This window comes from Notothenia rossii (assembly GCF_949606895.1).
Source record: "Notothenia rossii genome assembly, chromosome: 3".
Taxonomy (NCBI): Eukaryota; Metazoa; Chordata; class Actinopteri; order Perciformes; family Nototheniidae; genus Notothenia; species Notothenia rossii.
This window is the reverse complement of record NC_136901.1, coordinates 76,685,051-76,822,118: the sequence shown is the minus strand read 5'-3', so window position 1 is coordinate 76,822,118 and position 137,068 is coordinate 76,685,051. Positions and strand designations below refer to the sequence as shown.

General features: G+C 40.7%; 19 protein-coding genes across 28 annotated transcripts in view; 15 read left to right on the top strand and 4 right to left on the bottom strand.

The window, feature by feature from the left end:
• The window catches only part of LOC307033760 (uncharacterized protein), a 1,552-nt gene extending 930 nt beyond the window's left edge, over positions 1–622 (top strand). Inside the window, exons 4-5 of the mRNA XM_079672342.1 lie at positions 1–467; positions 549–622. The exon at positions 1–467 is cut by the window's left edge and continues 159 nt beyond it. Of these exons, the coding sequence (XP_079528468.1) occupies positions 1–467; positions 549–563 (482 nt within the window). The 3' untranslated portion in view covers positions 564–622. The remainder of the gene's footprint in view (positions 468–548) is intronic.
• A 1,536-nt stretch (positions 623–2,158) lies between these two features.
• On the top strand, positions 2,159–3,710 carry LOC307033758 (uncharacterized protein). Its single transcript, XM_079672340.1, has 5 exons — positions 2,159–2,259; positions 2,332–2,387; positions 2,472–2,786; positions 2,930–3,555; positions 3,637–3,710. The coding sequence occupies exons 1-5, from the start codon at positions 2,234–2,236 to the stop codon at positions 3,649–3,651; spliced, it is 1,038 nt and encodes a 345-aa protein (XP_079528466.1). The 5' UTR covers positions 2,159–2,233; the 3' UTR covers positions 3,652–3,710.
• A 1,554-nt stretch (positions 3,711–5,264) lies between these two features.
• Positions 5,265–6,816, top strand: LOC307033762 (uncharacterized protein). Its single transcript, XM_079672344.1, has 5 exons — positions 5,265–5,365; positions 5,438–5,493; positions 5,578–5,892; positions 6,036–6,661; positions 6,743–6,816. The coding sequence occupies exons 1-5, from the start codon at positions 5,340–5,342 to the stop codon at positions 6,755–6,757; spliced, it is 1,038 nt and encodes a 345-aa protein (XP_079528470.1). The 5' UTR covers positions 5,265–5,339; the 3' UTR covers positions 6,758–6,816.
• Positions 6,817–8,377: 1,561 nt separating this feature from the next.
• On the top strand, positions 8,378–9,932 carry LOC307033764 (uncharacterized protein). Its single transcript, XM_079672346.1, has 5 exons — positions 8,378–8,466; positions 8,540–8,595; positions 8,678–8,992; positions 9,154–9,779; positions 9,859–9,932. The coding sequence occupies exons 1-5, from the start codon at positions 8,441–8,443 to the stop codon at positions 9,871–9,873; spliced, it is 1,038 nt and encodes a 345-aa protein (XP_079528472.1). The 5' UTR covers positions 8,378–8,440; the 3' UTR covers positions 9,874–9,932.
• A 1,536-nt stretch (positions 9,933–11,468) lies between these two features.
• On the top strand, positions 11,469–13,035 carry LOC307033757 (uncharacterized protein). The gene is made up of 5 exons (XM_079672339.1): positions 11,469–11,569; positions 11,642–11,697; positions 11,782–12,096; positions 12,240–12,880; positions 12,962–13,035. The coding sequence occupies exons 1-5, from the start codon at positions 11,544–11,546 to the stop codon at positions 12,974–12,976; spliced, it is 1,053 nt and encodes a 350-aa protein (XP_079528465.1). The 5' UTR covers positions 11,469–11,543; the 3' UTR covers positions 12,977–13,035.
• Positions 13,036–25,597: 12,562 nt separating this feature from the next.
• Positions 25,598–29,361, top strand: smtnl1 (smoothelin-like 1). The gene is made up of 5 exons (XM_079671090.1): positions 25,598–25,957; positions 27,259–27,899; positions 27,991–28,105; positions 28,233–28,384; positions 28,736–29,361. Exons 1-5 carry the CDS (start codon positions 25,874–25,876, stop codon positions 29,118–29,120), a joined length of 1,377 nt encoding a protein of 458 aa, XP_079527216.1. The 5' UTR covers positions 25,598–25,873; the 3' UTR covers positions 29,121–29,361.
• Positions 29,362–30,321: 960 nt separating this feature from the next.
• On the top strand, positions 30,322–35,647 carry LOC307033840 (uncharacterized protein). Its single transcript, XM_079672475.1, has 4 exons — positions 30,322–30,734; positions 31,839–31,945; positions 32,030–32,102; positions 32,937–35,647. Exons 1-4 carry the CDS (start codon positions 30,440–30,442, stop codon positions 33,701–33,703), a joined length of 1,242 nt encoding a protein of 413 aa, XP_079528601.1. The 5' UTR covers positions 30,322–30,439; the 3' UTR covers positions 33,704–35,647.
• Positions 35,648–36,325: 678 nt separating this feature from the next.
• On the top strand, positions 36,326–57,833 carry LOC307031970 (catenin delta-1-like). Of its 5 annotated transcripts, XM_079669603.1 has the most exons (22): positions 36,326–36,635; positions 42,092–42,213; positions 43,758–43,921; positions 46,286–46,354; positions 46,463–46,582; positions 46,965–47,227; positions 47,423–47,704; positions 48,051–48,291; positions 48,486–48,708; positions 49,168–49,360; positions 49,464–49,581; positions 49,668–49,821; positions 50,037–50,054; positions 50,387–50,455; positions 52,153–52,280; positions 52,483–52,633; positions 52,995–53,187; positions 53,612–53,808; positions 53,924–53,965; positions 54,060–54,127; positions 54,863–54,964; positions 56,123–57,833. In XM_079669603.1, the coding sequence occupies exons 3-21, from the start codon at positions 43,763–43,765 to the stop codon at positions 54,920–54,922; spliced, it is 2,748 nt and encodes a 915-aa protein (XP_079525729.1). In that variant the 5' UTR covers positions 36,326–36,635; positions 42,092–42,213; positions 43,758–43,762; the 3' UTR covers positions 54,923–54,964; positions 56,123–57,833. The 5 variants fall into 5 exon arrangements, with proteins under 5 accessions (XP_079525729.1, XP_079525730.1, XP_079525731.1 ...); XM_079669604.1 differs by lacking the exon at positions 50,037–50,054; XM_079669605.1 differs by lacking the exon at positions 54,863–54,964.
• A 1,004-nt stretch (positions 57,834–58,837) lies between these two features.
• Positions 58,838–61,561, top strand: LOC307031971 (uncharacterized protein). The gene is made up of 2 exons (XM_079669608.1): positions 58,838–59,055; positions 59,608–61,561. The coding sequence occupies exon 2, from the start codon at positions 59,885–59,887 to the stop codon at positions 60,290–60,292; it is 408 nt and encodes a 135-aa protein (XP_079525734.1). The 5' UTR covers positions 58,838–59,055; positions 59,608–59,884; the 3' UTR covers positions 60,293–61,561.
• An 803-nt stretch (positions 61,562–62,364) lies between these two features.
• LOC307033822 (uncharacterized protein) lies at positions 62,365–75,156 on the top strand. Of its 2 annotated transcripts, none has more exons than XM_079672454.1 (7): positions 62,365–62,583; positions 66,445–66,561; positions 66,694–67,991; positions 68,617–69,459; positions 71,774–71,908; positions 72,857–72,938; positions 73,705–75,156. In XM_079672454.1, the coding sequence occupies exons 2-7, from the start codon at positions 66,459–66,461 to the stop codon at positions 74,421–74,423; spliced, it is 3,180 nt and encodes a 1,059-aa protein (XP_079528580.1). In that variant the 5' UTR covers positions 62,365–62,583; positions 66,445–66,458; the 3' UTR covers positions 74,424–75,156. The 2 variants fall into 2 exon arrangements, with proteins under 2 accessions (XP_079528580.1, XP_079528579.1); XM_079672453.1 differs by having other exon boundaries at positions 62,366–62,583; positions 66,428–66,561.
• A 371-nt stretch (positions 75,157–75,527) lies between these two features.
• Positions 75,528–82,396, bottom strand: LOC307033153 (beta-crystallin A1-like). The gene is made up of 7 exons (XM_079671499.1): positions 82,340–82,396; positions 78,228–78,555; positions 77,704–77,786; positions 77,459–77,577; positions 76,922–77,063; positions 76,685–76,827; positions 75,528–76,460 (listed from the first exon to the last, which is right to left on the bottom strand). The coding sequence occupies exons 3-7, from the start codon at positions 77,776–77,778 to the stop codon at positions 76,313–76,315; spliced, it is 627 nt and encodes a 208-aa protein (XP_079527625.1). The 5' UTR covers positions 77,779–77,786; positions 78,228–78,555; positions 82,340–82,396; the 3' UTR covers positions 75,528–76,312.
• LOC307033152 (beta-crystallin B1-like) lies at positions 79,188–81,222 on the top strand. The gene is made up of 6 exons (XM_079671498.1): positions 79,188–79,504; positions 79,729–79,823; positions 79,913–80,031; positions 80,118–80,250; positions 80,348–80,490; positions 80,573–81,222. Exons 2-6 carry the CDS (start codon positions 79,734–79,736, stop codon positions 80,742–80,744), a joined length of 657 nt encoding a protein of 218 aa, XP_079527624.1. The 5' UTR covers positions 79,188–79,504; positions 79,729–79,733; the 3' UTR covers positions 80,745–81,222.
• A 2,674-nt stretch (positions 82,397–85,070) lies between the features above and the next one.
• cabp2b (calcium binding protein 2b) lies at positions 85,071–93,848 on the bottom strand. Of its 2 annotated transcripts, XM_079672559.1 has the most exons (7): positions 93,714–93,848; positions 92,864–93,127; positions 86,593–86,623; positions 86,370–86,504; positions 86,073–86,182; positions 85,551–85,695; positions 85,071–85,455 (listed from the first exon to the last, which is right to left on the bottom strand). In XM_079672559.1, exons 1-7 carry the CDS (start codon positions 93,792–93,794, stop codon positions 85,430–85,432), a joined length of 792 nt encoding a protein of 263 aa, XP_079528685.1. In that variant the 5' UTR covers positions 93,795–93,848; the 3' UTR covers positions 85,071–85,429. The 2 variants fall into 2 exon arrangements, with proteins under 2 accessions (XP_079528685.1, XP_079528686.1); XM_079672560.1 differs by lacking the exons at positions 92,864–93,127; positions 93,714–93,848 and adding an exon at positions 89,445–89,792.
• A 4,541-nt stretch (positions 93,849–98,389) lies between these two features.
• LOC307033149 (zinc-binding protein A33-like) lies at positions 98,390–106,231 on the bottom strand. Its single transcript, XM_079671493.1, has 6 exons — positions 105,546–106,231; positions 104,726–104,821; positions 102,745–102,978; positions 102,533–102,555; positions 101,370–101,485; positions 98,390–100,778 (listed from the first exon to the last, which is right to left on the bottom strand). The coding sequence occupies exons 1-6, from the start codon at positions 106,059–106,061 to the stop codon at positions 100,213–100,215; spliced, it is 1,551 nt and encodes a 516-aa protein (XP_079527619.1). The 5' UTR covers positions 106,062–106,231; the 3' UTR covers positions 98,390–100,212.
• LOC307033151 (endonuclease domain-containing 1 protein-like) lies at positions 105,897–111,459 on the top strand. Of its 3 annotated transcripts, none has more exons than XM_079671496.1 (3): positions 105,897–106,020; positions 109,426–109,762; positions 110,623–111,459. In XM_079671496.1, the coding sequence occupies exons 2-3, from the start codon at positions 109,463–109,465 to the stop codon at positions 111,232–111,234; spliced, it is 912 nt and encodes a 303-aa protein (XP_079527622.1). In that variant the 5' UTR covers positions 105,897–106,020; positions 109,426–109,462; the 3' UTR covers positions 111,235–111,459. The 3 variants fall into 3 exon arrangements, with proteins under 3 accessions (XP_079527622.1, XP_079527623.1, XP_079527621.1); XM_079671497.1 differs by lacking the exon at positions 105,897–106,020 and adding an exon at positions 107,750–107,905; XM_079671495.1 differs by lacking the exon at positions 105,897–106,020 and having other exon boundaries at positions 109,240–109,762.
• A 2,167-nt stretch (positions 111,460–113,626) lies between these two features.
• LOC307033148 (uncharacterized protein) lies at positions 113,627–120,380 on the bottom strand. Its single transcript, XM_079671492.1, has 5 exons — positions 120,198–120,380; positions 119,484–119,806; positions 117,701–117,960; positions 115,624–115,735; positions 113,627–115,492 (listed from the first exon to the last, which is right to left on the bottom strand). Exons 2-5 carry the CDS (start codon positions 119,785–119,787, stop codon positions 114,486–114,488), a joined length of 1,683 nt encoding a protein of 560 aa, XP_079527618.1. The 5' UTR covers positions 119,788–119,806; positions 120,198–120,380; the 3' UTR covers positions 113,627–114,485.
• A 245-nt stretch (positions 120,381–120,625) lies between these two features.
• On the top strand, positions 120,626–123,631 carry mif (macrophage migration inhibitory factor). Its single transcript, XM_079671500.1, has 3 exons — positions 120,626–120,881; positions 121,498–121,670; positions 122,274–123,631. Exons 1-3 carry the CDS (start codon positions 120,774–120,776, stop codon positions 122,338–122,340), a joined length of 348 nt encoding a protein of 115 aa, XP_079527626.1. The 5' UTR covers positions 120,626–120,773; the 3' UTR covers positions 122,341–123,631.
• A 693-nt stretch (positions 123,632–124,324) lies between these two features.
• LOC307033633 (uncharacterized protein) lies at positions 124,325–128,198 on the top strand. The gene is made up of 2 exons (XM_079672166.1): positions 124,325–124,806; positions 126,876–128,198. The coding sequence occupies exon 2, from the start codon at positions 126,881–126,883 to the stop codon at positions 127,628–127,630; it is 750 nt and encodes a 249-aa protein (XP_079528292.1). The 5' UTR covers positions 124,325–124,806; positions 126,876–126,880; the 3' UTR covers positions 127,631–128,198.
• Positions 128,199–131,408: 3,210 nt separating this feature from the next.
• LOC307031067 (uncharacterized protein) overlaps positions 131,409–137,068 on the top strand; it is a 12,177-nt gene continuing 6,517 nt past the window's right edge. Inside the window, exons 1-4 of one of the 2 annotated variants that reach the window (XM_079667819.1) lie at positions 131,409–131,906; positions 132,612–132,668; positions 133,137–133,514; positions 134,069–134,190. In XM_079667819.1, coding sequence (XP_079523945.1) covers positions 133,214–133,514; positions 134,069–134,190 — 423 coding nt within the window. In that variant the 5' untranslated portion in view covers positions 131,409–131,906; positions 132,612–132,668; positions 133,137–133,213. The remainder of the gene's footprint in view (positions 131,907–132,611; positions 132,669–133,136; positions 133,515–134,068; positions 134,191–137,068) is intronic. The other variant, XM_079667818.1, reaches the window with a different exon arrangement.

Genomic DNA, 137,068 nt, shown 5'->3' with positions numbered 1-137,068 from the left:
AGGGTAACTCTGAGCAGGAGACTGAGGACCTAGTGCCTTTTCCTCCAGGACCTTATCAAGCTCCACCTCCTAGGTCAGAGTCTGCGGGACAAGGATATGCTAGACCAAGCTTAACCAGCGAATCTCGACCAGAAGCCAACACGGGCGGAGTTGTGTTCCCTTACCGGTTCTATGACTACTTCTTCCTGAACGGAGAGTACCCCCCAGGCACAGTCAGTTTTTCCAGCGACAGCTACGAGCAAGGAAGAGACAGTTTTCAAGATGTTAGCTATGTGAGAGACTATTTCCCCAATAACCCTGCACCCGTACAGGGGAGCCAGGCCGCTGCTGCTGCACCCGTCCAGAACTTTTACGCACCCAGGATACCCGTGATGGCTGGTTCTGGACGGGATGGTGCAAAGACTGCTTCCCCTAGAGGCTTCAGGCAGCCAATCAGCAACCAGGCCCCTGGCTACAACTTTGGTTCTGTATGTTCACAAAATGTGTTGGCATATTAATAACTGCATGTTTCTAACTTGTACTAAACTTGGTCTTTTCCTGTCTTTAAGGGTGGATACTGGTGACGTGGATGCCTACAGCAGCATGAACAAAGATATCTGCTCAATAAATATTTTGTTAATTACTCTGGCTTCAAGGTTGATACTCTCTTGCAGAAGGAGAAACACAATTTTTAAGATGGTTTAAAACTTCCTGTGAAATCACTTTTAATATAATTTGGGATTGTTTTGTGTATTATTGCACGGCTCTACTCTTATTTGCAATTTCCATTGGCAAAAGGTGTTAGATGGTACACTATTTATGAAAAAAACAAATGTATATCAGTGGGCTGAGTACTACAAAAGGGTTAAAAAAAACACAATTGTTTTTGCTGGCCCAAGATAAGAGACCAAATTGGGGAAATGTTCGCGTTGCAGCATTACAAAAAACAATGCATTGCACATAAGTAGAAATAAACAATACTAGAATGGCATTAAAAAAGTAGAAAATATACAGTAGACTGTGAAGATAAATCTATAAACCCAGATGGCTTGAGAGTAACTTCTGCCTGATCAAAGGCAGTCAAATCTGCGACTTCTGTTGACATGTCGGGTGGTTATAGTTTCTTTGAGATCTCTATTCACCATGCTGTGGATTAGGTGACACATTAAATGCATCCTTTCAATGTTATTTTACATACAAACATTTCCCCTCCTGCATCCATCCTCTCTCTGTGTTCCTGCACTGTCGGAAGTCTCGCCTCGTATCGAGCTTTCAGTGCCTCATGTTTCTGAAATGAGATTTTCACTTCAAATGAAGTCACCCATGATAAGCAACACAGCTCTGCCATCTGCTGGATGCTTCATTCTCAATTTAGCCGTTAGATACTTAATACTGTGCTGAACTTTCTCAATCTCCATCTTTGCTTTGATGGTATCAAAAATATATTATGTCAGGTGTTTGTCAGTCAGTAGGAAAATATTATGTCATGGATTCAGTTTTTTTATTTGAATATGCCAAATGTAATGATATTCATCAAATTATACAGAGATACAATTTGTTTCAGTTCAATTGTTTTTTAAAGTGCAACAACTGAAGAGGTCAAGTTAAAATGTTATGAAATATATTTTCAATACGAAAATATAGTGTGTTGGAATTATTCCCTTATTTGCCCAGATATTTTTCAATTTCTGAAAAATATTAAACACCTGCAGGCAACTGGCTATAATTTTTTTTTTATATAAATGTAATTGTAATCTGATAAGATATTTTTTTAAAACAAGGAAATGTTTGTTTAGCATGATATTCAAATACAAATTAAAGAGATACAGTATGTAAAGGCTGAACTCCAAACTACCCCTGTGTTTTTTGTCCAGTGTTTGGTGGGTGTTTGGAGTCCATGTTTTCTGGTGAAATTTGGTTGAGACTTATCAGACATTTATCAGACTTTTTATTGTTTGTCAATTTATATACTATTTTTTTAAGTCATGTACATTTTGCCCAACTCCTAAGCTGAATACAATGTCAATGAATAACATTTTGGTGAAAAAGGTGCAGTATAATATCAACCCATTTTCTTCTTGAGCTGTCCTCATTGGCTCCTGTCAGACTGATTGCTGAGGCTTGATCCACCTGCTGAGTCCTTCACCAGCAGCTGTCCGTCATTTACTCGTTAAGGTCTGATTGGTCCAAGCTTGTCTCTGGTAACACTTATAACCGTCCTCCTTTGCCAGGTTCTCCAGTGAATGCCTTCATCATGATGACTTCACGGTTTGCTGCAGGGTAAGTATCTGCTGTGCTTTAAGTTGACTTGTTACTCATACAAATGTGTTCAACTATTCCAAATTATTTCAGGGCTTCCCTCTTTGCGATGCTGATTGTGAGCATGTGCTGCCTTCCTGTTCAGCAAGGTGATGTGTCTTCGACTTTGGTAAAATGTTTGTTTTTTCAGTTGACTTAGCTTCCTAGTAAACTTGTTTTTCTCTTGTACCTAGGCTCTTATCCTGGGGCCTACTATGGTGGACGTAAACCCAACACGGCTCCTAATGTTAACTTGTACCAGCAAAGGCCCTCTGGTCAGTTTTCACCTGAGGATGTTGAGTATTACAATGGGATCTACCAATCACTTTATCAGGATGTAGCACAGCAGGAGCCCAGTGTCCCTCAGCTAACTGCTCAAAGAGAACCAGAACCTGCTGTTGGTCCTGGTTCTTTTGGACCGGTTAATTCAGGTTACAGGGGAACTTCAGCAAGGCAAAACCCTGACAACTCTGCTCAACCAGAAGCTGCTTATCAACCTGCCCCTCCAGGTAATGATCTCATGCTTAATGTTATGTTTAATTTCCAAATCAGTTTGCAATTTAAAAAAATCATCCCTGGCAAATCTTGGCCTCACTGTTTTCTTGACTACAAATTCATGTGAGTTTCAAACTTCTCTACATTTCTGTTTCAGAAGTCAAATGGGCTGTTGAACCTCCCAGGATGCTGTCCGGAGGTGAGGAAGTGTCGACAGGCACCCGTGCCATTGTCTCCAGTCAACCAGAAAACACGAGTCCTCCTGGATCATTTTACCAGGCAGGGGAGTTGTCCACTTATTCCCAAATCTTAGAGCAGGGTAACTCTGAGCAGGAGACTGAGGACCTAGTGCCTTTTCCTCCAGGACCTTATCAAGCTCCACCTCCTAGGTCAGAGTCTGCGGGACAAGGATATGCTAGACCAAGCTTAACCAGCGAATCTCGACCAGAAGCCAACACGGGCGGAGTTGTGTTCCCTTACCGGTTCTATGACTACTTCTTCCTGAACGGAGAGTACCCCCCAGGCACAGTCAGTTTTTCCAGCGACAGCTACGAGCAAGGAAGAGACAGTTTTCAAGATGTTAGCTATGTGAGAGACTATTTCCCCAATAACCCTGCACCCGTACAGGGGAGCCAGGCCGCTGCTGCTGCACCCGTCCAGAACTTTTACGCACCCAGGATACCCGTGATGGCTGGTTCTGGACGGGATGGTGCAAAGACTGCTTCCCCTAGAGGCTTCAGGCAGCCAATCAGCAACCAGGCCCCTGGCTACAACTTTGGTTCTGTATGTTCACAAAATGTGTTGGCATATTAATAACTGCATGTTTCTAACTTGTACTAAACTTGGTCTTTTCCTGTCTTTAAGGGTGGATACTGGTGACGTGGATGCCTACAGCAGCATGAACAAAGATATCTGCTCAATAAATATTTTGTTAATTACTCTGGCTTCAAGGTTGATACTCTTGACTTGGGAACTCTCTTGCAGAAGGAGAAACACAATTTTTAAGATGGTTTAAAACTTCCTGTGAAATCACTTTTAATATAATTTGGGATTGTTTTGTGTATTGTTATTGCACGGCTCTACTCTTATTTGCAATTTCCATTGGCAAAAGGTGTTAGATGGTACACTATTTATGAAAAAAACAAATGTATATCAGTGGGCTGAGTACTACAAAAGGGTTAAAAAAAACACAATTGTTTTTGCTGGCCCAAGATAAGAGACCAAATTGGGGAAATGTTCGCGTTGCAGCATTACAAAAAACAATGCATTGCACATAAGTAGAAATAAACAATACTAGAATGGCATTAAAAAAGTAGAAAATATACAGTAGACTGTGAAGATAAATCTATAAACCCAGATGGCTTGAGAGTAACTTCTGCCTGATCAAAGGCAGTCAAATCTGCGACTTCTGTTGACATGTCGGGTGGTTATAGTTTCTTTGAGATCTCTATTCACCATGCTGTGGATTAGGTGACACATTAAATGCATCCTTTCAATGTTATTTTACATACAAACATTTCCCCTCCTGCATCCATCCTCTCTCTGTGTTCCTGCACTGTCGGAAGTCTCGCCTCGTATCGAGCTTTCAGTGCCTCATGTTTCTGAAATGAGATTTTCACTTCAAATGAAGTCACCCATGATAAGCAACACAGCTCTGCCATCTGCTGGATGCTTCATTCTCAATTTAGCCGTTAGATACTTAATACTGTGCTGAACTTTCTCAATCTCCATCTTTGCTTTGATGGTATCAAAAATATATTATGTCAGGTGTTTGTCAGTCAGTAGGAAAATATTATGTCATGGATTCAGTTTTTTTATTTGAATATGCCAAATGTAATGATATTCATCAAATTATACAGAGATACAATTTGTTTCAGTTCAATTGTTTTTTAAAGTGCAACAACTGAAGAGGTCAAGTTAAAATGTTATGAAATATATTTTCAATACGAAAATATAGTGTGTTGGAATTATTCCCTTATTTGCCCAGATATTTTTCAATTTCTGAAAAATATTAAACACCTGCAGGCAACTGGCTATCATTTTTTTTTTATATAAATGTAATTGTAATCTGATAAGATATTTTTTTAAAACAAGGAAATGTTTGTTTAGCATGATATTCAAATACAAATTAAAGAGATACAGTATGTAAAGGCTGAACTCCAAACTACCCCTGTGTTTTTTGTCCAGTGTTTGGTGGGTGTTTGGAGTCCATGTTTTCTGGTGAAATTTGGTTGAGACTTATCAGACATTTATCAGACTTTTTATTGTTTGTCAATTTATATACTATTTTTTTAAGTCATGTACATTTTGCCCAACTCCTAAGCTGAATACAATGTCAATGAATAACATTTTGGTGAAAAAGGTGCAGTATAATATCAACCCATTTTCTTCTTGAGCTGTCCTCATTGGCTCCTGTCAGACTGATTGCTGAGGCTTGATCCACCTGCTGAGTCCTTCACCAGCAGCTGTCCGTCATTTACTCGTTAAGGTCTGATTGGTCCAAGCTTGTCTCTGGTAACACTTATAACCGTCCTCCTTTGCCAGGTTCTCCAGTGAATGCCTTCATCATGATGACTTCACGGTTTGCTGCAGGGTAAGTATCTGCTGTGCTTTAAGTTGACTTGTTACTCATACAAATGTGTTCAACTATTCCAAATTATTTCAGGGCTTCCCTCTTTGCGATGCTGATTGTGAGCATGTGCTGCCTTCCTGTTCAGCAAGGTGATGTGTCTTCGACTTTGGTAAAATGTTTGTTTTTTCAGTTGACTTAGCTTCCTAGTAAACTTGTTTTTCTCTTGTACCTAGGCTCTTATCCTGGGGCCTACTATGGTGGACGTAAACCCAACACGGCTCCTAATGTTAACTTGTACCAGCAAAGGCCCTCTGGTCAGTTTTCACCTGAGGATGTTGAGTATTACAATGGGATCTACCAATCACTTTATCAGGATGTAGCACAGCAGGAGCCCAGTGTCCCTCAGCTAACTGCTCAAAGAGAACCAGAACCTGCTGTTGGTCCTGGTTCTTTTGGACCGGTTAATTCAGGTTACAGGGGAACTTCAGCAAGGCAAAACCCTGACAACTCTGCTCAACCAGAAGCTGCTTATCAACCTGCCCCTCCAGGTAATGATCTCATGCTTAATGTTATGTTTAATTTCCAAATCAGTTTGCAATTTAAAAAAATCATCCCTGGCAAATCTTGGCCTCACTGTTTTCTTGACTACAAATTCATGTGAGTTTCAAACTTCTCTACATTTCTGTTTCAGAAGTCAAATGGGCTGTTGAACCTCCCAGGATGCTGTCCGGAGGTGAGGAAGTGTCGACAGGCACCCGTGCCATTGTCTCCAGTCAACCAGAAAACACGAGTCCTCCTGGATCATTTTACCAGGCAGGGGAGTTGTCCACTTATTCCCAAATCTTAGAGCAGGGTAACTCTGAGCAGGAGACTGAGGACCTAGTGCCTTTTCCTCCAGGACCTTATCAAGCTCCACCTCCTAGGTCAGAGTCTGCGGGACAAGGATATGCTAGACCAAGCTTAACCAGCGAATCTCGACCAGAAGCCAACACGGGCGGAGTTGTGTTCCCTTACCGGTTCTATGACTACTTCTTCCTGAACGGAGAGTACCCCCCAGGCACAGTCAGTTTTTCCAGCGACAGCTACGAGCAAGGAAGAGACAGTTTTCAAGATGTTAGCTATGTGAGAGACTATTTCCCCAATAACCCTGCACCCGTACAGGGGAGCCAGGCCGCTGCTGCTGCACCCGTCCAGAACTTTTACGCACCCAGGATACCCGTGATGGCTGGTTCTGGACGGGATGGTGCAAAGACTGCTTCCCCTAGAGGCTTCAGGCAGCCAATCAGCAACCAGGCCCCTGGCTACAACTTTGGTTCTGTATGTTCACAAAATGTGTTGGCATATTAATAACTGCATGTTTCTAACTTGTACTAAACTTGGTCTTTTCCTGTCTTTAAGGGTGGATACTGGTGACGTGGATGCCTACAGCAGCATGAACAAAGATATCTGCTCAATAAATATTTTGTTAATTACTCTGGCTTCAAGGTTGATACTCTTGACTTGGGAACTCTCTTGCAGAAGGAGAAACACAATTTTTAAGATGGTTTAAAACTTCCTGTGAAATCACTTTTAATATAATTTGGGATTGTTTTGTGTATTATTGCACGGCTCTACTCTTATTTGCAATTTCCATTGGCAAAAGGTGGTAGATGGTACACTATTTATGAAAAAAACAAATGTATATCAGTGGGCTGAGTACTACAAAAGGGTTAAAAAAAACACAATTGTTTTTGCTGGCCCAAGATAAGAGACCAAATTGGGGAAATGTTCGCGTTGCAGCATTACAAAAAACAATGCATTGCACATAAGTAGAAATAAACAATACTAGAATGGCATTAAAAAAGTAGAAAATATACAGTAGACTGTGAAGATAAATCTATAAACCCAGATGGCTTGAGTAACTTCTGCCTGATCAAAGGCAGTCAAATCTGCGACTTCTGTTGACATGTCGGGTGGTTATAGTTTCTTTGAGATCTCTATTCACCATGCTGTGGATTAGGTGACACATTAAATGCATCCTTTCAATGTTATTTTACATACAAACATTTCCCCTCCTGCATCCATCCTCTCTCTGTGTTCCTGCACTGTCGGAAGTCTCGCTTCGTATCGAGCTTTCAGTGCCTCATGTTTCTGAAATGAGATTTTCACTTCAAATGAAGTCACCCATGATAAGCAACACAGCTCTGCCATCTGCTGGATGCTTCATTCTCAATTTAGCCGTTAGATACTTAATACTGTGCTGAACTTTCTCAATCTCCATCTTTGCTTTGATGGTATCAAAAATATATTATGTCAGGTGTTTGTCAGTCAGTAGGAAAATGTTATGTCATGGATTCAGTTTTTTTATTTGAATATGCCAAATGTAATGATATTCATCAAATTATACAGAGATACAATTTGTTTCAGTTCAATTGTTTTTTAAAGTGCAACAACTGAAGAGGTCAAGTTAAAATGTTATGAAATATATTTTCAATACGAAAATATAGTGTGTTGGAATTATTCCCTTATTTGCCCAGATATTTTTCAATTTCTGAAAAATATTAAACACCTGCAGGCAACTGGCTATAAAGATTTTTTTATATAAATGTAATTGTAATCTGATAAGATATTTTTTTAAAACAAGGAAATGTTTGTTTAGCATGATATTCAAATACAAATTAAAGAGATACAGTATGTAAAGGCTGAACTCCAAACTACCCCTGTGTTTTTTGTCCAGTGTTTGGTGGGTGTTTGGAGTCCATGTTTTCTGGTGAAATTTGGTTGAGACTTATCAGACATTTATCAGACTTTTTATTGTTTGTCAATTTATACACTATTTTTTTAAGTCATGTACATTTTGCCCAACTCCTAAGCTGAATACAATGTCAATGAATAACATTTTGGTGAAAAAGGTGCAGTATAATATCAACCCATTTTCTTCTTGAGCTGTCCTCATTGGCTCCTGTCAGACTGATTGCTGAGGCTTGATCCACCTGCTGAGTCCTTCACCAGCAGCTGTCCGTCATTTACTCGTTAAGGTCTGATTGGTCCAAGCTTGTCTCTGGTAACACTTATAACCGTCCTCCTTTGCCAGGTTCTCCAGTGAATGCCTTCATCATGATGACTTTACGGTTTGCTGCAGGGTAAGTATCCGCTGTGCTTTAAGTTGACTTGTTACTCATACAAATGTGTTCATACTATTCCAAATTATTTCAGGGCTTCCCTCTTTGCGATGCTGATTGTGAGCATGTGCTGCCTTCCTGTTCAGCAAGGTGATGTGTCTTCGACTTTGGTAAAATGTTTGTTTTTTCAGCTGAATTAGCTTCCTAGTAAACTTGTTTTTCTCGTACCTAGGCTCTTATCCTGGGGCCTACTATGGTGGACGTAAACCCAACACGGCTCCTAATGTTAACTTCTACCAGCAAAGGCCCTCTGGTCAGTTTTCACCTGAGGATGTTGAGTATTACAATGGGATCTACCAATCACTTTATCAGGATGTACCACAGCAGGAGCCCAGTGTCCCTCAGCTAACTGCTCAAAGAGAACCAGAACCTGCTGTTGGTCCTGGTTCTTTTGGACCGGTTAATTCAGGTTACAGGGGAACTTCAGCAAGGCAAAACCCTGACAACTCTGCTCAACCAGAAGCTGCTTATCAACCTGACCCTCCAGGTAATGATCTCATGCTTAATGTTATGTGCTTTAACTGCCAAATCAGTTTGCTTATTGCGCAATAAAAATAAAAATAAATCCTCCCTGGCAAATCTTGGCCTCACTCTTTTCTTGACTACAAATTCATGTGAGTTTCAAACTTCTCTACATTTCTCTTTCAGAAGTCAAATGGGCTGTTGAACCTCCCAGGATGCTGTCCGGAGGTGAGGAAGTGTCGACAGGCACCCGTGCCGTTGTCTCCAGTCAACCAGAAAACACGAGTCCTCCTGGATCATTTTACCAGGCAGGGGAGTTGTCCACTTATTCCCAAATCTTAGAGCAGGGTAACTCTGAGCAGGAGACGGAGGACCTAGTGCCTTTTCCTCCAGGACCTTATCAAGCTCCACCTCCTAGGTCAGAGTCTGCGGGACAAGGATATGCTAGACCAAGCTTAACCAGCGAATCTCGACCAGAAGCCAACACGGGCGGAGTTGTGTTCCCTTACAGGTTCTATGACTTCTTCTTCCTGAACGGAGAGTACCCCCCAGGCACAGTCAGTTTTTCCAGAGACAGCTACGAGCAAGGAAGAGACAGTTTTCAAGATGTTAGCTATGTGAGAGACTATTTCCCCAATAACCCTGCACCCGTACAGGGCAGCCAGGCCGCTGCTGCTGCACCCGTCCAGAACTTTTACGCACCCAGGATACCCGTGATGGCTGGTTCTGGACGGGATGGTGCAAAGACTGCTTCCCCTAGAGGTTTCAGGCAGCCAATCAGCAACCAGGCCCCTGGCTACAACTTTGGTTATGTATGTTCACAAAATGTGTTGGCATATTAATAACTGCATTTCTAACTTGTACTAAACTTGGTCTTTTCCTGTCTTTAAGGGTGGATACTGGTGACGTGGATGCCTACAGCAGCATGAACAAAGATATCTTCTAAATAAATATTTTGTTAATTACTCTGGCTTCAAGGTTGATACTCTGGACTTGGGAACTCTCTTGCAGAAGGAAAAACCCAATTTTTAAGATGGTTTAAAACTTCCTGTGAAATCACTTTTAATATAATTTGGGATTGTTTTGTGTATTGTTATTGCACGGCTCTACTCTTATTTGCGATTTCCCTTGGCAAAAGGTGTTAGATGGTACACTATTTATGAAAAAAACAAAATCAGTGGGCTGAGTACTACAAAAGGGTTAAAAAAAACACCATTGTTTTTGCTGGCCCAAGATAAGAGACCAAATTGGGGAAATGTTCGCGTTTTAGCATTACAAAAAACAATGCATTGCACATAAGTAGAAATAAACAATACTAGAATGGCATTAAAAAGTAGAAAAATATACAGTAGACTGTGAAGATAAATCTATAAACCCAGATGGCTTGAGAGTAACTTCTGCCTGATCAAAGGCAGTCAAATCTGCGACTTCTGTTGACATGTCGGGTGGTTAGTTTCTTTGAGATCTCTATTCACCATGCTGTGGATTAGGTGACACATTAAATGCATCCTTTCAATGTTCTTTTACATACAAACATTTCCCCTCCTGCATCCATCCTCTCTGTGTTCCTGCACTGTCGGAAGTCTCGCCTCGCATCGAGCCATCAGTGCCCTCATGTTTCTAAAATGAGATTTTCACTTCAAATGAAGTCACCCATGATAAGCAACACAGCTCTGCCATCTGCTGGATGCTTCATTCTCAATTTAGCTGTTGGATACTTATTACTGTGCTGCACTTTCTCAATCTCCATCTTTGCTTTGATGGTATCAAAAATATATTATGTCAGGTGTTTGTCAGTCAGTAGAAAAATGTTATGTCATGGATTCAGTTTATTTGAATATGCCAAATGTAATCATCAAATTATACAGAGATACAATTTGTTTCAGTTCAATTGTTTTTTAAAGTGAAACAACTGAAGAGGTCAAGTTAAAATGTTATGAAATATATTTTCAATATGAAAATATAGTGTGTTGGAATTATTCCCTTATTTGCCCAGATATTTTTCAATTTCTGAAAAATATTAAACAACTGCAGGCAACTGGCTATAACATTTTTTTTATATAAATGTAATTGTAATCTGATAAGATATTTTTTTAAAACAAGGAAATGTTTGTTTAGCATGATATTCAAATACAAATTAAAGAGATACAGTATGTAAAGGCTGAACTCCAAACTACCCCTGTGTTTTTTGTCCAGTGTTTGGTGGGTGTTTGGAGTCCATGTTTTCTGGTGAAATTTGGTTGAGACTTATCAGACATTTATCAGACTTTTTATTGTTTGTCAATGTATACACTATTTTTTTAAGTCATGTACATTTTGCCCAACTCCTAAGCTGAATGCAATGTCAATGAATAACATTTGGGTGAAAAAGGTGCAGTATAATATCAACTCATTTTCTTCTTGAGCTGTCCTCATTGGTTCCTGTCAGACTGATTGCTGAGGCTTGATCCACCTGCTGAGTCCTTCACCAGCAGCTGTCCGTCATTTACTCGTTAAGGTCTGATTGGTCCAGGCTGGTCTCTGGTAACACTTATAACCGACCTCCTTTGCCAGGTTCTCCAGTGAATGCCTTCATCATGATGACTTCACGGTTTGCTGCAGGGTAAGTATCCGCTGTGCTTTAAGTTGACTTGTTACTCATACAAATGTGTTCAACTATTCCAAATTATTTCAGGGCTTCCTTCTTTGCGATGCTGATTGTGAGCATGTGCTGCCTTCCTGTTCAGCAAGGTGATGTGTCTTCGACTTTGGTAAAATGTTTGTCTTTTCAGTTGACTTAGCTTCCTAGTAAATTTGTTTTTCTCTTGTACCTAGGCTCTTATCCTGGGGCCTACTATGGTGGAAGTAAACCCAACACGGCTCCTAATGTTAACTTGTACCAGCAAAGGCCCTCTGGTCAGTTTTCACCTGAGGCTGTTGAGTATTACAATGGGATCTACCAATCACTTAATCAGGATGTAGCACAGCAGGAGCCCAGTGTCCCTCAGCTAACTGCTCAAAGAGAACCAGAACCTGCTGTTGGTCCTGGTTCTTTTGGACTGGTTAATTCAGGTTACAGGGGAACTTCAGCAAGGCAAAACCCTGACAACTCTGCTCTACCAGAAGCTGCTTATCAACCTGCCCCTCCAGGTAATGATCTCATGCTCAATGTTATGTTTAATTGCCAAATCAGTTTGCAATTTAAAAAAATCCTCCCTGGCAAATCTTGGCCTCACTCTTTTCTTTACTACAAATTCATGTGAGTTTCAAACTTCTCTACATTTCTCTTTCAGAAGTCAAATGGGCTGTTGAACCTCCCAGGATGCTGTCCGGAGGTGAGGAAGTATCGACAGGCACCCGTGCCGTTGTCTCCAGTCAACCAGAAAACACGAGTCCTCCTGGATCATTTTACCAGGCAGGGGAGTTGTCCACTTATTCCCAAATCTTGGAGCAGGGTAACTCTGAGCAGGAGACGGAGGACCTAGTGCCTTCTCCACAACCTTTTCCTCCAGGACCTTATCAAGCTCCACCTCCTAGGTCAGAGTCTGCGGGACAAGGATATGCTAGACCAAGCTTAACCGGCGAACCTCGACCAGAAGCCAACACGGGCGGAGTTGTGGTCCCTTACCGGTTCTACGACTTCTTCTTCCTGAACGGACAGTACCCCCCAGGCACAGTCAGTTTTTCCAGCGACAGCTACGAGCAAGGAAGAGACAGTTTTCAAGATGTTAGCTATGTGAGAGACTATTTCCCCAATAACCCTGCACCCGTACAGGGGAGCCAGGCCGCTGCTGCTGCACCCGTCCAGAACTTTTACGCACCCAGGATACCTGTGATGGCTGGTTCTGGACGGGATGGTGCAAAGACTGCTTCCCCTAGAGGCTTCAGGCAGCCAATTGGCAACCAGGCCCCTGGCTACAACTTTGGTTATGTTGTATGTTCACAAAATGTGTTGGCATATTAATAACTGCATGTTTCTAACTTGTACTAAACTTGGTCTTTTCCTGTCTTTAAGGGTGGATACTGGTGACGTGGATGCCTACAGCAGCATGAACAAAGATATCTGCTCAATAAATATTTTGTTAATTACTTTGGCTTCAAGGTTGATACTCTTGAATTGGGAACTCTCTTGCAGAAGGAGAAACACAATTTTTAAGATGGTTTAAAACCAAAAGGTGGTAGATGGTACACTATTTATGAAAAAAAAAGTACATCAGTGGGCTGAGTACTACAAAAGGGTTAAGAAAAACATATTTTTTTGATGGCCCAAGATAAGGTAAGATGTACTTTAAACCAAATTGGGGAAATGTTTGCGTTGCATCAGCACAAAAAACAATGCATGTATTTGAAATGAATAATACTAGAATGGCATTAAAAAGTAGAAAATATACAGTAGACCAAGGGTCAGCAACCCCTGGCACGCGTGCCAGCATTGGCACGCGGCACCGTAACCAGTGGCACACTAGGAATAAGTGGAATAAGTGTGCAAAAATATTTAAATTGTATTTTTGGATCCTGACCGAGACCGCCGCCAGAGCGTCTCCTCGTTACCTGCAGAAGGAAGCCATGCACGCAACGCAGCCCCGTTCTCTTTATCTCCAGGTGACTTTCTGCCGCTTTCCTCCGTGGTGCAGTGCTGCTTGTTTCACCACGGAGGAAAGTACTAATTGCAGTACCAATAAGGAGCTGTACAAATGCTGCAGTTTTTGCGTGGCTGTTTATTTAGTTGAAAGCCCAGTGGCGATCTGTTATCGAAATAATATGCTACAAAGGGGCGGACTGGCCATCTTGTGTGTTGAACTTTCCTGTCGGCTCCCAGACCGTAGTCGAGGAGGGCAGAAGCAACAAGGTTCAATAACCCACTTCAGCTTAAATGACTGGAGAGAGGCGAGCTCTTCTTGGGAGGCCGTTGCATTTATTTAGCTGTTCTTCTGTTTCACAAAATACATCACAGACCTCTGTTTTTCTGCTGCCTCGTTTCACTTCCAGAAACATACACACGTTCCCTCACTGTCGCTCTACCATCCACACACACGCATGCACAAGCCACCTCTCTCTCTCGCTCTGTCTCTCTCTTAAAGGGACAGCGATCTCATCTCACTCTGCGTGACTATAATATCATAACATGTGTGCTCTGGAGAATCACAGAACGGACGATCGTCCTTATTACGCCGTTTAAACCAATTATTAAAATGTGATTGTTAAATTCGGCATCATGTAAGTTGAGCTGACAGGTCCACACACTTCTTCCCCGCAGCGAGGCTCCCGCGCCCTCCTGCTGATAATTGACGAGCGTCAAGCTCCTCAACCCCCCCGTTGATAATTCTCGATCGTTGGCACGCTGATAACAATTTTTTTTTTAAATGGCACTTCATATCAAAAAGGTTGTCGACCTTTGCAGTAGACTGTGAAGATGCATCTATAAACCCAGATGACTTGAGAGTAACTTCTGCCTGATCAAAGCAGTCAAACCTGCGACTTCTGTTGACATATCGGGTGGTTATAGTCTCTTTGAGCTCTCTATTCACCATGCTGTGGATTTAGGTGACACATAAAAAAAACTGGTATTTTAAGTATTTTGATGCCAATACTTTTGCACTTTTACTTGTAACATTTTAATACAGGACTTTTACTTGTAACAGAGTAAAGGCTATTCCTACATTTAATTACTTTTACTTGAGCAAAAGATCTGAGTAAGCTACTTCTCCCATTTCTGTTCTTGACACAACAACGTGTCCACTAGTATAGCCTCATCTACAGACTGTAGGCAACTGCTAGTGGGCAGATGCCACTGCTCTGTGGCAGGTATACTACTTCCGGCATCTGCCACAGATGACACTACTTATCGGGGCCGTTTCTCAATGTCGAGTAAACCTGCTGCAGAGACTGCGGTGAATTTAGTTTTAGGTTGGATATTCGACGGACATTCGCGGACCCGGCAGCAGCGTCAGTTTCCCCTGCTGCTGGCTGTATTACGACGGGGAGATCCTCTCCGCGAAACGAGGCTTTCACTTAGGGACCATCAACAAATGACTTTTCAATTACACAAGAACATTTTTCTTTTTAATAAATCGACAGCTTCCCGATCGAGTGAATGTGAAGCAAATCCACGCTCGAGCATGCATTTGTTGAACACACCTATTTTTATTGCATTTTAATACTTTAAATACGTTTTTATTAATATTTGTATGGAAACATTTGAATATTTCTTCAATGACTTCTAGATCATGTGACGTAATGACTCAAAATCAGTGCTGGATAAAATAACTAAACTTGCTGCATAGGACACACCTCTTTTTATTGCATTTTAATACTTAAGATATTTTTATATTAATATTTTAATGTGAAAAATGAGCATATTGCTTCAATACCTTCCAGGTCATGTGACCTAATCACTCAAAAATCAATGCTGGGTCAAATAACTACACTGGCTGCATAGGACACCTCTTTTTATTGCATTTTAATACTCTAAATATTTTTATATTTTTGATAGAAAAATGTGCTTATTGCTTCAATACCCTTCTAGGTCATGTGACCTAATCACTCCAATTTAATGTTGGGTCAAAGAACTACACTGGTTGCATAGGACACACCTCTTTTTATTGCATTTTAATACTCTAAATATTTTTATATTAATATTTTGATGGAAAGATTAGCTTATTTCTTCAATACCTTCCAGGTCATGTGACCTAATCACTCAAAAATGAATGTTGGGTCAAAGAACTACACTGGCTGCATAGGACACACCTCTTTTTATTGCATTTTAATACTCTAAATATTTTTATGTTAATAATTTGATGGAAAAATGAGCTTATTTCTTCAATACCTTCCAGGTCATGTGACCTAATCACTCAAATTCAATGTTGGGTCAAAGAACTACACTGGTTGCATAGGACACACCTCTTTTTATTGCATTTTAATACTCTAAATATTTTATATTAATATTTTGATGGAAAGATTAGCTTATTTCTTCAATACCTTCCAGGTCATGTGACCGATTCACTCAAATTCAATGTTGGGTCAAAGAACTACACTGGCTGCATAGGACACACCTCTTTTTATTGCATTTTAATACTCTAAATATTTTATATTAATATTTTGATGGAAAGATTAGCTTATTTCTTCAATACCTTCCAGGTCATGTGACTTAATCACTCAAAATCAATGTTGGGTCAAAGAACTACACTGGTTGCATAGGACACAACTCTTTTTATTGCATTTTAATACTTTAAATATTTTATATTTATATTTTGATAGAAAGATTAGCTTATCTCTTCAATAACTTCCAGGTCATGTGACCGATTCGCTCAAAATCAATGTTAGGTCAAAGAACTACACTGGCTGCATAGGACACACCTCTTTTTATTGCATTTTAATACTTTAAATATTTTTATATTAACATTTTGATGGAAAGATTAGCTTATTTCTTCAATACCTTCCAGGTCATGTGACCGATTTGCTCAAAATCAATGTTGGGTCAAATAACTACACTGGCTGCATAGGACACACCTCTTTTTATTGCATTTTAATACTTTAAATATTTTTATATTAATATTTTGATGGAAAGATTAGCTTATTTCTTCAATAACTTCCAGGTCATGTGACCGATTCGCTCAAAATCAATGTTGGGTCAAAGAACTACACTGGTTGCATAGGAAGCACCTCTTTTTATTGCATTTTAATACTCTAAATATTTTTTAATTAATATTTTGATGGAAAAATTAGCTTATTTCTTCAATTCCTTCCAGGTCATGTGACCTAATCACTAAACTGATCAGTGATCAGTGATGATCAATGACCAATCTGTTGGACCCAACATTGATTTTGAGTGAATCGGTCACATGACCTGGAAGGTATTGAAGAAATAAGCTAATTGTTCCATCAAAATATTAATATAAAATATTTAAAGTATTAAAATGCAATAAAAAGAGGTGTGTCCTATGCAGCCAGTGTAGTTATTTGACCCAACATTGATTTTGAGTGAATCGGTCACATGACCTGGAAGGTATTGAAGAAATAAGCTCATTTTTCCATCAAAAAATTAATATAAAAATATTTAGAGTGTTAAAATGCAATAAAAAGAGGTGTGCCCTATGCAGCCAGTGTAGTTCTTTGACCCAACATTTATTTTTGAGGGATTAGGTCACATGACCTGGAAGGTATTGAAGCGATAAGCTCATTTTTCCATCAAAATATTAATATAAAAATATTTAGAGTGCTAAAATGCAATAAAAAGAGGTGTGACCTATGCAGCCAGTGTAGTTCTTTGACCCAATATTTATTTTTTGAGTGATTAGGTCACATGACCTGGAAGGTATTGAAGCAATAAGCTAATTTTTCTATCAAAAATATTAATATAAAAATATTTAGAGTGTTAAAATGCAATAAAAAGAGGTGTGTCCTATTCAGCCAGTGTAGTTCTTTGACCCAACATTGATTTTGAGTGATTAGGTCACATGACCTGGAAGGTATTGAAGCAATAAGCTCATTTTTCCATCAAAAATATTAATATAAAAATATTTAGAGTGCTAAAATGCAATAAAAAGAGGTGTGTCCTATGCAGCCAGTGTAGTTCTTTGACCCAGCATTTATTTTTGAGTGATTAGGTCACATGAACTGGAAGGTATTGAAGAAATGAACTAATTTTTCTATCAAAATATTAATATAAAACTATTTAGAGTATTAAAATGCAATAAAAAGAGGTGTGTCCTATGCAGCAAGTGTAGTTCTTTGACCCAGCAATGATTTTGAGTGATTAGGTCACATGACCTGGAAGGTATTGAAGCAATATGCTCATTTTTGCATACAATTTTTAATATACAAATATTTTAAGTATTAAAATGCAATAAAAAGAGGTGTGTCCTATGCAGCAAGTATAGTTATTTGACCCAGCACTGATTTTGAGTGAATCGGTCACATGACCTGGCAGTTATTGAAGAAATAAGCAAATGTTTCCATCAAAAATATTAATAAAACGTATTTAAAGTATTAAAATGCAATAAAAAGAGGTGTGTTCAATAAATGTATGCTCTCGGGTGAATTTCCTTCACATTCACACGATCGAGAAGCTGTCGATTTATTAAAAAGAACATTTTTCTTGTGTAATTGTAAAAGTCATTTGTTGATGGTCCCTCGTTTCGCGGAGAAGATCTCCCCGTTAAACTGACGCTGCCGGCGGGTCCGCGAATGTCCGTCGAATATCCAAACCAAAACTAAATTAACCGCGGTGCTGCAGAGCCACTATTTCGAGAAGCTGCCGGACCGAGAGACGAGCATAAGTTTCACTTTCCTTTTTTATTTAAATTCCAACTGTGGTCATGAAGAATATTTTTCTGTTGTCCACGTTCAAAAAACAACAGCATCAGAGCACGGTGCAGAGTCTCGAGATGAGTTTACAGTAGTCCGTCGTTCTTATTATACATCGATGTTGTAGTCCGCTGTATTAAAAACTGTAGTTTCCCCACAGCCGCAGACCCACTTTTATGACCTCTGCTGGCGCATCATAACTACGTCGGATAGTGAAAGTACAGTTCAGGCAGTGATCATGGTAGTGATAGCCTACCGCAGTCTCTTCTAAATCCTTTTGAATTCTCCTATCCCTTAACCCCGTGACGTTTCACACAGAGGTCAAGGGATAGACGATAGGGATAGACGTGAGCTGATTTTTGGACTATTCGACCGCAACCCAGGTATCCAGGGTCTTCTAATTGGGAGCCAAATTATCAGCAGACGTCTCCTCTTCAAATATAGACTTTCAATTGAATACCATCTGGTTTAAATTCTGCAACACTTTTTAGTCCAGACATTGTGGCGCAACTGTATGGTGCGTCTCACTTCGGATCAGAAAAGTATGTGATCTAATCACGTTAGGTTCACATTTTTATATTATGTGTCACTCAATAAATCCGTTTGTGATATATACATAGTGATTAGCAGGAATAGTATACTTTTACAAGGTAAGATTTCCATTCGACTCTGTGGCGCAACGGTAGCGCGTCTGACTCCAGATCAGAAGGTTGCGTGTTCAAATCACGTCAGGGTCAGTTTTTAAGTTCCGTGAAATAACATAATAACCGTTCACTCAAGCAGAGACAGGCAGAATTTACATTTGTATCCAAAGGTAGGGTAGGTAAGAATGGAAAAACCAGCTCGAGTAAGCTAGAATTTGAAAGTACACAACCGAAAAAAAGCTGCCACTTCCTTACAGAGCCACTCCTCCAACGAACGAGCACATGAAACGAGATAAGTTTGTGCACGAGATGCAAGGCTGACAGGTAAGAGTTATGATTTGTGCCAATGTATGAGGTGTGACTTGAGACAACCAACCAACTCACTGAGCTCACTAACGTGTCGATCGTCGCCAACCATGTGAACTATGCCGCGAGAGAAGTAACGTGACACTCTCGTCGCCACCCCTCTCTTCTGAGAAGCTACGTGACGTCTGCGTCTGAAGTTACTTTACTTTGGTAGTTATCACCAAATAACCCAGTAATGTTACAGACGCAGTTGCTGTTCAAGCGAGACTCTATTTCAATATAGTTTTGGTATTAAAATAATGTTACACCCCTTGTATGCCCTGAACGCAAAAACAACCACAGAATAATATATATTTGTAATTATCAGAATGATAACAAAGGCTGAAAAAACAGGAGAAGCCTGTCTTCCCTTGGTCTCCAGGAGAAAACGCCACTGTATATCACCAAGTTTTCATAGTTTTGTGTGTAAAATAGATCGCTGCAGTGAACACGACTTTATGTATTTGTTTATGGTTTATTTGATATGGAGGGATGCAAGAAGTTCAGAGAAGAAGCAACCCTTATATATTCTTTATTTTATTTCGTTTCATTTTGGCACCATGGTAGAGGCAAATATAGAGTTAATGTGCGGAGATTGTAATGTCCCGTTTACTAAAATATGTATTGTTTTATGATGTTTAGTTGACAAAATAGTCACTGAGCTACATTTTGCTGCACTCAAGCATACATCTGAAGACAAGAGTTGTGTCCCCCTTTGGCCACAAGGGGGAGTATATATATATATATAAATATATATATTGTATAATATATATATATATATTTTGTATAGATGTTGCAACTATACAGAACTTTGGTAATACTATATGTAACTGAGGTCATGCTAATTGAATTTAATTGAGTATACCTTTAAGTGGGCTGTCAGGAGGAAACAAAGGTTCGCCAGCACATTACTCTACTGCTGAGAAAGACGTGAAACGATGTGCTGCAATGTCTGTGTATTTTTGAAGAATGCCAAGTAAAGGAAGAAAGTAATAACTCGCACTGAGTCTTAATACATTACTTTATTTCATTATTTCCCCCCTTCATTTGAGAAACAATATCCAATGATTTATTTTTGTTTGTGTTACACACACACACCATTACTGAATTAATTCTAAAAACAAGAATAACCTATACAACAATAGGGAGCCCTGGCTCAAGGACGGACAAAACAAGGACACCACACATGATTATTTTCCGATTACAGTATATTTATTTAAAGAGAGTAACTAAATTGTGATATCAGTTTAATCAGTAATGTGTGTGTAGTGTATGGGTGTGTGATGTGTCAGCAGGGCCGGACTGGGACCATAGGTCAGGCCGGGAATTATACACCCAGCCAGGCCATACCAGTTTGTTTTGGGGGCGTTTTGCTGGATGTATCATCAATATCTACAACGTTGCTGCCCTACTCAGTTGCAATTTCCCTTGTGCTGGACCCTGAATCTTGACTTGTCTCGTCAACCTCCTCAGCATCTGCTGGTACTGAATAAGAACCAGCATTGGGATGGCTTAAACTCTGATCAATAACTATAATCGCTTATTGAGAGAACATGAACATAGCTTGCTTATACTGTTGTCATTACATTTCCTTTGGTTTTGTTCAGTGTCAGTCATAGCTGAAACAGTTTCCTTTCTACCTGCCAGTTCTGTCCACTGAGCTCTGCATCTCTCCCTCAGGGTCATCACCATCAGCATCGTCTGATAGTGGAACTGAATAAGGAGAACATGTAATCATTACATTAACAACTATGTATGAAATAACATTATTCAAGAACATATATTATCCAAAACTTATTTTATCACTTAGTTGACCCTGTATTCGCATGGCCTAATACCATAATGATTGTCTCCCCTTTAGACAACATAACCATCTCAAGTTATTCACTCACAGTACGAGAGGTTTGTATACAGTTAGCTGCAGTCTAACGGAGATATTACTGTACATATATTTGCCTTGAGTAACATTAAGGACATGTTTGGGTTTTGTGTAGCCTTATAGTCTCCAGTCACACAGAGCCTGCCACTAACTTAGGATTGGACTGAGAAACTGTTTTGTTGACAGTCGATGTGCACATCAGGCTACAATATAGAAGGAAAAATGTCTCATATAGTGGCACTGACACTAGAAAAGTGGATCACATCACTCCGGTTCTGAGATCATTACACTGGCTTCCAGTCTGCCAAATAATTGATTTTAAAATACTACTGCTAGTTTTTAAATCACTAAATGGCTTAGGACCGAGGTATATAGACGACCTACTCCATCACTATGAAGTATCCAGGAGTCTCAGGTCTTCTGGGTCGGGTCTGCTCTCTGTTCCGAGAATAACCACTACAAATGGAAAAGCAGCTTTTAGTTATTATGCCCCAACAATTTGGAACAAACTGCCTATATCATGCATGTCCGCCGAAACACTTCCTATTTTTAAATCCCGACTAAAAACGCACCTATTTGCCGCTGTATTCTGTACCTGCTGTGTTTATTTATTTATTTTATTTCATTACCTTTGCATATAATGCCTGTTTTTAAATGCCTTTTTAATAATGTATTTGTTCTTACGTGTCAATCAATCAATGTTTATTTATATAGCCCAATATCACAAATGTTACATTTGTCTCAGTGGACTTCACAGTTTGTACAGAATATCAGTATGACAATACGACACCCTCTGTCCTTAGACCCTCACATCGTACAAGGAAAAACTTCCAGAGAAAACCCCCAGTTTAAAGGGAAAAATGGGAGAAACCTCAGGGAGAGCAACAGAGGAGGGATCCCTCTCCCAGGACGGACAGACGTGCAATAGATGCCGTGTGTAAATTGAAAAGATAATACATTTGCAACATAGGTAGTCCAAATGTTTGGAAATGCATGTGTGTATAATAGGAAGATGAATCCATGAGTATATCCATCCAGGACTTATGATCCAGGACCACAGCCACGACTCAAGATCCAGGACTCGCAATCCATGACACAGGACCGCAGGATCATCCATGACTCCGGATCCCGGCGTATATAGACACCAAAAAGAAAGACATTTGGGGAAGCTGGGTTAATCGGAACATGAGAGTACACAGGTATAGACAGAGAGAAGGAAGAAGTAAGATGTCCCCCGACAAACTAAGCCTATATCAGCAAAACTAGGGGCTGAATCTAATCAGCCCTAACTATAAGCTTTATCAAAAAGGAAGGTCTTAAGCGCACTCTTAAAAACGGATAGGGTGTCTGCCGTCCGAACACAAACTGGAAGCTGATTCCACAAAAGTGGAGCTTGATAAGAAAAGGCTCTGGCTCCCATTGTACTTTTAGAGACTCTAGGAACAACCAACAACCCTGCATTCTTGGAACGCAATGCCCTAGTAGGACAATAGGGTATAATGAGTTCTTTAAGGTAAGATGGCGCCTGCCCATTAAGGGCTTTGTAGGCGAGAAGAAGAATTTTAAATTCTATCCTGTGTTCTATAGGGAGCCAGTGTAAGGCAGCCAGAACAGGAGTAATGTGGTCCCTTTTCCTAACTCTGGTTAGTACACGAGCTGCAGCATTTTGAATCAGCTGAAGCGATTTGACTGACTTCTTGGTACACCCTGATAATAAGGAGTTACAATAATCCAGCCTTGAAGTAACAAATGCATGGACTAGTTTCTCTGCATCGTTTTGAGGCAAGATATGCCGGATTTTTGCAATGTTACGTAGATGGAAGTAGGCGGTCCTTGAAATTGATTTTATGTGGGCGTTAAAGGATAAATCCTGATCAAATATAACACCAAGATTCCTTACAGTCTCACTGGAGGCCAAATTAATGCCATCCATAGTTAATATATCTTTAGTTAATTTGTTTCGGAGATTCTTCGGGCCAAGTACAATAACTTCAGTTTTGGTCGTGTTTAACATCAAAAAATGTAAGGTCATCCACGTTTTTAAGTCCTTGAGGCAGTCTTGAATTTTATTTGGATTGATTAATTTCATCAGGCTTGATTGATAAATATAGTTGAGTATCATCCGCATAACAATGAAAGTTTACAGAATGATTCCTTATAATATTGCCTAACGGAAGCATATATAGGGTGAACAAAATAGGTCCAAGCACTGAGCCCTGTGGCACTCCATGGCTAACTTTGGTTTGCATGGAAGATTCATCGTTGACACGTACAAACTGAGAGCGTTCAGATAGATAGGACCTAAACCAGCCTAAAGCAGTTCCCTGTATGCCAACTAAGTGCTCTAGTCTTTGCAATAGGATATCATGGTCGATAGTATCAAATGCAGCACTAAGATCGAGAAAGACAAGAATAGAGACAAGTCCCTTGTCAGAGGCTATTAGAATGTCATTTGTGACTTTAACCAGAGCTTTCTCTGTGCTATGTTGTGTTCTAACGTGTCTTTTGCTTTTAATCTGTAAAGCACTTTGAATCACTACTTGCTGAAAAGTGCTATATAAATAAAATTGCCTTGCCTTTAATGTTCACTCACTTACTTTCTCTATACCATACGGGGTTCTGAATAAATCAGTGATTTTAGCACATTTCGCTGCCTTTTTGTTACAGGATGGGGGTCTATCCTTCCACAATAATTAACCTTGCCGTCAGTTTCAGTCGGTCCAGTACACACTAATGTAAACAGCAGCGCGCTGCTCTCGTGAGAAACGGAGAGTGGAACAACCAATCACATCTTCAATATTCTCCTGAAATTGAAATGTGCCCATTCGCTAGTCTGAGAGGTGCGTGGTTCTCACTGCGCCTCATAACGGGGCAACTTTGAACAACTTCACAAATATATGCCGCATTAATGGATTTGGCCTGCAGTCACCGCATCTGGCCTGAATTAAACATGTATTATTTTAGTCCTGTGTGTTTTTTAGATGCCATGTCAGCAGGCCACATCATATTATGCCAGCGTTGCGTTCACAATTAAGACATACAAGCCACAAACTGGCAAACGAAACATGCTACAACCCGAGGGACAGTGAATGACACACACACACACACACACACACACACACACACACACACACACACACACACACACACACACACACACACACACACACACACAAACAACCGTTTTGGTTTCCCATCCATTGCAATTTCCTGTGCTCAGCATATCTTTCTATGATACTATTTAACAATATCAAGTCGTCTGGTTTCACAAACACTCAAAGAGCAACAGATGCGTAGTTGTGTTTTGTTGATTGAGCAAGAGGGAGGGGGACAGATACGCAAGAAGGCTGTGACATATTTATAGCCCCCAAGACTTAAACACGAGGGAGGAGGAGAAGAAGGACGAGGGGGTATGAGGAGATAATGACAGACAGAGTGGGAATAAAGATAGACAGTTATTTTTAAAACCATCTGTTTTGTGTTGAATGAGAAGATACACAGTTCAGATTGGATGCCAACTTGAAAAGGTGGACTAGATAGTTTAATCATGTATCTATTTCATATCACATTTTGTCAAGAACTACAATGTGTGACAGAGGGCTTCAATTAGAAAAAGTTGAGAAGGTTGAGACATGTGAAGTTATTTATAACTATCAAACTATTCATTGTAATATATTTAATGAAAACAAAAACCAAAAAATGAGTAGGCCTACAAAGTGATGGAAGATATTGTGATTTATAAAGTGATATAAGTGATGAATGACTTGTTTAATGTATAATCTTAGCTTGAGGCATACGTAATTGTACCAAAGAGCATGTGTAGTTTCTGTTCTTTTATGAACTCCCTCGTTGCTGATTTACTGTAAGAATTAAAGTAAAAGTGTTGTGCTGTAAGCATGGCAGACTGAGGGAGAAGTGTACTTATTTATTGTTTGCTTAGATGAGAATATTGATACTTGGAAACTGCATCCAAAAGATAGACAGCTTAGCTTAGCTTAGCATGTTGGGGTAAGTGGAACAAAAATCGCTAGTTATGTTCTTGGAAATAAATATTAATTTGTATCACAAATATAAGAGGTTCAGGTTTGCAGATTGTGTTACTTTGCCAGAGCCGTGCTAGCTGTTTCCCTTGTTCCAGTCTTTAGGCTAAGCTAAGTTAACCAATCGGGGTTGAAGTTTAATTTGTAGTCTCAATCCTCTCATTATCTCATCTCTCTTGGCAATCAGGTGAAAACATGTATGTATCAAAATCAACATTTTATTTTTAATAGCAACAATTAAGGGAAAACTTATATTTCTGTGAGCATGTTTAATGGACTGCATGCACCCGCATGTGTTTAAAATGTGTACAACCACGGTTTCCACAGCAGACGCAGCTGTCTGGCCCATTGGACAGTGCCTATCTCACTGTGGCTCTATTTTTGGACCACGTGTTGTTCAAAAGGTCAGATAAAGAAGCTAAGGCATCCTCACAAAGCAGTGGGTGGGGGTATGAAAGGGGGTGAAGGCGGATATCCACAAACCAAGCCACACATCACAAACACAGGGGCAGTGCTGACAGAGACGGAGAGAAAGGGAGACAGGGAAGCAAAGTGAAGCATTGAGAAGCAGAGAGGGAGAGACATTGAGCAGTGAAGAGGATTCAACTTTGACTGAATTAAAAACGTTTCTATAAAGAGTCCTGGGGCATTAGTTGAAAAGAAAGTCTGATTTTACCTTTGATCCATTCATTAAACTGACATTTCTGGACATCATGGATGGAGAATCGTCCAGCCAGGAGACATCTGGGTCTACAGATCCAACCAGCCAGACCGACACCAACAACAACAACAACCAGGTTTGGTGTTTTTTTCATGTCATATTAATTTGCAGCGTAAAGGTTTTCATGTTTTGTGAAATCCACGATATGACAATCCGTACCAGGAATAGGCATGAGTGTATTTGTGACTGTGGCAGGTGGTACGTTAAGACAGCAGGACAGTTGAAGTGGTTCTGGCTGAATTTCCTGTACACCTGTTGTAGCTCCTGGCTCACATGTAACACACAGATACACACAAGTTATGTAAAGTAATGCGCATGCTCACACAAACCTCCGATGAGGCCTGACCCGGGGTGACCGTTCCTCGAGTGCCAATATACAAGATATACAGTATTTGAAATAAGATTAAATTAATCTCTAAACAGAAAATTCTGTGTGCTACATTTCATTGAGAGATCTGAAAACCTTGAAGAGTCCATGCAGTGGCGTTTAAGAAATGATTGTATGACCTACAATACACTGATGACACATTTCCTTCATAAAACGAGTTAAAGCACTAATTCAATAGGAAGCAACTTGACATTTACATTTATTAATAAGTTTTTTTTTTCATTTATCATATTGAAGAAGTTGACCTGTATTATAGGTGTGATTTAAAAAGTACAAAAGACAAACTTTCCATCTGACAGTCCAACCTCTCAGACGTATTAAAATAAGTGAGATACTCAACAAGTCCCAGAGTAAAGCTTCAGGTCTCACATTACATTATGCTCTTTGGCTCAGGGACGATGTCATCCCTCAAGTAAAGTTTGAAAAGTAATTTTAGCGCATGCGACATAATGGTACCTTACAATCTGAAGTCATGCTTAAATCCATCTTGCAGTGACTGGACCAGGATAACAATATTGTATTAAGCTTCGACCCATGCATGTCCTTTATTTGAGCAAACGTTATTTTAAATTGTTTTGAGATAGAGCTCTGCTTTCCCCATGGTGCTAGTAAGTTCTGAGTTTCTAAGTAGGTTAACACTCTTTGCTTTTAAACTCATTTAAAAGACCTAATGATGATAAGAGGATATATTAAATAGGAAAGAAGCACAATTACAAGATAAAGTGACATTAGTTTTAAGATGGAAATTGATGACATATGTTATATAAAGTTATATAAAGATATAAGCCTTTTTCTATGTATTGCATACAACACCCTAATTGTTCAGACCTCCTCTTGGTCAAATCAGAACAATGTTAACAATGTTTTTTGGTAAGTATAGCAAGTGTGAAATGTTAAATAAATGTGTGTAGATACACACACATGCATTGTAGCTTGTAACTGCTTTCAGATGGATGACTAAACTCTATGTTATGCTGCTTGTCCTGCAGACAGATGAGCCACAGCTGGAGGAGAGTAAAGACACAGGGAGAGAGCCTCCAGCAGGGGAGACAGTGGAAGGTCAGGGGGTAATGGAGGTGGGGGAGAAGGGGGCGGAGGAATCAGTACCAGAGCAGGGAGGAGAAGAGGAACCCAGAGATCCAGACAATCCCCAGATTCCTCCACTAAAGAATGTCGAAGGGGATGCTGAAGATGCTGAGGACAAAGTCTCCGCTGATGCTGACGTGAAGGATCCTGAAACAACAAGTGAAAAAAAAGATGGGGAGGAAGAGAGGACGGAAGATGAGAAAGGTGAGAAAGTGAAAGAGGACAAACCATGCGAGAAAGAGAGAGATGGAGAGGAGATGACAGAAGAAACCAAAGAGAAAAAGACGACAGAGCAAAAGGCAAAACAAGCAAAGAAGGATGTGAAAGAAAAAGCAGCAAAAGGGGCAGAGAAGAAAAAACAAGTCGAGGCAGATGTAGAAACAACAGACAGCGGAAAAATGAAGGAGGTAGAAAAGCAAGGGAAGCCAAAAAGAAAAAGTGCTCCTCCCTCTTCTTCTGTCTCTCGACCAAGACAGACCGCACGCTCAATTAGAGCAGCCGCTAAAAATGACATAATTGCCAAATTCCAGCAAGGTGCTCCAGAGTAAGTCATTGTACGATACCCAGTGCATCAAATAAGTGACAGTAAATATGGTCTAATAAAGGTTTCATGTGCAATATTGTGACTTCTTTAGGACACCAACACCCCCCAACTTCAAAGTTCAGAGGTCATCTTCAGGTTTGGCTACAGGAAACACAATCAAACAGAAGATGCTTCAGTGGTGTCGCAGCAAGACTCGCAACTATGAGGTGGGTTCAACACACAATCTTCAACACCAAATGTCAAGGTTTGTCGGCTAGATTTGGGAACAGAGAACTTGCAAAATAATATCATTAAGCTTTGATGTGTTTATCTTCCTGTCCTTTGACCTTTTAGGGTGTCAACATAGAGAACTTCTCATCCTCCTGGTGTGACGGGATGGCGTTCTGTGCTCTGATCCATCGATACTTTCCTGAAGCTTTTGACTTCAGCACCCTGAATCCAAAGCAGAGGAAGAAGAACTTTACACTCGCCTTTCAAACTGCAGAGTATGGAGCTTTTAATTCTCTAACCTTATGGTCAGATGTTGACCAGAGTGCTTACTTATTACACATGGGATCAAATGAGGACTGGATCCTTCTTCCACCAATTTGTCAAATTCCTGAAAGAGAATAGTTTCAATAAGTTGGGTTTATGGCTTTGAGTGCAATATCCCATGGGAAAGTCTTTCTCAAAGGTTGCTGCTTCTCACCAAGGAGTTTGCTAACACAAACTAAGAATAATAACAACAAATCTGTTAGAATATCAGGAGTCTCTTTTTGAACCATACCACTGCTTTGTCTCACCTCAGTGCTCTCCTTTCCTCCCCTCTGTCCTCCTGTCCCATCCTTCCCCGGCAGGTCCCTGGCCGACTGCTGCCCTCTGTTGGAAGTGGAGGACATGATGTTGATGGGTAAACACCCGGACCCCATGTGTGTTTTCACATATGTCCAGTCCCTCTGCCACAACTTCTCCAAAATAGAGAAAGAGAGGAAGGACAAGGAGGAAAAGGAAAAGGAGGATAAAGACACCAAGAATGACAATGAGGGAGGGGAGAAGGAGAAAGGAGAGGTGTCCCCAGAGAAGGACGGGGGAGAGTCACCTGCTGAGAACAGTATGATGGAGAGTCAAGAGGAGAAACAGGAAGAAATTACAGAGACAGAGGGTGCTCAGGAGGAAGATAAAGCACCAAACAAATGTGAGAACGATGGAGATGGTGAAGTGGTAGTCGAAGGAGACTCCTAAAAAAAACACTGACAGCGAACAGAAAGACTGGAGCCCAAAGGATTATTGACTTCAATGATTATGTCTTAGTTTGATGTTGTACGGGCACTGTGTTATTAGATGTATGTTTGAAAGTGCACTATGCTTATGCTTTGTTTTTGTTCCACGTGTTTTGAGCACATAAATCAGAAATGTTCAGTTCCTCTATTTGCTGTGTGTGTCTAGACATATTTATTAAATGATGGACTTGTGAAAATTGAAATATTCTAATTGCCATGTCAAGAAAAAGGGGTATTCATTTTGACAAAAATATAATGAAGGACAGGTTGTGTTTTCTGCCAGAAAGCATTTTGTGCTACAAAAAAACTGACTATTTTTAAAGGCTCTATTGAGAAGTCTTAAATAGCCTAATTAATGAAAGTCGGTGAGAAATTGATAAATGTATAAGGCTGGCTTACTTAAAAAGAGTAAATAACACTCTTAAAAAGAGTAAATAACACTTAATTATAAATTGTGACCTTTGTAGAGTATGAGCCAGTTTAATTTGCTCTTTTTAAAATGTGTTTATCAGTAATAAAGCTGTGATTGCATGTTGTTTAAGGTTTGGATCCGAGGTCTATACAGAACACGGTTGTCCTAACATTAACACGTATACAGAGGTGGGAGAAGTACTCAGATATTGTAGGCCTACTTGGTCCATTTCAGAATAATATATTATATGTTTTGATTACAATTATTGATGCATTAAAGTGTTATCAAAGCTGATAAAGGTACAGCTAGTCCCAATGACTTTGTATACTGCCAGCTTGTGAATTTACTCCAGGTGTAACTAAAGTCTTATTTGATTATATTTCACATCAATCCAAATCTGTAAAGTGGGCAAACTGAAGCATTAAATAAATATAGTGGAGTAAAAGTACACGATTTACCCCTGAATTGTAGTGGAGTAGAAGTATGAAGTTGCACTCAAGTCAAGTAGGAGTAGCCCACCTCAAAATTGATGTAGACCTACTACAGTAGGCTACTTGAGAAAATGTACTTAGTTACTTTACACCTGCGCTCATATATTTCTCGATTAGGCAATACATCAAAAAATAATTGATTGTGCTTTTAATTATAAGGTGAATTGTTGAAAATTTATTTTGTATCAGTAAAACATATACACGGATCATAACAAACAGCCAGGAAAACGTGAACCAAAACTGCCCCTGCTTCCCATGGATTACGGTAATCAGCGCCATGCTACCGGAAGAGCCATTGTGTTGTCGCTTTTGTGAGCTAACACAGCCACTGAGTTGCGCTTCTTTCCAACATAATTCACGGCGGCAGCAAAGTGAGACATGTCTGCAAGCATGCCGCCGGGCAGCATGCATTTAGAGTCGCAGCTTTTGTCCATAATGGATGTGCTGGTGAAAGCTGCGGTGTCGGAAATCAGTCAGCTGTTCTCGGAGAACTCGTCGTCTCTCCGGCTGCATCTCAGCCAGAGCCTGAGGGAGAACGAAGCGCTGAGGATGAGGATGAAGGTGACCCGGAGTGAGCTCTTCTCCCTCCGGCTGCAGACCAGGACCAACCGGCCGGTCAGCCGCTTCTCCCCGATCCGAGGATGCACCCCCAAACCCCGGGCTAAATCCCACGGTAACTCTAAATACTTTCTACTCGAGTAACAAGTTGTCTCCTCCTGCAGGTTTCAATGTAAAATTAGCTTTTGTTAAATTCAGATTCAAGCCAAAGTATTATTTGATTTTTTTTATTAAAAAGTGCTTTGATATTTCTCCCAGCCCACAATTATAAAATGTCAACAACTGCTCATTACCACCTCACGTGACAGTCCACATCAACAAGGATTGCCCTTGTGTCCTAAAGTGGGTCTCTCAGGTTATTAAATATAAGCCTCATCTCATTCACTGTGCAAGACATGTTTAACTGTATTATAAAGTTTAAATTGTGTATATTAATATTTTTATGGCAAATTGAAGATATCGCTTTCTTTTACATTTTAAATTTGGCTTATAAGCATGGATGGATTACTGAATACCGAGAACAGACTATGGGGACCAATAGGTCCGGAGCCCCACTGGCCTTCAACTACAAAATGTAATTGAAAGTTAAATGTACCGAATAGGAACAGGCCCAAAATGACCACAAAGAAACATAAAACAACTACAGAGAGACGCAAACAGACTACAAAGAGACTAAAATAACTACAAAGAGATGAAAAGCAGCTGCACAGAGACACAAAGAGACTAACAACTATGAAAAGGATCAAAACAACCACAATGAGACACAAAGCAATTTCAAAGCAACTCGAAATTACCACAAAAAGACACAAAACCACAGAGAAATGTTTAACAACAACGTGAAAAAAAACAACTACAATAAGAGACTAAACAACTATAAAGTGTTTTGTAGCGCCAATGTAGTAGATGTAGTGAGGCCTTTTTGCTCATCTGTGGCCAGGGCCCCTTTTGTTTCGTAATCCGGCTTCATTATGGTGCACAAGCAAAACATACAATAATAAAGATGGCACACAACATGGCTAAAGCACAATTTACAAGCACCTAGTTTACAAATAACTTTGGCATGTCTTTTTGTAATAACAACATTGAAACATAGATACACAGTTTAAATATACTTTTTCAAAACACACAACAATACATCATTCAATATCTCATACGTGATATGCATGTTAAGAAGGCTTGTATTAAGATTTTTGTTATTGGTCTTTTATTCCCCTTTTAGTGGTTACTAAGCCACCAATGCCACAAAAGATGGAAGCTGTTGTGGAAACTTCTACTATCGCTCTTCAATCAGAGAACGAGCCTTCCTTCCCTGCCCCTCAAGTCCAGGTTAGTACACTTCAAAGAATTCCATAATATAATAGTTTTGTTTGATTTTTATTTTGTTCATGCATATGTATTATTTTTGGTTAGTGTGCAGTTGAGACACCAGATGTCATCCTGATCAAAGATGAAGAAGACGTGGGAGGATGTGTGCGAGTTGGAGGTGAGTTGTTATCAGATGTGAGAGTAAGGCAGTAGCTACAGAAAAAATACTTAGATGGTATTGCTAGTTTTACAAATTCAATATTGGATGGACTTTTCAGGAGATTTGTTGAAATAAATATTTATGAAGGAAACCTTTTAGCATAAATACATAGTATTCCGCACCTCAACTGGAACCACTTGATGTTTGGACCGTCATATTTGACCTCCATTCATCCTTATTGTTTTAAACTAATATGAATCATTATATGTATCTATCAATATAATGCAGCTTCCCAAGCAGATGTAAATGCAATTTTGTTGTGTTTGTATAATGACTATAACGTTTGTTTATGTTGAGTCTTAAATCAACATGTGTCTGGCACTGCTGAAAGAAAATAGCCTTCAGTATTCTGCCTCAGAAGTTTTTTTGAAAGAGTTTTGATATTGACTTAAAATCTTACAATTTACCTTTTTTATTTATGTTCAAACACTGTCAAGTTAGATAATCATCACTTGAACTTTTAATTATTTTACTTAATGCATGCTTTAAAATATTCAAAGCATGTGTCAGGTTGGATATTTGTTGATGGGTTAATGAGTAAGCTTTCAAGGTGATTTATTATAACACGGTGTGCATTGTGACATGATGAGTGGCATGATTCAGCCATGACTCATACGTGGCTGATTCTGTTCTAGAGGAAGGGAATTTTGGGTAGACTTTACTCATTGTTTTTAACCTATAGTGGGTACTTAACATCACACTTTGCTTTGTTGAAGCTACTTTAGGTTCTTGATGCAATGATTTTTATACACAAACCGATTCATGATGTATTTTTGTGACTTGACCTTTTAGGTCAGGATGACTTTGGAAACCACAGTACGCAGGGTGGTGTTTCTACAGTGACTCCGAAATTGGACTCCTGCCTGATGGATGATAATGAGGATCTGAGAATCGTGAGTGTTCACGGACGAGGGGAAGGGCCTCTGCAGAAGGAGAGCGACACCCTCTTCACTGCCTCTGAACTCCAGGCTTTTAGCTCACTGTCTCCCCACCACAACGTCCACCATGACAGTCTCCTGAATTTCACCACAGGTGCCAGCGTCAGAGTCCCGATGAGAGGGATGCAGGAAAACAGAAACCTTCAACTGGCTTCAACAGCATTGAATCCTGCTTTAGAAACACAAATAATAGGAGCTGATGTTCTTGTGGGCCAGCCCAGTCATGTTAGCCAGTTCACCCAGCAACCAAACATCTACCCTCACGGCATCAACAAATCTCTGGACTGTACGTTCTGTGGTGAGCGCTTCCTCCGCCGTGAAGACCTGATTTTGCATAGAGCAAGTCACACTGGAGAGCAGCCAGTTCTTTGTACCTTTTGCGGCAAATCATTCTTCTCCAAGACCACGCTGAGCATCCACATGCGCATTCACACTGGGGAGAAGCCGTACGCTTGTAATCAATGTGGGAAGCGCTTCACGCAGAATGGCAGCCTGAAGATCCACCTGAGGACTCACTCTGGAGAGAAGCCATACACGTGCAACCAGTGCACAGCCAGCTTCAACAACCCCAGCAACCTGCGCAGACACATGATCACACACATCGGTAACGGGCTGATCTGACAATGAAAGATACAAAGGCTTAAACACTTAACAAGACATTTTATATTTTTAAAGAGGTTACTTTTACTGACTGTGCTGCATTGTGTTTGTGTGCTTTTTTTTCTATTTTTGTCACAGCCAAAATAAGTTATAGTGGGTCTAATGCACTCCATAAACTACAAGTACACTAATGTGTTGTCAGCTTCCCAGTAGAATAATTAGATTTTTTAATAATCTTTTTTTATACGATCTGAAAATCAGACAAATATATGACTCTTTCATCATTCAAGGAGTAAGTACTGCCTTCATTTCAATCAAATTGATAAATACTTTTAAATGTTTTACCTTCTCGTAGCCTACTCTGCAAATTATACAACTATAGCTTAATGCTATAAGTAATCATTCAATGTGGAAGATACGCTCATTATTAATTATTACTATGTTAAATAATATTACAGCACAAATGCCTGTAAACTGTAGTGGAAACCATGTGAACAACCGTGATTTGGACATTGGATAACAATGTACTTTATATTGTAGTATATATTGTGATATAGTAAATACTAGGGATGGAACGATATATCGCGGTAAATACAATTCTCAATACCGTCGTGAGACTGACAAAACTTTTTTTTTTTTTTTTTTTTAAACTTTTATTTAACCAGATGGTCCCATTGAGATCATCGATCTCTTTTTCAAGGGAGACCTGTCCAACATGGTTGCAAGTAGGTTACAACATGAACATAAAACAACAGATAACACAAAAGGACATCGTATTTGCAGGGCTACATGCACATACCTAGAGAAATTGACAAGTACCAACAGTATATTTATATCTCGCCCTGTCAATAAGCCTCACCTTCTTGGCAAAAACTATTGTTTTTGAAGAGGTGGAGAGACAATGCACACTTTTACCCACTGCTGTAACCCATGGCCAAATCATATCTCTGTCCCAGCAACATCAGTACCAAGATAGTTTTTTCCACAGCAGGGGATATTGTAAATGCCCAAACATCCCAGCTTCTACCTGGAAATGTGGACATGCTCATATTCCTAAAAGATAACCTTGATGATGCTGAGTTAGTGAGTTAGAGTAGAGTTACTTGAAAAACTAAAGTGAAACTTGATTTATTCTATTGCAGGGTCCTATTATTATATTGTTGACACTTTAAAATCCTACTATGCTACTAAAATGCTGTACAAATCAGATTTATTATTTAACAAAGGAAAAACAAATTCAATTTATTTTTCAATATCGTACCGTGGATTTTTTATCTCGATATTATCGTACAGTGAGTTTTTGGTATCGTTACATCCCTAGTAAATACTCAAGAAAAATTGTTTATCTATAATCCAATTAATTAAGCGATATATTACAAATATTCAGTAGGAGGTATCACACTGATGCAGAAGCCCTGTTGTCTATAAGACAGTTCTACTCATTTATCTGCTAATGTTAGTGATACTAAAGATACTAAAGGGGTCACATTTCTTTTATGTTCTGGAAATACCCAGTTATGATATGATTCACACATTTCTGTTTATATTGCCATAGCGCCAAACCATAGGTACAATAGAGCATGTTACTATGATGCTAATTTATTGTTGACAGTTATGAAAGTCATACAGTGGACAAAGAATCCCAAATACATTGAGTAATCATTCGATTTGGAATAATCAAACTCAACATTATAATTTATTATCAAAAATGTGTTTCTTACTGTAAGCTTAATATCTGTTAAAGGAAGAGAGACATTTACATGTTTTATTTTGTTCAATGTGTGTGTATAATTTAAAAAGCAAACTACCTCCATTTTTATCTCTGTTTCAGATCTCTTCTCTGCTTTTGCACTTCCCAGAGGGTTAAAGACTGGTCATTAATACTTTAACTGTGGTTTCTGTTTGTGGATTTGTAATCTGCATATGCAATTATAAATAAATACGGATTTGTTTAACAGCTTTTAATGTCCGACAAGTAACCTTTCATTTTGCCCCTCTAGGGCGCAGCATTGTTTGTGTTCCCAGTGATGACTCAGGTTTACTCATACCGTGGCACTGTGGGGGGACTCAAGGAAACTGGGGGAAATTCCTTGCATTGTTCCTCTTTCCACCCTGCCCACTCTAAATCATTGTTTATCAGCATCCATCTGTTTGGCTTTTGGTTCACCATAACTTCTGTAAAGTCAGAAAAATATCAAACACTAATAGGCAGGACAAGTTCAATAATTACTGTAATATCAAGAGGAAACATAAAGTTTGACACTAAAGTTAGAGTTAAGAGGGATCCCTAAATAGTTTGGTGGTCAAGCATTATACCAATAAATCAAGTGATTGCAGAGGCTGTTTACCATTAAACTATTTACTGACCGGGCACATGCAGAGTATGTGATGGTAACTGGTGGTGGTTTAATGTGCCCAAAAGTGTTTTCATGTTGATGCGAAATGAGTTTTTTGAACTTCCCTAAGAAATGCAGCTTCCTCTCAGGCTATTGTTCTTGGGCAATCAATGAAATGACATCAGTGTGTGTGCGTGTGTTTGTGTGTTAATGTGAGGGAGAGGGGAGCGAGAGACGGAAATAAATGGGAGGAGAGAGGAGGTGGTGGGAGGAAGCCTATTTTATCTACTAGTGCAGCAGAATTTAAATCCCCCTTCTCGTCTTTTATATTCACATGCTTGCTCATACAAGTTCGTGTGAGCGTTATCTATATTCCCAGTATACTGAATAACTGCGCCCTTCTGGAAACTTGTGACAAACACCTGTATGAGAAGAGGAATTCTACTTGCGCCGTATTTACGGTAAAGCCGATTGTTGATCCCGCCCTCTCTTTGATAGAAAACTCGGTGATGTCGCTTCGTCTTTAAAGAGCTTGACCCAGAACCCAGGGAAGGAGGGGAAAAACACAAAAAACGGAATAGTCTGTAAGGGGTCCGCAGAGGTTTTCCACAAGCAAGGTGAGTTAATTCATAAATGTTACCAGATGATTGATAAAGCGGCGGGCGAGTGTTTCTTTTCTGTTTTTCACAGATAGTGGGTGCACTGCAGCGTTGGCAAGGAGTGGTCACATCATCGACAGATCAGCAACACGACTCTCCTAGATAGCGTTAGCTCACGATGCTTACGATGCTAACGTGAAAAGTTCATACCGAGGCCCGCGTCACCGTAGCCTACCGTGCACACTGTTACACCTGATTCACACAAGAGACCTAGATACCACTGAATGAAATTGAGAATACCGTCTAAATTTGCTTCAAATGCCCCTTTAGCCAAACACACGCTAACTTGCGGCTAATCTGTGTTTGCTAAGCTAACGCTAGCCTTTCAGTATGTAGGTTATTGTGATGCTAACGTAGCTAGACAGCCAAACCAGGTCACACGGGAGCGGAGTGGGGAGCTTGCTGGCTAACTGTGCTGAATTATTTCCTCCAAACATTAACATTTATCCGGGCATTGGCGGATTCACAAAAATAAGCCAACGCTCAAATATCCAGGTCTTTGTTCATGAGAGTAATTTTATACCCACGTCTTATTGTGGTTTAGCAAACACGCTGTTCTTTGCTCATGCCCTACCTTGCTATATTACGTTAGCAAATCAATTCACGACAGTCTGTGGGGTTTTGCTAACTAGATCAAGGGAATGCTAACAGTTTTTTGGACTTACAACAGGGAATATAGTGGCATGACAACGTGACGGTCAGGCGGGTTTACAGCACTGAAGTAGAGCCCGTCTTTACATCGGAAGCAGACCGTTTTATCAGTTTAAGCAGATAAGTAGATTTCCACAACTAGACGCTTATCTTTGGTAAGGAGGCCCAAAAGAGAAGAGTGTATTTTAAGAAATGATAAACTGTAAGTGTATTTAGCATTGAGTAGTTTAACTACAATGTAAGGTACTTTTAACTTATCCTCCACTCCATGTTTACATAAATAGAGGTTTACACTGCTATATGTATTTTGCAAAATAGTACAAATTATAATTAACTATTAAAAATATATATATATTTGAACTACCCAGCAGTATTTTATAATTCGAAATAACCTCCTCCTTCAGCAGCAAACATTAAAGTGAACAACTATTATACAATAATGTGCATTATTCTGAAATGGGCCATTCTGCATGCTGCCTTTTCCTTTAGCAGCATTTATTATACTTGTATCGTTATACATATTCCAAGTAAGGTTATTGGAAACCTAAAACTTGTTTGACAGCGCATTTAAATTTTAAGCCTGTTTTGTGTATTTGAGTGTGTGTAAGGGTGGTGGTCCTCAGTAGTAGGAGTCTATCACTCATGGGCTTGGCTTTTAAGTTTGTCCTTGTGAACCTGTTGGGTGGGTCATGTGTGGACTTGTTGTGGTAGGAAAATGCCTGGGTGGGGATAACTGTCAGCTTCAGTGTGAACAAACTAGCTGTTTCTCTTGTAAACATGTGCTACATGCAGGTACACATTTCAGTGTAAATTAGTGTATTCTCTACTGTCTTTAAGTTGTATTGTGGTTTATGTTGTGTACAGCATGTGTGTAGGAATCACTGGGCCAGGGCTGTAGTTAATTCAAAGTGATGCAGGTCCCACCACTAATAACACCATGTGTGACTGATCACACAGCTATCAGCCGTTCTCGACTACTTGTCTCAAAGTCGTTGTTTGATTGTTGATGTATGCTCCAACGCCGACTGTAATTGTGTCTGCTCCCTTTAGGTGTGTAGGTTAATCCACAAAGGGCCTAGCCTGTGTGTTTGTCTATGTACGTGCGTGCACGTTAACGTCATGTGTGTATGTGTTGGGAGGTAAGTGGATTAGCTGGCTAAAGCTTCAATCCCATTACAAACCACGCTCAGTTTAAACCAGCTCCGGTGGCATCACACTGAGCTATCGGCGAACAGCCTGTCTGTGACCTCGAGATGCACGAACAGTTGTGCTCTTTGACAGTGAATGTGTTGTTTCAGTGGGAGTCTTTGCTACTGGTGGCAGGTGTAGGGGCTTATTGAAGTAACCAGAGTTTCATTAACTTAACAAAGACTGCATTGTTGGTTACGTGTGCATATGATCTCGGATGTCTTCTGACAGGGTTGAGTGATTCATGCTGACTGATGGCCACAAAATCAGATGTTGATCTGTGACTCGTGTTGTGTCAGGGCTTGATCAGATGTTTGAAGCGTATGTGTATGTAGTTGACCTTAAGGCATCATTCTTGACATTTTTGACCATTTGTTGGCGTCATTTTTGTGACAGCGAAATGTTCGTCTTTCACTGTTTTTGTTTGCTGCTGATGGTACATTTAACATGTCTATTAAAGGAAGGCTTCTGATCTTTATTTACAACAACATGGTTCGGTCCATTTCTATTATCTTATTTTAAAATGTCCTTTTTGCATTGCTTTACCTGAAATACACTTTTGTGATCTTGAAAATATCTAGGACAGAAAGCAAATCAGTATGGTTTTAATATTTATTTATTTTATTCTTTATTACAATTGAAAAAAAACCTGTCTTTGATAAACAGCCTAAAACCTACAGATAATCAATCAATTATTGTACAGGGAGCGAAAAAAAACAAACCTTTTCATATCCAAGACTTTAAAACCAGCCAATATTTCAACCTTTTAGCTTCAATCGTATGACTTATCAGTTATCAAAATAGATTTGACCTGCCAGTTGACTAATACATCTTATTTCCGGTATGAATATTCATAAATTAGGGAACAACCTAAATATAATAACTTTAATTAAAAGATTATGAATATGAGTTGATGCTGCCAAATTCACATGGATACTTTATGAGAAGTCATGATAGCAGAACTGAAAACTTTGGATGGAGAACAATTTAAGCAAAATGGGAAGTGGTTTGCGGTCTTGTGATCAGCATATTGACCATAGGGAATTTCTCACAGCAAAGACTTCCTTTTAAACATCAGAAGGTGGTTCATTAAAGTGTACATCCTATAGGCTCTTGTGGTATTGCATAGAAGCAGGTCTGTTGAGGAAGACGGTTTCTGGTGAGCTTAAGTGGCCGCATTGTCCCTTTACTCATCTCTGATGTCCAATCCATAACATCCTGTTTCTCAGGAAGTGAGTTAGAGGGGAGGGAGTGGTAACGGGACGGCTCTGATTGTTTTCATTGTTCAACGAAACTAACTGCTGACTTTCAAGGCCAAACTTACAGCTGTGAGAGGGGAAGACGTGTGGAGAACATAAGTCAAGAGCAACATTAACTTGACCCCCGACAGTCACATTCAAACAGATGCAATGGCACTCAAATGTTTCAAATGCTAATTATTGCTCTCCATCTCTTTTCACACTTGCCTTTATGCTCTCATTTGCACAAACTTCTTATTGTTTCAAAAACCTCCCAGACTGACAGCTGCACATTCTCTCCTCTGACTGTGGTGCGCGCACACACACACACACACACACACACACACACACACACACACACACACACACACACACACACACACACACACACACACACACATTCCCCAGTACAGTTGCCAAGAAATATCAATCACAGTTTATAATTCATCTTGCATGAATGACAGTTGCACTCATTAGTGAAACACGATAGTGACTAGCCTGTATATGATGATTATTTGTTCCAACTGAGATTACATGAGGAGCGAGGCAGTCTGTGTTTACATGTGGCATAACATTAAGGAAAGATGCCAGATGAAATGCATTTAAATAGTTTATTCCTTTGGGTAATTGCGACCAGTGAACTTGACTCGACAAAACTTTATCGGTCAACACAGAACACTAAAGGTTATTAGCCAGTGTCCTGCTTAGGTCGCTTTACAGCGGATGAGTGGGAGGGCTGCTTTGCTGAATTGGCAGGAGACAATGCTAGGAATGCAAGATTAGCTTTTATCTTTTATTCAGCTCTCCTTTCCTTATCTCTACCCCCCTCTTACGCTCCAGTTTACACTCCTGTATATTTCACTGCCTGTCTTTGTGCTTGCTTGATTTGTTTGCAGCTCTTGGCCTCTTCATCTCTAGCTGTCTCTCTGTAGGGTATAATATCAGCCCTGTCCTGGCTATGACCATATATAGGCATTTGTGGCTCAGGACTGCGGTGTGTGATTTGTTCAGGTGGGAGGTTATAGCTCTGGGGCGCCACAGCCACTAAGCAAAGGATAGTGGGAGTGTGTGTGTGTGACATCATGTCTTCCTGTCAGTCAGACTTAGCCCGCATCCAAATCCTGGTTTTGGTTCTGACAAATTCCTTTGTCTTGCGAAATAAACTGCAGCCACTCCTTGTTTTCTCATCAGGCCTTCCTACTTTTCTCCCTTTTTTCCCACACTGGGAACACCTCAAGAGAAACCACAAGTAATATTCGTGTGGGAATTTTTTCTTTGTCATTGATCAGACACATCCTCTCCATGCCCCATTTTACAAGCGAAATGGTGTTGTAATGGTCTGTCTTATCAGTTAAACAGTGCGATCACCATGTCTGCCTTCTTAATTTGTTTGCACAATCTGATGCAGGTGAAACTGTGAGTCATTCGTCACCATCGCTACATAGTCTTATTACACCTGTGCTTGTTAACACTACCTGTCGGGCACACAAACACCTGTTGCCTGAAATATAAATGCAGGTCCTTGTTTGCAGCCCAAATGTCTCTATGACCGGATTGTCCGAAGATTACATCTGTGCATGTTTGGGAGACAGAGAGGCATTTAGAAACTGAAATTCGGTCGCCCCTCCTCTACCTTGTCCAACCGGTCATGCAGGTGTGTGGGTGGCGATGCCTGTGTTTATTCACCTTTCAAACCAGGCCCGATGAGGAGCCAGGGTGCTACAGCAAAGAATGTATCAACAGATAAGAGGATCTGAGTCTCCACTTGTTTGGCTCGGCTATAACAATGTATTTTTCTCCGAGCCCAGCCAAGATAACAAAGAGACGTAGGGGGAGGGATAAAAGGCAGTTGAGTTGAGCGAACACGAGTAGCGGACTGAAAGAGCTAGGCCAGAGGTAGATGAAAAGATGAAAGGCTGGGTACTTTTAAAAAAATGCAAGATTAAGAAGGAGAATAAAAGATTGAGTCGATAAGAGAACATATGGTTGTTGAAGAATGTTCCTATCTCTAAAATCCTTTTTTCTCTTTATGCTGACGGTCGATGTTCTCTGGCCCAGAGAAAGCTGCAGGTTTGGTCAACTTCCCACAGCCTGCTGCCGTACGCAGGCCAAATGTTGAGTAAATACAGGGTGTGTCTAAAGGCTGAAGCTACTGTATGCCTCGGTCTCGTGCTGTGTTTTTTTTTTTTTTTTCTGCTCACAAAGCAAACACTCCTATTGACACGCTTGTACGGTATTCTCACCAAGTTGCTGTTTTTCCAACCGAGGGGCTTTCAATCTCAAACGGTTCTCTCTCTTTCTCCCTTTTCCCCTCTTTCCTCCCCTTTCTCTCTGCAGTCCATTCCTCCTGTTTCTGGGCTTGGTGGTTCGTTGACCATCTACTCATGAGCAACTAGAGCTCAACCTCTGACCTTGGTGTGATCTCTCACCTCTACTACCAAACCACGCCCAAGGTGAAGGTGTGTATTTCAGATTTTCTCTGCAATGAGCTTTGATAGTATGTTTGTGCTTAACTCTCCTTGGAAATAAATGTTGTGTTTTTGGTGTAAGGCTCCAAAATATATTGTTTCTCCTCTTTATGTTGAACAGTCATCTTTGTTTTTTTACCCTGAAAGTCTCGATCAGTATAAATTGGCGCTTGAATGGTTCAATTTATGATGTAGGACCATGGTGATTCTTTAACATCCTCCCAATGCTATGGAAACCACAATTATCCCATATAAATGTCATGTACAATTTACATGCAGGCGAGACACCTTTTTATAAAAGGAACATGAGGTTTTGTTTAGTCTTCTGTCAATATGCCAACAGTGTTTTGCTTTGCAAAGTCCACACACTGCAGAGGATCTATCCCAAAATCTCTTTGTCTGTAAGACGGTATTTAATGTTGTGTATGAGAGGGTGAAAAGCCTAGAGGACGCCTCCATAAAGGCCCTAAGTAGCAATAGCTTTATTGATCTGCATGCTGGGGATGGTGGTATTGATCGATGTAATGTTGCAATAACTCTCTCCATATTATCATGTTCAATTTGTTGCTTGCAATATTAATGATCAATGCAATAACCAGGGTTCAAAGACTCCCTCCACCATCACTAGCCTCCTGCTACAGCTTTTGTCCCGTACAGTGTCTACTGTCTGACGTGAAATGTACAGTATCATGTGTCCTGGGATTTATGCTTTTAATAGTACGAGTTGAGAAGTCTAATATTATTCTACTTTATTTTATGCTCACATAGTGCCACCCTGAAATGATTTCATTGTTGACAGTGATTCTTTCAACACATGTTGTGTAATGTAGGTTTATTCAGTGCTGACATGCTCATGTAACCGTATCGCTAACGGCAGCATGGCATTTGAGCAAGTCAACCTCCGTTTTACGTCTGTGTGCTGGGAAAAGCATGAATGAATGAATGAGTCATTGCACTATGACAAGTTTTCAAAGGAACAGACTTTGAACACAAGAGCTCAGCGTAGTCTGGGAAGGTTTCCTGCCTGAGGTTTAGCCGGAAACCCATCTTTACTGTTGTGTAATTATTAATCACGGGGTTTGAAGCATTGTGAAATCCCTCGATGACCGTTCCAAGTACAGGCAGTAATAGTAAATGTGATCATCACAACACAAATCTTTTTCATCTGATTGCAGAAAACATCTGTCATCGTGATGGCCCACTTGCAGATGCAGACATAAAATGCAATGCTTTATAAAATATACACATTCTCTGGGCATAATAAGAAAAACAACTTCAACTCAGATAACATGTAAACATGCCATTATTATAATTTGTATCTGCCAATACCAATGTCACACCACTATCTGGCATCCTTAGTTGATAGCCCTTCCTATTTTTTGATCAGCCCAAAACAATCCAGCAGCTGCCGAATCTTGCTATACTTTCTTTGGAGAGGTGTGTCTGTGTTTCCATAGCCACCCTCTCCCTGTGCTATAGTCGGTACCAGGCTTTATGGACGTGAGTAACGCGCTCTCTCCCATGGGGCCGTGTAGTGTGTATGGAGCAGTGTGAGAGCGCAGCGGCTCTGCTGGAGTCGGTCAGGGAGCAGGAGGTGCAGTTTGAACAGCTGACCCGGGCGCTGGAGGATGAGAGGAGGAGAGTGGGCCTCCCCGCCACCAGCCCCTCGACCCTGGGTCGCCCCCTCCCTCACACACAGGTAACACTCCCCAACAAACATCGCCACCCAGAGTCTGACATCTGCATCCTCCATTTTCTTTCACTCAACTTCCAATCAATGGATCATCACTTGCTCCATCCAAATGTTCTCCATCCATCATTCATCCCTTCTCCGCCTGCCTCGTTTCCACCAGCGCCCGACCACTCTCTCTCTGTGTGTGTGTGTGTGTGTGTGTGTTTGTGTGTGTGTGTGTGAGAGTCATGATGTAACGTCTCGGCTGTAGTCCGTCTGTCTCTCAGCCCCCATCTGCAAACACATCCCTGCGCATCGTTCCACTTCTTTTAACATGCCTGAGATGGCCACCCTCACATTTCCGGCATGCCTTCGCTGTCACTCACCGGATGACAAACACAAACACACTTTTCGGCGGCCCCTGCTGAGGAATGTCAGTTGTTCTCCGCTCTGCTCCGGCATGTTGCGTTATCACGTGTGGTCATCTGTCGTGCATGTGTCGCATACTCCTGCATCCCTCGTGGTTTCTCATTCAACCTGAAGGATTTTGTTTCTTTCCTTTTTGAAATGTTTTAATCAAGCTATGTAACTGCTTCTGTTGTTCTTGCTAAAGACTGACTATTCTTGTTTGCATGAAATCATATAATTGCTGGTTGAACATCAATGATATTGCAAGCTCTTTGATGAAGTTGTGTAATAAAATGACTAGGGCTTATCATGTTTGTATGGTTGCGCAAAGGAATGATATGCATTGATCGGGCTTGATGTAATTCATATGCTGTTTATTTTCTCAATTGTATTTATTTTGTTGTCTATACAATGTCAGAACATTTTCAAAGAAATCCTCTTTACAAGTTCCTAGAGTTATTTTACTTTGAAATGGTCCTACCGTATCCTTCTTCCATTGTATTTATCAAAACACTTGACAATCACAGACTTATAAACTTCAGTTAGGTGTCTGTAGGCTTGTGAAGCGCAATTAAAGCACTTTTTTTTAAAGCACTTTATTTTTAGATTTGACATGCAGAGTAAACTAGTTTAAACTCTGTTCCTGAATATTTGTCTTCCTTAAGGGCTCTGTGACATAGATTAGAGATCATGTTGTGTCTCTTTGAATCCTTGGAAGTTTTAGATTAGTGTGCTGCAACTGGAAGATGAAGGCTAAAGATACACTATCTTAGTTTTTGGCCTTGACGAGAAGAACAGTTGGTAAATGAGCAGGTATTATAGGAAGGTCCAGCTGTAGAGGAAGTGTCCTTTTCTGCTACACAAGTACACTTCCCGTTGCTTGTTAATAACAACCCTGCCTCCTTGTGGACATTATGTAAAGTGCAGTATGACATACTGCAAGTAAAAAGAGAAAGTCAGTGTTTGATAAGGTTCATAACGTAGTTTTTAATTGTAATAGTTTGTAGTGTCAATGCAACCGAACACAGTAAACCATGGTTTAGGAGACAAGGTTATGGTCAGAGTTCAGTAGCGGCAGAGGAAATGCATTCATGTTAATTTGTATTGAAGAGAGACTACTATATTACTCAGCACAAACACTTCCCCCCCAAAAAAAGCAGCAATTAAGCAATGAAATTACAAGTAAAATAGAACATAAAAGTTGTGCATTAAGTGTGTTTCATTCAGTTTCTCCTTGACCATATTAAACATTCAAATCACTGAAACATTTATCTGTTGGAAATGTGTAAAGCAGGGAATGGTAAACTGGGAAGAAACGCACTTTCGTCTTCTCATACACAATGTGACAGTGTACCGCTCGACAGCTCCTGCATCTGTGAGCTTTAGTTATGCATTATGTGCAACAATCTCCATACCGTGTGTACTGGACCGTGATTGTAAAGCAAAAATACTCAAACCGTTACAGTCATGACCGTCGGTAGTATGAAAGAAATGCTGAAACTGAAAGTAACTCAGGGTAGTAGTAACACAGTCTTTCCCTGCTGGGGATAGATTTTCAAAGTATCCCCATTGCATTGTTCACATGTAATTCAGCTGGAGGCTGTTGCTGATAGCTGAGGCGGTCGTGTTGCATGAGTGTCACTCAGGGTTAGGTTGAAAGCCTCCAAGTTATACAGTGTGACAGTCATTGGTTATGTAACGGAATACAGCAGGATGAAGTAGGGTGTGAGGATGAGTGGCTGTGCTCCAAAATGTCCTCCCTCATGTCTGGCAGTGATTCACAGACCATAAACATGCAGGGACAGTTTGGTCAGCAGTGAATGTGCTTCAGCAGCAGTAATATCATCTGGGAGGTTGTAAGAAAGTAGACAGCGCTGGCTACTGTGAATCATGCCTTGACCTCACTTTATTACGTGGTCTCAGCTAAACTGTAAGATATTTATTTCTTATTTTAATTTCACGTCTCTTTCCCTTCCCTACCAGAACGGGCGTTTAGGTGATGCAGACATAGAACGACTCAAACTGATTGACTCGTACATAAACGGCACACAGGTTTGTGTTTTTGTGTAGTTTTTCATGAAAATGTATATTTGTCTTTATAGCAGTAAGAGCGAGTGACTTAAAAGAGCCAATGATTAAAATGAACTTTTGCATATACAGTACAGAATGGTGGACCCTGCACACGGCGCGCTCGACGAGAGCTACACACCAGAAGATGACTCACAGGAAGTGCACTCAGTCTTTTCTGACGAGGGAACCACACGGCGGCAGGATAATGGCGTAAGTGATTATGGAACTATCACTGCGGTCATCAGGCTTTGCCTACAAAGGCTTGTGTGGCTCAAGTTCACAAAATGTAACCCTTTTTTTTATTGCGGCTGAATTTGTTGTAAGTTAAGCTACGCATCTAAGGGATGTTGCATCACCTGATGATACTCAAACCCTAAAAAGTATGAGTCAAACGAAATGTTAACATGTTTAAAACAACAAGACCTTTATTAGGTGACAAGCTGACTGCATGATGGCACGATGTTCCTTCACAACTTCATGACGCTCCCAAAATAGTTTTTCTTTATTATTTTGAGAGACCCCAAGTGGCATGGCATATCATATTGTGCAATTAAACATACTTTGATACAGTTCTCATGTTGCTCTCCTGCAGATGAAGAAGCCAATCTCACGCACAGTCCTGCCCTCTGACTCCATGTCGATTGACGGGGGCTTGTCGGTGTCTGGGATGGGGGGTTACAGCGCCACACTGGACCGCTCCTACAGGCAGGCTGTCCCGTCAGACTACCCCACAGCCACAGTGCCCAGAAACTACCACTACGCCCCTGTAGGGGGATATGACGAGTACCGGGGGGGCCCGCCATCAGAGGCATACACCAGCCTGAGCAGGGGCTCGCACATGGACGAGCGCTACAGGTATAAGACCCCTGAACATGGTGCTCTGAATGATTTATTTGTTCGGGAATTATTTTCTTCAAGCCATACAGTACATTTATTTTATGAGTGGACACAAAGCATATTTCCCTGTTGTTATTGTTGTTGTTCTTCATCAAAAACATGGTTATTAAATACAGTCTCACTTAACCACTCCTCACCCCCTTCTTCCCCCAGGCCAGTTGACGGCTACCGGACCCTGGACTCGGGCTACCGGGCCCCCAGCCGCCAGCAGCTGGACCCGTACGCAGCGCAGCCCCAGGTGAGCCGGGGGATGAGGGCCCTGGGCTCGGCGCTGGAGGTGCGATACGGCCACAGCCACTACGGCCTGGAGGACGACCAGCGCAGCGTGGGATATGATGACTACGGCATGGGGCCCCCACCCATGCACCCCGGGGGCTACGGCACCATGCCAGGCCTGGGTCGCGGCCCCGCTGCTATGGACAGAAGAAGACTGAGGTAAAACACAAAAGCAAAACCTGATTGTTTTATAATCACTCCATGTATGTGAGTAATATGAGGCCAGCTCTACTTTAGACCTACCTTTTACTATTGCTTGTAATGCTTTAAAAAAAAAAATTATAGTCAAAATTAAATGTTAGTTTGATTTTTCTTTCCCGTTTTATTGTTTAACTCAGTAATCTACTGCCTGTTTGCTTTTATTTCAATGCTTGAATCTGTAAAGAAAGTGAGAAATGTGCTAAAAGTGCCTTGCCTTGCTTTGAGATAGTGTTAAACTCTGAATATGTTTCTAGCGACTCGCCTGACAAATGTTTCTCTGTTTATTCCCATCTGCCACATGCAGGAGCTGTGAGGATACTTTGGACGGTGACGTCGTTGGAGTTGACCCCTATGCCTGGGGCGTTCCCATGACGATGGAGAGGGGCAGCATGGCTTCACTGGACAGCACGCTGAGGAAGGGTCCGCCTGGTACATGGAGACAGCCGGAGCTGCCGGAGGTCATTGCCATGTTGAACTACCGCCTGGACCCCGTCAAGATCAACGCTGCCGCATTCCTGCAGCACCTCACATTCAAAAATGATAAGGTGAGCAAGAAATGGCTGTTATTTGATCTGAGGAAAAACCCATGGATGACTCGGTGCTTAAATCTAATAAATGTGTGGCAACCTCTGATAAGTCACTTAACCAATGGTCTGTTTAAAACAATTAAATAATGGAATTCTGTTTTTTGCATTGTGTCTATATGGCAGCTTGATTTATATTGCTTGTGTGTGTCTAGGTTAAGTCAGAGGTGCGGCGCCTGAAGGGCATCCCGTCCTTGGTGTCGCTGCTCGATCACCCAACTAAGGATGTGCACCACTCGGCCTGTGGAGCACTAAAGAACATTTCATTTGGGAGGGACCAAGAGAACAAGATCGCCATCAAGAACTGCGATGGGGTGCCCGCTCTGGTCCGGTTACTGAGGAAAACCCACGACCAGGACCTCACCGACACGATCACAGGTAACGCATCATGTGACGCCAGAGTAGATCAATTCTGTTGTTTATTATTGACTTTGTTATGAGTTGTAGCAAGGAGTTATTAAACATGGATGAGACTAAAGGTTTTATCATGACTACAGCTATTGATTATTATAGCGATGAGTATTTTACCGATTATTCCAACATCTTATCGAATAAGAAAATGTATTGCAAAGCAATAATAAACATGAGCAAGAGAACATAAGAGAAGTCGCTTTAAGTGAATTCATTGGTTTTCCTATTGGCACTGACCTATGGCACTAACCCATTTCGTGCCATTTTGAACTCTGGATAAAAAAATTAAAGTGTTAATAATATGGAGTTTTTTAAGGAATGACTTTAGCCCTGATTCACTTAAGTTATTATTATTAATTATTTGAAGGGCCACCTACTCTTTTTTTCATTGCGGTGAGGGTAATAAGGTTTATTATTTCGTCCCAGGCACATTGTGGAACCTCTCGTCCCACGACTCGGTAAAGATGGAGATCGTGGACCACGCCCTGCACGCCCTTGCCGACGAGGTGGTCGTTCCTCACTCCGGCTGGGAACGAGCGAGCCACGGGGGGGAGGAGAGCTGCAAGCCTCGCCATCTGGAGTGGGAGACCGCCCTGACCAACACTGCCGGCTGCCTTAGGTATGCAAAGGGTTCAATGGATTAAAAGTCAAAGAAGGAAAAATAGCTATTTTGAATGGAAAGCATGCAATTATGTGCTTACAATTCTCTCTCTGTCTGGCAGGAATGTGAGTTCAGAGCGCAGCGAGGCCCGGCGAAAATTGCGGGAATGCACAGGATTGGTGGATTCTCTTATGTATGTTGTCCAGTCACAGATAAACCGCAAAGATGTGGATAACAAGGTACCCGTTCACTTCAGTTTTGACAGGTGTTCCCGCCCTGCTCTCTACTTCTGTCTCCATTTTGATCTTCTCTTCTCGCCCTGCAGCTGGTGGAGAACTGTGTCTGCCTCCTGAGGAACCTTTCCTATCACGTTCATCGTGAAGTTCCTGGCTGCGAACGTTACGCAGAGACCGCGCCCGTTAACCAGGGGCCGGTCCCTGCCAACAAAGGGGGCTGCTTCGGCTCTCGAAAGGGCAAAGGTCAGTGTGAGACAGCTGAGTGTTGCATTGTGTCCATTTGGTGTTGAAAAAGTGGTTGTGTTGCTGGTGGCTTTGAGCTTGTTGGTGGTGGAAGCACCTGTGGCTGTTTTTCAAACTCTACAACTCTTTCCCCCCTACTCCTCCTCTTCCTCCTTCCTCCCCATCTTTCTTCCTGCCCTCCTTCACTTCACCTCCTCTCTCTTTGCTGTATTTAGATGAGTGGTTTTCAAAAGGTAAGATTCTCCTCTTGGTGTTGGCAAACTTTTGAAAGTATTGACCACTCTGTCATCCCTCATTTCACTTATGGAAAATAGTACTTGTTTGTATTGAGAATGTCGAATAAATCGGATTTCACATCCCGTTCATAAGCATGATCACCTGATGTCACGTAAACAACGTTGCATGTTCACAGTGCTTGTTCCACTGGTTGCATGGTTGTATTCCCTATACTAATGAGCCAGAGTAAAGGAATGAGGATAACCGAATGCTATCTCAACCAGCTGCAGACAAAATCAATCTTTCATGTTCTCCCTTTTTTTTTTTTAAATCTAACTTCTTGCTGCAGGAAAGAAGGATGGAGAGGATGGGAGCGGAGATGTGGTCGACATTCCAAAGAGGACAACACCTGCCAAAGGTATCGTTTCTCTTTCCCTTCAAAGCATTTTATAATTGATCAGATAAATAAGGGATCATTCTTTAAGATAATACAAGTCTCATCCCAAAATGTGTGTTTACAGTCACGCAGATAAACAGTTTGGGCTGGTAGGAATTAAAAACTATGAGTGACAGAATGGGGGGAAAGAATCCAGGAAATCACACTGTAGGATTTTTTATGAATTAATTGGTAAATTCCTCGGTAAAATAAGTATTTGGTCACCTACAAACAAACAAGATTTCTGGCTCTCACAGACCTGTAACTTCTTCTTTAAGAGCCTCCTCTGTCCTCCACTTGTTAACTGTATTAATGGCACCTGTTTGAACTCGTTATCAGTATAAAAGACACCTGTCCACAACCTCAAACAGTCACACTCCAAACTCCACTATGACCAAGACCAAAGAGCTGTCAAAGGACACCAGAAACAAAATTGTAGACCTGCACCAGGCTGGGAAGACTGAATCTGCAATAGGTAAGCAGCTTGGTGTGAAGAAATCAACTGTGGGAGCAATTATTAGAAAAGGGAAGACATACAAGACCACTGATAATCTCCCTCGATCTGGGGCTCCACGCAAGATCTCACCCCGTGGGGTCAAAATGATCACAAGAACGGTGAGCAAAAATCCCAGAACCACACGGGGGGACCTAGTCAATGACCTGCAGAGAGCTGGGACCAAAGTAACAAAGGCTACCATCAGTAACACACTACGCCGCCAGGGACTCAAATCCTGCAGTGCCAGACGTGTCCCCCTGCTTAAGCCAGTACATGTCCAGGCCCATCTGAAGTTTGCTAGAGAGCATTTAGATGATCCAGAAGAGGATTGGGAGAATGTCATATGGTCAGATGAAACCAAAATAGAACTTTTTGGTAAAAACTCAACTAGACGTGTTTGGAGGAGAAAGAATGCTGAGTTGCATCCAAAGAACACCATACCTACTGTGAAACATGGGGGTGGAAACATCATGCTTTGGGGCTGTTTTTCTGCAAAGGGACCAGGACGACTGATCCGTGTAAAGGAAAGAATGAATGGGGCCATGTATCCTGAGATTTTGAGTGACAACCTCCTTCCATCAGCAAGGGCATTGAAGATGAAACATGCCTGGGTCTTTCAGCATGACAATGATCCCAAACACACCGCCCGGGCAACGAAGGAGTGGCTTCGTAAGAAGCATTTCAAGGTCCTGGAGTGGCCTAGCCAGTCTCCAGATCTCAACCCCATAGAAAATCTTTGGAGGGAGTTGAAAGTCCGTGTTACCCAGCGACAGCCCCAAAACATCACCGCTCTAGAGGAGATCTGCATGGAGGAATGGGCCAAAATACCAGCAACAGTGTGAAAACCTTGTGAAGACTTACAGAAAACGTTTGACCTCTGTCATTGCCAACAAAGGGTATATAACAAAGTATTGAGATTAACTTTTGTTATTGACCAAATACTTATTTTCCACCATAATTTGCAAATAAACTCTTTAAAAATCAGACAATGTGATTTTCTGGATTTTTTTTTTTTTCTCATTTTGTCTCATAGTTGAGGTGTACCTAGGATGAAAATTACAGGCCTCTCATCTTTTTAAGTGGGAGAACTTGCACAATTGGTGGCTGACTAAATACTTTTTTGCCCCACTGTATGTGGTCAGCACTAATGTTAAACCAACACCCCTCTCTCTGTTGGTGTCAGGTTACGAGCTGTTGTATCAACCAGAGGTGGTCCGTGTTTACACATCGCTGCTCAGAGAGAGCAAGAACCCCTCGGTGCTCGAGGCTGCAGCTGGGGCCATCCAGAACCTGTGTGCCGGCCGGTGGACTGTAAGTATCTTTTAGTTTTTTCAGCAAACTGAATCAATGCTTTAGGGATTTTTTTTTTAGTAACAGTAACACAGAAAAGTAATCTGATTTATTTTTGTTCTGTCGAAGCAAATATGATTAGTTAGTTGTAGGAAAGGTCCATGAAGTTACTGGAATGTGTGCTGTCAATGTAAAAGATATACATTTCTCCATTTGTTTTCAGTATGGTCGCTACATCAGGGCCACAGTGCGTCTGGAGAAGGGTCTCCCCATGATAGCGGAGCTGCTGGCTCATGGCAACGACCGCGTGGTGCGGGCAATGTCCGGAGCTCTGAGGAACCTCTCCATCGACAACCGCAACTGCCAACTGCTCGGTATGGATGTGTATTGTGCCACGAAATGAGTTACAAAATACTCTGTTGTTCTAATGGAATATAGCTTGCACTTCTCTTTGGTCCTCCAACCTTGAAGTCTGTATTGCCCCTTGTTCTGTGGGCAAAAGCTGTGCTTAAAACATACTTATTTATCAGGCATCTCATCGAAGACCATTGACTTTGAGAGGAGGAAAACAAAAGTGCAAACATGCCGACTCGTTTGTGTTTCAGGACTTCCTGCAGCATTTTGTTTAGATGTATTCCTAATACTATAAACGATGTGTGACTATAATTTTTGGATGTTTGCATTGGTATTACTCCAGATGCTTTTTTTTCTCACCTCGCTGCATGTGTTCTTTAGGTTTGCACGCCGTGCCTCACCTCGTGGCCAACCTGCCCGGAGGCCAGAGTCAGTCGGGGCGAACTCTATCGGAGGAGACGGTGGTGTCTGTACTGAGCACGCTCACTGAGGTGCTAGGCAACAGCGTGGAGGCAGCAAAGACTCTCCGAACCTCACAGGGCATCGAGAGGCTGGTGCTCATCAACAAGGACGGGTGAGTGTGCCTGTAAATAAGCTAAGAATAGAGTAAGTAGAACATAGAGAATTCAGGATGCAGCTTATTGCAAACCCAACATTTCATCTTTAATATACAACGATGCTTTTATGATAGCAAGACAGATACTTGAGCAGTGTATCACAAAATCAATGCCCATACCTCAATGTTATTGCAAACAAACATTTGAATGATTCTTTAACAAAGCTGAGACTTGAAAGAAAACTGTTTTTTTTTTTTTGTTGACTGATTAGATAATAACCTCAGTCAAAGATGGATTTGAATAAAATGATTTGTTGATCACACATTTCCGATGTTAAATAGCTCTTTGTGAAAATGCCTGAACTGGCTGTTGAAGACAACCGTGCCAAGATATAAAGCCAACACTTTGCTCAATGTGTGAACGTCTCTGTGCGTCCTGCAGAAAGCGCTCGGAGCGGGAGGTGCGGGGGGCCGGCCAGGTGCTGCAGCTCGTCTGGGCGCACAAGGAGCTCCGCAAGCCTCTGGAGAAGGACGGCTGGAAGAAGACGGACTTCATGGTTAACCTCAGCGCCACCAACGGGCCGAGCACCCGGGCCAACGGCACCTATGAAGACAGCACCATGCCACTGCTGGACAGGGGTCGGTGTTAGGAAATAGTTCACGGTTTAACATGTTCACTGCGCTCAAATTCCACACTTCTTAACTTGAGAAGAAAGTTTAGTTTGATTCGTGACTCTGGTTTGTTTCCTCTTAGGGGAAAAGAGGGACATGATTCCTCTAAATGACCTCGGCCCTGGTTAGTATTTATCATCACTGTCTTTGTCAATAAAAACATCAAGATCACGACGAGACGTTGTATGATTTCCTTCTCGTTCTCATCGTTTCCTCAGAGGCGTACTCTACACTGGACCAGAGGGAGAGGAGACACACTCTGGATGAAACCACAGACACTTTACCGGTACCTTAAATCTTTCTCACGCAAATACACAAGTCTGCTCAGGTTGGATTGCTCACTTAACTTCACTAACTCCTGATCTCCTGCACCATTATGAATATGTCCTGACTTTATAGGGATAGTTTGGATGTTTTTGAAGTGGGGTTATGTGAGGTAATTATCCTACATATCCATAGTCAGTACGACCACAGAAACAATGCAATGTGCTGCCGTTGAAGGAGGCAGCAGCAGAACATATTTGAGCCGTATAAAAAAAAAAGGCCTACCTAAAAACAGTTTACCCTATATTTAAAATATTTGACCGCTTTATCTTAGTGCCAGACGTTCCTTTTTGATGGGGAACAGAAGCTATATTTGCTCTTTTTTTAAAAGCCAGCAGACTCTTTGCACAGAAATGGTCTGGTTTACGGGTCAGCTGACTCCTAAATTGGTTTGTGGGTTTGTCTGACTTTGCAGTAACCAAAATTAACCAAGTTGGCTAAAAAAAGGTTTCACTGCTTCCCGCATCAGTGCATTGCTTTGCTTGTGTTTATTACATGCGTACTGGGGGTTGTATAGACCCCCATCTACTGTACACAGACCTTGGATCAGTATCTAACACAAACCCCACTTCAGAACACCCAACCCATTTCCCCTTTGAATCTTTCCTTTGGCAGTTGCCTTTCAAAAAAACTCACATTTACTGACATTTTCTTTTCTCACTCACTTCCTTTCTCTTTCTCTCTGGTCGTCTCTCAGCGAGGGGTGTATGGGGGCAGAAAGGGGTCCTTGCCCCTGTTGGACTCCTACGATGGTTAGCCCTCCCACCTCCCCTCTACCCCCTCTGCATGTAACAGCATGGTATGTCCAACTCACCTCTCGTCCTGCATGGACTCTGAGCTCTGTTCCTCTGTCTGATAACACCGGACCCTCAGTGAAACCTGTCTCCATGGTGTACTGAAGCAGCTTACTGTCATGTTTTTTAACTTTATGATGCCCCTATGTGACCTGTACATGCTGGTAGTATGCTGCAAGGTACTCCTTATGCATTGTATTCCATGCAGTCCTTTTTTAAGACTTGAATCCCTTAGATTTCAAACTGTTATAAGTTCAGTAGTGCCGTCACAATACCAGAACTTGTCGTTGATACCAAAGCTAGTGTTAGAAATATTACAGTTACACAATGTCAAGAAAACATTCCTTAAAACAGCTTTGTAACCGTTGCAACAAATATGTTCACTCTTGTGATCTTTGTCCCAAGTTCTGTTGTTTTTAACTTTGTATAGTACCATCAGTGTTGTTCACATGTTGCTCTATGCCACATGGGTTTATTGATAACAACATTAATCCAAGTAGACTCTGAACACAGTCAATAATGAACCTTTGTGGCATTGAACCAGCGTGCAGGGTTACCTTTCTTTTTATTAACACTATATTTTTCGGATAGCTTTACACCGAAGTGATTTTTAAATAGCCACACCCCTTCAGGTTTATGGTACCATTGCCCTTAATTGAATAGATGTTGCTATTACTCCCAGGACTGAAGAATCTTTCCTCAGTGAGCTCTTGTGGCTCTGCAGGGTATTACAACAACATACAGATTGAAATGGGTAGTAACTTCATGTCAGCTTTAATTTTGTATTATTTAATATTGGAGAGGTTACTCTAAAGTAACGTCTTTGATTATTTGTTATTTTTCACAAATTGTAAAATATTTAATTTGGTTTTCTTTTGAGTTATTCTGATCACAATGTAGTACATAGCTGGTAAGAGATCATTTATACACATTTGAACCAATGTAATAGGATGATTGTGTTTTCATCAGGCAAGGCTTGGATAGCTGGCTATGAAACTTGATTACAATTACAACCAATTAACAGGGGAAACCAAACTTGAGTTGAACTTGTTTTAATTAAATGTTAGATTGTTAAAACATAAGTCTCTGTTGTGCCTCCATGTTTATCCTGTAAATGACCAGCTTTAATTTTTTATTCTAATTGACGTTATTTGCTCCTCCAGAAAAATTGATAGTGTGCATCACCCAGACGGGGCCGTCCCTGCCCTACCACTGCTACTGAAGAGAGAAGATCCAGATGCACAGTCTCTCTCCCTCTCGTCTCCCCCCCTCCCCTCCCCTCCTCTCTTTCTCTATCACTACACAGATGGGATCAGAATATAAGGGTTGGCATCCAAAGAAAAGTGGCCGTGTTGCAGGCAAAACGTTTCATGCAACACACCGTACAGAACCATACAACTACTTTTTACAAACGCATTCAATTGTAGCAGCAGAAGTATATGACATTTTAAATTATAATTCTCCTGTAAAGGCAATCACCTTTGTTGACAATCATTTAATTTCGGTGTTGTCCTCTTGCTTGTTTTTATTCTTTTCTTGCTATCGCCAACATTTCGGTAAATGTTGTCCTGCCAACACCCGCATCCTGATGATGACTTTGTACGTAGAGTAATGTAGGGTATATACTGTATATAAAAAGAAAAATGGGATGACTGCATTAGTTTTGGCTCATTAATTTAAATCGTCCTTTCACTGGGACCGTTGGGAGCTTTGGGCCGACCTGTAGATTGAGAATGTTTATAGGGAGTTATTTTCCTGTCTAGAGTTATTTTCTCTCGGTTGGGATGAGCACAGGTGTAGACCAGAAAAGGGCAGGTGTGTGTATATTTGTCATACAATAAGCCTGTGGCCGTGTGTGTGTGTGTGTGTGTGTGCGTGTGTGGAAATATGGACCTTGGAGCGAGTGTGTTTTGTGTGCGTGTGCACGGACCAGACCCATAAGACCATGTGTTGATAATTCATCTGTTCATGTTGTCTGTTTTTCAAGGTGTGCTTCTACTCCTGTTACAAAGCTTTGTTTGGCTTAATGTACCAGCTGACTCTTCAAACCTTCATTTCAAACTAAAAACGTACAATTTTAGCCGCTGTCTTGGATTTTCAGTCTGGATTCAGCTGACGAGAGCAGTACAGACTTGACTCTGAAATGACAAGCTGGTAACATCATACTCTACCAAGCCACTAAAACATTTTTGACATCCTGCTTCAGAAAACATTCCTGGCTCTACTGTAAAATATTCACGCTATAGACACAACTTACCATACCTAGTTTATTCATTATTTAGAAAGGAACAAACGCATCAGGAGGTTCTCTCTGGACTAATGATTTCCTCTTAACATTTCAAAGAAACCACTGCTTTCTTATTTTATCAATATATCTGTTCATATTGGCATTCTTGATGTGCCATTTTACAAAAGAAAACATATGGGACACTAATCCCCTTGGAGGAGACTCGAGTTTTAAAAGACAGATCTGGGAGATATACTGATGTTTAATTTAATTAGGGAGGTGGACAAAAGCACATTTTGGTCTATAATCCATTTGTTTTTACTTTTTTTGTTGTTGTATTTTTTCCACTTTTATGTCAGGTTTGTTTGTTTTTTATTTCGGGTTTGTATGTATGGGAGTGGTGGGTGAGAGAATTATGCAATGTGTTTTAGTCCCAGTTTCCCCCTGAGTTCTTGTTGAGGCAAAAGAGACCAAACATCTTTGTTTTGTTTCGTTTTTTACTCTCCACACAGTATATTTGTAATTTTGCCTATCCATGTAAAATGATGTACCATTCATACCGGCCTTGGCTCTGAGAAGTTGCTTTTTTCAGTAAAGTATGTAACTGGTAATACTGTTTTTATAAATAAAGATCTTTTCTTAGACAAGATTTTGCACGGTGTTATTTATGTGGCTGTGTGGTGAGGAAGGAGTGCTGTGATAAACGTGTCTAATAAAAGAGGAAGGTAATCATATCCCCTCACTCTTGTTAAGGCAAACGCACAAACATGACACTATGAGATATTCATCCTCTAACACCAATGTTCTCCATTAAGGATGCTCTAATAGTGAAGATGTTATCTGTAGTGAAGTCTTTTCTGTCATCACATTTTCTTTTTAACTCTCAAACACATTAATCTAACTGTATCATGTGTCTGCGTAAAGCCAATTAACTTTCCAACACCGCAGCACAGTTTAAGAACTTAAGTGTCGACGTTCTCGGCTTTGCTGTTGTCTCTCGTTTCAAATGCTGGCAGGGAAGAGTGCGTGTTTGTGTGCGTGTTTACCAGGGTTATGACATGTTGCAGAAACACGCGAGGGTTGTACCACGATGTGAAAGTGTCTTGCTGATTCCAGTTATGCAACACATGTGAAATTCATCCCACCAAGATTGAGAAGCAGCTGCTGGATCACGAGGGCTGTAGTCGCAGGTCAGTGAGAAAGTTTGATGTTAGTCAGTGTGTGACTCAGAAAGAAGCTATTATTCTGTGGGTCATCCCCATTTCCTCGTGAATTACCAACGGGTGCTTTTTTATATTCTGCAATTATAACCATTGAAGGTCTTTGAGAAGCTGATCCAGAAGATAAACTTAAATGTGATCAATTATTATGCACATTATTTTCTGAGTTATGAAAGTAATTAATCCATGACTCCATATATGGTTTCTAATGAGACTTCACATATATTTCAAGATTTGTTTCTGTCTCTGCAATTTTGATCAATTTTGAAAGGAAGGATTTGGTTTTACAAAAATGGGAACAAAGAATCAGGGCTGGGTCAATCAATGTCGTTGCCCTTCAAATAGCTTTGATGAATATAAACATGGGTATTCCCTTTGTCCCTCTTTTTTCAAATAATGAGAAGAGAAGTTCAAAAATATGACCAAGCATTCATTACTTTCTTCACTCGACAACTTTTAACACTTGATACAATGGACACATTTTCTTTTCTATTCTGGATGTAAAAGATGAGAATATTTTTTGTGTTCACAGAAAATGGATTGCTGAACTGCAACAAGTAGATCAAACAACCCAACCATTTATATATTTTCTTCATATAGTTTGGATATTAGCAACAATAACAAATACCTCCTGAAATGTAGAGGACATGTGAGTATTGCTTTAAGACAAACATTTCAACATATCCTTTAGGTTTCACACTCGGCCTATACAGTGTACCTTGAAAATGGTGTTATTTCTTGCATTGCTAAGAATGTTTTCCCCATTGATGTTGGGAAATATATTTCTATATAGGCAAAATAAAAAAATAAAAAATAGTATAGAGGCAAAGGTACATTGCCAGGACTCATGAACCCAGTAAATCTAAACCGGCACTCTGGCCCTGATAAGATGTGTAAAGTCTTTAGTTTATGTCCTATAGATGCACCTGCCACAGTGTAGTATTATTAGAGCTGCAGTAAACTGCAGTCCTTTAGTTCCTTAACCACAGCTGTGTGTGCAAATGTCAGTGTTAGTCATTGAATGTGTGTAATGTCGGTAAGTAACACACACTCATGCACGCACCTTCCTTAAATTTCAGACGACCAAACCCCCCCCCCCCAATCCCTCCGTCCCTCTCTCTCTCCCTCGCTCTGTCATTAGGTGTCATATCTATTTAGGGCTCCCCCGCTGTTCGGCATTTACTCTCGATTTCTCTCTCAGGCGAGCTAAGAAGCAGCAACATTCAACTCCAGCTCACCAGATCTTTCGAGTAAAACTGTGGGGTGGAAAAGACCAGTCGGATTTTATCTCATGTTTACAGAGGAATCATTTGTCGGGAGGAATGTAGCACCAGATTCATCGGAGGAACCAGAGTCTGCTTTCGGGAAACCTCTCCACTGGAGATTGTGTGAGGCCTAACACCTGATGTGTGCAGGACAGCATTTTCAAAGATCTCAGTGTAAGAGCAAAGGAACTGCTCAGTATTGACTTGTAACTCATGGGGTCCCTCGATGTCCCCAGTCCGTCCTCTTCAAACTCGGATGGCGAGTCCCACGATCGTACCCTGGCCCCGGACTCCTCTCGCCACACCTCTCACACGGGGAAGCAGACCCAGCTGGGGGGCCTGGGCTACGGGGTCATGGTGGCCTGGGACCACCTCAGGCCCTTCATCCCCTTCTTCCTCATCAGCTTCATGGTCGTGGCCCTCGTCTACCTGATGCAGGCCATCATCTTTGGCGGGCCCTTCAAGGACCCTCTGTTCTTTGTGAAGTTCAACGAGCGATGGCCCCGGCCCGCTCCATACCAACAGAACCCTCCAAAACCAACCAAGTTTTTCAGTCCGGTCCCTTCCTCGTCCTTCGAGCAAGTCCTCTTTGAAAGTCACAGAGACAACGAGACAATGTGAACTCAAAAACTGGAGGACATTTTTTATTTCTTCGTGGATGTGAGCACCAAAGACTCTCCTGGGATTGCAGGTCTCAGTGCTAATGAAGCACACAGACTGAAACTTTGACTATGTTTATGAACAATTATAAATAATCTATTTATGGACAACTTTTAGAAATCTACATTATAAAGTGATTTACACACGTAGGAAAATAAGATAGAGTTTCAGAACAAAGCTTTGGTATACAAAAACGAAATAGTGTATTAAAAAAAGGTTAGGAATAGTGCAAATGAAAATAAAATGAAGGTGGATCAAAGGCAAATTAAATCCAAGTCAAATGTATATACTGGAAGGCAGTGTATGAGACTATTTTTTTGTATTGGTTGTACTTTGTAGGTTGTTTTTAATGTTAACCTACTTGCCCTATTTACCCCAGAACTACTAGGGTTGGTCCTTTCTCCTTGTGATGTTGGGCAATGATAATATAATGACCCTTTATCTGTCTCTGTAATTCCTTTGTGAAGTATTTTTTAATTAGAAAATGCAGCTGCCTGATCGGTCCAGTAAAGCACCAGGTGCATCATGTTTGGCCTGTTTTTCTGTCAGTGACCGTGGGTGTTGCTGCTTGAGGAAAGTTAATGAGGTTTAAGCAGTCTGTGGTGGACACATGTGAATCTTTCAAAGATACAGACTAATGTCACTATCGCGCCACCTTGGCTTGGAGGGAAATACGTACAGTAAAGATGTTCAAAGATACTAACTGGATGTGACTAAAACTGCACGGCAAAAGTATATATAATTGCCAACTGTTTTTGATAATCAATGAGTCGTTTAAAGTAATTTTTCACGCTGAAATTATGTTTTTAGTCTAAAATGGGGACATTTCCTGCTTTTTTGTTAAATGTCATATTAAACTGCATATTTATAGATTTTGGAATAAAAAAACAAAGCATTATTACTTATTTTTCACTGTTTTCTGATATATTTTCTAGACCAAGCTGTTAATCGTTTAATCTTAAAAAAAACGGCTCAAGATAAACTTTTTGTTATATTCCATTGAATGCTCTTAACATCCCGATAGCAATGAATATCTGAAGTGCTTTGACAAAAAATCCATTAAAAAAATTCATCTGTGGAAGCCGTAGTACTGTAAAAAGCACGACCAATCATTTTATATATATATATATGCAAGGACTGAGGATTGTGTTTCCTGCAAACTAAGCTGTTTGATAAACTAATGTACATATTGTAAAACTTGTTAAGATGCCTTTGACACTGTTTCATCATATATGTTTACACCACATTCTCTGGTTTACACTAATGCCCCAACGGGGAGGAGGGGGTTGACAGGCCGACATATAGCTGGATAAAAATAACACCTTGTTAATTTGTGTATTTGTCATACACAGGGACAGGGTGTCCAATTAGGGTGGTCATTAAAATTGTTGTTCCCAAATAATAGCTGGGTGGTAACATTTAACACAGGATAATGTTTAATGGTTTCTCAGTCTATCAGTTGCTATCATTTATAGTGTTTTACCCCACACCTAATCAAAACTAAAAGTCCTTACAGAGTTAACTATTTTATAATAACATTTCCTTTCAAATGTTTCGCTCTATTTTACAGAACATTATATATTCAGCTATTAAGTGAAAAGTAGACCACCATTTGATTGAAGATGTTGCCCTTGGTAAACTTTAATTTAATTACTTTTGTACTGCTGTGTAGCTTGACTTATATCGTAAAATGTTATCATCATTTATTAGCCGATTTATATTTTGGATTAAAAATGTAAAGTAACTGAAGGTTAACACATATTGTGGAGCATTACAAAAACATTAGCCTTTAAATTGTAGTGTAGGAGAAGAATAAAGCAACAATGATTACTCTAGAAAAATATAAAACAGAAGAACACAAAAAAGTACAGTTCCTTGAAACTGAACCTGCAATACTTGAGTCATTTTACTGAAGTACAGCCCCTGCCGTTAAAATAATATTGTCACTGATCACATGCAAAATGCTAACGCTTTTATGCGAAAATGGAAGGACTAGAAGTGAATCATCTTGTGTTTAATGTTGTGTCTCTGTACTCTCTGACACTTCCACCCCCTGGTGGCGGAGCGACACCATGAGCGACACACGACAATGCACGTTGATGACCACGCTGACCCGTATAGACTTCCCCAAAAAAACAAAAAAACAACTAAACAATATAATGCTTGTCAATCTCACTCTGATACATCGTTATTTTAGACGAACATTAGTTAATATTTCACGTCGGACATAATTTTTAAAGAGCATTGATACGGTAAGTGAATCCGACATGTGTCACCTGTGCACGTTTATGTTTACATCTTTAGTGCCAGAAAGTAGTGCAAAGTGCTCAGGTTGTTCTCAGAACTTTGGTCAGAATCAATAATGTAATGTGCATGACATGTTAACTGTTAACAGGTGATCTGCATTGAATAGTTGTCTGTTCCTGGCGCACAGTTAGCTTAGCTGGCTGCTAGCTGTCAGCCGTGATGCTAACCTGCATGTGTGCAGAACAACCTCTCAAATGCACGACGGAGAAAAATACATATTGTTTGGGGGGAAAAGGAGAATTTTAATTAAAATGTGTGACATGCAAGCTGTTCAAGTTATTTAAAAATGCAATGTTAAACTAAATGGGCAAAACCATTCAACTAGAAAATGCATTATCATGCTGCAAGCCAAACCATAGAGTCAACATGGGGGGGACCAACAATTTAATCAAAATTTGAATACTAATTTCCTGCCATTCTAAAGGAAAATATATAAAAAATCACTAAAACATGGGATACTTTAAAACCCCCAGGGGGCAACAAACAACAATATTCATTCATTGAACTGTGTCTCAGGCATGGGCATAGGAAGCATCCTCAATGTGGGTGGGACAATTCGACGGGGGGTGTGGGCAGGTGGTGGGCCTAAACTCCTCTCGGGGGGTCCGGGGGCATGCTCCCCCAGTAAGATTTTTTTTTTAAATGTTGAAGTTAAATGCATCAATCTGGTGCACCTTGAGAGTAAAATGAGGGACTAAATCCATGGATACATCTCTCAACACCCTTATGAAACAGAACATTTTGTTGTTTCCCCGACTCAGACTGCAAGGAATCTGGGTGTGATCCTAGATAATAGGGGTGTAACAACTAATCGACTTAATCGATTAAAATCGATTACCAAATTAGTTGGCAACTAATTCAGTCGTCGATTCGTTGGTGACGTCATCACATGTGTTCTACACCCCGTTAAGCTCCAACGTTATCGCTCTTTTTTATCGGTACAGGAGACATTTAAAACATAATGTCATATGTATTATTGCTACATAAACATTATATCGCAGTCTTAGTGTCGCCAACTCAGTTTCTAATATGCAATATGACTACAAAATGCGTCTATAATGTATTTTCGATCTTCCCAATTCAGACGAGAGATCTCTCCCCCGCCTGCTTGCGAGGGGGCGGGGCAGTTTACACACACAAGCAGGAGATGGCGGAGAGAACGCGCTCCGAGGTGTGGTTAAACTTTAGCCGTCTCGATGTGGACAATGCTCGTTACCAAAAGTGCAATAACAGTTTATCATATAAAGGCGGTAAAACGAGCAATTTGTCTAAACACTTAGCAAAAGTGCACCACATTCAGACGGAGGAATGCACCGGGTTCGACTGTCTTTCTAGTAGCTCTGTAGCCCTGTCCACGAGTAACGTTTCCACGTCAGGTGTTATGTATGCTAGCAGCAACACACAGAGTTAACTCAGTTATAAAAACATAGGTTAATGATTAGAGGTAACTGAGTTATTTTGTTAAAGTTTCAGCTATTCGGTTTACATCACATTATTTAATATGATTTGTTAAAACATTGTTGTTTCTTTTGATGTGAAATATTATGCATTTAATTAAAATAAAAAGCAATGTTAGTTTTGTTCACAATTTGTTTAGTTAGTTTACCTTATTTCTTGTCAAAAGAACCGTTAATACTATCGTTAAAAGGACCGGATCGATAAGCAGTATTGATATAAGTAGTAGTACAGTTAAAACCTTAACGATCCGAATAATCAATTAATCGTTTCATTAATCGATAGATTAATCGATTATCAAATTAGTCGTTTGTTGAAGCCCTACTAGATAACAAACTGTCCTTCACTGCAAACATCGCTGCTACAACCCGCGGCTGCAGATACACGCTTTACAACATCAGGAGGATACGTCCCCAACTGACCCAGAAAGCGACGCAGGTTCTGGTCCAGGCTTTCGTCATCTCACGCCTAGACCACCGCAACTCCCTCCTGGCTGGTCTACCTGCATGTGCCATCCGACCTCTGCAGCTCATCCAGAATGCAGCGGCTCGTTTGGTCTTCAACCTTCCTAAATTCTCCCACACCACGCCGCTCCTCCGCTCCCTTCACTGGCTTCCGGTAACTGCTAGAATCCACTTCAAGACACTGGTACTTGCGTACCATGCTGCGAATGGATCTGGCCCTTCCTACATCCAGGACATGGTTAAACCTTACACCCCAGCACGTGCACTCCGCTCTGCATCAACCAAACAGCTCACTGCACCCTCACTGCGAGGGGGACCCAAGTTCCCATCAGCAAAAACACGTGGGTTTGTTATCCTGGCTCCAAAATGGTGGAATGAGCTCCCCATTGACATCAGGACAGCAGATAGCTTACACATCTTCCAGCGCAGACTGAAAACTCATCTCTTTTGACTCCACTTGGAGCGATAGAACTATTAACAAAGCACTTGTATACTAATAAAGGACTGGCTTATCTAAAGCCAGTTGAGTAGCACTTGAAATGTTTGGCTCTATGAAACCTGATGTACTTATATGATTCTGTTTTCTTCAAGTTTGTACTTTGTTGGTCGAACGCACTTATTGTAAGTCGCTTTGGATAAAAGCGTCAGCTAAATGCAATGTAATGTAACTGTAGACAGATTTACTTTTTCTTTATGCATATTTTACAAATCACTCCCCTAGCTACTATTCCTGAAAAGTTTGGTTTTAACATCAGAACTACAAGTTATTTACACAAAGAAGCTAAACCGGAGGGTTCATTAACATTACCATTACAAAATAAAATAATATAGGTTACTTTAGAGTTAACTAGAAAAAGATACCAGAACTGATGGAGGGCAAATTAAAACATGACTGACCTGCATGGAGCATCAACGCTAACTGAAGCTGGAATCCGATGTGCGACAGCAAAATACACCCCCCGGGTACAAAATAAAGGTATGCATAAACAAACAAAGGCGGAACCAATTTACATATGAAAAGAATATATCATTTTGGTGAAGTTCACAATAACAGAAAATAAAGGTTTTCAAGTATACAAATAGCCAAAATAAAAAAGTCATAGAATAGCAATTTCATTTTAATTGTGTTATATCAGTTAGGCTATATATTGGGGGGGGGGGGAGATTTTGAGCGTATCTGAATATTGGGGGGGATGTGTGTGTCCCCCCAATGTATATGCTGAATTTGGCCCTGCTGCAAGCTGCGCAAATTTGTTAACTGTCTTAGTTAAAAATTCAGAAAAAGTTTAATATTGTATTAGTTGAATTGTGTCTGTAGCTGCTTTTGGCTACAACACAGAAAGTGTGTTGCTGAACTTAGTGGAAAAATGCAGAAAAGTGAAATTATTTTAATCAAAATTGTTAAAGCTCAAACGCAATGACTGTTGGACAACTTGAAACTGAGTAGGAAAATAGCGATGCAACTTAATATTGAAAATAAAGGTTTAAACATGTATAGACAACAAAATGTATACCCTCAATGTCCAGAGCTGAGTAATGTAAGCTTCTTGTTTGGATACAGTAATATTCTAGGCTTTTAATTTGAACAAACATCCCTGTTCCTGCACTTCCTGTAAGGATACGTTATATCTATAGGGCTTTTATTTTTGAAGGGGGTGTGTGTCTGTTTTTTATAGAAATTCAGCAAGACAAAAAGAAGAAAATGACAAAGAAACAGAAAACAACTAATATTATTCTGGATTATCACAGAATTGATAAATCATAATAGATCAGATCATTACAGCAAAGAGTAATGATCAAAAAGGACTGTCAGTGTAATGTATGTTATCATAATTAATACATATGGACTGATGATGTTTGTATTGCTTAGGCCACTATTTTATTCAGACGTAGATGGGGAGATGTGGTGCTACCAGAAGCCGGGGTTTGAAGCCCTCCTCCTCGCCGAGCTGCAGAGACAGCAACAGTGCAGCCAGTTCTGTGACACCCTGCTCAAGACAGAAGGTATAAAAACACTGTTACCTTTATAGTGTCATCTTTTAATCAGCACATAGAAGGTTTGCAGATAGACCATCTCATATGGTTTATGTAGTTGTGAAAGCTATTATCATTACTGACACCTGTCCTGTCCTGCAGGAGTTTCAGTGCCGGCTCACAGCTGTGTCCTGTCCGCTCTCAGCACCCACTTCTCCTCCACTCTGTCCTCCGCGCCACAGCCCCCTGCAGGACAGAGCCGTCTCCTGGAGTTTCGGGCTCTAGGCGCCTGCACCCTGCTCCACATGGTCCGGCTGCTGTACAGTGGGGAGATGGCAGGCGAGGGGGAGAAGGAGAAGCAGGAAGCTATCTCTGCTGCGGCCAAGCTTGGCATCCATGGGCTAGTGGAGGTCACAAAAAGACAACTTGAGAGAGGCAGTGTGAAAGGAGACGGGGGGCACACCGAGGCAGGGGTGCAGACGGAGCTGCTGATGCCTGAGGAGGATGAAGGGAGAGGGGGCAGGTGGAGGAGAGAGGTGAGGGATGGGAGCACCTTTCTGTGGAAAGACACACTGTCAGATGGTAGAAAAGACTCATGGACTCAAACAGAGGAGCTGCAAGAGCAATTGGTTCCCGCTTATCAACCAGCAGCCCCCCTTGAGACCATCGATATAGCCTCTTTTCAGAGTTTAGGACAGACCACCTCCCATTTTGTTCCCCCTCAAATTCCCTACGTTCCCATATCCCTTGTCTACCCACCTAATGAAAACCCAACACAACAATTATCATATGCCCTCAAGGACTCCATGCAGGAATCCACCTCAGCAGCTGGGTTCACGTCTATTTTGGCACCTCAGCACACCTTTGTCCCCCAGACTCTTCTTCCTTTATCCAGCCAAGGACCCCCCTGTGCTGCAGGGCTTCAGAGCTGGTGGGCCGCCCCCCATGAGCCAGCCGGAGAAGCAGCAGCAGCAGCTAACGAATGGGAGGACCAGAATCTGGAGCAGTTTGATGGCAACATCACAGGATACATTCAGCACTTCCTGAACCCGGACAAGGAGGAGGGCGTCGGCAGGGGGCAAGCAAGAAGGAGGCGGGGCGCAGGAGAGGGAGGTGCCAGGAGAGGGGGGGCAGGAGAGAGGAGAGCCAGGAGACCAAAAGCAGGAACGGGAGGGAGGGGGAGAGGAGGGTTGACGCAGATGGTAGAGGTGCAGGAGGTGGGGGTGAGCAGGCTGCAGAAGCTGTTCCTGCAGAGGGTCTTGGGGGGGACGCCCAGGACGGGACAGGACGGAGGGGCTGCAGGCAGGAAGCTGTTCCTGAAGCCCAGAGAGCTCCTGAATTCAACGAAGAAAAGAGGGCCCGGCAAAGTGTGGGGGGTGGGAGACGTGCTGCCATACAAAGGGGAGAGAGGAGGTCAAACGCAGCGTGGGAGGAAGAGAACAACGCAGGAGGTTAACACGGTGAGTACAGACGTAACGCTGTCCTCTTCTAACACAATCAAATCATAACATTAATAATAATAATAAAAATACATTTGATTTGTTTAAGCACCTTTCATGACTAAAAGCAATCCCAAAGTGCTACAAGGGGCATAAAATGCATACTTAAAAACACAAGTTTAATAAAAAAACACAAGTTATTTAACATAACAACTTAAATGGAATATGAAAACAGTCTCCCTTGTCAGTTTGAGAGCATTTTACACCTTGAAATAATATATTTAGATTTTTAATAGAAATGAATCAGGAGGATCGTTTAAAATCTGTAATGAGTTTTTTTCATTAAAAAATAAAATCCTGATAAATGACCAAGGAATCACATTTTCTTTTGTAAACATAAATAACAGAAAGTGTGATAAATAAAATGTGTTTTTTAACTACAGCCCTCCACATCTTTGTCAGTGTCATTGGTTAATCAAGATGTCCCTTGAGTTCTGACCATTTAGCTCGAAGAGGAAAACAACTCAGATATCAAACTTATTGTATACTCACTGTAGAAATCTAAAAGCACTTTATGACACATTTCAAGACCTCGTGCATTAGTACTTTTTATTGTTTTTCAATTGATACATTCTTTTCCCAACAGAACGGTCTTCCCGTTGGGCGGCCGAGGAGAGGGAGGCCCCCGCATCTTCCCCCTCACGAGGAACAGCCCGAACACATTGAACGTCTGCTGGAGGAAGCGATGAACGACCTCGATATTTTAAAAAACAACGATGCTCCTCAGCCTCAGCCTCCTCCTCCAACCCGCAGCAGCGACGTGGCCTCCTGTGGAAATACTGTGACACAAAACCAATCAGGCTCCAATGGGTCCCCACGGGTTGTTGTTGTTGTAGCGAGAGGAGGGGGCAGCCCCAGCGTAGCAAACCCTGGGACCCCCATTCTGCAGCAGCAGGGGGAGGGGGAGGTGAACGAGACGCTGTACACCTTACTCCAGTCCTTCGAGCACTACATGGACAGCTGCTCCGCCTGTGAAGAGGCGGGGACGGGCGCTCAGAGCCGCACCGAGGCCTGCCAGCTGCACACTGTCCCGAGAAGAAACAGAAGAAAAAGACAGACCCAAACCCCCAAGAGCCCTAACACCGCTCAGAGAAAGAATACACCTCATCCTGCCAGGCAACAGAGTGACGAGGCTGAAACACCTCTGAGGCGTGCACTGTCTACTGCTCGCAGTGCCGCTCCACCTGAACACACAGAGGGATCAACGGCACCGGACAAAATCAGAAAAAGCAAAAGGAGAAGAATAAAGCCGTATATGCTCTCATTGGACAGGAAGAGGGTGAGGAAGCCGGTGTCATCCAGTGGAACAAAGACCACAAAGATTTTGGACCAGAGAGACGTGAAGCTGCTTCATACGCCTGGGTTGAAACTGGAGAGGAGCGGCCGGCTGTCGGACGAAGTGATGGAGCGCAGCTGCAAGGAAGTCAAGGTGGAAAACTTTGCTAACTCCGCTCTGATAATGCTTCTGATGATCTCTGCTGTCACCAGTACAGCACAGTCTGATACTTATACAGTGGGGAAAAAAGTATTTAGTCAGCCACCAATTGTGCAAGTTCTCCCACTTAAAAAGATGAGAGAGGCCTGTAATTTTCATCCTAGGTACACCTAAACTATGAGAGACAGAATGGGGGGGACAGAATCCAGGAAATCACATTGTCTGATTTTTTACTTTATTTGCAAATTATGGTGGAAAATAAGTATTTGGTCAATAACAAAAGTTCATCTCAATCAGCGTTTCCGCCAGGGGGCCGTCTTGCCGTCATTTGACGCCCTTATTCAGCTCGGGACGCCCTGAATGCGAGCCGAGGGCGTCCAAAAATATTAATAATTCGAGAGAAGATCGAGAGTTTTTATCGCTTGAAATGACGAAAAAGGACAAGGACATCCCGCTGTTGGAGGGGCAAAGGAGTCTGGTGGGATTATTTTCGTAGTATTGAAGATTGATTCCCAGACATCGAAGGTGCCTGCCACAGGACAACACGGAACGTGCGCGATTTGGACGTGATGAGCGGGGGGGTTTTAGTGGAGCACGCACGTGAGCTGCGAGCAACAGAGCCTCGCAGCGGCGAAACTGAGGCTCCGCGTTAAACTGTGGTAACATGAAGAGCCGTTTGGGAGCCGAAACAGCCGGCGCTTTAAGAGAGCCGAGCCAAATGATTCAATTCACTAACGTAAAAAGGCAGTATCTATAAGGGACGGCTCAAGTCAAAATTCAAAACAACCCCCCCGCTCTCGGGGTGGACGCCCTCTCAGCCCTTGTCTGGCGGAAACACTGATCTCAATACTTTGTTATATACCCTTTGTTGGCAATGACAGACGTCAAACGTTTTCTGTAAGTCTTCACAAGGTTTTCACACACTGTTGCTAGTATTTTGGCCCATTCCTCCATGCAGATCTCCTCTAGAGCAGTGATGTTTTGGGGCTGTCGCTGGGCAACACGGACTTTCAACTCCCTCCAAAGATTTTCTATGGGGTTGAGATCTGGAGACTGGCTAGGCCACTCCAGGACCTTGAAATGCTTCTTACGAAGCCACTCCTTCGTTGCCCGGGCGGTGTGTTTGGGATCATTGTCATGCTGAAAGACCCAGCCACGTTTCATCTTCAATGCCCTTGCTGATGGAAGGAGGTTGTCACTCAAAATCTCACGATACATGGCCCCATTCATTCTTTCCTTTACACGGATCAGTCGTCCTGTTCCCTTTGCAGAAAAACAGCCCCAAAGCATGATGTTTCCACCCCCATGTTTCACAGTAGGTATGGTGTTCTTTGGATGCAACTCAGCATTCTTTCTCCTCCAAACACGTCTAGTTGGGTTTTTACCAAAAAGTTCTATTTTGGTTTCATCTGACCATATGACATTCTCCCAATCCTCTTCTGGATCATCTAAATTTATCTCTAGCAAACTTCAGACGGGCCTGGACATGTACTGGCTTAAGCAGGGGGACACGTCTGGCACTGCAGGATTTGAGTCCCTGGCGGCGTAGTGTGTTACTGATGGTAGCCTTTGTTACTTTGGTCCCAGCTCTCTGCAGGTCATTGACGAGGTCCCCCTGTGTGGTTCTGGGATTTTTGCTCACCGTTCTTGTGATCATTTTGACCCCACGGGGTGAGATCTTGCGTGGAGCCCCAGATCGAGGGAGATTATCAGTGGTCTTGTATGTCTTCCATTTTCTAATAATTGCTCCCACAGTTGATTTCTCCACACCAAGCTGCTTACCTATTGCAGATTCAGTCTTCCCAGCCTGGTGCAGGTCTACAATTTTGTTTCTGGTGTCCTTTGACAGCTCTTTGGTCTTGGCCATAGTGGAGTTTGGAGTGTGACTGTTTGAGGTTGTGGACAGGTGTCTTTTATACTGATAACGAGTTCAAACAGGTGCCATTAATACAGTTAACAAGTGGAGGACAGAGGAGGCTCTTAAAGAAGAAGTTACAGGTCTGTGAGAGCCAGAAATCTTGTTTGTTTGTAGGAGACCAAATACTTATTTTCCACCATAATTTGCAAATAAATTCTTTAAAAATCCGACAATGTGATTTTCTGGACTTTTTTTTCTCATAGTTGAGGTATACCTAGGATGAAAATTACAGGCCTCTCATCTTTTTAAGTGGGAGAACTTGCACAATTGGTGGCTGACTAAATACTTTTTTGCCCCACTGTACATGTGAGGAAGAAACTCAGTTGTTACTGCCACAGCGTGTGAAATCAAATGTATCAACCCTATTTTGTGTGTGAATGTCTTTTTCAGAAATCTGCCAAAACAAAGCGCAGTTTATCATCAGTGACACAGCCACGGGACAGCGTCCGGGAAGCAGCTCCGCCGATTTCATGGAGCAGAAAGACTTATCCAATCAGGAGCCGCTTAAGAGAGGCAAATATCATGGTGAGCATTGACCTTTTTTCAACCTCCAAATGTGTCTTTTAAACATCTGTTATTTGAAGTGCTAATCCTCATGATTTCCATCCTGGTTGATTTGGTGACACCCTATCTGCTAACAGTAATATAGAATGTAATTTAATACTCTCAAGATACTGGTGGCGAAACACAGAGTAGTCTGCAAACAGTGGCCGTTTCTCAATCGCGAGGAAACTGGCTTCCAAGCCTATATTTCAAGGATACTACGTCATCGAGTGCCGCCGAAGGACTGTTCCAATCCCCAGCATACTTGGAATTCCATCAAGGCCGCGTCCTTGGTTTGGGGGTAATTTCGAGTCTGCACATGGATAGACTTCGCGTCCTTCAAATCCCCACAATGCTTTGCGCACGGACCAATTTCCCAAAATCTGTGGCGGAAAATGTAAGGCGGGGCCTCTCATATGACGTACACCTGCACACTTGCTAGCCTGTTCCACTCTTCGTTTTCCGATTGCCAGGAAGGATTCTTGCCTAGCTTCTGAAGGAAGTGACTCGGAAGACATGTGCTACCAAGCAAGCATCCTCGCAATTGAGAAACGGCCAGTGAGTCTTAGGAGAAACGTTTATATGTTTATTGCATTTTATTTCAAATGAAATTGTTAACAAAACTCTCTGAGATAATAAAGCCTGCTAACTCTTTCTAACTAATGCCTTCAGGTAAAAACTTTACTAAGTCAAATAAATTAGATTTGAATCCAAATACCTGTTAAATGTTTACCATTCCATGGTGAACACGGTGATTTGTACACCTGCTTCACATTAGCCTGTTAGCATTGTCATTGTGTCCTGTTAACATTTAGCTAAAAGCTTGGCATAAGTACACTACATAAATAAGCATTGGTATTGGTAGCATTGCTGTAAACTCTTGTTTGTAAATGTGTCTTTATGATTGAATATGATTCATTTGTTTTTCAGGACAGTGCGCCCTTTCTTGTGGAGCCACTTCAAACTAAGCGACCATCATCAGCTGGCCCCGGAAGAGACAGTTTATCTAATGGTAAGAGATCACCATCCAGTGTGATAAAAACATCCACAAACAATTGGAAATGAATACGATGATGCACATTTAAAAGTATATACATCTTTTCTACATTTTATATTGTACACATCTAGTTTGAACATACTTATAAATATTAAAGAAATTGTTTGATTTCATAATTTTGATTCAGATTTCTCTGAGTCTGGAGAATAAAACATATAAAGACTCTTTTTGCGGTGCAATAAATATTTAGATTGAATTTACATAGAGCTAGTTTCACGTAGGGCTGCTCAATTAATCGTATGTTAATCGCGATTACGATTATGGCTTGCAACGATTACGAAAACCACGTAATCTAACTAAAACGATTATTCTTTCATTATTACTTTTTTTCTTTTTTTAATACTTTTTCAGTTGAATTATACTTAAAGTTCAGGGTAATCAACTGTTAAAAACATACTGTTCAAATGTTTTTCTCCAATAAATGGATGTTTTCAAAGTCAATGAATAATCGCATTTAATAATCGCAATTACAATTATTGACCCAAATAATCGAGATTGTGATTTTTGCCATAATCGAGCAGCCCTAGTTTCACGCATAATATTTAAATATGGACGTGGTTTCCACTGTTGCAACCATTCTGACCTGACTAAGAAAGTATGATTACATCTGTTTGGCGTGGAGTAAGTGTGTGTTTAGACGATGTTACTTTTTCCTGATTCATGCTGTCTGTCAGATAGCTTTGCACCGACATGATCTGTGTCTGATTATTATTTTCTACAGAGAGTTCATCACTACCTGTTGAGCCACAGCCTATGGAGCCCTGTGTAATGGACGAACAACTACAGAGAAATCCAGAGACACGTGAAGAAGAATTAACAGTCCAGCATCAGGAAGAGGTAGAGGAGGAAACAAGGAGGGGAGAGAAGAGACACACCGAGCCAGAGGAGACGGGGGAGGAATCCTCTGTGCCTAAGAGGGTCTGCTTTGAGCAGACAGCACAGCCGACCTCTGAAACATGCGCACTGAGCTCTAAATCTGCAGACTGTGTCTCCGAGCCAGCTCCCAGAGAGAGGAGGGACATAGTCTCTGTCGAGACTGTTCCCATTGCAGGAGAGTGCTTACCAACAGAAGATGAAACAAACAGGGGTGAAATCAACATCAGAGAAACTGACTGTGAGATGGAGAGCAGCGGGGATGAGATGATTGCTGTGGACGGAGAACCTGAAGACTCGGACACTTCACCTCAGACTCTGTCACATTGTGTTGAAGCAAAGCTTTCACTTTTACCCACTTCACTTTCAGCAACAGAGTTCAGTCTGACGTCGACAGGAAGCTGGGAGGATGACGAGGACGTCGATGTGATTGGCGGTTCCAGTCCCGCCCCTGATCCCGTGCTCTTCAGCTGGACAGAGTGCTCAGAGGTTGAGGAAGAGGAAGGAGACGACGATATTGACGTTGTGGGAGACAATCCAATCTACACTTCATCATCGCTACTGTGAGGTGAGCTAGTTAACAAGGATCGTCACACTCGGGTGCTTCAAAAGTATCTGTCAGGTTTTTTTCGACTTGTCTTCTCCAGTTCATGTTATTTGATTTCATGGAAAAACATTCCTGAATTGTTTTCATTTAGCTTAAAGCTGAAGATAAATAACGTCTAATTATAAATGTCTGACAATCACATGAGAGATTTGTGAGCTACTTGTTGGCTATATGTTTGGATTTAAAGACAAAAAAGCAAACATGTGCATCATAACGCATGAAGGCACTTACATCAGCAACAAAAAAGAGGACTGAAGTTCATATGCACTTATTCAGTTCCTGAGTTGAGCTAACCATGACTTTTTTATTCTTTCGAGGTATTAAGCAGTTGATTTTATGTAAAAAAAATTATTGCTGTTAAGTTCAGTAATGTTATGTTTACTAAGCAGAGATATCCATCATAGTTTGTTTTAACTGCAGAAAGTGAGAAAAACAGCGATATAGAAACAGTTTAGAAAGAGATGCAGTGCAAAAACAATCAAAAAGTGTGTTTTAGGCGAGTGTTTTATTACTTATGACTATTACTGTTTTAGTTGTAAAAACGTTGAGAATATTAGCCTTTGTTAGTTGGAAATGTTCCAGGAAACTTCTGTATTCCTTGTTTTACTGTTACGTTATGTTTGGTAATGTTCCGTGTGGCTCTTTTGAGCCTTGACTGATTTCTAGAATAAAGGTTCCTCTCTACTTCCTGCAGAGGCTCTTTTCTGTGACTCTACATGCACTTCACTCAAAATGGTTTCACCTTTGGGGTGTGAATTTTTTTTTATGTACAAAGAAATGTAAAATACAAACACAACGTGTAAGTAAATAGGTCCAATGATACTGGTGTGTAAGTAGCATGTTTCTTTATGCTGCATATTGCCAAAACAGCAATTGTGAATTTAATTATATTTTATGTATTTGCAGCATTTTTGCTAAACGCAGAGTGAGGAATATATTCTATCCTTTCTTTACGTTTGTCTGTTTACATGTTTTTCCTAAATTCGCACTGCTTCCAGCTCTCTCTGCCGACACACTGAAAAGTAAAGATAATGCATGTCCTTGTGATGAATGAAACTGAAGATGTTTCTTCTCTATCCTGTTATTTTCCCAATTCAAAACATTTTTTTAAGGGGTTTAAAGTTAATCATATTCAGACTTGAAAAGAATGGTTTCAATTACAACTGAACTCCTGACTTGAAAAAATAAACTATAAAGTGTGTTTCATCAAAACATAATAAGAAACTTATCCAAATGCTTTTGAGAATGTATAGACATTTAGATAGTTCTTCCTCTTTGTGTGTATTAAAACCCTATGCAAACCCTTTTCTCTAAATCTTTAAAACCTACAGGTGGTGTTTCATGCTGCAAAGAGAGAACATTGTATTCATCATTCACACTTTTATAATAAAAAAAGAAGACATGAAGTGAAATGGAGTTTATTAGTAATCAACCTCCTGCACACAACAACACATCTGAGCTGCACTGAGGAGACTGGTTGCTAGGGGGGCTTTCTCTCATCATGTCTTCATGTTGAAGCTTCACCTCCCCTCTGTTCAAGCTCGCTGAGGATTCACTCTACTCATCGCCCAGCTCAGGTAAGGAGTACAGCGCAGGTGTGTGTGAGTGCGTCGGAACCTCTAAACCAAGTAAAAAGACCCTATGAGTGTCAGCGTGTCTGTATCTGGAGCATGTGTTTCCCTGTGCTTTAACAGTGTGATATTGTCTCTTATCACACTGGCAGCATTGGTAAAGGGGGCGGCTGTTGCATCTCAAGTCAAGAGGAAGGAAAGGATTGAAGAGGGGGATAAAGAAAGAGGTAGGGGTTTAGAGGGGTCGAGGGGAGTCTGTCTCTGTCTCAGTCTGCCTCTTAGTGCTGGATGCGCCTGATGGACTGGATCTGGGGGGTCTGACAGTGGGACCCCCAGTTCTTCCAGTGCTGGTAGTCTCCGCTGTGCCTCTCACACTCCATGATGTACTGCTGGCCCCTGTATCCAGGGTGCTGGTAGCACACAAAGCTGCAGGAGAAACAAACAACAGTTAGTGGGAGTGGTGACGAGTGGGGGGATTTAGGACATTTAGCTTGTGTGTTTAATACATAAACTATGTGCAGGTTTATTTTTACATTTATATTTTGGTAGCCAGATTTGAAATGGATATTCAAGTGTAAATATCCTTGGAAGTGGAGGAGCATTTCGAGTATGTCCTGATAAAATGCATCCCATCAATCAGGTTCACTTACGCGCCGCACTGCACGTGCATGGAGCCAACCTCGGGCATCATCCAACCCATGGCCTGCAGAGAGGGGTAGTCGTCACAGATCTCAGAACTGCGGCCCATGAAGTTCTCCTTCTCAAAGATGAGCATGCGACTGCTCTGGTGGGACTGCATGGGGAGGGGGGGGAGAAAAAGTTTGACTTTGGAATCCCCGGGTAAAGGTCGAATGTCACCTGAACACTAAGAGACAGGATGTACTCACAGCGCAGAAGATGGGGCGCAGAGACATCAGACGCTCCACGTGGTAGGAGAGGGAGCCGCTGTAAGCGTCCCAGTGGGGGTACTCTCCCCTCTCCAGGATAAACTGCTGGCCTTGGAAGTCGTGGTGCTCAAAACCCACCCAGCTTATCAGTGAGAGAGAGAGAGAGATGTTATCATCACTTCACTGTATGGCCATCTGAAGAGCCATCTAATTTAGATCCGGGTGTAATTAAATTCGGACTATGTCACAGGGATGCTCTATTAAATCATGCAGCTCAAAAGCATTTTATTTCCAAAATAGGCTTTCTTTCATTCAGAACAAAAACAATTCAGCCCCTTTGCATAGTCAACAACATCATTTTCTTGGTGCTTAAAGCGTCCACATGACTCCTCTTTATCTCCTCTTGTTGTTTGTAATGATTAATCAATAGAAAACAAAGGGGGATAACAGTTTTACTTGACTATATTTCATTAACATGTTGTACTGTCAGAACACTAAGTCTAATTGTTAACAGTGTAACATGTTTGAGACACTTACGCTCCGCTCTCCACCCTGATGGAGCGGATGTTGTCCAGTCCACAGTCCTGGATGTTGCAGCACTCAGAGGTGAACTCCAGGCACTTGCCCTGGAAATGCTCCTGCTCGAACACAGTCACCTGAGGGAGACAGAGGATAAGAGGCATCAAGTTACAAGAAGTATGTTGGCATTACAGTTGTATAAGGGGTATCCTCCTTTAGCTTTCAGCATCAAGCAGAATCTTTGCTCAAATGTGAGTGTTTACCTTGAAGAAAGGAGCCATGCCCATGCCAGAGTTGACCAGAGGCTGCATCATTGGGGATCTTGTAGTTTTGTACATCTTTAGTCCTGAGATGTAAATTTAAAAAAAACAGGACCTTTAGAGACTTTTTTTAAAAGCATAAATGATTTAACAATGAGATATTCCACACTGTTTCTGCACAATTTGTTGTAGTGTTACATTCTCACTTCTAAAGGCACACCACAAATCTCTGTATAACATTCAATCAGTACAACTCCCCAAAAAATCTGAATTTAAACATCAGGAGGCCAGAAATGGTTAATATACCTTCTGTCTTTCTATCTTTTTAAAATGTTGAAAACAATCTGAATCTAAATTCAGATTAAAATTAAGGTGTTGTACAGGTGATTCAGAAAGTGCTTTTGTTTTTTTCAGTGTCTGCGTGAAGCACCTGGGGTTCACCTGTCTGTCTGTCTGTCTGTCTGTCTGTCTGTCTGTCTGTCTGTCTGTCTGACTCTGAGCTGTATGAGAGCAGAAACCATCCTTACCTAGATTGGCACTTTATTGGAAGAGCTTGAAAGTGATACGCCTACGGCTTGACTCGCGTAGAGCTTTGCGGGAACCTGGCGCCTCATTTTTATACCGACGGTCGGGGAGCGCGCCTGCTGTTGCGCGTTCACGGCTCTGGTTAGACCTATGGGTTAGACCCGGCAGTGAGGCGCGCCCCCGGGTTGGATGCGTGTCCGCTGCATGCCGTTGTCCTGCTTCAAGGCCAGCTCAGCACATCCCATAGTGCTGCTGGGGCTGCGGAACAAAGGCGCTCCGGTATGTTCGGACCCCGGTCAGCAGTCCAGCCCGTGCCCCGGCACAATGGGCCTGGGTGGGGTGGAGAATGTGGGGATTAACGGCGGAGTAGAGAGGCAGTGATACACAGAAGAAGATAACTGGTGTGTCTTTATATGAGAATAGAAAGGCTAGATAACTATAAAGTGAATTTCAGTGCTATTTGTTCAAACAATGAAGTCTAATTTACAACAAACGATTTAGTGCGTGTACCTTCATAGGCTACACCTGTTTCCACACAGATCTGAGATCTGGTTATGTCAATGGTGTAAAAAGTGGAGAACAACGTGCTTGTGCTGTGATGAAAAACTGTTGTTTCAAAGTTTCCCTGCAGTCACATTTATCCAATTCTAAATTAAAACAAACGTGCCACGATTATGAGTATTATGGTTTCAAACCTCTGTGTGGGGGTGTTCCAGGTGATAGGTTTAATAACTGTAATAACCCAACAAAAAATTGGGACTATTTTATTCAGATATAATGTAACACAAAAGTTAATGACTGGTATTATCTGGAAACATTCAAAAACTTTCATGAAAAAGCTTTTAATTTGCAGATTCATTTAGCCACAGTTAAACATTCATGTCATTGTATTCATGTGTCATACTGCTTTATAAATTGAATAAGCAGATTGGTATGTAGACTAGAGAATATATGACGTATAAATGAATGCTGCTTATTTGATTTAGGGGGCATGATTTACCTCTAAAAGTTGATTTCAGAAACATCAACTTCTATCAGATTTGTTCTGTTAGTCCTCAGTCTGAGCTTCATCAGTCAGCCTCTGCCTCCGCCCGCCCCCTCTGACCGTCCCTCTCTGATGATGTGGGGTTTCTTTTGTCTCGTGTCTCTGACCTCAGCAGGTTTGTTTCTCTACCCATAATCCCTCTCCTGTGAGCGCCAGCATATATAAAGGAGGTGCGCACTTCGAGCCGCACACACTTCGAGTGAGGCTTCTAATAGGAAACGCACACACACACAGGTAAGGTACAAACACATACTGTATACCAACAGGTGTGTTGAGATACAAATCAGAAGGAAAAGGCATAGATTAAATTAAATTATCCACTTTATTTTAAATACCTTTTAAAAATGTTACATTTATAGTCTTTCCTCTATCTCGAAACACTTTCACTGGTGCAAACAGGATTGATTTGTCATATCAAAGTTTCCACTCTTGTGATTTTTTTCTCTCTTTCCACCCAGCAATCATGTCCAGTGAAAAGTCCAAGAATTCTTCCCAGACCGACGGAAAGGCTGCTCAGAGCAAGAAGTCTGAGATGGGAATGATGTCCTACAAGGTGGGTATCTCTTGCACGGGATATCAGGATATATTCAGGTTATCATATAACAGATAACTGACTCATCTTTGTTTATCTGTCCCTTCCAGATGTACGTGTTCGACCAGGAGAACTTCCAGGGTCGCATGATCGAGATCAGCAACGAGTGCATGAATGTGTGTGAGATGGGCATGGACCGTGTGCGCTCTGTGCGCGTTGAGTGCGGACCGTAAGTCTCAAAGAAGATTTTTTTTTTTGTAATTATATGCAGTCATCTTGCAGCATGGATGCTTCATAATATTTTCTCCTCTGCAGCTTCGTGGGCTTCGAGCAGATGAACTTCTGTGGTGAGATGTACATCCTGGAGAAGGGAGAGTACCCCCGTTGGGACTCCTGGAGCAACTGCCAGAAGAACGACTACCTGCTGTCCTTCAGGCCCGTCAAAATGGTACAAAAAAACCTGCTTGATTTCTTACTCACAAGTTTCTTTTCTGCTTTCGACTGCCAGCTAAACTAGTATTTCTCCCTGTTTTCCTCTACTCCAGGACGCTGAGAAGCACAAGATCTGCCTGTACGAGGTTGGAGAGTTCAAGGGCCGCAAGATGGAGATCATGGATGATGACGTTCCCAGCCTGTTCTCCTACGGCTTCACCGACAGAGTTGGCAGCATCATTGTCAGCTGTGGAACGTGAGTGGTTGAAGCTGTCACTGATAGAAAGAAAATGTACCTACAGCATCCGGGGCTGACATGTTTCCTCTGTTTTCTCCAGCTGGGTGGGATACCAGTTCCCCGGATACCGTGGCAGCCAGTACCTGCTGGAGAAGGGAGACTTCAAGCACTTCAACGAGTTCGGTGCCCGCCATCCTCAGTTCCAGTCCGTGAGGCGTATCCGTGACATGCAGTGGCACCAGCAGGGCTGCTACACCATGGCCAGCAAGTGAGGCTCAGGGAAGGAGAGAAAGAGAAAGAGCGGAAGTGAGGGAGAGGGGCGGAGGAAGAAGGAAAGGGGGAGAGATGTCTGAGGCCTTACCCAGTACCTTAAACAGTCGATGTGATAATGCAGTGAGGGGAAGGGTGAGGATCTAGATCTGTCCCACCTCAGTGGAAGATGGACCACCCTCCATCCCTCTCTGTCTACTCTTCTCTTTCTCCCCTATGGGCTGAGCTTTGCTTTCCCCCATTTTCTCCCTTTTTTTTAGTCCCTCACTTCATTCCCCCTCCACAATCCTCTTATAAGCCAGAGAGGGAACAAGACTCCCCTTGCTGTTTTACCAACTTGATTCTCGGTTCAGGTATCACGGGAAACTGACTCCCTAGAGCCCCCCTGCCCCCGTCTTCTTGCCCCTGTGCATTGCACACCCTCTCTGCTGTACAGAATCCTGGCCAAGTTTTCAATAAAAAGGAAAATCTTGATTTAAATTTTGTTGTTGTTGTTACTTATTACTAAAAGATCCCCTTAATGAATTGTAAATGACTTTCAGAAATATGTCATTGTATTACATCGCCCTATTTCATGAAAAGTTTCATATTTGTGTTATATAATAATTATTGTTATGCTTAATCGGGTTTGGAGAACGGGAAAAAAACATGTTGGTGTTGAAACTCCTTAATTGTGTAACTCATGGCTTTATAATATATCAACAGGACACACCTACAACTCAGAATCTACAGTAATTGACTAAATGCTCCAAATGGCTTTTATGTGAAAGTCAGTGTCAAGAAAATAAGATAGTGGTTCATGTCCTGATTGTATGCAAGAAGTCTGAAGTGGCTACGGGTTTATGACAAAATTAGTCCAGATTCATAATTTATATATTTATATATATAGAAAGAGAAAATAAACATTTAGGTGTGTTCTTTATGCAAACCAGACCATTTAATGATGTCGTGAAACCAGTAGGAGGCAGTAATGCAACTTAAATCATTCCAACTCCCAGAAAACCCCAAATTAAAGGTAGGGTAGGTAATTCACTTCAGAAACACTTGGTGTTATATTCCATGGAATGCTCTTAACATCCCGATAGCAATGAATAAATTAAATGCTTTGACAATAAATATGTAGCCTACAAATATTTAATCTGTGGAAGCTGTGGCACTGTAAAAAGGTAGACCAATTATCTGCCCCGGCCCGCGGCAGATAACTGGATGGCTTACCTGCCTGTCAGCCTTCCATCTCGTGCACAAGCTTATCTCGTGCCCTCATTGGTCATGTGCGCGTTCGTGTGTGTTGGAGGAGGGGCTCTGTAAGGAAGTCAGAACGAAGGGGCAGATTTTTTTTGGTTGTGTACTTTCAAATTCTAGCGCACTCGAGCTGGTTTCTCCATTCTTACCTACCCTACTTTTAAAACGAAGAAGAGGAGACTCAAGTCAAACACACCCGCAATGATGGTGAACAGGTGAATGCTAATTGCTAATAATGTAACGGTATTGGTGGATCCTCCAGTGGTGACCTTTGTAAAGTTTATGAGACCATTCAGCTATTTGTGACTTTTAATCCCAAGTACAGAACCTCAATAATCTTATAATGTTTACTCACGTTGAGTACAGTGGGACAGAGAGAATAACAGAAGTCTGGAGCAGATTGGAGGACCGTGGACAAGGCTCACAGAAAAACCCGTCCAGATAGGTGAGTACAAACAACACACTGGTGCCAGAGTTCCCGTTAGAATATTTTTTTCGCCGGTCAACATGTCCGTTAAAGTTTAAATCTTCCGGACTAAATGAGAAAAGTGCCGGTCAAATGTCTTCTTTGTTATTTATTGTGCTTTAAAACAAATTGATATGATTCGATATTAAACAAACTAATTATAGTAGATTAACTACATTATTCAAAAGTGAACAGTAATTTACAATAACATGGGAATAATAAACGGAGCGCTCTCTCCCTCTCCTGACAGCCCGTCAGTATCATGCAGCTCGCGGACCAGTAATGAGTGACCCGACAGTAAAACTAAACATATCTATAACTAGTTACGGTAGTTTGAGAGGTAATTAAAATAGTTACGTGTGATATTCTAACCTGAAGTGTGTGTTTTGTTCCGCTCACCGCTGCATGTGATCATGCAGAGCTGCGTGTCGACTCGTCAATCAGCAGCTGACTCTCTCTCCCGTCAGATTAGACTTTACTCTTTATGTCCATATCGATCAGATCTAGCTAGTTCTAGCTAATTATAGGACAACCTGCTTATTAAAAGACACCTAAACAATATAATCGTCGCTATGCAACCGGGTGAGGCCGCAAAGTATAGCGCAGCCAGCGCTGAGCGCAGCATTATGCATTTGTTTACATGCCCACCGGAACCCCGAGGCATTACCAACAGATCAACGCACAATCAACCCATACAGGACATCTCTTTCAATAGAATGGACTATTCTTGTCTGTCACATACTCTTTTTTCTGTCACATAAGTGGCACAAGTTGCGCAACTGATGTGGTATTGCGCTAAACGGAAATTATTTTGAACGGACACTTTGACCGGAGAGATTTAGATTTGCCGGTCTTCAGCATATTTTACCGGTCGTAGTCTGGTAATTACCAGCTAACAGGAACTCTGACTCCTGCAGGTGGTTTTATAGGAGGTGTTAACTTAGTGTGAGCATGCAGCCCAACAGGTTACACTTACACTTTGCAGATGTCTTTATCTTTAATAACCTCTTAAGCCCCACGGACCCGGTTTCGGGGCCGAAATCGCGTCATTTGCAGGAAACGACGTCTAAGGAACCTTAATATTTAATAAACTATGAATATTTTATATCCATATAACGAGAAAAAACTAATTTAACTGATCTTTTTCATTTTCTTTTTCCAAAAAAACACACAATGCTAACAGTGAGCCTCTGAATTAGCCCCGAGCGAAAAATGCTAACCTATTACTGCACCGAAAATCACTCCTAGCTCCCTTATTACTTATTCTAGCTGCACATCCAACACATCGTTTATGATCGTAAAGACACAGAATCTAACGGTGCCCACCTCAACACTGAAAGATACAAACACGCGACGTTATCAACAAAAACGTACATCAAAACATGTGGCACTAGGTAGCCTACAACGCTAACATGGCTTACCTTGGTTTTGTCTGGTCAAAACTGATCTTCAATGGCATTAAAACGATAACAACGATGATGTAGTATCCAATGTGGCTGTGTCCCCTTTGAAATGTTCTGATAATCTATAAGCAATAAAACTGCAATTCCGTTTTAAAATAGTAGAGCAGGCCATTCCTACGCCTGTAGCAAGATTGAATACGCGAAGACACCACCTTTATTTTTTAACATGAGTGTGTGCGGGACGATTTCCCTTCGCCCATTGGCTCTAATGGTCAGAAAAAGATGTCAAAATCAAAGAAGGGGGGGCCATAGATAAGGAAAATCCACCCAAATGGCCCCAGAAGAGGATTTTTTCTAAAAAGGTCAAATATCACTTGTTTTGCATCAATCTTGACACAGGGTACTTATTATATGTTGTACTTTGGATTCCTAAAGCCTTTAGTCTACTAACCCATCATCCAAGGTTAGTTTGCACTATAAGTACAAAATATGTTTTGGATGGACACTATAATTTACAGTTTTTTATCATGTTCAATCTGAATTTTCTTTAGAATTAAAAACATCTATATTGATTCTGACTCTTCTACATCCAACTCACAGGTTTATCATTACTTTGAAAAAAAATACTATTAATTTAACCCTTTTAGAAGGGAATATATGGTCATTTGTTCTGGGAATGTCATTTTCGAGCCTGAAACCTGAAAAACAGGCTTGGGGCTATGTGTGTTGCTTCACCTGCAGTGGATGTTTTATTGTTTAAAATATGTCTGCTTTTGTGTTGTTTAACTGTTGATTTTGTTAGAAGGGACAGGTTATTTTATTAATGTAGCCTTATATTGCTTGTTGTTAGCAGTTATTTTGTGTTTTTCATTTAAATGTAATTGTTTTGTCCTCTTTTCTGGTTAATTCAAGCGAGGTTGTTGTTATTCAGTGAGTGCACAATGAGATCTGCATGCTATGAGATATTAAAGGTGCACATTCTGCTTAATTATTTCCTACACTTTATGTTGACCTCAGCACATGCAGTGCAATTTCTTGTTTATTACCCTTTTAAACAATGCCCCCCTTGCAGAGTCACCATTAATTAAATCATTTTACGTAATTGACACTGTATGCAGTCCATGTTTAAAGCTCCATATTAATGGACTGGTTATTTCATGATGTGATCGTATGCCACATCCTTCATTTTTACCTTGTCGAAATAATTTGCCATAAACTTCATGTACATTCCTTTATTTTAAAAATGATTTTTCCATTTTACCAAACACTTTTTTTTTACACTTAAAGCTCAAACATATAATGTAAAAAAACAGCTCAAAAACACATTCATAAATGTTGTCTAAGAAGCGCTTGATATGTTTTACGCTATTAAAGTGCATTATCTTTGTATTGCACCTAGTGTTCAGAAGTGGATAGTCATATTATTTCTACTCTGGATACTATTCGTGCAGTCAAAGCCTTTTTGTATTCTTATTTGTTTAATACAAAAATACAATTTTATATGTGTAGTCTTACAAGCAGATGCAGCAGTTCCATAATGTCTGGCTGTACATTGTGTGACATGTGGGCATTCTGCTCAGCGGGACATCATTCGCACAAACTCTGAAAGAATAAAAGAAAGGGGGTGAGTGGGATAAAGATAAGGATTGATGTAGTTGTCAAAAATATCCCACAAATGCAAAAAGAAAGTATTTTACCCTCAAAGTCCACCAGGCCGTCTCCGTTGAGGTCGGCGTCACGGAGGATCTCGTTGATCTCTCTGTTTGTCACTTCTCCCATCAGCTTCTTCATAGCTTCACGGAGCTCATTCAAACTGATCTGACCGTCACCATTAGAGTCAAACTGGACACAAAGAGACAGATGCTAAGGATGACTCCTGAATATCTTCAATTTATAGTATCAAACTGAATAGATTGGGAAATACACAAGTTTGCTTTCAAAGAAGCCTGCAACTATGCCCACTAGACCCGCTTTGGGGGGAAGCTACAGTGTATGAACAATTTATCAAGATTATCAACTTTTTCAAGGAACATAAACTCTATTTTGTTATACCCCTGTCAAAAGCCAGAACAATATCTCCCAACCTGTTCCAATATAAAGGTTGTCCAGAAGACGTTTTGGCTTATCATAGGCACAGATAGTAGTCCCACTAATAATAGCTTTATCTCATCACTTTTTGCAGTTGAATGTCTGTACTTTAAGTAACAGTATATCTTGACCTCTTTGAATGCATCACGTAGTTCCTTGATTCCGATCATGTCTGCTGTCTCTGCCAGCATCTTGGGTCCCATCAGCTCCACAAAGTCCTCGAAGTCCACTTTACCTCCACCTGCAACACACAGGCGCCACATCCTCCTCTGCCATCTTATCACTTAAAAACCTGTATTTTTCTATCCCCCCAACACGTTATCATTAATTGATTAGGGAATTGAACAAGAATTGGATCGATGAGAGATATGAATAATGGATCAGTATTAATTAAATCTTATTAATTCCCTTTTCACAGTACTACTCACAAATCTGCTGACTCAGTTCGATGAGCTCCATCTCTGTCGGCATGTATCCCATCGTCCTCATACACTCCCCCAGGTCATTGTGACTGATGTAGCCTTTTTTGTTTCTATCAAACTCCACAAAGGCCTCGCGGAGTTCTGATAAAAAAGAAAAAAAGATAGAACATGTTTATTATATAATGTAGAGCAGAAACACACTGAGGTTTGCTGCCGAGAAATCACTCACCGTCAATCTCCTCTGGTCTCAGCTCTCTGTCCTGCAGGAGGACGAAAAAGACGTTAGCGTCTCACCTCATTCTGTTCATGAAGAAAGTACTTTATACATTTATTTGGCATAATAAACAAATATAAACACAGGCGGATTCAAACACCCAGACAACCACTTGAGAGGAAAGATACACAAACAGCTGAAAATGAAAGAAATGTTTAATGGAATTTGAAATGTGATGAATTGTCCATTTGCTATAAATCTAAGCCCATGTATTATAGTCAGGATTTTATACCTCAATGTAATTTACAAATGTAGTCATTTATGTTATGTGCTTTTAGTTGCTCAGTAATCTGCATTGAATATACAAAACCAGTGCATATCCAAATGAAAAACAAACTCTTAATCTATATGGATTAGGCATTATTCTATATATGACAACAATTCATGATTGTTTTTGGAAGTTGACCGGAAAACAAACATCTGGAGATCGTGTGTTTTAGGAGGTTAAATTGTACCTTTGACACATTTCCACTGTTAGGACTTGTATAAGTAGACATATAGATCCTCTCTTGCACATAGCACTCAAGCTCACACAAGCCCTGTCTGTGTATAGAGAACATAAGGCTTAGGGCTTTGGATGAAAAACAATATGGGGCATATACAACTATGACATCATTTCCCTTACTTTGGATTCCTTCTGCCTCAGTTCTTAGTGCAACACATTACATGTATCAATATGAGTATGGTCTTCACAATGGGACACCAAAACAAACTTTAGTAAAATCCATATTCATACAAAAAGAAAAGATAGGAGGAATCCCATAATACTACAGTTGTTGCACTCCTCCTTTTATTTTGGGTTTTGTTTTTCCAGTTGCTTTCTCTCTATGCTAGATGGAAAAACAGAGTTTATCATTTGGACAGTTATTTTGGAAACGTAGCAGCAAGGTTTAGTGTAAATGAGTTCCCCTACTGTAGACTTAACATCTAATAATTGTTTCCGTTGCTGTGACAATACTACCAACGTTTGCAAAGTGTGCAAAAATATCAGTTAGTTTGTGCTAATTCAATTTAAAACACTAAAAGGTTAAATGTCCTTTTAGTACAATCTATGTCCATAATTTGAATCAAGGTAATGGTCCATTTATTTTTGGCCATAATGGTGAAGTATCTCCTTAGTGCTCCTTGTCTGCCAGAAGCCATAAATCATAAGTCATAAATGTACTTTTACCCAGTTTTAAGACATTATCTTTATGATACATTAGATCTTGGTTGTTCTTAACCATATTCGAACCGCATGTGTGTTTGACTATTTGAAGTTTAAAGAGAAACAAGTTGCCTTTTTGTCCACTTAATAGCATCAGAGAAACACCCATTTTCAACATGAAAGCACTTTATTTGGTGTTTTTACTGGTTATATTTCCCTGGTCTCTTTGTTTTGGATTAGAGGACAAATTTGCAAACTATTCAGCCGATTCAAAACTTAGATCGATAAAGAAATCCAAATCGAGAGAAGCTGACTCAAATAATGGCTTTAGTGGTGAAGATTCCCACGATCCCACTACTTTATGTACCACCAACCGTCTTTTGTTTGATTGAGAGGCCCTTGCTGGTCGGAAATTTTATATTGTGCATTAGACATATATTTATTTAGGAAAATCAAATGAATTGTTGTCACTCTGCAACACTGGGTCTTTAGGGGGTAAGAACAGTACAGGGAGCCACCTCAAGGTTCTTTATCATTTCAGTTTAGGTTGTGCCTTGTATTACAAATTAGAACAAGCAAATTGCCACGCGGTCAACCAGAAGTCTTAAGGGGCAGATGCACACTTTGCGTGGTTTGAAATGCAGCCTTCACCCCCTCTTCATCCTTTGCTTCATCACATTTGAGAGTAAGCTGCACAAAGCCGGTCAATACATTTCCATGGAAGTGAAGGATCGACCCTCTAAGTTGGCTGGCCCGTCTGACCCACAGCAGTGATGGGATGACACAGCAGGGTTAACCACGATGAGAGGATGGAAATGAACCAACACGAGCGAAAAGAAGTGGGGGGTGGGGGGGGGGGGGGGATTCTGTGAGGACAACAGTGTGCACACGTTGCTTTGTTACATACGAATGTCTTTGAAAAGCCCTGTTTAAGGAAGATGCAGGCCGGTCCCACGGTGTTGTGCGATCTGTTGCAGGAGGGATCTTTGTACGGATTATCCTCCACATCCTCATCCTCCTCTTCCTCCAAGCCCACTCCCCTAACTTTACCCATGAGGGGCCCATCCATTCCCCCCTTTGGAGGCACACAAGCTGTTATTCGACCTTAAAAACACTGTTTCACATACAACATAATCATTTCAAGGATAAAGGCTCACTGTTGTCAAGTCACGCACAGTAAGTCTAGATTACATAAACTGCTTATTATCTAAAGGAAATCCTCTCTCATCCGCGGCTATTCTTGCTGTGAAAAGCTGTTCCGATCTCCACATCTGCTTTATCTGTTTGTCCTGCTGACACTTTCTGAGATAGATCTGCCGTCTGGTCTAATGAGTGACATCTTGTCTCATCCTGCAGCATTAAGAACTTAATCAGTGTTTGTGTTGGCTGTAAATGTACCTTTACCTAATGGATATCTTTTTAAGCATTTTTCTCGCAACCTCCATCACATGTTAGGCAGTGCAGGAATTTCAACAAATATTTTTCACTGTTTGAAAAATGTAGTCTTTTGACCTATACTTTGTTTTGCTTTCCCCCCAAATAACAAGAATGAACTTAGTTGCTCAGAGTTATTGAGAGGTTTTTAGTTAATCTCATAACTTAATTTACAAAGGTGCTTAATAGTAAAAGCATCAATTAGTAAGAGACAAAGTGCTCTTACCTTTTTCATTTTGTCTTCCCGTTTGGTGCAGTTTCCCATTACCCAACCTGGATCAAATGTTCCCTCCTCTCTCACTTCTCACTGATTTGATTTGATGAGTTTATTTCTTCTTTCTCTGCTCTCCTCTCTTTGGACTCCTCAGAGATCCAGCTCTTGTTTGACCTCTGGTGAACACTTCTCTGGGTTTCCCATGTTGGTTATGAATCTGATACCACAGTGATGAAGAAATAACGGGGACTTGTCTCCACCCAAGAAAAACCGAACTCAGCGTCACTGAGCTCTCTACTGACAGCGGCTCACTCGTGTTACTCCGCGCATCATCTCTTCACACTGATCAGCGCTTTAATCTCCTCTCGCTGTTTTTCAGTTGCCCCCCTCCCCTCTCTCCCTTGCTCTCTCGCCCATGTTGCACCAGCTTTCAAATGACTTCATCTACAGTGTGAGGAGTTTCAGGGGGAGAATTAAGAGGAAGTAAATGGAGAGAGGGATTATTTCGTTCCATTTGAGATTAAAGAAGATAATGAGGTGATGAAAAGAGAAAAGGGAACAGATACAGCAGAGAGACAGAACATGAGAAACTGAAAAAAGAGTATGGGGTTGAGTCAAATCTACCAAAACTGAAGCTGGACTTCTTCATTGATTGAAAGAAGTCTTTTAACCTTTAAGTGAAAGCAAAAACATATTATCAAGGATAGATTTCTTAAATAGAATTGAATAAATAAGATAAAATACATATCATATTCAATATCAATACCAAAAGATGTTTACGGCTATTTTAAAAACAAAAAAATAGGGGATTTATTATCTTATTTTTGATTAATTGAGCACTGACATACTTAAAATCTAATATCAAAGTTTAAAAAAGGTGTTTTTTTAATTCCTAAACAGCTGTGATCTTTAAGTGTTTTCCATGAAGAATTAGAACTACAAATCACGCTAAACTTTTAAACCCAAAGCGCTGTAAAGCCTCAGCGTATGACAGCTTATGGGTCGCAGTGTCTCTCACATTTGGCAGAATGCAGCTGCTGAGAGTCAAAGTGTTTTTTTAGCTCTTCCTGATCTCTTACATGCACTCCCAAATCGACTCGTGCCAAGTTGTGGAAAATAAGAACAGCTACTTTAAAATCACACGTTGAGGTCATTGCATGGGCTAAGTGGTCAGAGGAGCTCGAAAAGCATCAGTCTGAAAATCTCTCAAAACTGGTGTGTGTGTGTGTGTGTGTGTGTGTGTGTGTGTGTGTGTGTGTGTGTGTGTGTGTGTGTGTGTGTGTGTGTGTGTGTGTGTGTGTGTGTGTGTGTGTGTGTGTGTGTGTGTGTGTGTGTGTGTGTGTGTGTGTGTGTGTGTGTGTGTGTGTGTGTGTGTGTGTGTGTGTGTGTGTGTGTGTGTGTGTGTGTGTGTGTGTGTGTGTGTGTGTGTGTGTGTGTGTGTGTGTGTGTGTGTGTGTGTGTGTGTGTGTGTGTGTGTGTGTGTGTGTGTCACAAGCTTATTTGCTTATTTATGTTACCTGGTTTGTCTTTTGCGACACACACATTTGTTCCACAAACCATGACGTGTGTGTCTGGGATATGCAGTACTCAGGTAATTTGACTCTGTCCTTTCTTCTGTGAGTGTGTGAGACAGAGAGAGCAGGCAGATATATCATGTACTGTTCTGGTGTCAGATGTGCATCAGCTGGTTTTCTATTGATGAGAGCTGTCAATCATAGCAAGACAGGAGGAGAGGAAATAAGTATTTCTGGTTATTTTTACTCGAGTAAAAAAGGTTTACACTAAAATGGTACTATCAGTAACACTGTTGCTGTTCTACTATTATATTTTGGAATATAACATTATCAGTACTGAAAAATCGATTTCATGTCTTTGTTGTGGAAGGTGAAGTTTATATTATATTGAAAAAAGTAATCAATAAAAGTTGATATTATTTTATATATATATTATATTTAATACACAAGTTTGGTTTGGAAATATTAATCTTGACAGTAATATAGCTGTCAAATAATTGCAGAGGGGTGATAAGTAGTTAACATAACACTTGACGTATCTGAACATTGTACTTGATGTACAATTCTAGATTAAATGTATTGACTCCAACATTTGCAATAATAAATAAATTCCTTGATGGGATCGAAATGAAGCAGTTCGATCGACAAATGTTCATAAACTTTACTTATCAAAAATTGGTCTTTATATCCCTTTTATTAGTACTAAATCTCTCATTGACTTTTGTTGATTAATTGTTTGTAGTAATCAAAAAGAATTATACTGCAGTAACATAAATACAAAATATATACATGTATGTTTCTCAAATAGGTCATTCTGCATGATGATACTAACTTTTTGGACTTCGATTTTATTTTGATAAGATTATGTTTGTATGCTTTCGAATGCAGAACTTTCACACTGTAGCATTGTACCTTTTTATTTATGTTTTATTACAGTGTTTGCTTATGATGTAAGGTGTGTAGCTTGTTTTAAAAACATCACTTTATAAAGATGAGTATTTATAGTGTGTGTGTGGTCTGAAGGCCTGGAGGTCTCGTCCTGCAGGGCTCAGAGTGAGGGGCCCAGAGACACCGAGACGAGGAGAATATAAATTGCTTCTTCTCTTCAGACTTTGCCAACTGCCTCCTCTCTCCCACTCACTCAGCTTGTCTCTCTAATTTTGGCTCACTTGCATCACCACTGACATCACGTTTTATTCCTTCTTTTTATATCGATTTCCTGTTTCTAAACTCAGCCACACTCATCATCATCCACTTCAGAGTTCGCTGACATGATCAGGTGGATTCATGGAGTGACTCAGAAGCTTAGATCAGACACAGGGAGCAAGATGAGGCTTTTAACTTGGTTTTAATTCCTTTTTGATTTTATTTTCATACACACACAGACAAACCCACCACTTTCTCACATCATGATCCTACATTTCTGGCCGCCGGGTGACAGATGCTCTTACGGCGTGGCCTTTCCTGCAGTGTCGTGTGTCGCTGCTTACAATGTGAGTGAAGGGATGTGATACTGAGATAGGGTGTTCATCAGATCTCTGGCTGACTATGGCCGTATCTGTTACGGATTACTCTTTCATAATGTTTCCCAAAGCAAAACGAGTTCAAATCCCATGCACACGCCATGTCCATCCTTAGCTTTAGCCCTCTGGCTTTTCTGACCCCCTCCATTTCCAGAGAGATTTAGAGTTAAACGAGAAGGTCAAATAGTTAATGTTGGTGTCACAGCTTTTTGCTCTTTTGCCATGTCAGATCAAAGAGGTCAGGGGTGTGACTTAAGACTGCTATTTACAGAAACGGAACCACAGCTAGGCTATACATTTGAATTGATGCTTTACATGAAACACACACATGCTCACAAACAGGTGAACTGATGAGTCACTCAAACACACACTGACGGCAGGCGATTGCTCCTACCTGCCCGAACACAGAGTCCACGATGGGCAGCAGGTCCACAGGCTCCCCCTCCTCTTCCTCTCTCTCCCCCCCCCGGCCCTGTGGCCCCTCCATCAGCTCGTCCAGCTCCTCGTCTTGCGTCTCGCTGTCCTCAGCAGCCGCCGCGGTGGGGAAGCTAGTTTTCTGGTGGCGAGGAGGTGGAGCCGTCTGAATGTCTCCAGCCGCACCTGCCACGCTTGATCGCCTCTTCTGCTTCTCCATTTTCTTCTTGATGGAGGCCTGCACCTAAGGGGAGAGCATACATCTGTGTCCTAACTCACAAACGTCATGTTTACATCATTACTGATGCACTCACATCTTTTTTTACATATTTGTAGTTCCAATGTCTTGATACAAACACTTAATTTGTCCTATTGTCTTTTAATGTAAAACACTTTGTTTTAGAAATTAAATATATAAATAAACTTTGCTTTAATAACCTAGGAAATTGCACAAAAAACAACAACGCTGCACTGTTCTTCTATCAGGTTCAAACCAACATGCATACTTTTCAATAAATGCTCTTTGAAATAATTAAATTACATTTTAGACTGTCAGACACGGGAGAATTTTCTCCAACAAAAATAGAGCTTTGTGTTTTGGACTAGAAAACCGTTATTGATCAATTGCACTTCAATATGTTTAAGTTACCATATGTAGGACATTGAGTTTAGAAGGAAGACTATCATAAATGCATGCAAGATTTAGTCAAAGTATATGTATTGTGATGAAGATTTGTACACAGAAAAGCATCACTTCATTTGTTTGTAAGATTGCACTTGTAAATACTTTAAAAACACACATACATTTCCTAACACCCATATTAACGCACCTGTTTTGCACTCCTCTCGTGCGACACGCTCATCCCTGCACCGCCTCCTCCGGTGGACGACTCACGAATGATCATGAACATCTCGGTGTCACAGGCTCACACACACACTCTCTCTCTCTCTCTCTACCTCGCTCACCCTCCCCCTCCCTCACACACTCTCTTGCCTCTACCCTGCTCTTCTTTCTTCTGCACCTGCTTTTGTTTTTTGGTGTCTATGTACTATAATTCCCAAAAAGGTCTTGTTAATAGATTTTGTAAAATCAAATAAATAAATAAAACATCCAGCCCTCTTGATATTAGTGGAAGTATTTTCTTGGTTCCAGGTAATAAAACAAAAACGAGAATAATTGAAGTGATTTAAGGAAAAATAAATGGTATATCTATGTTCTCCTCTGTCCTAGTACTTCCTCCAGTAGTTTTCCTCAGTGCTTCACCACGCTCTTGTGCGTTCAGGTGAGGACGGTTTTTATCTTCAGGTGATGTCTTGGCTTTGGGATTGAGATCCTGCCCCTCTGCCCCCCCCCCCCCCCACCTCACTATCTCCTGGTCCTTAGGGTGACACTCTATACCTCCTGAACAATACCTCCCTCACGTTATCTACCTGTAATACATCGACTTCTCAGTCTCCTTATCTTTCTGCCCTTCATCACAGGTAAACACTCCCCCTGTTGCCAGGCACTTTGTCAAAGCCACCCTTCCTGTCATTAGGCGGTATAAAGTTCCTTCATGGAATCTAGCTCTCATTCAGAACCTTGGGGGTTTTTCTGTCATGTTTTTTCTGTTTTCTTTCCTTCTTCCTTTACTCTCTTTGTTTGTTTCCTTCCATCCTTGCCTGCTTCTCTCTTCACCTCCAACAGTAATCCTCATTGCTATACATGCGTTCTCCTCTTCCCCATCTCTCTCAATCTGTCTGCCCTCAATCCCCTGTCATATTTGGAGCCTTTGTCTAACAAATTGGATTTTTGAAGGTGCCCAGGTCAGCTATTCATCAAGTGAAAGAAAGAGATAAAAAAAAAAGCAGGGAGGGATGCAGGCTTGGTGATAATAATGATTTTGTGTAACGAACTGCAAAGCGTCACCTTGATGTTGTCCTGCATCAATAATCTCATCCAGCAAGCATGGCTGAGCACCCACACATGCTCACACAGGTGAACATGCTACCTCTGACCTCTATTTTTAGACACGAATGTTCACACAAGCATGTAAGCAAATTATTCTGGTCTCTAAAACAACCGAATAGCTTCAAAGTCTAACGCATCTGATTCAACTCAACGCTTCAGCTTTCTATAAAGAAAACGTTCATTTGATTTCCCTCCTTTTTGAAAAACAGGGACGTTAGTGTTGAAGGGTCTAACTGTTGCCCTTTATTTGAAATCTCCCTCTATCTACTCTTCTCTTCTGCTTTCTCTCTCAAATTCAAATGGCACGACAGATCAGAAACAAAAAGCAGTACAGAAAAGATATCTACATTGAAAGATGATAATTAATAAATATGCAACTATCCACTATCATATTCAATATTTACGTTTTATTTGCTATAGGCAGATGCATTGAATGACTGATAACACTGGGTAACTGGATCCAGCAGGATACAATGAAGCACACATTGAAAACATGACATTGTACGCCAGGTTTTCGTAGCCCTTTTTATAGTAGTGATGATCAGGTAGAAGGTTTCAGGATTTTGTGACTTCCACAGAAAATGTGTTTTGTAGAATTGAGTCGTACCATTGCCACTTGATGCTGCGCTGCTGGATTGGCTCGACTCTAAGACTTCTGATGTTTTCCAGAAAGGCTGTGGGCAAATTAATATTAACATTTAGGCTTTGCATAATGAAAATCAACAAGATTCACAAAACCTCAAACATTGTATTCACTTAAAATTCGGCAATGATGGTACCTTATTTGCTTTTTGTCCAATATTGTTAAGGTCTGATTATAGAAACACTAGGGATGTGGTTACAGACTGCTTAACCTGGGCCAGAGGAGAACATATCATTTAATTTAGAAACAAGTCAAAATCAGAAGTCAATTATTCTCTTATCATCTCAAAACAGCTAAGCAGGGACCTGCATGTTTTTGCTTGATTTTTTTATTTAACTGAGAATCCCTAAATTCTTCTCTGATACTTTTTCATCAAGCTTACCTTTTCTATCTAAAGTTCAGCGATTATGTTGATGGAAAACTGATCAAGTAAAACTAACACTTTTCATTTTGGATAGATAATCTTGTCAGACACATGGACGTACATTGTGTTGTCAGCGTCTTTAAAGACTTACAATAAACCAAAACAATATAGATTTTGTGATTGAGAGGATCACAGTAATTGTCGTTGGAAGAACACTCATTCGTCAGTAGTAACTAATGTTCAGCTACAACGGATGAAAAATAAATAATCTCATCATGTCATCAAACAAATGTATTTATTTAAGAAAATGTCTCTCAAATATTTCACATCTCTCACAAAGTAATTAGCGAGATTATTTTTCCAACTCTACATCTCTTATCACACCCCCACATTACACATCCAACCTGATGGTGTTTATTCTCAACTTGCAGATAACGAATAGCTTGATTTCTCTCCAGTTTCTAATGAGGTTTCCATTAATCACTTTTACCCCGTCGTGCAGGCTCGCTGTCTCTCATCAGGCCCTCTCCTCATCCATTATGGATGGCAGGATGAGGCAAATTCTTGGGCTGAACTCAGAAAAGCGATCCATTACAGAATAAGCTGTGCTGAGTTAAAAATAGTGGTTGTATTTTGGGAACGGATCTGTCATATGAAAAAGCAAAGATGAAGGATTAATGAAAAAGATAAAAAGGGAGATGAGGGATGGAATTAAACACAGACTTTTTAAGAAATTAGTGTGTTAAGAAGTTTCTAAAGAAACTGTGGATAACTTTTTTCATCTCAGACTGCTATTTCACCTTGACTGACACTGATCAAAGATAGGGATTAATGACCGAGGGAGTGGCATCAGAGCAGTAATGTATAGTGAAGGCTTGTGTTACTGCATGTTGATCGGCCTGCAATAATATCTAATTACAGATCAGGATAGTTAACGGAGAGAACAAGACATTAGCCTGGCACGTATAGTCTTAAGACCTGCACTCTATGGTTAACGTTGAGGCAGATGACGCACGGAGATAAAGCTGACATGGATAAAAGATACTTTTTATTTGGGTCAGACTAATTGTCATTATTTATTTGTTTGTAATAGTAGTCACAGATTACTGCACAATTGACTCGAGGGATCTCATTAACCTTGCTCAACTGGACATTGAAAAAACCACTTTGTGCGTATCCGTAACAGGTTAACACAAAGTCAAACAAAGGCAACACAACCTGGTGAATCAGGGTTTTGTTTAGACTGTGTCAAACAGGACGTTGTTCTAACCTGTAGCGTAACATCCCGTTTGTTTTGTTGCATTATATTTTAGAACGGGCTGAACAAAGACCCTTTATGACCTACAACTTCCTGGTGTCTCTTTGACCTATTGTTGACATGGGTTTGCTGGACCATTGGCCTTCTCTCTGCCTTGCTGTTGGTGCCTCATTCCAGATGTTTTGGATCTGTATCTTTGTCCTCCATGAGTCATCGTACTTTGCCTTTCTTCGGTGTCGTTCTACTGATAATACTTTTCTTTAAAGAGGCAATGTTTAAGTTGTATGCGGCCATTCTTTAGTTAAAAACAGTGAAACAACCAGAGACTATCTCACGCTAAATGGGGGTTCCACTGGCCCCTTTCTCCACTTCCCACATCCCTACTTCTGGCACCATTGCTCGCTTTGACCTTGGGCGAGTGGCAACACTTTTCAAAGTGCTCTTCTGTGGTAATTCCTGCTACAGTAGGTGTCTCCAGGAGCACATTTTGCCATGATGACACACAAACACACACAGACTCACAAGCTGAAACAATACAAACGTCATGGTCACGGCTGGTTTTGAACTAACATCATCAGCAGAATGTGAATAGCTTACAGTGTTGGCTGTATGTCATTAAGACGTTTATGTGTTTTGTTTCAGAGTAATCTGCTGAAATGCCAACTGCTCTTCTGCCAACTGGGTGGCCTTCTTGACATGCGGCAGACGAAAAGAAGGTGTAAGTCATTTTGTAATTTCTTACCTTTGGGGCTTAGACCAGTAAACAAAAGTTCAATTACACAGACTTAACAGCCTCCGTTTACTGGTATAGCAAACGCACAGATGGCTAATGTGAAAGCTGATGCCATATGTAAAGATTATGACAGTCAGTAGTACATTTAGGTTGTATTGACTCAGTATTGAAGGGTGAAATGCTGCCCCCATATTTCTTCATATCGTTCATTGAGTAAAGGATCTAAATATCTTATCCAGCCCTGCCTCCTGTCTGTTTGAAAATTCCTAGAAGTTGCTTGAAATACTAATGTTTGCAATCCATCTATATTATAACATAGTATAATACAACGTGGTTTGTGAAATCTGGCTACATATTTAAAATTGAGTTGGGTGGAAAATAATTCTGAATCACCCAAGATGAGATGTTACCTAAAGCTTTATTTTGTCTGCAGATAGCTTCCTTATGGTTATAGGAACAAGTTTAAAGTTGTATTATAAAGAGCACAGAGAGACAGTGGTGCTGCCTTCAAAGCTAGATGAGGGTGCCCTCTAGTGGAATCAAATGAAACAACAACATTAGTAGGACATTTAATCGAATTATTAAAATCGAACGGCACATTTCTAAATAGTGTTTTCCTTATTAAAAACTTCAAAAACACTAAGAAAATATTTCGGATCAATCGGTTGATGTATTAATTGTGATGGAACATTCATGTATATTAACCTTGTAAAGTAAAGGCATTTAGAAACCAATATTAGTAGGCTAGTCATCTGATTTACACATCATTTCCTCAGTTGAACTCTACATGTTATTAGAATAACATGATTGGATATATAACGGCTATAAAACGGTTTTAAAATATATGATATTATAATGTTAGATATTTTTCCAAAACACACTAAAATATTTTGCATCGACTGTTAATACAATTTTGAAATGTTTTTTCAAACAACCATTCAGTGTCCAAATTGCATTGTGTGTATCTTTGAGCACCAGCTAGCTGTCACATGATAACTCATAGCCTCCTAAAAATCAAAAACTTGTCATGGACCCTTTTAAGTCTTTGGCCTTTGGCTATATTACAAAGTGATATGACCTACCACTTTTCTAATTAATTCAGAACAAATACAAAATAGGATATAGCCATTCTTTGTGTTTCTTCTAAAAGCAACACAAAAAGTAGTCTGTTTCTCTGTACTCATTTGGCTCCCAGCCCCAAGCCCATTCATGTTTACTGACATTTTTTTCTTAAGAGCTTCTGCTCACAAAGTGAAAACAGGGTTTAACAAGCAAATGTATTAAAAATAAAAAGTTAATGATGGCATAAGAAGACCCTTTGGCTCTTAAAATGTATCTCAGATGTCCCTCATTTCTCTTAATCATCTTTGAGAGGTTTCAAAGGCGGGATTGGAGTCCAGTTGTGATCTTTGCAGTTGATATATATATTATAACTTAGTACCTTTTTAACGCATGTAAGATATGCAACACTAAGCTGTCTGTGGCTCTTTCCTGCTGTCACGCTGCAAATTTCCCCTCTGTGGGACTAATAAAGGTATTCTGATTCTGATAAAACATGACTTGGAAAAGCACACCTGTCTAAAGTGTCACAGCTGACAATACATCAGGGCAGTAAACATGCCATGAGGTTGATGGCACTTCCTTTCATTTCAAATACAATGAAGTCCTTATGTCATAGAGATAGGAAATATATCCGTCTTTGGCTACACAGACAGTATTTGTTAGCAGGCCATCATAGTCAGTTTTTCTGGTGAAACCAGATTCAATGATTCAATTACTTCCCAACTGCCCCCACTCTCTTTTAGCCTTTTTTTAATAGAAATAAAACCACATTCTTAGTCGAATTGGTGGACACTGTAACAACAAATTGAAAGTGCCTGATCCTCACAGCGGCAGATTTGCAGCACAGAGCAGCGGGGGTGTCACATGTGTTTATCACGGAGAGTTGAGAAACAGGAAGGCGGAGGATTTGCACCTATTTCGCAATATTTTTGGATTTCGACTAACTGCTAATCGGGAACATGATAACATCAATGAGACAATCTGAGAATTGCTGGTATGAAGTTCACGGACGGTGTCAGGTGGAAACATGCCGGGGCCCGTATTGAAAGCTCGTCCAGAGAGGCCAGGCACACATCTATTCAACATTACAAATATTTTCTTTGATGTGTTGACCATAAGAAAAATAGAGTATCAACAGCCATGTGTTCTGAAGTCTCACTTGTCTGACATTGTCTGACACTTGTCTTGTTCTTTAGTAGTTTCATCTTCCTATTTAAAGTCTCGTGTTTCAGGGTCACTTCCAAGTTCCTTATCACCACATCTGATGAACTTTGTCCTGCAGTTTTATTCTGGATCTGTTCTGAGATGAAGGGGGAATCTATCCCCAGTGTGGTGTAACTATGGTGAGGGGCTCCCTGTTGTATCCGTTGATAATTGGCCAGGGATTAAAGTACGGAAAAACAGGCTCTTTGAATGTTGCACCATAGAAGGTGAAGAGGTGGGCCATGTTTCCTGCATCATAAAACCCAACGTCACCAGAACTATAGTCCAGATAGACCCCCACCCTGCTAGGGGGTTTGGAGGGATATATCATGGTCTCCTCTGAGTCAGTACATGCCTCGTACTCGCTGCTGCCATCACCGTTGTCCCTCAGCACTAGGGTCCAGAAGCCGTCATCTGGGCAGAGGCTGATCTCCTCCTTCCTGTTGACGGAGGCGGTGGCCACGCCCAGACCCCACGCTGTCTTGTTGCCCACCTCCACCTCCCAGTAGTGTCTCCCAGAGGAGAAGGCTTCAGAGCCCAGGACGATGTTGTAGCGGGTGAAGCGCTCTGGATTGTTGGGCAGGTTGGTCTGGATTCTCCCCACCTCGACGCTGGTGCAACACGGGGACACCCACAGGCGGGGGTAAGCTGTGTTCGGGTCAAGGGTCACAGCGGTGATAGCTAAGAGGGCCATAACATGAGAAGGGTTAGAAATGTTGCAATTCAACAACAAACTTGTTTTACAGAGAAAGACTGGCTGTGACCTTCAACTAGATGAGTGAATGCCTTCCTGTCTAATTAGTGTAAGACGAGCTGGATAAGAGCATCAGCTACATGGATACAAATAAAATATAAATGATATGCGTCAAGATGTAACTCCATTCTTTAGTGCAGTCTAGTGTTGCACGATCAACAACAATGCATGATTACATGTCATTGACTCAAATTACCCCAAATAAATCTTGACTTTGACCCAAATTTGACCCAGAAGTTTGGAGAACAGGTACAGTCAAGTTTAAAACTAGTTGTCCAACTTCTCTAGGCAGAGCATGTTGATAATGAGACAGAACATAAAATGCAAAGCAAATAAATCAAGTATTAATAGATAAAGGAAACTGTTTTTTAAAGAGGCACAGACTTGGAAACTGCCAATGTTTCACAGAACCCGAGTTGCAATATAAGATTACGTTTTTGTTAAGCTTTACTGATGTAACTGAGCCTCAGCCACATTTATTGCCATTGCTTTCATAATTGTGTTAGGTGTTTAAATACCTGGCTGAAAAATTGAGCTCATTTTCCTCCAGGTCCTGTACTGCAGAGGTCCCAGGAACTCTCCTGACTGCAGATCCACAGTCACCTCTGGGGGCTGCTCAAAAAAGCTCTGAGCCCTGACGGAGGGAAAGAAAAAGAGACAATGAGATAAAATAACTTAAAGCAAAAAGCCTTTTCACTTCCCATAATATATATCTATTGTTGTGGCTGCTTTAGTGTATACACCTTACTACAACTGTTATGTTATTCTTGTCCTTTCACATACGTAAACAATTTGTTTCTTATAAAATACAAGACCAATATATATTAAAGTGGACCTATCATGCTATATTTGAATAATATATTGTAGGACCATACCTATATGGCATATTTATACCTTTTATTTTTCAAAATACCAAACAGATCATGAGTTTTAGCCATTCCTCATTTCGCTCAATTTAACACTGTCTTTTCATGGGCTGATTCTGTGAGAACAGCACCATCTAGAGGCCTGGCATATATACTACAGCGTCTCCAGCGCTTTCGAACGACAATGTCCGTGGCTGTCTCCTGGTGGAGTTGGCCCAATAGCCGTAGCGCCACTTCTGTGACGTCATAGAAGTGTTCAAATCTGGATCAGTCTGTATCAGATCCGTTGCAGCCCCTTTTTAAGAGATTTGGGTATGGAGGAAAATAGAGAGGGTTGTGTTTTCTGACACTTGGTGGGTTCCCTGGAACACCGGGGACATATATTCATGTATAAAAGACGTACAAAAGTGCATTTTGCATGATAGGTCACCTTTAAACAACTTAGAAAAGTGAAGATTCAAGCCATGTACAGCAAGCAGTGCGGACTTGAGTCGCATAATTACATTGTATCTGCATTCTTACACCTATTTAAGAAGAAATGTCAACAAAACAATGGCAAATGGTAAGACTGCTACCTAGTGGTCACTAGTTGGCGTGACAATGTTTGGCAAAGATATGTATGTAAGATAACATGATAAACCACAACAATGCCCCAACATCCTGTTTCAGCAACACTCAAAGATAGTTACAAAACAATACACCATTGTGACTTTAGATTTAGGGCAACAGTCAAGTACAAGAAGACCGGGAGATTATCTAGAAATGAATAAGTGACTAAGACATTAGCGATAATGATCAATTGTGATAATACTCACCCTCCAATGAAGTCTTTGATTCCCTGAAATAGAGCAGATCAAAACAAGCCTATGATTACAAAATACCTCACTCTTTACTGTAACATGCAGATAATATCTAAAACTGCATATCTAGAATAGAATATCAACATTCTTTGGTATTTCCAATAATATGGGGTAAAATAAATGTGCTCTACAAGCATCATGAGCATCATATTACTTTTCTCTCATACCTTGAGTTGCTCAGGGTTTTCCTCTTCTGTCAGTTTGAGGCGAAGCTCGTCGGCTATATTTTCCATTTGGCTGATTTGCTCTGTGGTCTCAGTGAGCGCCTCCTCCAGCTGCTTGAGTTTCTGCTCTTTTTGCCACTGAAGTTTCACCTTTATGCGCTCCTCCTCCTCAAGCAGGAACTCCCTCAGACGGCCAAACTCTGCGGTGACCATCTCCTCCAGATCTCCTGCTCGCTCCTAAAACACAGAGGACCCCATTAGCTAGAACATGGAAGAGGAGTTGTAGTGTTTCAGTTTTAACCATAGACTGTAAATATATGTTTCAACACAAGGCCAAAGTACTCTGACATTTGAAACATCTAAAATAAACCAAAAAAAGGTCAAAAGCTGTGTTGCTTCTGATATACCTGCTTGCTTTTAATATTTAAAAGTTTAATTTATCAGAATTAACCAATTTAGCATTGCCATCATTTTCACACACAAACAAAGACAGTTTTTTTTTTTTAAGTGGGATGACATTTTACACAGCAGAACTAAAATATGGTCTTTTTAATTTCAAACATTCTAATTTTTTGTGAAAACGTTCCACTTAATTGACCCATAATGCAGCTTGATCTGAGATGTAGGTGTTATGCTAGCAGCTAATGTAGCTTTTCGTCATTAGTCTGAAAATATATTAATCTGACTTTTTGCAGTTCTTTCTGGAGCTTTACACTTTTCACATATGCCGTAATATGACCTGTGAACGGATGTTGATGTGAGGTTCCCCTTCAAGCAATATAATCAAAGCAGGACCTTTACGTTTCTAAGTAAAGGAGAGCAATACTTCCTTTATTGCTGACGCAGGTAGAAAAAGATTGATAGGTAGACAAGCAAAAATGATAAGAAACGTACAGACACACACACAGACTAAGAGAAATTGTCCGGAAAAGAAAGCTTGCCAAACTTCCTCTGAAACTTGTTGACCCACATCCTGTCATACCGGCAGAGAAACAGAAGTGAAAATCTGTGAATGTGCATATAAACTGTGTCAAACAGATAGACAGTAAGACAGTAAGACAGACATGCTGGGACAAGCAGACAGACAGGATAGAGAAAAATGTGTAATAACCTAGAGCAGAGATAAGTGTAGCAGCAAAAAACACTTTAACAAAGCAAACATGCTACACTAATTTCTCGGTTGAACACACACTAGCGCACCCAGACACACAAACAGACCACTATTTGAGGTAAGAGCTGCTGTGCTGGATAAAGCGTCACAGCATAAATTCAGCCAGCTGTTATCTCTTTCTGTAAGGTTGAGCGACATAGTTCTTGTACTGTGTGTGTGCATGTGCTAGTTTGTGTGTCAACCAGTGGTAGAAAGTTACGTAAGTATTTAACCTGTACTGAATGTATGTACAAGTTTGAGGTACTGGGACTTTACTTAAGTATTTACATTTTATGCCACTTCTACTTCACTGCTTTTGGAAGCAAATATTGCACATTTTACTCCACAAAATGTATCTGACAATATTACATTTGTGTTACTGTGCAGATTCAGATAATAAATACAATATACTTAAACAAATCAATTGTATTTTTACTTTGTGGTATCGCTACTTTTAGATAAGAGACCTGAGGGCCGCATTTGTGAAAAAAGATACTGTGAGAAAGACAAACGGGATGATGTGCATGAATGTTTATTTACCACCTGTGTCATTTCAGGAGGAACTTCTACATTTGCAAAACATGAGAAAAAACCACACTGAGTAACAACCTGTTGTGTCATTGCCCGTCATAGTTAGGATTAGTCATCAATCAGTCTCGCTGTCAGACAGGTAAAGGTGGAGGAATGTTTCTTGGTGACCAGAAATGCAGGTTCAATTCACAGGCAAACACACACACACACACACACACACACACACACGTATGCATATGCTGGGATTATGTCCAGGGTGTTTCCCAATGCTTCACAAACAAATAAACACATGTATCTGTATACCTTAATGACGAGGATCCTTTCATTGGTCTGGCTTTGGAAGAGCGTGGCCTCCTCTGTCTGCAGCTCAACCCTCTCCAGAGCGATAGACAGCTTACCCTGCAGCACAAAACAATCACATGCTAAACATCAAACAGAGGTGGTGTTGCTAAACTGGATTACACTTAAAAGTTGATTAAATTGGTGTATCTGCTCTGAAAAACAACAACATCCTTAATGGGAGTAATATGATGTACACATACTGTCCTCAACAGACTGCTGAGAGCCACAAATTCAAACAAAGTGGAAAATTCAGTCTTGGTGAAACATGAGAGGCCTCTCGGAGACTTTTCAAACAAACTGATGATGGTCAGCTGTCGGGTTAAAAGCATAGGGGGCGTTAAAGGAGCTCACACTGTTCTGCTGAATTCCTGTAAATAGCAAAGGCTGCCAAGGCAAACAGGGAGCCTGCTTTAAAACAATAAATGCCATTTCACCACATCTGCTAAAGCCAGAGCAAATGAGTTCATTTATTAAATACAATCCTTATAAACTAGGTTTCCTTTGGCATTCAGGAATGCTTGACAAACCTGAGATATGTTTCTTTCCAAGAACAAGGAGAGGTGTGTCAGAGGAGCATGCATGGCACTCCCTAAAAGACTAAAATACTTTAAGTTTAGTGATCAACAATGACCATGATCAAATAATGATCACCAAGTTCTTTATCTTAGAGAGGAAAGTTTGTAATATTGGTTTTAAAGTAAGATTATCCCCTAATTTAGGCCTAGCTAGACTCAATCTATTGGTAACAAAAACGTGTCTAACTCAGCCAATCAGAACGTACCTTGTAGTTTTCAAAGGCCTCTGTAATGGGGATGACATTGTGGGTCTTGTGGTCCCTGGACATGCCGCAAACCAGGCAGATGGGGAGCTGGTCGTCCTCACAGTAGAGCTTCAGCTTCTCCTCATGCTCCTCGCACATATCCATACCCAGGCGCGGCCAGTGCCCGGTGGAGGAGGCCAGGCTGCTCATGCTGGACCCCGGCTCCCGCTCCTCCGGCTCCTCCAGAGGACCCCCTGAGTCCCACCCGGTTATCCCCGAGGCCGTGTCCATGCACCGGGCTCTGCGCACACTGTCCACCACGTTGCACAGCAGCGAGTTGGGTCGCAGTCTCCCGCCGCTAGACTTTCTACACTTTGGGCAACTCGACAACTCGTCGGCCTTGACTTCCCAGCACTGAAGGATGCACACCTGGCAGAAGTGGTGTCCGCACTCGAGGATGACCGGGTCCCTGAACAGCTCCAGACACACCGGGCAGGTAAGCTCACACTGCAGCTCCTCAATTGTGACGTCCGCCATTCTCTGCTGTGAACATAGTCTTTAAACAGCCGCACAGGAAAAGTAGTTGACTGCTCTTCCGTTCCCTCCGAGACTGAGAGGGAGTGGTCTGAGGCTGACAGCAGAGCATGTTTTCACGGAAGAGAGGAGGACGTGCAGCAACAGGCTGAGAGCCTACTGGAGCTGCTCCATGACAGGGCGTACGGTTTGCATTAGCCCGGAGACAAACTGGTTTTGGTTTTATTAGAAAGAGTTAGCCACAACGACAAACACTCATGTTACTGTAGTACAGTACTGTACTGAGTTTGACCCCTCAAACATTAAGACAGTGAACAAAACTCACCTTTCAGAAGGACCTTTAACGTACTGTTGTCTCTTTGTGTTATGTTGTTTCATTGTTCGATTTTATTTACATGTTTTATCTTTTTATTTATTCATTTTTAACCCTGAAAGTGTCTTGTATTATTATCAAGCAAAACAATGCTGTTATAAAGTATATTCCTATTGACAAAAGGTTACCTTTACCTCATGAATCAACCCTTTTCCTCTTTAAAATATATTTCAGATTGGGTAAAGTTGCCCACACATAATTTAGAAAAAAATTCTTGGTATTAAGAACCTTTAAAAAAATAAAAACTTCGTTATTAAAATATATCCAAGCAAGCAGTGGTGGAATGAGTGTTAAGCTGGTTTACTTGAGTAGAAGTACCAATACATTATTTTTAAAATACTTAATTGCAAGTAAAAGTCCTGCATTCAAAATGTTATACTTAAGTAAAAGTACAAACATGTTATCAGCTAAATGTACTTAAAGTATAACACGTAAGATTAATCATTGTGCAGAAAAAATGGCCTTTGTGTAATTATATTTTTATATGTGACATTTCTAGATAATATTTTTCAAAGTGACAGACACAGATAATAGCATTTAACTTTTATGGACAAACAAAGTTCTGATTGACTTTTTGTAAAATATTGAAATAATTTGACTCTTTTGTGACTTAAAGAGTTAATCCACTTGTTTAATTTTTAGAAATGCATTTTGTTTAAAGTAGCTAAAGCTGTAATAAATGTAGTGGAGTAAAATGTACATGAATTCCCCTTTTATTCTAGTGGAATAGAAGTATAAAGTGGCACACAATGTAATACTCAAGGAAAGTAAAAGTACCTCAACATTGTACTTAAGTATAGTATTTGAGTAAATGTACTTAGTTACTTTCCACTTCTGCGTCTAAGTAATTAAGTGAATCAAGTGAATCAAGTGTATTAATAAAGGATAATGAAATAGCCTTTATAATGTCACTGAAGAGTAGAGATTCTCTCTATTAGGCCAACAACAAAGGTTAGTAGGCCTAAATCATCTATTATTATATATTATATACATATATACGAACGTATGGATATGCTAATAGTAGGTAAAAGTTATTGACCTTGCATCTTAGACACTTACTGAGTTAGCCTATACCTAAAGCATATTGACTAACTCAGTCACTGCATTCAAGTTGGTATCTAAACGTTCTCATACTCATTCATTACCATAACTTTCATGTAGCAGTAGAGAATATTAGAGAGCTTTAGGGCTCATTTCTTTGGCAGAGTGAAGATGTATTCCAACTTATTTCATTAGGTAAGCGAACCAATAGAAGTTTTGAAACACACCCCGTAGCCTGTGAGTAATTGACACAAAACAAAGAATGACACAGCGTCAGTAAGTACCATAGATCTTTGCTTCTTCTTGGAACAACAGAGGTGGATCTTTTATTGCTTTTTTTTTACTAACTCCTTAAGTGTATTTTATTTCAGTCTTGCCTTCGTGCGTGCAAAGGGTCAACAAGTTCCATATTAAGATGCTGAAGACCAATGTGGTATGAGCACTTTCTGTTTCTCATCAGTATAAAAAAGAAAGCTAATATCTGTTTTATGTAAGGCTCTGCAATTGTCCTCTGTGTGGAAACCGAAAACGTGGTAGTTCCAGGTCAGCCACAGGTTGCAATTCATCCCCAGTGACTGTAAATGCAGGGTTATTATTACTCACGGTAAGTTCCACGAACTGACCATTATTAGCTTCTGCTTCCGGGATAGTCAGCCTGCTGCCGAGTATTATTCCTCTGAGTGCCCGCTAGATGGCCATAATGAACAGTCTACCCACCACATCTCAAAGAAAGGATAAAGATTTGAACAGTGTCTACTCCTTTTTGATTAAGTGTTCAGGCACTGCTCATAATCTTTACCTGCCGATGCTTTATGCTATGAATTAATACATGTCCAGAAATTCTCCATTCATTTGTCAATGTGTATTGAAGGGAGCAACATTTCATAGTTTTGTCTTTTTAAGAACACATACAAAAATGAAGAGACATATTGGCACTCTATCAATGTCCTTATGCTAGTATAAATACTCAAAATAAGAATCAGTGGTATCTGTTTCTAATCCTGGTCCTACCTTAACTATGCCAAGGTTTCAGTTAACATATATTTATATTTTAACTTGAGCAGAAATACAGATACTGTAAATGTTCCCACTAACAGATTAATCACATAGTGAAATAAAGGAGCAAGACCTTTGGTTTCTGGTTCCCTTAAAGAGAAAAGTGTTGATGAGAGAAGAAATATCAGACAGAAACTGGACAGAGACAGAGAATGAAACTTGCTGAATTGTGAGTGTTTGCGTAATAATATCAGACTCATCATGAATTACCGGTAAACAACTCTGAGAGACAGTGTAGAACAAAAAAGCTTATGCATGCAAGAATCAAAATAATTGTTTGTACTTCAAGCATCACACTGTAATTTATAAAGTAGCTCTGCATTATGCAAGGCATTTGTGATTTTCTGGAAACATTGAAGTCTCATGATGTTTCACCTTTTTACAAAGTTTGAGGAAACTTGAGACAGGAGGGGATGTCTACAAGACATCAACAACGTCTAGAACAGTCAGCAACAATAAACTGCATCGTCAGTTCCTGTAACGTTTACCACATTAAAACGAATAAAATCCCTGTTATAAATCTGGAATATATCTTACTAAGATATACACTGTTCTAATCAATAAACAGTCCAAACCACCAAATGATTACAGACTGAAAGACAAAGCTGTCCACCTCAGCTCATGAAAACAAGTGTTTGCAGAGCCATGTTTTTTAGAAGGCAGACTGACTGCTGGTTTACAGGGGAAGTTTGACATGAGAATGGGGGGGAGTCACTCTCAATCACAGGGTTCCTTGACTCAGTGTATAAATGAGACTACCTCAGTCCTCAGACAGTCTTCAAAGGCAAATACTTCAGGTGGTGAATGGACACTCAAAATATTGGTTTTATTTCAATCTAAAGCTTTGTCTGAGAAGAAGTCTGAAGTGTCATGTTTGCTTGCATCTCTTTCCTGAAGACATAAGTACAGCTGACCTACTGATCTGTTGAGCAGGATGTCTCAAAAGAAGAAATTCTGCACGGGAGCTCTGCTTCTTCTCCTCTGCTGGTTGGGTGGCCAGGTCCTTGGCGAGATCAGTGACGACTTCTCCCATTGCCTTGATTTCTTCTACAATAAAACCCCACCAAAGGGTATTGATGCAGCAGGATACCAGCCAATATGCCAGCGTTACAAGAACCAGTACCACTTTGCCAGCCTGTATCATCGGCAGAGTCGTGCACCGATGTACTCTGCGTACAGACTCGGTCTTGCAGATGGCAAACGGCCCAATAATACCTGGAAGTACGAGCCGCAGGTAAGCAAAAAAAACTGTGTGCAATGTACAAGAGTAGCCAATTTCTTAATTGAGAAGAAATAGCGTTAACTATTTAGTATGATTTGTTTGGAAATGCTAAGTTCATACAGCCTCGTTTGTTATTTTTATAATTATTATATTATTATAACTGATATTTCATCAGTGAGGGTGGACTGAATACAACACCTCTCTGTAAAAGGCAACTCAGTTTACCAGCCTCCCAAATTAAATCTGCTGAAAGTTTAGCAACAGCTCGTTTTTAATGTTATAACCATTGTGAAGGTAGGATTTGTTGCAGTACTGTTGTGTTTTGCGTCTTTAGTTTTAGATACATTGTACACTTTGATTATATACATTAGCAGCAGGAACTAGTATCCTGACAAGGGCAGAGTGTAGCTGGGTTTCTCTTTGGTAATTATTATTCTACAACAGAGCATAACTTAATTTGGTTCATGAAACTCACATGCGAATGTTGAGTGTAAATATAAATAGCTTGTGATTTCAGAAATTCATTAATCAATAGCTTGTGATTTCAGAAATTCATTAAAGTGTTGGCATTCTTATGTAAGCTAATTAGAATATATGTTTGTTTCAGGATACGCTGTGTTTCTGTTTGTTTAGTTGTCCTAATGGTCAATGTGTGACTGGCGCAAGTTTCAATATTTAACTTATAAGAAGCAGCCAATCTTCAATTTTTAAATACAGATTGCTGATCTTTTCTCTTGTGAGATGACAAATAAAGGAAAATGGAGTTGCCTAAGTTTTGTTTCACTTTTCAAACTAAATGAATGAATTGAACTAAAAAAGCCAGAAAATGCAGCTTCTAGAAAGTCACATGTCTTTCTCTCTCCATCTCTAAGTTGGTGTTTTCCCGAGCCAGCTCAGAGATGACACCCTTCCAGTTTGCTACCTACCTGGATCAGAATGTGATTGAGAGCCAGGCGATGTCCAACGACTACAGGGACTCAAACTTCACAAGGGGCCATCTCAATCCCAGCATGCACCAGAAGACAAAAGAAAACCGCCAGGCCACCTTCACCCTGACAAATGTAGTCCCTCAGCGAGCGGGCTCCAACGGTGGCTCGTGGAACGGTCTGGAGAATGAAGTGTTAAAAAGATTCAAAACCTACTGCAACGGGTCGATGCATGTGATCACCGGAGTCTTGCCTTATGAGTCTGAACCCCTGCGGATCAATAACAGGGTGTCTGTTCCTGAGTACATGTGGTCTGCCTACTGCTGCCCATCAAACAGATCTGACCTTCCTGCCCATATGCAGTCCTTTTTCCCCACACATGCTGCAGTGGGGAGAAATGACCCGAATAGTGGGGAGGAGATTGTGCCAATTAATGTCAAGGCAAAAGCCTCGAAGAGGGGCTATGATGTGAGGCGCATGTCCTTAGAGACTCTGGAGGGCATCCTGGCACAAAGGCTGGCCATGTCCGTCAGTCTGTTCCAGGGGCAGTGTCAGTAGAAAAGCTTTGCTGGTTGCTGAAGTCACCATGTACTGCACATGTCTTTGTACTTAATTTCTGAATGAGTGTTTTATTAATCAGGGCATTATAATTGTCTCATGATGCTTTACATTTTTTTGTGATTTTAAAGTTTTTTATTTGTATCAATAGTTTCCCCTTTTGTTAACGTCATCCTGTAACCAAAGATCCACATGATTTTACTAATAAAAGCAGATTTAAAAAGATGTGCCTTCTACGGAGCAAATTGTGTTCATTTTATGTCAAATACTCTTTGTTCACAAAAATGCAAACACCTCTAAAAGACTTTAAATCTGACATAAATATATAAGTGTACATTTGCTGTGACCATTTTTCTTTCATGGAAAACAATGTCGCTCCCGGTGGGCTGCGTCAAAAATTTAAATACAGATAAATATTCTGGAATATGCAAGATAGTATCACAAAGCATGAATATCAGGTCGTCTGTTCATTTGTACATTGTGGTCTGCCTACAGTTTCCCGTCTAACAACTGACTCTGAAGCCTTTTTTTCCCCGGGTGTCAAACTAAATTTCATCGTGGGCCACATTAACATGATGGTTGCATTCAAAGGGCCGGTTGTAACTTTAAGACTATATAAAAATACATATATAAATATATTTAATATATATAAAATAACGTATTATATTACATTATTGCCTTTGCATTGGATTATTTTCGGTTATGGTAATAATAACTTCATAATTAACTACGTCTGAAAGAAGAAGTCTTTTCAGTGAGAATGTCACAAAATTATTTAAAAAGAAAAGCCAAATTCTGGAGGGAAAAAAAGAAAGTGACATTATGAAAAAAAATTCTGAGAAATGTAAAATTTGAGATGCATTGTGGGACATGTAGTATATAGCACTTTTCAACACAAGGCAATTCAAAGTGCTTTACAAAAAATGAAAGACATTAAGAAAATGGCATTTAAAATCAGTCATTAAAAAGAAAAGTTAATAAAAGAAACATTAAAAGAAAAAATACATGGATAAAAGTATCAGTGCAGTCTAAGATATGAATAGTTCAATTAAAAGCAGCGACAAAAAGAAAAGTCTTCAGCCTGGATTTAAAAGTAGTAAGAGTTGCAGCGGACCTGCAGGTTTCTGGGAGTTTGTTCCAGATATTTGGAGCATAATAACTGTAAGCTGCTTTACCATGTTTAGTTCTGACTCTGGGGACAGAAAGCTGACCAGTCCCTGAAGACCTGAGAGATCTGGATGGTTCATCATTTAGCAGGAGGTCAGAAATGCATTTTGGGCCTAAACCATTCAGTGCTTTATAAACCAGCAGTAGTATTTTGAAATCTATTCTTTGACACACAGGAAGCCAGTGTAAAGATTTCAGAACAGGAGTGATGTGATCCACTTTCTTAGTGTTAGTGAGGACTCGAACAGCAGCGTTCTGAATCAGCTGCAGCTTTCTAATAGATTTTTTAGTGAGACCTGTGAAGACACCATTACAGTAGTCCAGTCTACTGAAGATAAAAGCATGGACAAGTATTTCCAAATCCTGCTGTGACATTAGTCTTTTAATCCTAGATATGTTCTTTAGGTGATAGTAAGCTGATTTAGTAACTGTTTTAATGTGACTGTTGAAACTCAGTTCAGAGTCCATGACTACACCTAGATTTCTGGCTTTATCGGGTGTTTTGAACATTGCAGACTGAAGCTCAGCGCTAACTTTTATACGTTCTGCCTTGGCTCCAAAAACAATTACCTCAGTTTTATCTTTGTTTAATTGGAGAAAGTTCTGACACATCCAGTCATTGATTTGTTCAATGCACTTACTCAGTGTTTTAACTGGAGAATAGTCTCCTGGTGAAATTGTTACATACATTTGTGTGTCATCTGCATAGCTATGGTAACTTAAATCGGCCTGTAACCGTATAATAAGCATATCATATTCTTTGCAAGCTCTTGAGGGGCCACAGAAAATGAAGTCACGGGCCGGATTTGGCCCCCGGGCCTTGAGTTTGACACCCCTGCTCTAGGGAATCTTATCTGCATTTATAATAACCAGGGTTCTTAAGGGTATGTGTTATTGTTTTAAGCGAAAACAAAAAATATAACAAAAAGGCAGGGAAAATTATTAATCTTTCACTGGAACTCATTAAAAGGGGTATCCTTAACGAGATTGAGCTCAACTAAATTGTGAATGCCAGGCTCAGAAAAAAATTGAAATCAATGGAAATGTCTTCGTATTCGTTTGTGTTAGCTTATATCCCGTTTTTTTTTTTAAAGGATTTGTGTTACCCCTCATGATGTTGAAACATTGAAAAGGACAGGCCTTACATTCCAGTAGAGGGCGCTCTGCCCCCATTGCTTCATGCCATTTAACCAAGCCATTCAGTTCAGTTCTGTAGTTAACCAACGTAACACGTTTTTTTGTGGCATTTAAAAAACTTGATTCCCAAATCAAGAGACTGTAAAAAAAAATCAAAACTTGTGATACAAATAATTGTTGTTTTTGCTAAACTTTCCAAATATTATAAAATAAACACTATTTCCAAAGTCACAGTAAATATAACCCCCGACCAGTGCCCGTTTAAAGCCTTAAAAAGAGGCCTTCACTATTCAATTATTACGTTTTCAATCAAAATGTTGTCTTGCGAAATAGTGATTTGATATAAATATTTTAAGTATATGTATATACCTAATTTAAAATTTATATTTTGTCAAAGTCATCTAGTAATGGGTTCACCAACCTCAACATTTTACAAAAAAAATCAAAACCGAAAAAGATAAAACATAAATTATATAGGATTTAAATATTTATTTCTTAATAATATTACCAACACAAAACATACAAAATACCAAGCTGTCAATTAACTTGTCCGGCAAATAACAAGGGCATCAGCGGCAACACAAGTAACTGATAAAAAGAAATAAAAGTGCAATTTATTGATTATCATAAATAAGTATGAGCTTTGTACATACGAATGAGATCACCTCAAATTGAAATGGCTGAGACTTTTTTTTTTTCAAGAAAACACCATGTACAACTGACTTCCTGTCAACTTTGGACATTTGCTTTTTTCACTTGCACAACAAAAATCATACACACATGTATCTGCTTCTTTATCTTAAAAGGTAATTCAATCAAATCAATATAAATCACTTAGAATAAAACTAGCATCCACCAGACACATTCATCCCTTGAACCTCTACAATATTCAATAAAAAACCTGCTTTTATCCATCCAGTTCTGTCATATATTTCAGGAAGAGCCTCTTAAAAACACTGGTGGTTTTTCAGTTGCTCCGCATCACTAAAGCCACTTGCACAGTTGGAGCACTGGAGTGCCATCTTTTCACTAGTGTGTATGAGTTGGTGTCTCTTTAAGTACTCCACACGACTGAAGCGCTTTCCGCACGCTTCACAGCCGTATGGACGCTCTCCTGTGTGGATCCGCTGGTGGCGCTCCAAGTTTCCCAGCCGGCTGAAGCTGCGTCCACACTGCTGGCACCGGTGCGGCCTCTCACCTGTGTGCACCACTTGATGTCGCTCCAGTGAGCGCGAGTGTGTGAAGCGCTTCCCGCAGATCTCACAGCAGTGCGGCCTCTCGGCGGCACAGGCGCACTCGTGGTTCTTGAGAGCCCAGTCGTGGCTGAACGCGTTGCCACAATGGGCACACGGGAACACTTCTTTCCCGCTGTGTGAAGGAGAAGCTCCCAGTGGACACGGGTGCTCCTCCAGCTCCGCCTCGGAGGTGAAGCCTCCACCACACTGTGTGCAGAAGTGGAGCAAGTCCTCAACCCCCTCCTCTTCTCCACTCTCACCGACACTCCCTGAAGCAGACAGGTGGGGCAGGTGCTCTGACTGTCCCTCCTCCACCACATCCTGCTCAGTCAGGACCGCAGCCTCCTCCTTCAGCTTATTGGGCCACCTCAGCTCCCCCCCGGCCCTCACAGCGTCCTTCAACCTGCCTGGTCCTATCTGCTCCTCTCTCTGCAGAGTCGGCGGCTCAAGCTCTTCGTCGTGCTCTAATCCATCGAGACCAATGAACTTCGGGGCCAGGCTGTCTTCGCTGCCTTGCACCACCTCTGATTTGGGGCTGACAGGCTGGGAGGCTGTCATGGCCGCCTGTTCGCGGCCCCTCTCGGCCCTCAGTGCCGATTCAAGACCCCTCAGTTCATCCATGGTCATGCCCCCCTCCGACGGCTCTGCTGAGTCCTCCTCCCAGTCCTCCTCATCCCTCTCTCCTGAATGAAGGGTCGGGGGGCGATCGGACAGTTCTCCTGAGTAGAGAGAAAGAAAGCAGAGAGAATGAGGGACAAAGCTTGTGATATTATTCCCACTTTAAATGTAAACTACTGGCTTCTGAACATTTTGCTTCTTTCCCTGAATAGGTGTGTCCTCGGCTCATTACCTTCGCTCGTGGCTCTGGAGCCCGTGTGCCGCTTCCGGCTGGGCGTTTCCATCTTCAAAGCTTCTTTGATGAGCTGGAGAGAGGCGGGTCGATAGCCCTCTGTTTGTGAAAACTGCATTGAGAAGCACAGAGAATACCAAAAATGTAAAATAGTAGCACCACGTTTAATTAAAAAAAAAGTGCATTTAAATGTGTAAATGCCTTTTTTCAAATTGGCTTGTTAAAGGTTAAGATGGTAACATAGTCCCTCAAACTATCATAACCTATAACCTGATAGCAGTGTATGATCTGTGGAAAGAAAAGCTACAGGTGGGCTACCCGAGTGTCCCATTACCTGCGTTTTCTTATACAGATTATTTGTACCAATTATACCATGTAACCTGTAAGTCCTCACTGCAGGAGAAAAGGTTCAAATCCGACACAGCGCCTCCTTTTACAGTCTGTATTTCCTGTTTATGTAATAATGAAAAAAAGGCCTACACAATTATCTGTTTAAGCAATCAGTTGAGGCAGACAGACAATACAGTTACTGAATATTTGTCCATATTTGATCACTGCTGCATAGTTTGACCGTTTTACTGGGTTACACATGCCTCTGATTGGTTGTTTTCCTTTTTGCGTAGAGAACATCTTGCAAATAGAATTATGAGCACAGAAGGAGGCGAAGAGACTTTTAAAAGTTATTGTGCTAATGTGATAAGTAACCAACTGAACATTTAACTGAACGTTAGCTCCTTGAAACAAAACAATAAGATTGGTTATTAAAGCCATGCTGTGTCAGTCGTGATGTGTCGGTCGCGAACGAGCCGATTCTTTTGAACGGCTCTTTGGTACGAACGAGGGGAACCGAGTCGTACTTGGTGAGAGCCGTTCTTTTTATCATTCAGTCGTTGGTCCGCACTCACTGCCATGCCAAAATCCACTCGCCTTCTGTGAAGACCCCCCCCCCCCCCCCCCCCCGCCTACTCTGATTGGTAGGTTTCAGCACGAGGATTGAGATGGGGTGGGTCTTAAAGGAATATGCGAGAGAGAGAGAGAGAGAGAGAGAGAGAGAGAGAGAGAGAGAGAGAGAGAGAGAGAGAGAGAGAGAGAGAGAGAGAGAGAGAGAGAGAGAGAGAGAGAGAGAGAGAGAGAGAGAGAGAGAGAGAGAGAGAGAGAAGTCATAACAGGTGGTACAGGACGGGTAGACGACGTGTTTTTCGGATGGAAAATGAGCCGAACGCGAAAACGCAGCAGCATTTGGATGTACCTCAACCAAAACCCAGGCAGTGATAAAGCGCACCATTTGTAAAGGCAACATATCCTTTAAAGCAGGGTCAACTAATAATCTCCATCGCCACTTAAAAACACAGTATCTAATATTAAGAGTTGCATGAATTTCATTCAAGGCAAGGCAGCTTTATTTACTTAACACGTACAGAGGGTAAATTCAAAGTACATTCACTGACATGAATGACATGGATATGGCGCCACCTTGTGTCATGTTTACAATGCAGATTATTGACATTAGGTCTAGCAATACAGTCAATCATTATCCTGGTGATTATTTTGCAGATAAACCTAGTAACTCTCTAAAACCCTTTAAAAAAATGGCTCTTTTGAACGGCTCTTTGAAAGGATTGGAGCCATAAGATCTGGCTCCCTTCAAAGAGCCATAATTCCCATCACTATGTGTCAGTCCTCAAAAACAACTTGTAATGACTTCCCAGGGAGGCCAACAACACATTCTGCATGCTTTGAATATGCAAATACAGAAGATAAGTGAAGAGGGAATATGTGCCTTACTGTTCATGTGGGTGTTTTAAGCAAACAGCTTTTCACCTCTACTTTCTACCTAAAAGCTGTTGAACTTGCGAGGCGGAGAGCGGCTCATCGGGAAGCTAAATATCAAATCAATATCCTTCCCGTCATCAAGTGCATCTCAGCGGTGATTTGATGGCTGACAAACACAAGCACAACTCTCTCATCTCTCTTTTTCAGTTATTTTCCATTTGATATGAAGCTGCAGAGATGCTGTGCCACTTCTTCCTCCTCCTCCTCCTCCTCCTCCTCTTCTGAGAAAGCCTGTCTCCCTCACCTCCTCTTTGATGTTGGCCGGCTCCTCCCTCTCACCGCTGAGGCTGCCCTCCCCTTCCTCGTCCTCCATCATCCCTCCCTCATCCTCTTCATCCCCGGGGTACTGGATGAGGTACATCTCCCTGGCCTCCTTTCCCCCTCTTCCTCCTGCTACCATCCCCACAGCTCCTCCTCCTCCTCCTCCTCCTCCTCCTTCCTCCCACACAACTCCAGGCCAGCGTTTGCCATAGGCTGCTGCCGGGCCCTTCTTTGACTTGCCTCCTGTGGAGAAGAGAGGAAGACAAGGGAAGGGTGGGAGGGAGGTGAGAGAGGAAGGAGAAAGAGTGCAGGTGGGCAGGAGAGAGGGAGGGTGAATAATGAGGGGGAGATAGATAAGTGGGAGGAGATGATTGGAAAGGCCAGGAGAGCCAGAGATAGAGGAGAGAAGAGGGTGGAGAAGTGGGAGATGAGGAGGAGGGTGAGGAGGAAGAGGGGAACAGGAGTAGAGAAGAGGTTGGGGGGAGGGAGAAAGTAAAAGGAGCAGGGGGAGGAGTAGTGAGCGTGATGAACGAGTGAGGAGAGAGTGGGCGTAGAAGGACAGACGAGAGAGAGGATAGAAGAGGAAACCATGTGAAGGGGAGGAGAAAGCGAGCGAGGAAGAGAGAAGGAGAAGTGGAGTTGGTGGGGGCCATAGGGGAAAGGGGGAGGAAGACAAGGGGGAGGACAAGTTGAAGGAGAGACAGAGGAGGGGTGAGGATGAAAAGATGAAAGAGTGGGACAGCGAGAGGGGAGGTGGAGCAGGAGTGTGTCATTATGGTGGTGATGTGAGGAGTAGAGTGGAGGTGGCGGGGGAGGAAAGAAGGGGGTGTGTGTGTGTGTGTGTGTGTGTGTGTGTGTGTGTGTGTGTGTGTGTGTGTGTGTGTGTGTGTGTGTGTGTGTGTGTGTGTGTGTGTGTGTGTGTGTGTGTGTGTGTGTGTGTGTGTGTGTGTGTGTGTGTGTGTGTGTGTGTGTGTGTGTGTGCAACGTGACGAAGGAGAAAAAACAGCAGGAGGAGGTGGGGGAAGGGAGAGAGGAAGGAGGCGTGAAGGAAAGAGGAGCAGGAAGGGGAGGAGGAGTTGGAGAGAGACAGAGGAGGTGGGGGGAGGGAGAGGAGCAGGGCAGGAAGGGAGGGAGGGAGAATGTGTGCAAATTCACATAGGAGTGGGAGGGACAGAATGCAGCGGAGAGGGGGAGGTGAAGGACAGAGGGAGAGAGTATGAAGAGGAGGCGGAGGAGGAAGGAGGGAGGGAGAGATCAGCTCCTGCCAGATGGTTTCCAACAAAACAAGTGCGTCTCCACATAAGCCCTGACTGCACAACAAGAACCTGTTTCTCACCACACAGAAACAATCATACTCAATATTGATGTTTGAGCAAAGTGTCATTTAAATGTCATCAGAATCAGGTTTACACATACAAGGAACCTGCCTTGGTGTATGTGCATACATAAACAGTTAAAGAAGATACATTGGAAGAAAAACGAACAAGACGAGAAATATTTACATTAAATATATATACACTAATTGACTGGGTAAGGTAATAGGACAAAAATAATAACATTAAATGAAATATGTGCAGTATTGTTACCAAAAGTGAAAAGCTGTGCAGATATGAATTCGCTTTGTATGTGCAACTTATTCAGAGGGTTGTGCAAGACTGACAGTAGGCTACTTGAAATAAATACAAACTAAATATATGACAAACTAAAAAGGTGGTGTAAACCTGCTAGTTTTGGAAGGTAAACCTAAATCCTAAAGCAATACTTACGGGCCTCCGCAACTTTTCGTTTCTGCCGCCCTCCAGCCCGCTCCTCCGCCGCCGACAGCCCGGCGCTGCGGCGCTGCGCGGCCCAGCCCATGCCGTACTTGCGCTCGGCTCTCAGCTTGTGGTCGGTGAGCCTCAGCCGCTGTTTGAGAGCCTCGTTCTCCTTCCTGTTGAGGGACAGCTCCATCAGGTAGTCGTTCACCATATCCTGGAAGAGTTTGGAGATCTCGCACACCGAGGCACGGATCAGACTGTCCATGACAGACGTCAGATGCGTCTCAAATGTGGACACCGATTCTTCCATCATCGTGGCCACAGGTTCAGACCTGGTTCAATAACAGTGTGTTACCATCACGAAAGTTACACAGTCTAATGTCATACATAGCTTAAGAGACACTGCATGTATCCATGTTATGCCTATCGCCAATGTCATGTACAAATATTAACTTTATTAGTTAGTGAGCAGCTGCACAATACATAATATCGACATAATTTGTGACAGTGATTGCACACATGGTTATTCCACTTCTGTTATCGTTTACTTAAACTAAAGTAATGCCTAATTTAAGCTGTGTAATACCACATACAAGTTAGCTTGTTATTAAACGTGCATTGTTATTGACACACAGTAATGTAAAAGTGGTAGAGGAGGAGCAGCGTCTCCGTCAGGAAAGTGATCGCGTTAGCAGCCTGGCTAATTTAGCTCTGTATACGTACCGTTTCTTGGATGAAATGAAGAATAACTTGGAGGTGAATCGGCGACAGACGGTTTGATTTCACGGATCGCAGATATGCCAGGTCGATGTTCATGAGCAGAGAGACGCGGTGACAAAGGAAAGCGCCATCTAACTTCTGCCCTCTCTCTCCGTGCCACTGTTTTCCCTCTCGCCTCCTTCTGCTCTACTTAATGATGCTGGAGAACACTGCGCATGCCCAGTACCGTAATTACCCTACACTCAAGAATAGCCGCACCCTGGAAAAATCAACACATTCAGGATTTCATGCACCATTTTGTATTTATTGTGGTCTTGACAGCAGTGTTAAAGTGTTAAGTAAATTGGAAAATAATAGCAAAGAACTACTTAGCTTTCTCTTGGTTGGCGTTTTGGTTGGAGTGTGAACAGAACAGTGTCTTCCAGACTGGAAGGAGGCGCTGTGGTCTCTTTGTCTGCCAGCTCAACCACAGAAGAAGAACAGCCTTATATTTTAATTTTATTCTGTGCAGAGCAGAATTCGGAGTCGTATCATCAGCAGCAGCCTGTGAAGGGAGAAAGATAGAAAAAAGGAGTAATCATGCCGATGTTCACAGTGAACACCAACGTGGCTAAAAGCGATGTACCGGCGGCTTTGCTCTCCGAAGCCACCGAGCAGCTGGCCAAACATATGGGCAAACCTCCACAGGTAAAGTAGACCCTAATCCTGCACAATATCCTGATGCTCAACGAAACAGCGGCTATGTGCCTTTATTCTTTCCTATATGTATTACCTTGGTAAATGTAACTTCTCTGCTTTGTGCAATATGACCAAAAACAAGCAGCTAAAATAAGGGATATACTTCCTGCTCAAGTAGGTTATGTAAACACAGTAGGCCTATTGACTATTAGAATAGGTAGATGCATGATCAGTGGCGTCAGTTCACTAAACCCACAAGTTAAAAGCAAGTATCTATAATTTCAAGCAAACTGATGCTATATACTACATATATTCTTCTATTTTAAACGGTCAACAAATATTTAATACACAATCTTAAGATTTTTTTAACGGTTTTGCTTTGGTGACTTTTCAAAAACATTCTTCGGTATTGAGTTGCAGTGTAGTTATTTGGATTCACAACTCCAACATTTCCAAAATCCTTAATTTATATCTTTAGCTTAATATTGAATATATGCTGAAACTACAATAGAGTTTGACGTTCAAATAGGTTAAGAACCAGACACTATGACAACAGTTGTGATTGATCCACATTCACCCAATGTAAGCTAACCTCAGTTGTGTGCCTCTTTCTTGCATATACCAGTACATTGCTGTGCATATCAACCCTGACCAAATGATGATGTTTGGAGGAAAGGGCGACCCCTGTGCACTCTGCTCCCTTCACAGTATTGGAAAGATCAGCGGTGCTCAGAACAAGCAATACTCTAAACTCCTGTGCGGACTGCTCAACAAACACCTGGAAATCTCTCCTGACCGGTAGGATACAAACAGCAACCAATACATATACTGCAATAATGTGAGAAGCAAAGTGAACATGGTGACAGAAACATATAAAGCTCAATGTTGTGCTTCCTTGTCTCCACCCTCCTCCGTCCTCCTGCCTGTGAGTCGGAATTAGAAGTATGTTCAGCAACTCTGATCAATAAAAGATCAATCGTTTTTGCGTACTTGCGTGACACATCTGTACAATTTGTAAATATATGAGTGGTCGTGAACACTGAGATCATTAAATACAGCGGTATAAACAATGAACAGTTGAATCGGATTTGCATCAGGTTCTATTTTATTCACGTTTGGTAAAAATTAAGTCTCCCACGCATGGATGTCTCATTTTGTTAAATGCCCGTTGCCTCGACCACTCTCTCTTTGTGTCTCTTTCTTGCCGGATCTGCTTGCATCTCAGGTGGGAGGAACTAAGACATGAAAGGCATAAAAGAAGGAAACAATAATGTACAAAGTCAAACTGAGAAATAAGAGGAGGGGACGGACAGACATAGAGAAATACTAGTGTAACGCGCATACCTTGCTTACTGTTAATGTCTTATCTTAATATCCGATTTCTCTTTCTGTCTATTTCAGGATTTACATTAACTTTACAGATATGGATGCAGCCAATGTGGCCTGGAACAACAATACCTTTGCCTGAAAAGGAGGTCAACACACTGAAATAAAAGATAATTCCAGTATTTTCCTGTATGTACGAACAGAGTTACATTTGGCAACATGAAGAGTCAAAGACACAGGTGGTAATTTAGAGGTGACTATACTGTATGACTAATTTGAATAGGACTTAGCTGGACTGTTTTGCTGATTCTTTTCCATTAATATGCAATAAAACAACCCTGCAGAACCTAAATAATTCTGTGTTTTCCTTGAGTGTCTAGCCTGACAAAATCACCGTACATTTTACAAGATCCCTGTTTTTTTATTAGATTCAAACACCCATTGAAACTTACAGAACTGCAGATGAATGAAAATGCAGACCAAAACAATAGTAGGCACCTAAATGTGAAGCAGCTAAATGGAATTTGTTCATGAATCGTTCTTTTGGTTATTTAGACGTGTGATTTCCCTTAGCCTATTTAGCCTGACAGATATTTGGCATCGGGCATGACTACCTCTCTGAGCTTCTGAACGATCTGAAAAAACATAGGAAGAGACAGAAAGTCCTCCTTTTCGCTTCAAAGAAAAAATCTTAATGAGCTGTCAATCGTTCATGCTGATGTTGACATAATGGGTGTCATTTATTTTAGCTAAATCCTATCTATTAAAAATGATATAAATCAATATTTAATCCCTTGGCAGTGCCTGTTTTGCTATAGAAATGTCCTTTTCATGTTAGAAGCCATTTAATTAGGTCACTGCCATGTCACATTAGACAGATGGTAAAAGCTGTGATATCCATATTAATCTTTAGGTGGCACCCCTGTTTTAGAGTTTTGAGCACATGCAGATATGGCCAGCCTGAAAGGCATCTTAATATGCAGGGTGGGGAAGAGTACGGCAAACCTGACTGCTGGCATACAGTCACTTCTCTGTGTTCTGTTTTGTAATGACATGGTGAATTCCCTAATCCAAGACTTTTAATTAAATCTTAGTGTCGTAATAGAAATTTGATGGATCGCCAGAACTCTCTTTTTTCAGTGTCAAAAAGTACAAATCACCAAGTATGCCTTTGCTATAAGAGGCAGTTCATCCACTTTCCTTCTAAGTATTCTTATATTGTACATGTTTTAATTTGGTGTATGTGCAGGACTGGGGGAGTTAGTTAGTTAGTTACCGTTTTACTTTTTTTTTTTTTATTTACTTGCACTATTTTTTCTGTGTTTCTGTTTTATTGTGTTGCACTGTTGGAGGAGCCTGTGACCTAAGATTTCCATCAACATAACTACACTGTAGCTATGTACGTATGACAAATAAAAGCCTTGAACCTTGAACTAGTTACATGTAAAAGAGTTAGGGTATTACATTAAAAATGTAATGTAATTTTAATCAGTTACATGGAAAAAATAATACGTATAATATAATAATACAATTACAATAACTCAATTAAAGTAGGCCTACACGTATCTCAAAATTGTACTGTATCATGTTTAAATAAATCTACTTACTTCCCAATGTTGTGGATTCTACAACTCCTCAGACTTCGTGGGCTCTCCGTTTTATAACGATTATGGCCAGCTTTTCCCCTCACAGTGTTGTCAAGGCCTTGTTGGTCTGTGTAACCAAATGGTAGCAGACAGTGACACGGTATGTGCTTTAGAAGAACAACGATTGGGGTGTCCAAACTACAAATACGGCCCTCAGCTAATTCAAAAAGTATAATGAAATATGGCCAACAAATGAAACTTGTGCTTGTCATATATTGTACTTCGAAAAATGTATATATAAAAATAAATATTTTATTTATATAGCACCTTTCAACACAAGGCAATTCAGAGTGCTTTACAAAAATGAAAGACATTAAGAAAATGGCATTTAAAAACAGTTTATTTTTTCAAGATAATAAAATAAACATTAAAAGACAAAAAAAAAGATTAGACAGTATTCATGTGTTAATAAGCCAATTTTTCAAATACATTTATTAAATTAAAGTTGGAAACATTTTCAAACAAATCATAGTTTACAACAACAACAACAAAAAGCCCAATAACTTAATTACATAACAAGCTTGAAATATAGCCTTCATATTTCCTCTTTTTATAAGCAATCTGAGCTTCTGTTTTAAGGAATGAGCTGCTAACATAATAAATGAAACCCTATGGAGAGCTGGGATGTAGGCTGTAAAGCATTTTCAAGTATCAAACATAGTTGACCTACATTTTTATGATTTTGCTAACTTAATTGATAAGGCAATAAACATCCTGTGAGTGGCCCAGCCCTTCGTATATTTTTCTATATGTGGCCCTCGGTGAAAAAAGTTTGGACACCCCTGATCTATATGAATGATCCAAAACCGGTTTGTAATTTATTACGTTTTATCCTACCCATTTTTTACCTACACTATTAATTTTCCGCAGACGATCACTGGTTGCTTTCCAAAGATCAAGCAACTGATTGACGAAAACACATCGGTTATTGTCGGAGTTGCCTGGGAATTGCAGCTCTGGAGGTTAGACCCTTTTTTACTTTAAGTTAGACTGAGATGCACCAGAGAGAGCAATACATTAGTCATATTCTACTTACTTGCATGTCTAGTATCTATGATGGCGAATGAGGGCCATCGTAGGTAAAGAATAAAACTTCAAAAGAGGACAACCTTGGCTTTTCTTTGAGATGAAAGCGGTTCATTTACATAAGAAAACAACTTGATTATTGTCTGTGATTATATCATAAAGTCAAACTTTTGCAAGAAATTTTTTTGAAATTATTTGTCAAATTTTACAATGAAACAAAAATAGCGAAAATGTTGTTAATAAATCAAATTGTGAACAGGGAAAGCCACACGTTTGCGAAGGGATGCGACAGAATGGAAATATGCATATGTGCGTTTTTCCATTGTGTTTCTGATGAAACTTAAAATATCTCCTAAACTAAATTAGCATTATGTTTTCTTTTGAAAAAAAATACATTTCCTGCCTAGATGCTTATGGCAATTCTGGTGTGTGTTTCCCCATTTATTGCAAAGTTTAATTTAAATACATCATCCACTGCGGGCATTATATACATCAAGGTGATGTACTTTGCAATTTGAGGCAATGAAGTTCCTTGAAAACTAACAAAAAACATTCGTGTTCCAATAATTGTTGTTCAGAGTTTTAAAACATTTTTTATTTTATTTTTATAAATGTAGCCCCTCTCGTGCTCCAATATTATTCATATTTTGAACTTGCAAAGACCTCAATACGCCCTCTAATGATCAGATATTACGAACGCATTTCTTATAGCTTAGCTTATAGCTTTCTTTTAACTTTTATGTGTTTGTTTAACTCATATATTGATTTTCCTCAGATATGTGCCATAGCTGTTGCCATGATCCGTTACTGCAGAATAAAATCCAGGGGGAACTAACTGCAAATGGAAAAGGATCGGTCTAATCACTGAAGCATTTACTTCCTTTATCCCCTCTAGAAGAATGAAGGGCTATGATTGTATTTTGCTAAAAATGCCTCGTTATTAAAGATATCAGATATTTTGAAATCAGAACGACTGAATGACATAACAAATCAATTTGTATTACATTTAAATCTATCTAATAGATGCCGCACCTGAATGATCTATTTCCTAAGAACAAAAAAAGCTTCACATACTGCCTACTTTATCAAAAATATTTTAAATATCATCAGTCACTCACTAATGTACCACATGGCCAGGTGATGAGGAATCACATAATACTGTGATACTGAAACAAAGGCTGGCATGCAGAACACAGGAAACACTATTGTAATGTTGTTACCATGATGCAGCTTGTGAAATAGCAATAGGAGTTATGCATTATTTCTATGTATGTTGTGTGGTGATCAATTTTAAAATAACGTATAAGGTATTTCGGTACCACTTTACAATAAGACTACCCTTATAAAGGGTTTAAGAATAGTTTGTAATTCATTTATTAATTAGGTTGTGAACACTTTATAAATTATTAATATATCTTTGATAAGACATGAGATAAACAGGGCAACTGTGACCGGTTGCTTGCCAAATAGTGAGCCCACATTTATCTGTCCTGCTAAGCCTTATTAGAAATGGTAGTAACTCATTAATACATGGGAATGTGTTTTACACTTTACAACATTTGGCAGTTATAAATGTTAGTAACTCATAAATAAATGGTCATAAAGAGATGCCAAGAAACATCAAGATGGAAGGGGTGGGGGGGAAATCAACTCAGTGAACAACAGATACCAAGGATGCTGGCTGATGAAGAAGACAAAGTAAGCTAGCCAATAGACTTAGCAGTACAGATAAATGTGGGCTCACTATTTGGCAAGATGACTAAGCCTTATATTGGCTGCCTATCTTACTTAGTCTTCTTCATCAGCCAGCATCCTTGGTATCTGTTGCTCACTGAGTTGATTCTCGCTAAGTAGCCAATATAAGGCTTAGTCATCTTGCCAAATAGTATGCCTGTGTTGATGTATGAAAACTATGTTTGGTTTATGAATGGTTCTTAATGATTAATAAAGTGTTTACAACCTAATTAATAACCTAATTATAAACCCTTTATGAATCCTTTATAAGGGCAGATGAGAGAGCATCAGGAGCAAAGGTTCTCAGAAGACCTCGCCGAAAAACACCAGAGCTGGGAAACCAAGGCCAGTTTGATGGAAACCGAAATAAAAGAGGTCACTCAGGAGAAGGAAGACCTGGCTCAGAGACTTCAGAGCCAGGCGACTGAATTCATAGAGATTCAGGCTCAATTACACAAGGAAGAGGATGAGAACAACCTGATCTGGGAGACACAAGCCCAACAGCTTGAGGAGGAGATGAAGGAGCAGAAGGAGAAGTGCTCCAAAGACCTGACCCAGAAACCCCAGAGCTGGGAGACCGCGGTTCATCTGATGGAGACTCAACTGAAACAGGCGAAGGACGAGAAGGACGACCTCGCTCAGACGCGACTGACCTGGGAGGCTAAAAAGAAGAAAATGGATGACGAAAAGACACTTCTGGAGGACCTCTGTCTTCACATGAAGAATAAGAGCAGAGGATTCTTCGCTCGCAGGAGGGCGACTGAGGAAAGGGACGTCGTTTTGCAGAAAATGCTACGCAAGATGCAAGAGAAGGAGATGAGTAAGAAAGCAAAGGGGGAAAAGAGGAGAAGGAGGAGGCTGGACGTCAGTAGCTGCCTTTTCCTCCCCTCTTTCCCTCTTCCATTTCCCTCACCTCCTTCCTCCTCCCTCACCCCTTACTGCCTTCCCGTTTCCATACAGGGTTTTCTCCTGGAGCTCAGGTTTTCCCACAATCTGTATAATAGATGTGAAAAAACTCACTATTAAGTCCCTCCCCATTAACTGTACCTACTTCCTGCTACCTCACCCTCTCTCACCTTCCTCCATCCTTTATTTACTTTACCTACTTCCTCCATACTTTCCCCTCACTTCACCCCAAACTCTCTCCTCCATTTCCTACATCACCCTCTTCCTCCCTTCCCATTTTCATATTTAGTGTTTTTTTGTTGTGTTTAGACTTGATTAAAAAAAAAAAAATGTTAATTAAATGTATTATGTGTATGCCTCACTGTGTAAACGTATACAGTTTATATTAATAACGGTATGACATGTTGGTTACTAAAGTACTGGTATTTGTTCTATTTGTGATTTAAACAACTTTGAATTTAATAAATAAAACAACAATAGAAGATGTTTGTGCAGATTGTTCTTGGTGTTTCTATTTGGGGTTCAATTACATTGTTTTGTTTTTGTTGTTTTTCAAAAATGTGGTGATTTCATAAGAGCTGTTAAAGTATTCAAATGTGTTTATCAGGGTTTATTTAATGTATATATGAATTAAATCTTGTTGGGTTGGATCAATGTGCTGCTGCTGATCTCTCTATATTGAGGTGAAGTTTCTGCTTTATGCTGATGATGTTTATGTTTTAATCAACACTGAATTTCATAAATGAAATGGTATGAAATAGAAGATGTATGTATTTATAGTTCTTGGTGTTTTTATATTTGTCTCACTGTACACGTTCAATCTCATTATGTTGTCATTGTTGTTTTTATCTAAGGTGTTCATTTCATACAAGCTGGTCCAATATTATTGGACTCTAGTCCTCAAAACATTGAGTTTAAAAGATGAAAATGTAATTTTATCAACGGAAACATATAGTGTCAAAATAGAGAAAAGTAACAAATAACAAGAATGACTCGAGAAACGACATATGTGATGTGATCTTAATTGAACAACACAATCATTAAATGGTTCCCTATTATGTAAAATGCACTTTTAATGTCTTTAAACTACTGAAATTCCCCACGGGGATTAATAAAGGTCCATCTTATCTTATCCTATTTTACAGAAGCATGTTGCCCATAAACTACATGTCCCACAATGCATCTCATTTTGTGACATGCGCACTGAAGAGACTTGCAATTATTTACCCTAGACTTCTGCTTTCAGACATAGTTAATTATGAAGTTATTACCCTATCCAATAAAAATCCAATGCAGAGGCAATAATATAATATAAGACATTATGACGATGAAATTGATTTTGACACCCCTGCTCTATAACATTATTTTGTGTCATGTTTTTCTTTAATTCTCAAAATGCATTATTTCGCTCTTTATCAGCAACAGGGCGAGATTGAAAAACAGGACAGGTTCACACAGATTAATAAAATTAAGGATAAATCAAAGATAAAAATAAAAATAACTATAAAATGAGAAATTAATTAAAATAAACATATATAGATATACTGTAAAGTAGCATGTAACCGTATAATAAACTTATTTTATTCTTTGCAAGCTCTTGCGGGCCACATAAAATGAAGTCGCGGGCCGGATTTGGCCCCCGGGCCTTGAGTTTGACACCCCTGTTATAGAGTATCAAAGGAAAAGGGCAGCTGCTCGAAGGACAATAAAATATACAAAAAAGAGAATATGGAGAGAACTTTGTTCTACCATTTGCAGAGGAGTAACATTAGGTGATGTCTGGTCCATGTTTAAGCGGATGAGTGGGAAATCCATTGAAATTCCAGCTTTGGTTGATGGGGAGAAGGCAGATATGTTAGGAAGGACACGTGCAGCAGTACATAGGAGCATCTCAGTGATATTCATAGGCAGCAAAAACAGCAGTTACTAGCAGAGAAAGAAAACGTGAAGGAGAAGAGACAGGATAATAGGTCAGCTCTTGATGTGGAATTTACAATTTCAGAACTCAAAATAGCCTTACAAGGTACAGGATATACAGCCCCAGGACAAGACCAGCGTTTAGACAGTTACCTATGGAAACTATGACAATGGTGCTGAGTCTTTTCAATAACATCTGGAGAGAAGGAGATATGCCAAGTTTGTGGAAAACAGCCGTCGTACTACCATTCAATAAGCCAGGGAAAGATACAGCTAACCCTACTACAGACCAATAGCTCTTACATCACACCTATGTAAATGGATGGAAAAGATCATTGTCAGGCTCTCACGTACTGGAACAGAAAGGGGTGCTCAGTAGTTTTCAGAGCGGACATTAGAGTGAGTAATGATGTGGAAAAAACATTGAAAACGAAAGAGATAATGGCAATAGTGTACTTTGACATTGAAACGGCGTATGACTCTATGTGGAGTGATGGATTACTGGTCAAATTGAGTAGAATGGGAGGGAGAATGTACAATTGGGTAAGGGCCTTTTTAACAGACAGGACATTTAGAGTAAAGATTGGAGCAGATATTTCCAATTATTTTGAAATGGATAATGGTATTCATTGGTAGACATTTTTAGATCAATTATGAGGTCCACAATAGACTATGGTTGTATAGTGTATGGAGCAGCAGCAAAAACATCGCTTTTAAAAATTGATAGAATACAATATAAAGCATTGCGGCTGTGTATTGGAGAAATAAAGCCATCAATGTAGTTCTGATAGAAGCAGGAGAAACACCTCTGGAGGTCAGAAGAGAGAAACTTGCTCTGTCATACTGGGTCAGACTGTAAGTGGAGAAGAAAATATTACAAACAGAATATTACAGGATTGCTGGGAATATGCAACATTCCAGGGACGTGGGTTTGGCTGGACAAGTAAGGGAAGAACGAGGGCATATGGAGTGGAGACTATCAAGTTTGCCAAAGCAACCCCATTTAGTAGTGTTCCTCCATGGCTTTTCCCAGAAGCTAAAATAGATATGAGTATTGTAGAAAGGAAAAAAGAGTGGCAAATAAATGAAGTAGGAATTAAAACAAGTATGTATCTGAACGAAAAGTACTACAATTACCTAAAAATGTACACAGATGGTTCTAAGAACAAGGAAGAGTGTGTTGGAGTTGGTATATACATCCCAGACTTTAAAATATCGATTTCAAAAAGAAATGAAGCCTGTTACGCCTGATAGATCTGCAGTTCTGCTGGGTGCCTGCGCATGAGGGGGTGAAAGGGAACGAGTGTGCTGATAAATTAGCAAAAAGTGCACTACAAAAATAAATAACATTACCAGTTCAACTTGGTAAAGGAGAAGGAAAAGCAGTCATTAAGAAGAAAGGGATGGAGATCTGGCAGAAAAGGTGGGAGAAAGACCAGAAAGGCAAAGACTATCACAAAGTACAAAAGACAATTACAATTAATATTCATAAAGAAAGAAACAGAAGGGAGGAAATCACGATATCTAGACTCAGAATAAATCACACGGCTTTGAATGGTACACTGTATATCATGGGGAAAAGTGACAGCGACAAGTGTGGGAACTGTGGAGTAAAAGGTGTAGAACATATATTGTTACATTGTGACATCTATAAAGCGGAAATAGAAAAACTAAAGGCTAAAGTTTTAGAGGCAGAGAAGGAATGGAGTGTGGTTGGTGTTTTGGGAACAAAAGGAGAGGGAGTAAGAGCTACCAGAAAGGCACTGTTTACCTTCTTGAGTGAAACTGGGGTAGGATTTTTTTTTTAACATTAGGTCAGGAAAGATCATAGATTTTTATTTGATTTATTTCATGTTTTTTGTTGATTATTTATTTTTTTGTATTAGATCATAGGTTAAAGAGTTGGAATGATATGATGATTCATACTCATGCACCTTTTAAGTTGTTTGCAATCCGCCAAAAAACAAGAGAAGAAGAAGAAGAAGAAGAAGAAGAAGAAGAAGAAGAAGAAGAAGAAGAAGAAGACGAAGAAGAAGACTGCAACACCGTCGCTGGCCCAAAACGATACAAGCCTCGATATATATAAGCTTCACAAAAAGCTTCGGGGATTACTCGACACACGCTCCGAAGCCTCGGCGCAATACGTTTCATCACTAGTTACAACGAATATCGGGTCCAAACATTTATACAGTCAATGTCCAACTCCAAACATGTTTGTTTTTTCTTTTAGTGACGTAGTTCCGACGTCACCTTTCCTTCCCGCCTGGGAGTGAAAATGGCGTATGGTTATCTCCCCGTGTGGTTGGTAACATACACTGGTTAGTAGTACACGTCTACTCACTATCAAGAAACAACTACATTACGCATTTAGCTGTCAGTGGACGAGTCGGCGTTCACTGTTGCTGTCGTGAGGTTTTCGGAGGTTCGGACCCGGTAAATCACCGCATAAAGGCGGCAGGAGCTCCCCTCTTCCCGAACCGTGAGTATCTAATTTGTCCGCCATGAGGATTTGATATACACGTCTAACTTGCTTGTAACCCATTTTGGCTTTCCTTTTTGTTACAACGCCTAGTTGTGTTCATTCAAAAGACATGTGTTGATTTCAGAAACCTATCTTTTGTCGAAAGGAATAACTGCAGTTAGTAATTCAAGAACATGGCGTAGCCTACTGGCTGCAATGTGGTTCAAAAAAAGATAACGTGCTTGTTATTCTAATATGTGTTATATCATCCGAGTTTTCTTCTTAAACCACTTGCGAAAGTATTTTTTCGTTTTGCATAAACCTAGATTGAGGCGTCTTAACGACAACACATGGCGTTATTTCCTGACGGTCCTCTCAATGCTAGCATGGGTTTGTTCCAGGTTTGTTTGTATCCAAACCGTTACAGTACTGTTATGTGTTTCGGTGGAAACATTTCCCCATCATATGATTAAAACACTTTCATTTGGTGGACATTCCACACTTAATCAACATCTGGTAAAAAATGGACAAATCTACAAGTTTAAACCAACGTTGTGTTATTTATAAACAGTTAAATCATTTAAAAGAATCAATCTGAAAGGACAGTCTTGCACCAGCAATGTAGTACAAGTTCTGACAAGGTTACAACATAAAAGCAATCACTTTGTACAGGAAAAGAAATAAGAAAGAGAAGGTCTTAATCAATCAAATTCTACATTACAGGCTATTGAAGATCGGTGGCTAGACGGGAGTTAAGTAGAAACATGTTAATTATAACAGGTAACATCCGTATGATAATTTTCTTGACAGTGGTCAATATGACACCCAGTTTGTTGAAAGCTTCAGAACATTTAGTAGAAAATCAAAGTTATAATAATGACATATATATAATTAAAGGAGATTTATGATACATTTCAAAGAAAGTTACCTATGCCCGTGTACTTCATGCTTCAAAGCTATGAGGCAGTTGTGTTGCTGTGAAAGGAAGAATTTCTTCCCCTGGGTTTTAGAGCCCAGAGCCCGCAAATATACACCATGCTAAACTGACAAAATGTATATTGTTTTTATATAAATGTAATGTGTCCTGTTTGGTTGTGTTTTACTGTACCCTTTTTAGTAGCAGATTTGTATACATTCAAACCAAAGGAACATTTCTGCCATGTGCTAACATGTAAACACAAATGTATGGGTTGTTCAATTTCATAACATTTTAAAATTGTAACCTGATCTCTTATATATCGGTTTTAGGGGGAGTGTAAAAGGAGCAGTACAGAATCACTCAAGGATCTAGGACATCTGTAGCCTGTTTCCAGCTTTCTTCAAAGATGTCTGACCTGATAAGAGGGTTCAGGGCCCAGCTGACCACGAGCATGGACTCCACCCTGAGGAGAGCTGTGTTTGAAATAATGTTGATCTTTGAGAACAGTCTGCATGGGTATCAGATGGAGCTGGGGCATAAAGGAGAGGAAGTTGCTCAACTTAAAATGAAGTTGCAGAGAGCAGAGATCAGGTTGACTGAAATTGAGTGTGTCGGCAGCAGAGGAACAGAGGTGAAGAAAGGAGGAACTGAAGATGTTGTGAACGCCCCTAAACCAACAGATGATGTTCCTGAGATTCACTTTGAAGGTAATGTGTTCAAATGAGGTGAATAACTTGCCAAAATAGGCTGTTTTCTACTGTAAAAGAGACATTTTTTGATTCAATATATTTTTGGAAGGTAACTATTGCAGAGTGAAAGCTAGATTACAGTGTTTCCCCTAGGATGGAGTCATAGCAGCGCTGCTAAGGCACGCGGGCCCAGCAAAATGTGAGCGTGGAGCGCGTGGATTTTGCAAAATGTGAGCGTGGAGCGCGTGGATTTTTTTAGTGCGTGCAAAGTGCGCCCCGTCAATATGTTTCTATGTGTCTGCCAGCACATGAAAGGCTCTTGAGGCCTAGTACATACAGTGGCAATGTCTCAAGACTTAGCAAAATACACCTTTTATTGAACATACAGTAAAGGTGCCGCTGCTATTTGTATATAGGGGAAACACTGCATTAAACTTTAAGTACAGTACCGAGTATAGGTTGCAAGTTTATGTGAGGGAAGGAAAAGCCTTTTATCTTTTGCATGTACTTAATAATCACAATATTGCACGGCATATTCTAACCATATTTGTCTTATACATGTTTTTGTGCAGTACCTGATGACTGGTGTGCTCCCCTGGCCTGTGAGACCTTAACCAGGAAAGAATATGCATGTCCCAGCGTAAGACTGCGCCGGCTGTCCATTCCTCTGTCGCAGATTTCCATCAAGCAGGAGGTGTGTAACTGAAGGGCAGATCTGGAGGGGGGAGTATTTAAATTTACAATTGGGAACCATTTAAGAAAAAGTTATGTTGAGGAAGGAAATAGGCTAACTGTTGTCTGCAGACACTGTTGTTGTTCAGTGTGGATTTTGATTGATCAAACAAGAATCTAACACCACATCTGGATCAGATATTGATAACATGTTTCTAAATCTTACAGCCTGCAACACAACATTTACTTAGGAACTCCTTTTTAATATTTTCCTTTTTTACGGTAGCCAAGCTTATAAAAAAGCTTCTGTGCAGATTCTATGGTAAACATTGGATACATCCAATATGTGATGAAATGATTGGAGCAAAGAACACAAGGAGCACACAGAAGAGCTTTGAGTTGATGTCAGACACTGGAGATTTATTGGAAGCTACGGCCAGAGAATTGACATATTTACAAATATACATATAATGACACATCCTCTGCCCAACTAACTCGGAATTCCTCATGCTCTCCTCAATATTTAACTATTCCTAATAGGGGTGCACCGAATGGGAAATTCTTGGCCGAAACCGATACCGAAAATAGGAAACAGTTGGCCGAAAGGCCGAAAATGATTAATATAAATATATATATATATATATATATATCAGTGATGCAAATTAGTCGCTTTTCGGCGCCTCCCGCTTTTTTAACGCTGATTTGGGTGACTTGTGTAATTCGCGGAGAACCGAAGAGTTTTCGTTTTGGGGGTGGGGGGGTCGTCCGTCCGTCCGCCCGCCCGTCCGTCATTCCGTCCGACTAACGGACCACTTTTCACTTCAAAAAAGAAGAAGAAATCTAGACCGCAAAATAATTAAACAAGCGAGTGCCTGTTTTTCCTGGCCAAGGGCAGGAAAACACAACACGAGCGTAACGTGTCTTCACGTGGTATATGTCTCGTCGGAAAGGAGTGTAGACTAGAGTGCTGACGGAGAGCACCGGAACGCCGCTCCAGCTCTTCAAATATTGCTGTACCCATAAGGAGCCGTACACACCGCAGTGTTTGCGTGGCTGTCTTTAGTTGTAAGCACAGTGGCGATCTGTTGTCATTAGCATCTGGTTAGCTAGCTATGCTAACGAATTTAAAGAGCTTTTCTACAACCAGGTGGAAGAGAGCTCTCTCCTGAGAGGCTCAAATAACCTCAGCTCAGTGAGGTTAAGGCACACCTTGATATGATCATTATAGTTATTAATGAGACATTAGAGTCTAAATGAAAAACAGGTATAAAATACAATAGGACAGTAACAAAAAAGTTGTTAAAAATAACAAGAATAGAGTTTAAAAGGGGAGTGATTTGTAAAATATCCAAAAAGAAGAATCTGCTTACAGTTCTGTTTCATATGGGTGTTGAGATGTATCCATAGATCTCTTCAGGTTGCTCTCAAAGTGCACCAGATTGATGCTTTTAACTTCAATATTTAAAAAAAAATCTTCCTGGGGGAGCATGCCCCCGGACCCCGCTAGAGGAGGTAAAGTCCCCCCCACTTAAATCATGTTCACATGGATAGGATACTTAATGCATTTGCACACATCTTGTGTCCATATCTTTCTGCCACAACCATGCACGTGCATGCGTGCATGCGCGAGTCATGGTAAAATATCTGGATTAAGAGGTAGCTTTTTCTTTGCACAGCATGAAAGAAAGGCCAAATTAATGGGCTGTGATTTTAGTTTTTTTTAAGCAGTTCAATAATTTGTACGGCCCTCGGAGGATGTTGTAAAAATTGAAAGGAAAAAGGTTCCCCACCCCTGCTGTAAATAATAATAAAACCCCTTGATTTATAACTTAACATCTCTGTCTCCTATTGATCTGAGTATATTATAAAGAATAGCCAGTTCATTGAAGCATTATAGCGCAGGCCTTTGTCAGATGGTATATTACGCTGTTTTTTTTCTGCTTCGAATAGTTCTCTCTTTTTTCACCATACGTGTGTTTGCATCCCTGATATATATATATATATATATATATATATATATATATATATATATATATAATGTATACAGTTTTTACCAATGTTGTTCAGCTACCTGATAATGGAAAAAGACATGATTATGGCAAAACTTAACTTAAATAAAAATCACTATTATGGGTCCATAAAACATTTATTCAGCACTTTTGAATGCATACAGTACATTAATTCTAAGTCAAGTGCATTTTCTTTTCTCTGTAGGATAACTACAACAAAGTGCATTCAGAACAAAGCCAAGGTGCTTTAAAACTGCATAAACATTTAGGCCAGTAGGCCTTCAACAACAACAAATGCACCTATAAGTGCATGCATACAAATGTGCAAACTGGATAAATCCACATGAATGTAACTATTTACAAATGAAATTACAATTCAATTTCATAAGCAAAGTAGTAAACATTGTATAAAGATACATAAAGTGAAAACTGGATACAAAATCCACAATCAATTACAAATTAAATTACAATTTCAAGAATCTGCAAATAAGGTGGTCTGTCCTCATGAGCAATGTAAACAACATAGTATCATTTAGATACCGAAAGTACAATATATTGAACACTGTGCTGCTGTCATTTCCCCCAAATGATAACCTGAGATGGTGAATTATAACTCACAATGAAAATTGTTCAGGAAAGTGGGTATAGAGTAGACATGTAGAACTAGATAAGCTTATGATAAGCCAGCCTGGTCTACTTATTAAGGAAAAGTGGGAGGTTCTTTTTAATGAACAGTAGCTTCTCTGCTTTATCAGCCATAAAATCTGCTCCTCTTCTCATCAAGCACATGAGAGGCAGCGCTGAACAGTCTCTCGCTGTCAGTGCTTGTGATTTGATCTTACTCCGCATATTTGTCCGGGTGTTTTGATTTCAAGTGGTGGAGTAATCCCG

Coding starts and splice junctions, on each gene's coding strand:
- LOC307033762 (XM_079672344.1), top strand. CDS start 5,340: ATGATGACTTCACGGTTTGCTGCAGG. Junction 5,366..5,437: donor ACTTCACGGTTTGCTGCAGG/GTAAGTATCTGC, acceptor AAATTATTTCAG/GGCTTCCCTCTTTGCGATGC. Junction 5,494..5,577: donor CTGCCTTCCTGTTCAGCAAG/GTGATGTGTCTT, acceptor TCTTGTACCTAG/GCTCTTATCCTGGGGCCTAC.
- cabp2b (XM_079672559.1), bottom strand. CDS start 93,794: ATGTTCATGATCATTCGTGAGTCGTCCACCGGAGGAGGCGGTGCAGGG. Junction 85,696..86,072: donor TACGTGATGCATTCAAAGAG/GTCAAGATATAC, acceptor CTTTGTGTCCAG/TTTGACTCTAATGGTGACGG. Junction 85,456..85,550: donor CGGCCTGGTGGACTTTGAGG/GTAAAATACTTT, acceptor TTATTCTTTCAG/AGTTTGTGCGAATGATGTCC.
- LOC307033152 (XM_079671498.1), top strand. CDS start 79,734: ATGTCCAGTGAAAAGTCCAAGAATTCTTCCCAGACCGACGGAAAGGCT. Junction 79,824..79,912: donor TGGGAATGATGTCCTACAAG/GTGGGTATCTCT, acceptor TGTCCCTTCCAG/ATGTACGTGTTCGACCAGGA. Junction 80,251..80,347: donor CCTTCAGGCCCGTCAAAATG/GTACAAAAAAAC, acceptor CCTCTACTCCAG/GACGCTGAGAAGCACAAGAT.
- mif (XM_079671500.1), top strand. CDS start 120,774: ATGCCGATGTTCACAGTGAACACCAACGTGGCTAAAAGCGATGTACCG. Junction 120,882..121,497: donor ATATGGGCAAACCTCCACAG/GTAAAGTAGACC, acceptor TGCATATACCAG/TACATTGCTGTGCATATCAA. Junction 121,671..122,273: donor CTGGAAATCTCTCCTGACCG/GTAGGATACAAA, acceptor TGTCTATTTCAG/GATTTACATTAACTTTACAG.
- LOC307033633 (XM_079672166.1), top strand. CDS start 126,881: ATGAGAGAGCATCAGGAGCAAAGGTTCTCAGAAGACCTCGCCGAAAAA.
- LOC307033840 (XM_079672475.1), top strand. CDS start 30,440: ATGTCTGCAAGCATGCCGCCGGGCAGCATGCATTTAGAGTCGCAGCTT. Junction 31,946..32,029: donor TCCCTGCCCCTCAAGTCCAG/GTTAGTACACTT, acceptor ATTTTTGGTTAG/TGTGCAGTTGAGACACCAGA. Junction 32,103..32,936: donor AGGATGTGTGCGAGTTGGAG/GTGAGTTGTTAT, acceptor TTGACCTTTTAG/GTCAGGATGACTTTGGAAAC.
- smtnl1 (XM_079671090.1), top strand. CDS start 25,874: ATGGATGGAGAATCGTCCAGCCAGGAGACATCTGGGTCTACAGATCCA. Junction 27,900..27,990: donor TTCCAGCAAGGTGCTCCAGA/GTAAGTCATTGT, acceptor TGACTTCTTTAG/GACACCAACACCCCCCAACT. Junction 28,106..28,232: donor GCAAGACTCGCAACTATGAG/GTGGGTTCAACA, acceptor TTGACCTTTTAG/GGTGTCAACATAGAGAACTT.
- LOC307033822 (XM_079672454.1), top strand. CDS start 66,459: ATGTGGTGCTACCAGAAGCCGGGGTTTGAAGCCCTCCTCCTCGCCGAG. Junction 66,562..66,693: donor CACCCTGCTCAAGACAGAAG/GTATAAAAACAC, acceptor CCTGTCCTGCAG/GAGTTTCAGTGCCGGCTCAC. Junction 71,909..72,856: donor TAAGAGAGGCAAATATCATG/GTGAGCATTGAC, acceptor TTTGTTTTTCAG/GACAGTGCGCCCTTTCTTGT.
- LOC307033151 (XM_079671496.1), top strand. CDS start 109,463: ATGTCTCAAAAGAAGAAATTCTGCACGGGAGCTCTGCTTCTTCTCCTC. Junction 109,763..110,622: donor CCTGGAAGTACGAGCCGCAG/GTAAGCAAAAAA, acceptor TCCATCTCTAAG/TTGGTGTTTTCCCGAGCCAG.
- LOC307031970 (XM_079669603.1), top strand. CDS start 43,763: ATGGAGCAGTGTGAGAGCGCAGCGGCTCTGCTGGAGTCGGTCAGGGAG. Junction 49,361..49,463: donor AACACTGCCGGCTGCCTTAG/GTATGCAAAGGG, acceptor TCTGTCTGGCAG/GAATGTGAGTTCAGAGCGCA. Junction 53,809..53,923: donor CATGCCACTGCTGGACAGGG/GTCGGTGTTAGG, acceptor GTTTCCTCTTAG/GGGAAAAGAGGGACATGATT.
- LOC307033148 (XM_079671492.1), bottom strand. CDS start 119,787: ATGATGGAAGAATCGGTGTCCACATTTGAGACGCATCTGACGTCTGTC. Junction 117,961..119,483: donor ACGAAAAGTTGCGGAGGCCC/GTAAGTATTGCT, acceptor TCTTCTCCACAG/GAGGCAAGTCAAAGAAGGGC. Junction 115,736..117,700: donor CGGCCAACATCAAAGAGGAG/GTGAGGGAGACA, acceptor TTCTCAATGCAG/TTTTCACAAACAGAGGGCTA.
- LOC307033149 (XM_079671493.1), bottom strand. CDS start 106,061: ATGGCGGACGTCACAATTGAGGAGCTGCAGTGTGAGCTTACCTGCCCG. Junction 102,979..104,725: donor AAAGGATCCTCGTCATTAAG/GTATACAGATAC, acceptor TCTGTGTTTTAG/GAGCGAGCAGGAGATCTGGA. Junction 102,556..102,744: donor AAAACCCTGAGCAACTCAAG/GTATGAGAGAAA, acceptor GCTCTATTTCAG/GGAATCAAAGACTTCATTGG.
- LOC307033153 (XM_079671499.1), bottom strand. CDS start 77,778: ATGTACAAAACTACAAGATCCCCAATGATGCAGCCTCTGGTCAACTCT. Junction 76,828..76,921: donor TGCGCCCCATCTTCTGCGCT/GTGAGTACATCC, acceptor CTCCCCATGCAG/TCCCACCAGAGCAGTCGCAT. Junction 76,461..76,684: donor ATGCACGTGCAGTGCGGCGC/GTAAGTGAACCT, acceptor TTTCTCCTGCAG/CTTTGTGTGCTACCAGCACC.
- LOC307033758 (XM_079672340.1), top strand. CDS start 2,234: ATGATGACTTCACGGTTTGCTGCAGG. Junction 2,260..2,331: donor ACTTCACGGTTTGCTGCAGG/GTAAGTATCTGC, acceptor AAATTATTTCAG/GGCTTCCCTCTTTGCGATGC. Junction 2,388..2,471: donor CTGCCTTCCTGTTCAGCAAG/GTGATGTGTCTT, acceptor TCTTGTACCTAG/GCTCTTATCCTGGGGCCTAC.
- LOC307033757 (XM_079672339.1), top strand. CDS start 11,544: ATGATGACTTCACGGTTTGCTGCAGG. Junction 11,570..11,641: donor ACTTCACGGTTTGCTGCAGG/GTAAGTATCCGC, acceptor AAATTATTTCAG/GGCTTCCTTCTTTGCGATGC. Junction 11,698..11,781: donor CTGCCTTCCTGTTCAGCAAG/GTGATGTGTCTT, acceptor TCTTGTACCTAG/GCTCTTATCCTGGGGCCTAC.
- LOC307033764 (XM_079672346.1), top strand. CDS start 8,441: ATGATGACTTTACGGTTTGCTGCAGG. Junction 8,467..8,539: donor ACTTTACGGTTTGCTGCAGG/GTAAGTATCCGC, acceptor AAATTATTTCAG/GGCTTCCCTCTTTGCGATGC. Junction 8,596..8,677: donor CTGCCTTCCTGTTCAGCAAG/GTGATGTGTCTT, acceptor TCTCGTACCTAG/GCTCTTATCCTGGGGCCTAC.
- LOC307031971 (XM_079669608.1), top strand. CDS start 59,885: ATGGGGTCCCTCGATGTCCCCAGTCCGTCCTCTTCAAACTCGGATGGC.